The 138,558-nt window shown below is 45.7% G+C and overlaps 5 protein-coding genes across 16 annotated transcripts in view; 3 read left to right on the top strand and 2 right to left on the bottom strand.

Moving 5' to 3' along the window:
- Window positions 1–5,181, top strand: part of MAX (MYC associated factor X) — a 24,503-nt gene extending 19,322 nt beyond the window's left edge. For 3 of the 7 annotated variants that reach the window (XM_038544959.1, XM_038544960.1, XM_038544958.1), the window contains 2 exons: window positions 2,270–2,393; window positions 3,648–5,181. In XM_038544959.1, the coding sequence (XP_038400887.1) occupies window positions 2,270–2,393; window positions 3,648–3,835 (312 nt within the window). In that variant the 3' untranslated portion in view covers window positions 3,836–5,181. Of the gene's footprint in view, window positions 1–2,269; window positions 2,394–2,866; window positions 2,968–3,647 lie in introns of those variants that run through there. The other 4 variants (XR_005363406.1, XR_005363404.1, XR_005363405.1 and 1 more) reach the window with 4 other exon arrangements.
- Window positions 5,182–17,274: 12,093 nt separating this feature from the next.
- Window positions 17,275–81,895, bottom strand: FNTB (farnesyltransferase, CAAX box, beta). Of its 2 annotated transcripts, XM_038544949.1 has the most exons (12): window positions 81,654–81,891; window positions 66,667–66,731; window positions 56,483–56,555; window positions 54,207–54,298; window positions 45,349–45,495; window positions 45,165–45,248; window positions 39,981–40,067; window positions 33,632–33,761; window positions 30,721–30,853; window positions 24,670–24,781; window positions 23,701–23,815; window positions 17,275–18,760 (listed from the first exon to the last, which is right to left on the bottom strand). In XM_038544949.1, exons 1-12 carry the CDS (start codon window positions 81,795–81,797, stop codon window positions 18,629–18,631), a joined length of 1,314 nt encoding a protein of 437 aa, XP_038400877.1. In that variant the 5' UTR covers window positions 81,798–81,891; the 3' UTR covers window positions 17,275–18,628. The 2 variants fall into 2 exon arrangements, with proteins under 2 accessions (XP_038400877.1, XP_038400878.1); XM_038544950.1 differs by lacking the exons at window positions 45,165–45,248; window positions 45,349–45,495 and having other exon boundaries at window positions 81,654–81,895.
- Window positions 81,646–117,226, top strand: RAB15 (RAB15, member RAS oncogene family). 4 transcript variants are annotated; one of them, XM_038544956.1, is made up of 8 exons: window positions 93,068–93,205; window positions 105,113–105,248; window positions 110,644–110,704; window positions 111,768–111,828; window positions 112,330–112,407; window positions 113,090–113,179; window positions 114,374–114,439; window positions 114,570–117,226. In XM_038544956.1, the coding sequence occupies exons 3-8, from the start codon at window positions 110,658–110,660 to the stop codon at window positions 114,726–114,728; spliced, it is 501 nt and encodes a 166-aa protein (XP_038400884.1). In that variant the 5' UTR covers window positions 93,068–93,205; window positions 105,113–105,248; window positions 110,644–110,657; the 3' UTR covers window positions 114,729–117,226. The 4 variants fall into 4 exon arrangements, with proteins under 4 accessions (XP_038400883.1, XP_038400885.1, XP_038400882.1 ...); XM_038544955.1 differs by lacking the exons at window positions 93,068–93,205; window positions 105,113–105,248 and adding an exon at window positions 81,646–82,799; XM_038544957.1 differs by lacking the exons at window positions 93,068–93,205; window positions 105,113–105,248 and adding an exon at window positions 92,356–92,379.
- A 2,726-nt stretch (window positions 117,227–119,952) lies between these two features.
- On the top strand, window positions 119,953–123,699 carry GPX2 (glutathione peroxidase 2). The gene is made up of 2 exons (NM_001115135.1): window positions 119,953–120,190; window positions 123,025–123,699. The coding sequence occupies exons 1-2, from the start codon at window positions 119,969–119,971 to the stop codon at window positions 123,373–123,375; spliced, it is 573 nt and encodes a 190-aa protein (NP_001108607.1). The 5' UTR covers window positions 119,953–119,968; the 3' UTR covers window positions 123,376–123,699.
- Window positions 123,700–127,385: 3,686 nt separating this feature from the next.
- The window catches only part of CHURC1 (churchill domain containing 1), a 16,980-nt gene continuing 5,807 nt past the window's right edge, over window positions 127,386–138,558 (bottom strand). The window contains exons 2-4 of one of the 2 annotated variants that reach the window (XM_038544952.1): window positions 138,165–138,300; window positions 136,217–136,287; window positions 127,386–129,999 (exon numbers count right to left, since the gene is read on the bottom strand). In XM_038544952.1, coding sequence (XP_038400880.1) covers window positions 129,907–129,999; window positions 136,217–136,287; window positions 138,165–138,300 — 300 coding nt within the window. In that variant the 3' untranslated portion in view covers window positions 127,386–129,906. Of the gene's footprint in view, window positions 130,000–130,128; window positions 130,445–136,216; window positions 136,288–138,164; window positions 138,301–138,558 lie in introns of those variants that run through there. The other variant, XM_038544953.1, reaches the window with a different exon arrangement.

The raw sequence follows: 138,558 nt of genomic DNA, 5'->3' as shown, positions 1-138,558 counted from the left end.
TTCATGTATAACTATGTGAGGAAGAGACTGGTAGCACACAGGCTGCTACTTAGTGTGGTCATTCATTAGTAAGAGTCATCGCTGAACATTTGCAGTCTTGTTTTTTTCCTTTTTTTCCTTTTCCTTTTCCTGCAAATGAGTAGTTAATAAGAGCTAGTGTTGCTTTCTGGGAACTATTAGCTGAAAAAATAGGCAAACTCAAAGAGCCTGGGATATAATTATACATAGCAACCAGGTCATTGATGAGGTGCATAGAATTTGGAGGGCTAGGTGCAGTCTGAATTTCTAGAATTTCTAAGAAATAGCCACAGAGAGAAAAATTATGTCTGCAGTCATAGAGCCCAGAATGTACCTATCTCCTGGGTGCTTATAAACTTCCTCACTACTCTGCCAGCTATCCTGCAGTACTTCTTTAAAATTCCATCTCTAGTATCCAGAGAAGCAGAGTATTTTAATTAGTCCTTTCTAATTATGTGTGTGTGGGGTGGGGAGGTTCTTCCATTTTATCCCCTAATAATTACATTCTAGTAAGTTCCCTTCGGCAGAAACGGGAAAAGCATCTATGCAGCCAGAGTTGCAAGCCTGCTTTGCTGGGTACTCTAATTCTTCCAACATAAGCTGACTTACTCAGGAAACACACCTGGCTCAATCTCCACTCTTGTACCCTTGCTGTGCTATTCTCTCTGCCCAGAGTGACCCTTTCCCACAGATGTCACTTCAGTTGTGTGTTTGTGCGCTCGCGCCTGCACACGCACAGAGCCAAGGCCAATGCCTGGCACACAGTAGGTAATTGCCCCAGCCAGAAGCCATCTTTCCTGTGGCCTTTCTAATCTGTACTACTCAAGTTACACTTGTCGGTGCTGCCTTGTGATTTGCTTGTGTATAGATATATTTATCTCCTCAGCTAGATAGTAAGTAAGCTTCTGGGCCAAAGAAGCCACAACTAATACATTTTGTTTCCCCCACAGTGCTCAGTACCTTCACATAATTTGCAGCAGATAAAAATGGTTAAATATGAGCAATTTCCTTTTGAGGAAATTGCCTTAAGCATGCTATAAGAGGAAAGCCTGAAAGTTCTAGTACTTTTGAGGACTAGTAAATAAATCCAGGCCTTGCAGTCTTCTCTGATATGCTGCCCAGCCTGAGGTATAGAAATTGAGGTTGTCAGGGTTTAATACAAGTGGATTTAGCTTTGCTATCCTGAGGGTAGATGTTTTCCTTGCCCTTTCCCCCCTGTTGTGTTCTGGTGGTTTGGGACATGCTAGAAGTATGACACAGAACTGTCCAGTATTGCCCTACCCTGAGTAAGAAGTTTTGCTGCTACTGCTCAGAATCCTCAGTGGCATGAATGCCATACTCAGAACCTAGAATACCCTGCCTTGGGTATCAGTCCTCTTGGCTTTATACCATTCTACCAGTTTGGCTGGTTAGCTGCCTGGCCGTGAGTAACTCTGGCCATGTTTGCAGCCTGGAGGGACTCTTTGAGGCATGTTTGACCTCCAGGGGCACAGTAACCTGACATCCATTTTAATAGCTTATCAACCTCTTCCCCTAAAAGGGCAGTGCCTAGGCTGCCCATGGCCATGGTAAAGGTGCGGTTGCTTCCTGAAATGGCCCAATCTCCTGCCCTTCCTGTGTTGACATCAAGCTCTGACAGCTTTCACTCAAGTCTCTTCAGTCAGGAAGGTTGAAATAATGACACAGCAGCACGTAGTCAGGGTTAGTCTGAAGTCTAGGGACATTGGTGAAAAGCTCTGCACCTACTCCGATTCTGAGCTGGCTTCCCTAACAGCTTGTTCTTGTCTCTCTGGCCCAGCTGCCCATATCACTCCCTAGCAGAGAATGAGTAGTGCAAGCTCTCAGCTAAGTAGGATTTTAATGTTTTCAGACATAGCCAGGCTGAAGACTTGGAAAGCAGCCTAAATAACCAAAGGGGGATGGAGGAGTACAAGTTCAGGAATTGGATGGACCTGAGCTTGAATCCAGATTCTGCCAGTATCTAGCTGGTGACTGAATACACCAGTAAACTCTGAGCCTCGGGCTCCTGGTGGAGCTGCCTCCCAGTGCTGCCGTGAGGTAAGCTGTGTAAAGCACTTACACACAAGCACAGCTTGACCGGCACAGAGACGGCTTCAACAGCAGTTCCTCTCCTCTGTCAGCCCCGGCCCAACTCACCCTCCTGTCCTGCTCTTGCAGAAAGGCATGGTTTCCTCACTGCTTGGACGAGGTCCTTACTTTGTTCCCTTTGCTTTTTCTCCTGTTGCAACAGGCATCCCGGGCCCAAATCCTAGACAAAGCCACAGAGTATATCCAGTATATGCGAAGGAAAAACCACACACACCAGCAAGATATTGATGACCTCAAGCGGCAGAATGCCCTTCTGGAGCAGCAAGGTGAGCACCTGAGCTGGTGGGGCAGCTGGCCCTGCTGTGCTCTGGCCAGGTCAGGGCTTCGCACCTGGGCCTGCAGAGTCAGAACCAGTTACGGAGTGTGTGCTCATAAGTGGCTGCGGCCCTGCTTCTTGGGCCTGAATAGTTGAGTGTTAGAACCATCCTGAGGAAGGACCTGAGCCGCCAGTGAGGGAACAGTGGAGTCTAGGGGTTGGACATTTGGAGACTTTTTTCTGACCTGATCTCTCCCCTTCTTGGGGCTCAGGTGGTCTGCCTGCAGTAGGGGTCACACCTGGCATCAGGTGTCTCAAAAGAGAGGTCCTTGGATTGGAGTGTGCTGTGTAAGTACCAGAAACTCCAGGTGTTCAGGGACAGTGAGCCCTCCCCATTGTCAATGGTAGTCCAATCAGGGCAGCCTATGGGCCAGGCCCATGCTGTTCTCCAATGCTCACACCCGCCTTTTCCTACAACCACAGGGGAAAGCGAGAGCTGATCAAGTTCTTTGTTCCTGGGGAATTCACTTCTCTTCCTCCCTCATGGAAGATGCAAGTAAAAGGAAATGCAAGTAACCACCTGGGTTAGAACATCTCAAATAAAATAAAATAAAATAAGATAAAATAAACGGGTTGACCTTCCAGGCTCAAGATGAGCTGATCCCCAAGGGACGGGCAGTGGGAGGTGGCAGTGGGTTGGTTACTGGGCTGAGCAGCCTGCATGTAGGGGCTATGTGTCAAAAGGCCCAGGTATTCTGTGTGTATTGGTGACTTGCTTCCAAGTGTCCAGCTTGTCTTTCCAAGTGGATCTTGTACAAGAGAGCTAAGCCAAAACTTTTCTTTGGCTGACACATCTTATGTCATCCTTTCCTGCTGCTGTGTGGCCTTCACACCCTTGTGGAGCCTGGCATGGCCAGGCCAGCTTCTCCTCTGTCATTGCACTGCTGGTTCCCACAGGGAGCTTATGCTCCTGTCTCTACACTCGGCTTCCATGGCAGGACGGTGACATCACAAGCCTTCTCTTTAGGGTTGGGTGGCATCGCAGAGTGGCTGGCCATGTCCACTGGGCCCCCAGGTCTGGCTGGGAAAGGAGGGAAATGAAGTGTGTGGGTGGAACAGCCACCAGAAGGGACTGACTTCTAAGCCACCCTGAGCCTCGGGGGCCAGCAAGCCCTTCGGAAGAACAGGCTGGACCCTGAGCTGAGACTTAGTTACTCCCCCAGTCTCCAGAAGACTGTAACCTGCTTGTTTGGTTGCCTTTCAGTCCGTGCACTGGAGAAGGCGAGGTCGAGTGCCCAACTGCAGACCAACTACCCCTCCTCAGACAACAGCCTCTACACCAACGCCAAGGGCAGCACCATCTCTGCCTTCGATGGAGGCTCGGACTCCAGCTCGGAGTCAGAGCCCGAAGAGCCCCAAAGCAGGAAGAAGCTCCGGATGGAGGCCAGCTAAGCTCCGCGGGGCAGGCCAGCAATACAAACTGTCCGTCTCCTCCATCGTCCCGTCCTCCTTTCAGTTCATCCCCAGAACCCTCACAACCATTTAAGAGACTCTTTTTTTTCCTCTCTCTCTCTCTCTTTTTTTTTTTTTTTTAATTTTATTTTTACGTAGAAGCTCTTGGACAACAGCTCTCGTTCTCCTTCCCCATTTCCACAATTTTTTTTTTTTTTTTTAATGTTTCCCTTCAGGGATTCCCTGTCCCCACCAGGAATTTTTAAACCAAAACACCCCAACTTGGCAGCTTTTTCTGTGGAGGATAGACGGCCGGCCGGACCTCTGAGCACATGGTGTCCTGACCAGCCACCAGCTCCTCCAGCCCTGCCGGGCACTTGCCCGGAGGACTCCTGCCCCTCCCAGGCCTTTCCTCCCAGGCCACCCTCACCTCCGTTTGATAGACTTTGTGAATCTGTGGACTGCTCTACTTTAAGAAGATGACCGGTTTGGAGTAATCAGAACTAATCCCCTTTGTTTTTTAAGGATTTTTTTTTTTTTCCTAAAAAGCTATTTATCGCTCCTATTGAAAGACCAGATCTTTGAAGAAGTCTGTGATATAAAAACAAGTGGGGACAGATTTGCAGCACAGTCTTTGGCCTGTTTCACTCCTGCTTCTCTCAGCCAGCCATGGGGAGGGCCGCATGACACTCGTGTGGTATGTGTAGGGGACAGCCGGCAGCAGTGAAGTGGTAGCCGCCAAGGGGTGGTTAGGGGGTGGGACGAGGAGGGAGAATCGAGTCGGGTAGAGGTTTTGTTTTGAGGGCCAGTGATGATGTTTTGATATTTATTTCCTGCTACTGAAATTTGGATCTGAGTGAATTGTCCCTATTTCTGATGATGTCGGTATTGCAAAGCGACAGATTCATAAAGTAATGATCAAATCTTCCTTTCTTTCCGTGTGTATTTCTAAGAAATAGAGCCAACTGATTTTGTATGTAAATACCAAGAGCAATTTACCTGGTACTAAACCCGCACCCCAGTGCGGACCCTTCCCCACCCTCACCCTACTCTTGTTCCAACTGTCCTGGAACCCGTTCCCATTGTGTGATCCAGCCCTGGTCCTGGCTGCGGTCAGCAGATCCCAGTGAAGGGTTTTGTGTGTTTAGGCCTCATTTCTTTGTCTTTTTCCTACTCTGTTCCTGGCATTCGCTGATTTCTAGTGTGTACTCTGTAGTCTCAGTCCGTGTTTGATTCCATTCCATGGAAATAAAAAGTATGTTGTACATACTGCCCAAGAATTGTCTTGCAAGTTAAGGCTTTCCCCTTTACTATAAGACTATAAATAAAAACTTATTTTATCCTTCTTGGTGGTGGTGTCTTCTTGCCCTAGCAGAGGCCACGATGGTTAAGGGAAGGAACCCTCTCTGGAAGCCACAGGGCCTATGGGGAGACCTAACAGAAGGGTCACTTACCTGGGCTTACAGAATTGGGAGCTCCTGGAAGCCACAGCAACCCTCTTGTTCTAAGGGCTCAGATCAGCTGGGCAGGCCAGGGGATGGGTGAGCCAGTGGTGGTGACTTTGCTCATTGAATAGAAGTTTTTAAAGTTCAGCAGGGATGTGGTTATCCAGGGCAACATTTCTAGATACAGTTCCTGCTAAATAAATGACCCTTGGGGAATTGGTAGCCCAGAGCTGTGGATTTGGGTTTCTCTTGGTAATGAATGCCCAGTTCAGAGGTGACTGGTAGTCTCTAGGTCCTTTGAGTTTCTAGAGAGTTCCACCACAGTAATAGGAGGCAGTAGAGCTGCCAAGGGCTGGAGGTAAAGGAGGTTCGTTCAGCAGCATCGTGTTAGCTCCATGCGGCCTTAGGGACCAACATTGGCCTGAACTTGTTTAACCTTGAAGAGAATTTATGGCCAGAACACAGCTCAGCTTTGGTTTTCCTGTCTGGCTGACAGGAAATACTGCTATTCCTAGACCAAGGGAGGGAATGAAGTTAAATCAGTTCTTTGATTTGCCCCTCTCTTTAGAATGGTAGTGCTGGGGGTCCTGTCAACCAGATGTCAAGTTCAGAGGCTCTCTTTTTGGCTAATGGGAGTTAATAGGTAGGCCATGTTTCTACAACAGGCAGTTTGGAACCTGATCAAACCAAACCCCCCCAAAACGGTGATTGCAATCAGGAAAACAAGGATGCTGGGAGAACAGCATCCCATTTATTAAAGGCACTCCTTTCCAAGACAGGAAAGAGACAATAAGAAAATAAAATGTGTGGGACGCATGGGTGGCTCAGTCAGTTAGCATTTACCTTCTGCTCGGGTCATGATCTCAGAGGCCTGGGATTGAGCCTCGTGCTGGGCTCTCTGCTCAGTGGGGAGTCCTTTTCTCCCTCTTCCTCTACCACTGTGCTCTCCCTCTCTAAATAAATAAGTAAAAATCTTTTCAAAAGGAAAGAAAAAAAATGGGAGTGAAGTCCGGTGATCTTTAATAAGCCCTCAAAGGCAGCATGCTTTCTTCTTTTTTGTTGCTCTTCACTGTATCTCTTTGTATATCTGGCCTTAATTATAAGTCTACACAGCTGGCTTGGGAAGGGTGGGCCTCAGAAGCAAGCTGCAGGTGAAGCCATGTGTTTGAGGTGGAAGGAGTGTGCAGCTGGGCCACAGGAGGGGGAGAGAAGGGCAGTCGAGCCAGCACAAGGACAGATGATGTCCGCAAGAGCCAGCTGTGGCTCCAGGACATTGGCTGCACAAAGGGCTTGAGTTTTCCACTTCTCAAAATTTCAAGAAACCAGTTGGAAGAAAAGGGCCACTGTGGATAACTGGTTCCTGGGAAGATCTGAACCACCTGACCAACATGCTGTGATGGAGCAAAAGCTGGTGCCACGGGGAGCAGCTGCCTGGAAAGGAAAACAAGGTAGGAGACCCACGCTGGAGATGGTGTTCACTAAAGGGGACAAATGAAAGTCACAGCTAAGTTCTTTCTGGTCTGTCTAGGAAGCCAATGTATGTATCCCCCGGGACACCACAGGCCTGCAGGAAGCCAGAGAACCTGGTGATTTGCCTGGTCACTGCAGCAGGTGGCTTCACTGAGGGTCCTGTAGAAAGCCACCTTGTTGTCTTTTGCAATGATAAGCTTGATACTTTCCTCCTTTGTGATTGCCCCAAGTGCAAGGGTGTTTTAAATGGTCTGGTTTTTTTAATTTCTTTTTTTTAAGATTTTATTTATTCATGAGAGACAGAGAGAGAGAGAGAGAGAGAGAAAGGCAGAGCCACAGGCAGAGGGAGAAGCAGGCTCCATGCAGGGAGCCTGATGCGGGACTTTATCCAGAACTCCAGGATCACGCCCTGGGCCAAAGGCAGGCGCTAAACCACTGAGCCACCCAGGGATCCCCGTGGTTTTTAAAATTCTTGATACATAGATCCAGTATATAGAGTTCCTACAAGTTCAGCAAAGAATTAGCTCAGCTCACAGAGCTCCCATCTTAGCTGGGGAAGGTTTGAAAAACAAGACTGAGTAGATAGATGATCGGAGACAGACATAAGAGAATTCTGTTTATAATAATAGAGCGTTTTATGCTTGGGTCCTGAAGTCAGACTGCCTGAGTGCAACATCCTGGCTCTGTCTCTGGCTGCTATTCTCAGGGGAGCTACTTCTCCCAGCCCCAATGTCCTCATCCATAAAACGAGGGTAGTAATGGTACCAGCCCTATAAGGTGGCCGTGAGAGTTAAATGAAATACTGCTTATAATGTGCTTGACCTCAGGCCCGAGTGAGCACCCAGGTGCCAGCTATCATTATCTGCACAGAGGACGTGACCAGGGCTGATGCTAAAATGGAAAAACCTAGCTTCTTCAGCCAGCCTTCCCTGAGTATGTGAGGGTGGACACCTCATTGTCCCACGATGCTTCCACCCCTGAGATGTGCCCTATCCTTACAAGGCACAGTGAATAAAGAGGCACACTCTTTAAAACCAAAAAGGCACCTGCAGGTACCTCAGATCGGGTGTCAGCCCATGTGAGGCTCCGCTATTCCCTCCTCCTGTTCTTCAGTGGCATCTCTGAACTTTGGACACTTGGTGTTCTGTCCATGGTGTTGTTACTCCAAGTCGAGTCTCCGAGGCATGCCCAGGGGGATTGTTTAAAGGATTTCTGGGCTCCTGCTCCTCTGACCTAAAGCATATGGTAGGCCCGGCAGCCAGAGTCCGTCTCTTCAACAGGCGCTCCCATGTGGTTCTCATGCACTCAGGTTTGACCCCCAAAAGTAAAATAATCCAGAGAACAAAAAGAAGCTGTAGGAGATGGGCAGTCTGGGTGGCTCAGCGGTTTAGCGCCGCCTTCAGCCCAGGACATGATCCTGGAGACCCTGGATCGAGTACCATGTCAGGCTCCCTGCATGGGGCCTGCTTCTCCCTCTGCCTGTGTCTCTGCCTCTCTCCCTGTGCCTCTCATGAATAAATAAAATAAAATCTTTAAAAAAAAAAAAAAAAGCTGTAGGAGAAAGGGAGGCACAGGTGAGCTGAATTAGCAAAGTGGGTGTGAGGTCAGCCTTTTAAGGCTGCGCTTGGGAGAAAGGGGAGAGGCTTGGTAAGCCATCCACTTGATAGGACTGCCTTGGTGTTTCCCTTTTCCCCGTGGAGCTCTAACCCTTGAGGCTTACCTCGCCGCCCACTCTCAGAGCCCCAAGCAAGGGTGGATGGCATGGAGCCACACCCGGTTTTATACCACACTGGCGTCCTTGGGTTTCCAGGCAGGTCTATAGGCCAGCCAGAGCAAGGCCGTCTCTGTTGGCCGGGGCTCTGTTCTGGACAGCCTCCAGGAACGTGAAATGAGAGTCTCTCTTTGTTCAAACCGTTTCTCTAGCCTGAGGAGGAGACCCAGGTAGGGAGAAGGAGTTTGCTAGCCTCTGCATTGGTCGTACAATGGAAAAACCATGGTAAGGACCAGGACCCTCTGAAGCACTGTTAGATCATGAATGGGCAAAGCCAGAATGTCCTCCAGTATTTGGGGTTACTAAGGCATGTACTAATTAAATTAATACAGCGCCAGGCTTTCCTTGGGAAGGGGATAAAAAAATATTTTCTAGTTCATTCCTGAGGTAGAAATCAAGTTGGCCAAATACCCCATTCCTGGACAAGCTGGGATAAGCAGGCTCAACTGTGTGCAGGACTGGGGTGATGGCATCAGGCAGGCCCCCACTTGAGTTTTGGAGGCTCTCGGCCAAGCATCATCCCCAGCTGGGGAGTGTCGTCACTGCTTCATCAGGGTCAGGGTGGGGCAAGGGGCCGGGACAGCGTCAGATCTAGCGCCTGATTGGTGAGGCCTGGAGCTCTGAGCTTGCCTGTCTGGATGGGCTCTGGGTGACACTGCTCTGGTTTCCTGAGGCAGAACACGAGGACGGCAACAGCACAAAGTGCCATTGTGAGCCGTAAAGGCCTAAGTGTGAAAGTCCTTCAACTGAGCCTGGCACTTGATCAGTACTCGGATGTTAGCAGTTCTTAGATCTGCCTGCCATCAGAGGTCCTGGGCTATGCAGCCATTTCTGTTTAAGTTTTGTTGAAATACAGAGCGAGTAAATCCCATCCTTCAGTGCATTTTAATCCTTAAAGGAAGTAAATACATGTTGAATACCAAAGGGTGGTAAGAGATCCGCTTTACTTGATTTCTGATGGAACTCAAGCAAGACCACAAGTCTTACTACCTTTTGCTAAAATCTGGACTTGGGAAATGAAATAGACCTTTGCTAGCTGGATCGGAACTACTAACCATTACCATACTGGTTACTTCGCCCTGTTCCCCATCATGGTTTTTGTTTTTTGTTTTTTGTTTTTTGTTTTGTTTTTTTTTTATTTACTTATGATAGTCACAGAGAGAGAGAGAGGCACAGAGACACAGGCAGAGGGAGAAGCAGGCTCCATGCATCAGGAGCCTGATACGGGATTCGATCCTGGGTCTCCAGGATCGCGCCCTGGGCCAAAGGCAGGCGCCAAACCGCTGCGCCACCCAGGGATCCCCCCATCATGGTTTTAATTCGGATTTCTGCATTGCCTCGTGGCCTGTCCTGTGCCATGCATAGAGAACTGCAAAAGAGCCAATCTGTGACAGCTGGGTGTTACCAGCCAGGGCCTGCTTCCAATAGCGCTCGAACCCTTGTGTTTCAGCCTTTCCTCTCTGGGCCCCTTGAGCTGAGCTGCCTTGAGAGGTGAGGTGGGGACAGACTAGCCTGTTGTCTCCATGTGGTCTGATGACTAAACCCAGCAGCCCACATACTCTAGCTCACTCTGGCTGATGTGTGTGTGTGCACCTTGTGCACGCACACACACCCAGCAGAATGGGCGTGTCTAGAACAGAGCTGAACAGGTGGCCCTGGACAATTCACAACCAGCTGGGCAGGCTCCCTCCTGTGCCCTGTGCTGGTTGCCAGCTGCACCAGCAGGCCTGTTCTGACTGCCAGGGCCCATTTAGGATTGTTTTCCTCTGATGTCCATGGTGGAGTGAGGCCTTTGTATACCTGTAGCCTTCTCTGGGAAAATTTGTCCAGCACAGTCTATTAATTTTTCTCACTAAATTAAAGGCCAGAGTTGAGAAGTCGGGGGAAGAAATCAAGGATCCAGTGTTTAAAAATCTGTGCCAGAACCAACCTTCCACTCCAGTGCTGAACATGGTGAGGGTTTGATCCTCCTGCAACAAAAAATAGATACCTGACAGCTACCATAGCAGGCTGGTAGAGAAAGGTACATATTCCATAAGCTGGCTCTTGCAAGGGCCCAATGAGCCATGCAAAGTCTGGTTCAAGAAATAACCAAATGGGCATGCAGAGCTGCCACCCACACCCTCACTCACTACCAGCTGGAAGAGTCCAGCTGGCAGTGGGGCTCCTACGCACAGGCTTCCTTGTTTCGTATCTCCTGGTGCCATCAACAACTCAGAGGTGGCAGGAGCAGATCTGGGGCTAAAGGGCAGCAGCTGATGGCTTTGGGCCAAAGGCCACGGCAAGGCCAGCCAACTGAGAGAAGGAATGTCACGTCCACAGCAAACACCTCCCACAAGGCAAGGGGCAGACTTCAGGTAGAGAACTTGACCAGGTTTCCCACCCAGGAAATGAGTGCAGGACTGCCCACTCTGCAGAGAGCTGCTGTGAACACTTTGGCAGGCATTTCTGACTGGAAGTTCCCCCGAGGCCAGGGATTGGTCTCAGTGCTTGCTGCTGCATCCCTGTCACAGTGCCTGCTTATCACCAGGTACCCCACAAGCATTTGTGCGTGCCAAGGGACTCTAGCTTCCACTGTACATGCATTTCTGTGCACGTTTAGGGCACTTCCAGGGTTGTCTCTACATGAGTTCAACCCACAGGTTTCTGAACACTTGGACCTTTAGCCCAGCACTGTGTGAGGCACTGGGGAGATTCAAGGCAGTTAATGAGGCCTGGGCCCTGCCTTTAGGAAGCTCAGAGGAGATAGAGACCAGACTCGAGCACATGGCAGAGATGTGCACGTCTGCACTCCAGATGCCAAATGAGTTCTGAAGCTACGCTGTCCACGAGAGACAGCTGGTGTTGGGAGAGTGGAGGGGTGAGGCACGAGGCCAGGCCATTGCTTCCCAAGGTCTGGTGTGCCCGCCTTCCTCCCTCCCTACGATCGCCCAGTGGAGGCTTTGGGTGAAGGGAAGGCGGGCCAGAGCCTCCACTCTGCATGGACAAGATCGCCCTTCCCATTCCAGCACATTCATTGGCAACCTTGCTATCCAGGCCATGACAGCTGCTGCTCCCAAGATGGAGGGCAGGGACTTAAGAGCCCAGCAAAGCATCCACCTTCCTGGGAGCTTGGCATAGCTCTCCTGGCTGCTCTCTCCATCATTGTGATTGTCATCCCCCTCACCCAGAGGGGCCACTTGCAGGACCCTTACCACTCTTCTGCCAGGTACTGGTCAGCGTGCCTGGAGGGCAGGGCCCCCTGCAGTTCCAGGATCCCCCAGCCTTCCCCTTGACAAGGCTGTGACATCCAGTCTACTCTGACTCGGAAGCTGAAATCCTAAGCTCCTGTCACCACCTTTGTCCCATCAGCACAAGCCATTACAGGTACAGCAGATGACAACTTGCATGTAGTCTCACATCCAAGATCACTGGCATGCAGTACTTTTTATTTTGGAAAGAAGTTAATGTTATCAAAAATTGAGAGAGTAGTGTACTGAATGCTAATGTACCCATCAACCAGTGTCCATGATCAACATGCCATACTTCTTGGAAGAAGAGGGATGACAAGCATTATTATTTTGTTATTTTATAAGTAAGGAAATATGGAGATGTCAAAGGGACACGGGAACCGATGGAAAGAGTTAATGGCCAAAGCTGGAACAATCTGAGCAATAAAATAAACAACACAGTGCAGAACACAACCCAAAGCATAAAATAAATACTCGTGAGTCCATACTGTTATAAACAAATGGTTAAATAAATAAATGGAGGAAAGAGAAACCTCCCACAGAAAAATTCCAAATAATCTTATGTAGATACTCCACCTTCAAGGATGTGGGGCATAACTGTCCAACCCTCTCATGTGGGCAGTGCACATGGACTTCCTACTGAAGGGTACAGTCTGGAAGGTGGAAGAAAGAGGAATCTCAGAGTAGGGTAACATGACACACACTGTCCAGTCAGGTGACCAAGGTTAACAGCCCCAGGGATAAGCTATGTGGACCACACAGGCCCTTGAAAGGACGTGAGGAGAGGGTGCCTGGCCTCTGTGCCCTTCCTTCCAAAACCCACAGCCCCAGCATAACTGGGAGAAAATTTCCACACAAATCCCAACTGAGGGCCATTCTACAAAATCCCTGACCAGTACTCCTCATTACTGTCAAGGTCATTCAAAACAAGGAAAGTCTGAGAAACTGCCACAGCCAAGAGCAGCCTAAGGAAAGACTTGACTAAACGTAATGAGGTATCCTGTGTGGGATCCTGGGACAAACAGGCATTAGGTAAGAACGAAGCTCTTCAACCCCACTATGGACTTTAGTTAGTAGTAGTGAATCAGAATCGGTTCGTTGTTGTGACAAATGTTCCCTTCCAATGTGAGATGAGATGTTACAGTAGGGAAAACCGGCTTAAGGAGTATGTGGGAACTCTGTCTACTATCCTCCCGATTTTTCTGTCAATCTAAAACTACCCTAAAATAAAAAGATGGTTTTTAAAAATGTGTTCTTGTTGTTATTTTGCAGGATTCGTGTTTATGCAGGAGGGGCAGAGGACAGGAAAAGTTTTCCATTTAGCTGGGCTGGCGATGAGCACTCTGTCCCCGCCTGCCTGGTTGTTCTTGGATGTACCCAAGAAGTGGGAGGGGACCATTAGCCACCTGGCCTCGTTCTCTGATCCTCCTGCAGCAGCTGGTGAAAAGCAGAGGGGAGGCTATTGCCGGGAAGTGAAAGAGGATGTCCAGGAACCAGTTAGGCAGGCCAGGCCAGGCTGCAGAGGCTGGGCTGTCTTCAATGTTGTGATCAGCTCCGAGAAAAATGATTCACCATGACCTCGCTTGGGAGTCACGCGGCGTCGCACTCTGCACTGGGGTGGCACCCATTTGGCACGGGGAGCCTCGCTCTATGCCGAGGCCTTGGCAGAGCAGGAAATGGCTTAAGAAGGTGAGGTGAGCCTGCCCCTGCTGGTGGCTGTCCTTGTCCTGGTAAAAGATGAGGATGGGCATTTGGGGTCCCAGTCATCCTGTCCTGGAGGTGACCCATGCACATTTAGCTACTGCCCCTATTGCTGAGACCATCCATCTCACCTTCCTTTAGACACCTGCGGGGATGAAAGCCATGGACTTGGAGGCAGCAGATCTGGTTTCAGGTTCAGACTCCACTACTCAATAACTAGGAAACTTGGGTGATTGACTTAAGCTCTCTGCCCTGTTTCTACAGTTGTAAAATGCAGATAATACACCTGCCTCACCCACTTCATGAGGCTGAGTCAAGGATCAAATGAGGCGAGGCAGTAGAACTCTCCTAGGGGTTATTCTTTGGGTAAATGTGGCAAAGGTAGTCAGTGTCCTTCAGGCAGTGGGTAAGGACTTTGATGACCCACAGGCCAATATGGGATGAACTTTTGCTAATAATGCAAAAGGATTATTAGGATGCTGTAAGTCAGGGAGTCTGTGTGTACTGGCTTCTAAGAGTGGCTTCCTTCCAGGTTGGAAAATGGTTGGAGTTCCAGGCCACACATTGTGCCATCCCCAACAGGAGAGAGGTGCTTTTCCTCTATCATATAATATCCAGGGCTTCTCTCTCTTTGGTCCATTTTTGGCCACATGCTTGGCTCTGCATCCATCAGTGAAGCAAGGACAAGCCATTTGACTGGCTTCACTTGGGTCATTGCCAAACGTGAACAAATTCCTGAAGCAAAGACGGATGGATTAAAATAATTGGCTTAGGCCAGTCAGGGCCTAGACCTGGAGGGAGGAAGGGGATCAAATCCACACAAGCCTATTGGCTGCCACAGTTGGGTGAGGGAGGGGAACGGATGCCAACTATGTCCACTACGGGTTTCTATCCTAGTAATAATCCACTGTTACAGAGAGCAATGGTGATTTGTCTCACTAGTATCCGTGTCCCATACTTTGGTTACAACCCTAGTTTGCATCTGGGGCTTCATTCCTTCCCCATTCTTAGACTATGTGCTTCTGATAGAACCCCATTTCCCACTCATGGGAGAAGCACATGATCAAGACTTAGGTCAAACAGTGCACTCTAATCTCCTGGCCATTGGATTGCTTCTCGGAAAGGCACTTTGCTTGATCAAAGCCAGTGAAACACAGTGACACTTGCCAGGAAGGAAGACTGGGACAGCGCCAGCCGCTCGTCTGCTGAACTTCACCCCAAGCGGATGTAAGGTCTGGAACTATGGCTGCTGCCATTTTACACTCACATGGAGAGAGCCTGAGGTTGGAGCTGATACAGAAAGATGGAGAAAGGGGGAGAGAGCCCTGTTGGGGCCGTACAGCCAAGTTAATTCCCGGACATCTCAGTTTGTGAGTCAACAATTTCCTCTTTGCTTTAAGAATGTCTTAAATCATACAGTCCTCCTTCCTGTTCAAAGGCAGTGAATGCCCTGAACAGTGTGTGTGGGTGGCTGGGATATTTGGTACAAGCTTTACCAAGCACATTAATAATTTGAGACTAATATACATGGAAAGCATCTCAGCCATGACAGATGTGGAAGAAAGCTGAATGAATACGGGTAGGATTTAGTTTAGATCAAGGGTAGGCAAACTACAGCCCACTGGGCCAAATCTTGCCCACCACCTGTTTTCATAAAGTTTTATTGGAACACAGCTACACTTCATCTATGGCTGTTTTGTATTACAATGGCAGATTGAAGTTGAGTAGTTGTTTGCAAAGCTTAAAATATTTAGTAGTTGGCCCTTTACAGAGAAAATATGTTGCCCCCTGGTGTAGTTGGTAGACTAATAAAATATTAGCAAATACCCCCCACCCTCCCAGTGAATACCTGTGTCCCCAAACGGTAGCAACAGTGAGTAGCCCTCCATGATAGACCTCCGTATCATTAACCTCAGGTCTGATTATCAGCATTAGGAAAGCAAACTTTCATGGAACTGAACTTAGCCCAGGCGGTGAATGAGAGACATCCTACATCTTTGGTTAATATTTGGCCTATGCAACATGTGTATTTTAGTAGTCCTGGCCCCAGAGGGCCTAGGAAAGCCCGCCGACATAAATAATGGCCTGTCCCGGACCATTATCCTTCCCTCCGGATTGAGACACTGAAGCTACTAGAGAGTTCCTGCTGGTAGCCCAGCAGCCTAATTCCACAAAGAGGTAGGATCAATGCAAACCTGGTGGGAAGATGAGACAAGCTCCTCAGTTTTCATGATGGAATGGCAACATTGTTCTCTGTACATCTGACAGGTGAAGCCAATGGATTCCACTTCTAGCAACAATATAGGGCACTCGGGGCACTTGAAGCTCCACTCTTAATCCTATCAAGCTCCTGCCCCAACTAAGTTCAGCATAGATGGTTAACACTAATGAAATAGCCAAGGTCAGATAAGCAACCACCTTGCCAGGGGTTCCTAACCTCCATCTCTGCTAAGTTCAATCACCAGGAAGCAACATACCAAGATCTAAGCCCAGTTCTCAAGGGAAGGCCATTGTGGAGCTATTATTTAATATTATGGCATATGGTTTTGTGTGAGGTCTTCATGAGCAGTGGCTCCATCAAGGTTGGTACTGCATGGCCCCCAACACGGTGGCCAGCATCTGACTGGTGGTTTCAAACTCAAAAATGGTGCCATGAAGACAAGGCAGTTCAGGATATTGTTGGCTGGTATTGTTCTCCTGGGGAGTCTGCTTATCCAGGAGCCCCCCTTCTGTGCACAGGAGGATCTAGCAGGTTGCCCAACTTACATGGGACACAAGGTGGGTCTGAAATGGATCCAAGGAGTAAGCTGGGAGCCCATCTGGATATAGAGATCTGTGGTCATTTTGTATTTCTTTACCGATGGGGAAATATCTGGGGTAACCCACCTTAAATGCTATGCAAGTGCCTTCTACTTGAGGAACCACATGATAATCTGAGAATTTATCTCCAGCCCCCACTTTGCTGTGAAAGGAAATCCTCCAGACTTAATTGGGAGCAGACAGGGAGTCTTATGGTTATGCCAGTATAAAAGCCCTGAGGTAAGAATACCAGGAAGTGACCCTTTCTTCTCCACTGAGGCAAACTTCACCTTCCCCTGAAGCCAGCTCTAACCCTCCCTCCTTGATATAATAAAGCCAGCTCCTACGAAAGCAATCCCTTCTGGAAGCAATCCCTTCTGTCTCAACCACACCAATTACTGCAACTAATCCCCTACCACCTAGAGGCTGCTCAGCTGGTGCTGAGGGTTGGCCTTTTGTTATGCGGCAAGGGGGCATCTCAGTACACTGCTCTGTAGCCCAAGCTCTGCTATCAGGGCAATGCTGTGCTAACAGGGACAGGAAATACATTCCAAAGTGAGGATACCCTCTTGTCATCCATGAAGGGAAGCCAGGGGACCAGAGGATTCTGGCCAATTCCTGGGACAGCCCCCCTACCCCTGGGCAGGACGACCACCTCCACCTGTTGCCGAAACGCTTGCCCTAGGACTCAGGAGCACAGTCCCTGGCTAGAGCCAGACTGAGGAGACATGCAGACCATGAGACAGGGAGTACAGAGTGCTGGGACAGAAGCAAACCGAATTGCTCTGTGGAGCTTGGGGAAAATGTAGCTTTCCCCACTGCTTGTTGGTTCACTGTGGCCTCGATGGGAGGAGGTGTCTGAAGGTGGAACTCGAGCCAGATACCTGTAGTCACTAACACCCAGGGGCTGGAACCTTGCACGCAGGACACTGGCAGGCCACGAGCAGTCTTCAATAACTCCTAACACTGGACGACATCCTGAGGGAATTTTCTTGGTACCAATCACAAATGAGAGACGTCATGGAAAATGTTATTCTTTTATTATTTCAAGGAGGTAATACATAGCCCAATCCGCCAAAGCAATAGGGAATTAGAGGCAGCAACGGGCAGAGTTTTTGAGAAGAGCCTCATGCTGCATCTCTGAGCTGCTGTCGGCCCGCAGCCTATGGCTGCTTACCTGAAGGCCAGGTCAGCCACGCGGAGTTTGCTGTGACTGTAGCAGTGGACAGACGGCCCACCTCGACACCCCACTGCCCAAGAACGGGTTCCCCGTGAGCAGCAGAGGTCCTGACAGGCTGAGCAAACCGGGTGGCCCTCAGCCCTGCCTCAGCCAGGGTTCCATGGCTACTGCCTTAGCAGCAGCCAGCCTGTCTAGCACTTGATTTTATTTCTGTGAGCCTACAGTGGGCAGGATGTGAATAAATCCTGAGTCAAATTAAGGTGAAAGACTTAGTAGCGTTAATACTTGGGATGAGAGAAGACAACACTATCTTGGAGGGGGCGAGGCTGGGCATCTGACGGAAGAAAGATGGAAACACGCACAATGGCCACAGGCTGCAGGTGCTGCCTTGCGGACACGAGAGGGGTTTTTCACGGTACATGATGGGGTAGGGGAGGGCTGGGCACTGGGGCTGCTTCCTCGGGCACAGAATTGATAGAGGTTCATTTTCCACTCGTAATTGGCTTCCTGGGTTGAAGTCACCACTGTGGCTGAAGCAAATCCCACCCTTGCAGCCGAGAGGGCCCTGGGGAGAGGTGTGGCTCGGTCCTCCAGCGCGGAGCGGGAGAAGCTCATAACCCAGGGAGACCTTTCTCTCCCAGCTCCTTTCCCCTGCAAGTGACCAAGGTGGGAGGTGACAGCCTTGGGCATGTAGTGAAGTCCCAGCATGATTTTTTTCTGAGAATTCATTTTGATGGGACCAAAGTTCCCCCTCCCCCTTGGCACAGAGCAGACATGGGAGGGCACCTTCCTGGTGACTTAACGGTGGCGTGCAAGGGGGGATCCAGCAGTGACTCCTAGACACCATTCATTTCAATACGGCTGTCCCGGCTGGAGAGCTGGTGGCGAGGGGCCGCTTCTGCCCAGCATGCACTGTTCCCCAACAGCCCTGGTCAGGCCAGAGCCGGGTTCAGGTGCCGCACAGGCTGACAAGAGTTTTGGTTTTTCAGAAGTGGAAAGAATTTTTAAAAAACCACACCAATATGTTCTCCAAACCCAGAGCCATCAGTTTTGTTTTGTTTGACAAGAAAGGACAAGGGACCACAGCTCCATAGTGGCCAAGGCTTGTGCAGCACAGAATGCAGCATGTATCGAAATGTATACACCTTGGTCTGACTGGGGAGGTGGGCGAGCATGGAGCCACGGGGCCCTTGTCTTCTAGGCGGTGGCAGTCTCTGCTGGTGTCTCATCCTCATGCTCCTCAAAGCCCGGGACTGGCTTCTGCAGAAAGTGCATGGTGGCCTGGATCACCTTATCTGGTCCAATATTGTACACAGGGTGAGTGGGCTGCTGTAACGAGAAGGACACATGCTAGTTAGTCACCCCGGTGGTCCTTGGGAACATGCAAGCCTAGGAGCCACTGCAGGTGCTTGTAAGAATTTATCAGAAGAAGGACTCATCAGAGATACCTGGGAGATCTGTCACACAAGGCCCTGATGTTCAACGACAAGGTATTAGTAGAAACACTTAATGGTACACAGGACACAAAGGAATATTATGTCCCGTTTAAAAACATGCTTTCAGGGGTAGCCCGGGTGGCTCAGCAGTTTAGTGCCGCCTTCAGTCCGGGGCATGATCCTGGAGACCCGGGATTGAGTTCCACGTCAGGCTCCCTGCATGGAGCCTGCTTCTCCCTCTACCTATTCTCTGCCTCTCTCTCATGAATGAATAAAAATCTTTAAAAATAAATAAATAAAATAAATTAAAAAAATAAAAACAAATATTTAATGATAAGGGCAAATACTTATATGAGGTAGAAAACAGTATGTACAATGTTATCCTAAATTTTTTTTTTAAGATTTTTAATTTATTTATTCATGAGAGACATACAGAGAGAGGCAGAGACACAGGCAGAGGGAGAAGCAGGCTCCATGCAGGGAACCCAATGCGGGACTCGATCCCGGGACTCCAGGATCACGCCCTGGCTGAAGGCAAACGCCCAACCGCTGAGGCACCTGGGCATCCTTTATCCTAGAATTTTTGAAAATTTTTTGATAGATGTGATTCACAGGTAGAAGTTGGACATCCACCCAAATAGGAACAGTGATACAATTGTTTTAAATTTTCTTAATTATACTTTTGTATATATTCCAATTATTAAAGCAATCACACCAGGTGTTTACATCTGTAATCGGGAAAAAGGACCACAACCTTATGACACAGTAAAAGTGTCAGGCCATGCTTGAGTTGTTCCACCCTATCTACAGTATTCACAGAATAATTACATCACAGAAACCCCCAAAAAAACTTTAGGTCTAAGGCACAGTACAACTGGAAGCTAATATTGAGGACTGTTCCATTTTGGGCAAATGAAGAAGGGGACAGAATTGCTGGAGAAGTTTTTAAAACTTCTGTAAAAAAAAAAAAAACATTTTACATATTTATTTTATAGAGAGTGGGGGAGTGTGGAGGGGTGGGGGAGAAGACTCGGAGTTGAACACGGAGCCCATCATGGGCCTTGATCTCATGACCCTGAGATCGTGACCTGAGCCAAAAGCAAGAGTCCGACACTCAACTGACTGAACCACCAGGTGCCCCAAGGTTTTAAAACTTTTAAGAGAGAATACTATGAGCAACTTTATGCCAAAACATATAAAAGTACAGATAAACTGAATAACTCTAAAGAACAATACAAATTTTCAAAATTTACTCAAGAAGTTCTTTAAAATGTATATGAATAAATTAGATCAATAATACAGTTGCTTATTCTACTACCACCCTTCCTGCCTTAGGACACCAGGCCTACACGGCTTCTCGAGCAAGCGCTATCAAACCTACAAGAAACACATCATCTAACCTGTACAAATGTTCTCAAAGACTAAAAAAACAAAAAAGGCGGGTGGCAGGGAAGGAAGAGAAACTACTCATCTAATTTCACGAGGCTGTGATATTATCCTGAAATATGAACTGGAAAGAGCAATACAATAAAACAGAAATTTTAGATCAGTTTTTTTTATATCATATAAAAACTCCTAAATAAAAATGCTAGCCAAAAATATACTAGCAAGCCGAATCCAGCAATGTACTACACACATACTCACACTGTCCTATGACCAAGGGCTGATCCTGGGAATGTAAGGTTAATGTCAGAACATTTATTAACAAAAATACAGCAGGTTAAAGGAGAAAAATCAGGTGCAGAAAAAGCATTCAATAAAATTTAATATAGATTATGATGAAACAACACAACAACCTAGCAAACCAGGAAGGGAGGGTAAGTAACATCTTAACCTGATTGGAGGTATTTACCAAAACCCCCCAGTAAGGATCCTACCTCATAGTCAAATTGTAGACACCTTTTCATTACAACCAAAAGCAAATTAGGAATGTCCTCTATAACTACCTCTAGTCAACACTCTATGAGAGTCGTAGCCAACAAGGCAGGAACAAGAAATACAACCCTTAAGAATCAGAAAGAGGGAATCCCTGGGTGGCTCAGCGGTTTAGGCCTGCCTTTGGCCATGGTGTAATGCTGGAGTCCCAGGATCGAGTCCTGCGTCGGTCTCCCTGCACGGGGCCTGCTTCTCCCTCTGCCTGTGTCTCTGCCTCTCCCTCTGTCTCTCATGAATAAGTAAATAAAATCTTAAAAAAAAAAAAAAAAAGAATCAGCAAGAGAGGGGCACCTGAATGGCTCAGTCAGTTCAGTGTTCAACTCTTGGTTTTGGCTCAGGTCATCACCTCAGGTCATGAGACTGTGCTCCATGTTGAGGTCTGCTTGAGGATTCTCTCTCACTCTCCTTCTGCCTCTCCCCCAACATGCACTCTCTCTAAATAAATATATATTTTTTAAAAGAATCAGAAAGAAAAAGGCAAACCTCCTCATCTAAAAATAATATCACATTCTAAAGAGAAAATCCAAGAGATTCTACAAACCATTACAACTACTAAGCAAGTTCAACAAGGTGGCTGGATACAAAAATTAAAATACAAAAAAAAAATTAAAATACAAGTATCATTTCTGTACATTAGTAACAACCAGTTATAAAATATAATGGAAAAAATATTCCAATCACAACAGACATGAAAACTATAAATTTCCTAGACCTAACTCTAACAAAAGATGTGCTAGTTTCTTATAGAGAAAATGATAAGAGACCATTCATTGAAGGACGTGTAAGATAATCTGAAAAATTGTGTTCACAAATGGAAAGCTTTAATACTGAAAAAGAAGTCAGTTCTCTCCCATGAATCTTAAATCCAATGCAAATTCCCATAAAAATTCCATTATATATAGTTTGTGCAACTTGATAAGCTGATTCTAAAATTCACAGGAAAAAGCAAAAAGCAAAGAACAGCGAGGCAATTTTGAAGAAAAAGAACAAACTGGATGGGACTTGCCTACCTGAATTTAAGATTTGCTTCAGATAGTGCAGACAGGACAACAGACCAAAGGAACAGAACAGAATCACGTCATATATAGAAACTTGGATACGTGACACACATGTGACACACATCAGTACGAAAGTTATAAACTTCCATAAGTGGTGGTGCTGGTCAACTGGTCATCCACAGGGAAAAAGGATAAAATTACATCCAACCCTCACCACAGACAAAAATCAATTCCAAGAGAATTAGAAATCCAGATGGGAAAAGCAAAACTTTACACTGTTTGGAAGAAAATATATGTATGACCTCAGGGTAGGGAAAGATTTCTTAAGTACCCCTCCCATACCCTCTAAAACTAAAAAGGCAATAAAACTGTTCACTAAAAAATTAAAATCTCCTATTCAACGACAACAACAACAACAAAAACACTAAAAGAGAAAAGACAAGTCACGAACTTGAAGAGATTCACTACACCCACACCACAGACACAGGATGAGTATCAAGAACACACGGAGAACTCCTACAAACCTATAAGAAAAGGGCAAACGATTAAAATCGCAGATCAGCAAGAAAGACAATTCACAGAAGACAACACAAATGGTCAATGAACATTTGAAAAGATGCTTAACCTTACTAGGAATGGGGGAAATGCAAAAATAAAACTGAGGTACCATTTCCACGTATCAAATGGCAGAAGGGAAAAGTCGGACTATGGAGCAACTCCTCTGAGTGCTGCTGAGCAGAAAGTGACACACGCACGTGGGGCCACATCGGCTGGTCCAGTGAAGACGCAGGCGTGTGTTCTCTGCAACCCAGCAAGCCTCTGCTCCCGGGGAAACTAACAGAAGAAAGTACACCGCGACTCTGCAACAGCACGGGCTGAAAGCATCCCAACGTGAACCAACAGAAGGAAAATACACCGGGGTCCATCTGTGCACCGGGATGCCGCAGAGCTGTGGAAACGGACAAACCAGACACCTGCACGCACACAAACCTCCAAAGCCTAAGGGCCGGCGAGAGGAGCAGGCGCGGTAAGCGCTGCGGGAGATGCTCCCGGACAAGGCGTGAACGCCTACCTGCGCCTACCTGCCCTCTGTGCCGTTTAGGGACAGACACAGACACAGCCCGGGACGCACACAGACGTGGGCAGGTGCGCCACACGGCCGGGGACAAGGTTATGCCGGGGAGGGAGGGAGGCAGGGGGGCAAGCAGGGGAAAACGTCAGGACTTGAGAAGGCTGGGCGGTGGCCACTGCAATCCCCTCCGGCTGCGGGCGCGGCTGGGCACCTCCGCATGCGCCCGCGGCGCGGCTCTTCCTTCCCTGCGCACTGCTGGGTGGCGGCCTGCTCGCCCGCCGGGCGCGGACAGTCTCAGCGGGATTCGCGCCGCGGCCCGGGAGGGCTGTCTCCGGCGGCCGCCGGGCCCAGGCTGCGGGCGGCACCCACCGGCCTGCCCCCCCCCCCCCCCGGGCCTGACAGCTCTGGGGGGCAGCAGGAGACAGGTCGGACACACGTTCCGAACCGTGCGGCGCGCAGGCCGGGCACAGAGCGGCGCCGGGGCACGCACTGCGGGGCGCCCGCGTCCGCCGGGAAGCCCGAAGCCTGGGCAGCTTCTCCGGAGAGATGCGCGCGGGAGGCGCGTGGAAGCCCCGCTCGGACGGCCTAGCCGCAGGGCTGGGTCCCGAGGCAGGGAGGAGGGCGGACCGGCGCCCCCACCTGGAGCCCCACGTTTGCCCAGAGGCGTTCGCCCCCGCGGGAGCTCCTGGGGAAGGCTGCAGATCCTGGACGGGTGGGCGCGGTGCGCGGGCAGTTCCCCGGGGCGCAGTGGCTGCTCTGCTCTCCCGGTAAGCGCCCCCGTGCCAGGACACCCGGGAGAGGGGTGTCAAGGCCCCCATCCCGCCTTACCAGAGCATTTTCCGGCACACCCAGGACCACATCGTGCAACATGGCTCCGCTGCCGAAGTGCTGGGCTATGGACAGGCCACTCAGGCAGTAGCACGTGTGGTAGAAGTCCCGAGACCTGCAAGGACAGGGCGGCTCTGAGAGGTGCTCCTCCGCTCCCCACAAACCCCACAGAGATCCAGGCCCAGGGTGCGCTCCCGCCTCCCACGGCCCGGCAGCATTCCTCAGGGCCCATCCTTCAGGCCTGCCGCACAGCCCCAGGGCCCCTTCAGCTGTCTTCCGGAAAGGGCTCTCCACCGTAGGGAAGAACTACTAAATAACTACAATTTAGTAATTAGAGTGCTAAATATATATTATATATATTACTATATATATATTGCTAAATTACTATAGTTCTCCAAAAGACCACCAAAATGCATAGAAATGGGCCAAATTCTTCCCGATAAACTGCTCGGACTGACCTTGAGCTGGGCCAGGCCCTGGAAGTTGACAGTGGCAGGGTGTGTGCACACCCAGTAGCAAGAGAGGGGCACGGGGCCTAATCTGATTTCCCTTTTCTTTGTCCGTGGGGCCTAAAGATTTAATCTACGCTGCAGTGGTTGCGGTGATTATAATTTCTGTTGACAACACTCAAGGGCTTTAAAATCCTGTAACCTGTTCTATTTAAATTAGTTTAAAAGAAAAAAGGAGGAAAGAAAGGCTACCCACCTGGCAGTCTGTATACCTACCTGGAAAGAGGGGTGAATGGAAGCTGGGGGAAAAGACGGTCACAGGGGATGCCAGGATGGCACTAGGAGATGCCCCCACTGGGGTGCTTTACACTAGTACTAAGCAGCTGGATGGAAAGGGACTCCCCCCACTGCCCACACACTCTCCCGGCTTTTAAAGCTCATCCACTATTGCCCTTGGCTCTGAACACGCCTGACTGGCATCCCTCTCCCCCTTCCTGATCCCCCGAGAGAAGCCACTCACTTGCCAGGTTTATCCAGAAGCCCCCCAGCGGGACACTGGCAGCACATAAGGATGTACTCCTGCAGGGCCTGCTGATGAAACATCCAGTGGCTCATGCTGAGGGCAGGGTCGCCTGCAGAAAGGCAAAGGATCAGGGCGGGCCAAGGCCTAGGCAACATCCAGCACAGTGTCAATGACATCTTTGTATTTTATTACCCATTGGGGACAGTTAAGGTTTCCCTCTATTCTTCTGGATTAATTTTGAAAATTACATTCTTGGGACACTTAATACCTTCATCAAGTCCTATGATATGTCTCTCCTGACCTCTGACTTGAGTCAAAGAGCAGCAGTGCAGAGTGGCACCTTAGCTGGAGCCCTTACCATGGATGTCCATCCTAAACTACATCCCTGTCAGGTGTGAGCCGGATGGCTAGCTCCGCCTTCCAGACCCACCCTGCTACTGCTCCTGACTCCTTACTCTGGACTGTGGCTTTTTTTTTTTTTTTTTTTTTTTAAGATTTTATTTATTTATTTGGGGCTGGGGGAGAAAAAGAGAGAGAGAAAGAGAGTGAGCGTGGGGGGGGGGAGGCAGACTCTGTGCTGAGCACAGAACACAATGCAGGGCTCAATCCCATGACCCTGAGATCATGAACCAAAATCTGAGCCGAAACCAAGTGTGGGATGCTCAACCACTCGGGCACCCTATGCCACCCTGGGCTTCTCAAGACACTTCCTCTAGCACATCTCTGACTCTAATTGACTAAGAGAACTCTCCACAGGGGCGATGTCTGTTCCTTCTACTTTTCTCAGCCTCAACTTAATTCATCTCTTAAGGCCATCCTCCAATTTTTATCTTGACTCAAAAACTTTTCCTAAGAAGCATTACTAGTCACTGCCAGGATTCCTGCATCATATAATATGGTAGCAGGAGCAGAACCTGGTAATTCTGGTAATAATACTAACATAGGAAGCAAGTAGGCCTCCTCATCTGAAGCTGCATCAGTATGGGCAGAGAATTCTGTGGGCCGCACAGTTCTCGAGTGCAGAGGAGGGCATCTGCAAAAGCATTTACATGGGAGTTGTTTTTTAAAAAATACACGTGTGTTAGTCCTGGGTCAATTTTATACTTTGATACCTGGCCTACTACAAACATAGCAAATGTTCTGTAAATACCTTATTAAAAGCTAATTTTTCCTTTTCCAGTCTTTTTTATTTCTACATATTTTTCTTTACAGTTATTATAATTTTATATTTTCCATTTAATACTATAGACACACGTTTTTCTATGCTATAATCATCCTGTTGATTTTTCCTTTGTGATTTCTTCTATAAAGAGGCACATTCAATAGGTATAGGGACTTTGGGGAAGTGATGAAAATTCTAAAATTGACTAGGGTCATGGTTGCACAACTCTGTGACTACACTAAAAACCGCCGAATTGTATGTTTTAAATAAGTGAATTGTATGGTATGTGAATTATACCTCAAGAAAGCTATTCTTTTTAGAGTAAATATATTAAACTTTAGGATAATTGCATTAAACATCTGTTCAAAATACACTTTTATTCTGTATCCTATAAGAAATAAAAGACTATTATTGTAAGGTAAGTGCCAGCCTATCACTAAAATCGGAATCTGAGAAGAAACTGCTGTGTTTGTTATTAGACAGATTACAGAGTAGGTCAGTTACTTGCTGTATTGCTGAAGTCTACAAGCTCAAAGTTCACAAACTCAACAAGGAGCTTCCCAGGATTTTGGAATTTGCACAGCAGCATACATAATCACAGCTGAATGCAGACATGATTACTGAGTGCTGACTGCACTGGAATCAGCCTTCTAAATCCTTCGTACCCCTCCCTTAAATTACAAATCCCCATCATCATGTCATTTTGCATTTCAAAGATTCCTTTTCTCTAAGAAATCAAAAGTTTTCCTAAACAGCAACTGATGGGTATAGCACATGTAGCTCAATTTCACAAACGGAAAAATACAGGCCTGCAGCATGTCTCAGAGAACATATAGGCAACCAGTAACTGTCAATCCAAACACAAGCTCACAGGCCTACTGCTCCACAGAAACCAAATAACTCACTAATTTGGTCTGCATTTTATATTTTGAAAATCTTAATCATTTGTCCTTCTATTCCACTACTGTCCTCTACACATGTATGGCAGTGACCTGCGTGGAATTACTGACAGCCACTTGCCGAGTGAGGTAGGACGGGGTTTGTGTGCTGCTGTGTATCGGGCTCTTGTTATCTCTCTAGCTCACAATATGATCATTGCCTTTAAATAAATGTATTTGGTCACTTACTGAGATAAAAGTTGTAATGCACATGGTGAAGAAAAAAGCAGAATATAGTACAGAAGGAAAAAAAATCCAATACATAAGTCTCCCTCCCTTCATCACTCATCTTTCTCCCAAAGCTGCCCATTGTTAAAGGGGTCTTGCTCGCTTCCAGGAAAAGCTGTGGGGATGTCAGCCCATGTGCACACAGACCACACTTTTTAAAGATTTTATTTATTCATGAGAGACACAGAGAGAGAGAGGCAGAGACATAGGCAGAGGGAGAAGCAGGCTCCATGCAGGGAGCCCGATGTGGGACTTGATCCCGGGTCTCCAGGATCACGCCCTGGGCTAAAGGCAGAAGCTCAACCACTGAGCCACCCAGGCATCCCCAGACCACACTTTTTACACTTTAGGTTGGGTTCTGGAGAGTTTTCCAGATTAGCCCATTGTATGCAACCATGGTGTAGAGAAATCATAATTTATTTAACTATTAACATTAAAAAAAATGCTTTTGTTTACTAGAGAGAAAGAGAGCATGTGAGCGAACATGGTGGGGACGGCTGAGGGAGAGGAAGAAGCAGACTCCCTGCTGAGCAGGGAGCCCCAATGAGGGGGATCCTGATCCCAGGACCCCCGGATCATGACCTGAGCCAAAACAGATGCTTAACTGCCTTTTAATAAGCAGCTGGGTGTTTGCCATTAACACTTCACCTCAATACACAACCTTTGCTACTCTCTCTGCAGGTAAATTCCTGACAGTGCACTTGCCTGGTTTAAGTAATTTAAACAAGTCTCCAAACTACCCTCTGAAAACTGAAATAGCTATTTACACCCACACTGACAGTACAAACGTGCCTATTTTTCCCATACTCTTCCCAACACTGGGCATCAAGTTTTCTCATCTCTGCCAATGTGACAGTAAAAATGACTAGTGTCCCCCGATTGTATTTGCATGTCTTTCACCATGATTTTGTTTCATTCAGGCCCTCTGTGGCGGTTGCATGCAAGGCTCTGATACCGGTGTAGGTGGTGATTGGTTATCATAAAGCCAGTCATTTACTCTTGCTGTTCTTTGTTTCCTCACCTGTAAAATGGGGGTCACAACAGTACCTATTTCATGACATTGTTCTGAAGATCAAATGAGAAAATACATATGAAGGGCTCCGAACAGTCCCAGGCTGATGAGACTGGGCGGCTGGCAAGTCTCGGCACCTAGAGGAGGGCAGTGGTAGCAGGGGTAACAACACCCAGAGTTCTTGTCCTGCCTGTTCTGAATCTGCCTGCGTTTCAGTGGGGTTGTTCATCTGTTTCTTAGTGATTTGTATGAGTCTCTCAGATTAATGAAATCAGCCCTTTGTCACAAATGATTTTTCCCACCTTTTTTTTTTTTTAAAGATTTATTTATTTATTTATGATAGACAGAGAGAGAGAGAGAGAGAAGCAGAGACACAGGCAGAGGGAGAAGCAGGCTCCATCCCGGGAGCCTGACGTGGGATTCGATCCTGGGTCTCCAGGACTGCGCCCTGGGCCAAAGGCAGGCGCCAAACCGCTGCGCCACCCAGGGATCCCTTTTCCCACCTTTCTACTTGTTTTGTTTATAGAATTTCTCCTCTTTTGTAAAATAATTTTTCTTTATGCAAGAAATTTAAATTCATTGTAGAAAACCAGAAAATACAAATAAAAAAGAAAACAAGTCTCACCTCCATTTCACAACCCAGATACCTTCTAGTAATTTTCTGAAGTCAACTCTTCAATAAAAATGGAATTACATGGGTGCCTGGGTGGCTCAGTCAACTAAGCATCCAATTATTGATTTGGCTCACAACATGATCTCAGGGCCATGAGATGGAGCACCACGTTGGGCTCGTCACTGGGTGTGGAATCTGCTTAAGATTTTCTCTCCCCATTCCCCCACCCCCTCTTGCACTCTTTCTCTCTCTCTCTCTCTCAAAAAAAAAATGGAATTATATATATATATATATATATATATATATACACACACTGCTTTGAAACCTTTGATCATAATATATTATGAATATCTTTCTACACATTGTCCCCTTCTGACTTCTAATGTCAGTATTATACCCACAGCTCAAGACACTTCCCTTCTTCCTTTCTCACTATTGCTGAGAAGCAGGTGAGCCTCAAGCCCAATACAGGCTTTCTCCCAGGCAGTGAAGAAAGCTGCAAGACCCAAGATCCACAGGCAATCTTTTCCACAAAGTTCTGATGCGATTAGTCCTTCAGAACTTGTGGTACAATAAACAAAAGGTCAACCAGGGCCCCTCCTTGAAGACACGGGCAGGTAGGGGTCCTGTTACAACTCTCCTGGATTTTCCTGGCAATTGCATAAGGACTGCATCTCATCCCTACCCGGGGCAGGTTTGTGAAAGGCTGATCATTTTATCAGGGGCTTGACCTCACCAGTTCCAGATAAAGAAATCATTAAGACCCCAATTTTTTTTTTTTTTTTTTTTTTGCTTTGAAAATATTAGACCCTTCAGAGATTTCTTGACTTCTCTATGACAGTGATCAAGCCAGAGGCCACGCAGGCTCCAGAGTCAGGGGAATGATCTATTTTAATGCCCAGAGACTGAAGGCCCAGCGGCCCCAGGCAAGGGAGTCCAGGCAGACTAAGACTGGGAGAATGGGAACACAGGGCAGAGGTTCTGCTGACTTCAAGTCACTATCCAAAGTGGCCACAACTCAAGTGAAATGAAGAAAGTAAGGAAAAGGGGCTCAGAAAGAACAGCCAAAGAAGAAAAAAAAAAAAAGCAGGGGGTGGTGGTACTGGCAGGGCAGTAGGGAAGAATCTGATCTTCCACATTTGAGCAACTAATTACCCAGTTACTAAGTCCAAAGCAAACCTTCCCTCTGGGCCAAGGGATCTTACTCCAAGAAGAGATCAGGACCCAGCGGGACAGCTGTGACTTGCCCTCTCCCACTGGTTTTCTCAGAGACACCCTGCTCTCACGTAAAATAAACAACAAAGATGATTCAGGAGTCAGCAGGCAACCGGAGAGCTCGAGAGATCATAAGGGAAGGCTCGCAGAAGTTTTGCTTGCTCTCTAAATGCTCTGGTTTTGCATTCCCACTTGAGGCTCCGCAGAAATGAACACGGGTCTGCCCACTTCAGGCGTACGGGGGAACAAACTGGCATTTAGGACTCTTTACTGGATTTAAGATACAACATCTCTAATGGCAGCAGCTATAAAATCAGTCAGAGTGGTGGACCTTCTCCCCATGGGTTCTGTTTCTTGCCCGCTTCTGCAACTGTCTTTTCGGTCACTATTGTGACCGTAACATGCACAATGTGGGTTTTCAGTTCCGAAATGACTGATACAGAACTCTGCACTGGAAACTGTGGCTTCACACCCAGCTGAGGTGGCAGTCACCATGGGGCCCAGGACACGTGCCCACTTCCTCCTGGCCTCAGCCAGTTTGGAGCAGCAACTGTAACTCGACTGAACCACTGGAATTAAATCTTGGTCTGCACATGCCCACCTGAGGCAGGAGGTTCCATACCAGGCACTCAAAATCCAGGACAGACAGGGCTCATCCCCACCCCTCCACAGAGCACTCTGGCTTCCTGACTTGGTTAGCAGCCACGGGAAATCGCCCGGTCCCTGCCAACAGCCCCAGGTTCACCTTGAGCACGCAGTGCGTGGTGCAGCAGGGGCAGGAGCCTCATCCTGCCAACAGGCCCCCCTCATCTTGAGCACTGCAGTGCATGGTGCAGCCCCATCCTGCCAACAGACCAGCCCCCCCGCCCCCTTGCCTCACCTTGAGCATGCAGTGCACGGTGCAGCAGGGGCAGGAGCCCCGCCTGCCAGAAGGAGTAGCAGCCGTCCACCAGCTTGTTGCAGCGGCCCTGAAATCCACCTTCGAAGCGCATCTGCCGGCTGGTCACCCATTGCTGAGAATGACAGAGACAAGGGAAAGGCAGCTAAGTTCCCATCTCTTGGCTTCTCGGCACATGGAGTCCCAGTGCATTGGCTGTTCCTTCCTTCCCCTCGCTTCCACAGACGCAGAGCAGAGCACTTGAGCTGGACCCTTTCGGGGAACCAGTGTTGATCTCTGCTCTGTGCCTAACAGACACCTAACCTCCTCTTCCCGGGTTTCAGGTAGGTTCTGGTGTTGACAGAATAAAGGGGCCAAGTTGGCCTGTCTCCCAATAAACAGGGCTTAACTAGGAAATATAAGGCCAGCCCACCAGTGTCCCCACTCAGGGAAGTTTATTAAAGGCAGATAAATGGAATTTTGTCTTACATCTCATCAGATGATCTCAAACTATTCCTGACTTTGACCTGACACCTGGAGAAATCCATCCAAGGTTTCTTAGCAAGTCACTTGCACGACTGGAAGCAGAAGCCATTATCCCAGCCACCAATGATGGCTCTGTCCAGCGGACGCTCTAGCCGCTCCCCTTCTCCAGGGGAACCTGGCTGGCTAACAGAAGAAAATCTTTCACTCTGACCCTGTAAAATGGCTCTTGATGTCCCTCAGCAGTCACCCACAATGCTGCCCTTCCCTGCTTATCTCCGAGTCTCCTAAACACACACTGCTACCAAGATCAAGATAGCTGTGGGTTTGGCCTCCAGGAATGAGCAGAACCAACTGGCTGAGAAGATAACACCATCTCCGTTTCCCTCCCGGGCAGTTCCAGCCACCAGCCATGGACTTTCAGAACTGAAAGGTACGGGGTAGGGCATCCCCCTGCCCCAGGTTCTTACTACACTGAGTTTCTGAAAAGAACCACCAAGGATCCTTTAAGGAATTGGGAGTCGGGGGGCAGCCTGCCTTTCAGTTAGCAGTTGTAGAGTTTAGATTATATCCCTGTTCAAGGCAACACTTACCTATAAGAGTAAAGTCCCAAACTCTGAGAAGAAACACATAAACACTAGACTGCAGGTGCAGGCACTAATATATCCCCAGTGAGTCTTCAATGAGCCAGTGCTTTAGGGATGACACCATTTAATGAAAGTAGGTGAAGCATCACTCAAGAAAAGAGAAAACAGGTACTACAGTGGGGAGTCCATTCTTCATATTTATTTACCTTACAGACTAAGGTTTGGGTCCCCTCCCTCCCAGACTAATAGTTTTTAAGTCAGACTAAATAATTTTCTCCAATGCCTAAGCCCATGGGTTTATTCAGTTTCCCTCGGCTACATGAATTCATAAAATCCTTCAGACATGGTCCTAGTTCTCCCAAAGCAAATGGAGGGGAGAGAGTGTTTTGGGTAAGAAGGATACTGGCATTTATTGAGCACCTACTATATGCCAGGCTGATTTATAGATGTTCTTTCCTTTTACCTTTGGAGTCCAGAGTGCTAACCTCTCCTTTAACCGTCAGAAAGCTATCGTCTATACTTTATAGAGAAGAAAAAAAATTGCAGCTAAAACAGACAAATTTCCTAAGTCATATAGCTAGGAAGTAGTAGAGACAGGGCTCAAGTCTAGAATACTGCCACCATAACTGAGGCTTCTGCTAATATATTCCTTATTTCTACCTGGGAAATGGGACTATTTCATGCCTTACTGGTGATCTTATTTTTATTTTTTTTAAGATTTTATTTATTTATTCATGAGAGACACACAGAGAGAGAGAGGCAGAGACACAGGCAGTGGGAGAAGCAGGCTCCATGCAGGGAGCCCAATGTGGAACTCCATCCTGGGACTTCAGGATCACGCCCTGGGCCAAAGGCAGGTGCTAAACTACTGAGCCACCCAGGGATCCCAGGTGACCTTATTTTGTAAGGTCTAACAAACTCCAAGTCTAGTGCACAAAGTTGGCCATTTCAACATGACCCTTCAAGGAAAGTATACTATAGGAGGCTTCCTAAGGATGAGGACAAAATACTGCTGGTTGTGTATCTACAGAGTATAAAACAGAAACTTTCTTGGAAGCTCATGATGGGTCTCATGACAGTTCCTATGATGAGAGATGACATCTGCACTTGGGGAGAGGAGATGAATTTCAATTGCAGCTGGTTTTCTTCCCAGAAGACGGTGGCACTGGGTGTGTGTATGTTCATACACTAGGCCTCTGATGATAACTTAAGTTGTAAATCAGTAATCGAGTGACTCCCTGGAGCTAACAGCTTTCTGAATTCACTTTCAATATTCATCAGGAACTTAGAGTCCAGAGAGAAATGCCTGCGCTACCTTCTCAATGCAACCACCCTACTCTGCCCAGCTCACTTAAATATAGTCACTAAATGTTCACATACTGTGGTTGGTAATAAAAGCTTGGCTTCAACAGGCCTGAGAGCCCTTGTCGTGATGTTTTCTCTTAGGAGATTCTTTCTAAGACACATGAGGGCTTCTAAAGAGACTGAAGCTGTAGTCTTGGAAGTAGGAAGAAGGTACTCTGGCTCATGCCAAATGTGTGAGGGACTAAAGAAGACTGTGGAGTTGGCCTAACATGTTACAGAGAGTTCAGAGCGGAAAGATGGAAAGGCAGGAAGAGCCAAGATCGAGAATAGGTTTACTACTCCCACTTTCTCAGAACAGTGCTGAGCACCCCAATTTATGTGCTGTGAAAAGCTTTACTAAAGGGCATTTAATTTGTGAGCTCAGGACAGGGACTCATGGGCCCTTCCCACAGCCAAATGGTCTCAAACCCTGTGAATCTGAGCAGTCACATCACCAAGGGCCCGGGGCCTGAGAGGCTAAGGGGGCAACAGACACTTACCAATAAGCTCTTCAAGTTCAAGTAACGCTCCTTCTTGAGGATGACCAGTGCAGCCAGACCACAGAAAGTGTAGCCACCATGGGCTTCCATCCCTGGCACCCCACCAATTCCACCTTCCCAATTCTGACACCTAGGAGGAGATTGAGAAGAGAAGATTGAGTGGTCTGTGTCAACCAATGAGCAGCCGGCTGGAGAGGTGGGCACAAGTGCAGAACCACCCTGGATGGCAGAAAATGAGTTTGCTCAGGTCACAACATGAACCATCACAACTAGGAATGAAAAGATGTCAGCTAATTAACTTTTGGAAATGTCTTTCCCTCCAAAAAAAAAAAAAAAAGGAGAGGGGCACTCATAAATAGTAGACTTATGTAACAAACATAGTACTTCAAATCTTCACTTTTAGGGAAAAAGTTACAAAATCATACGCACAGTAGGACAACCACAGGTTAGGTTAGAATAGCATTGAAAAATAATTGCTAATTGTAGTTATCTTTTAGGCAGGTCTATTGCTGATAGTTTTTACTTTTCTCTATTTTTTTAAAAAGATTTTATTTATTTATTCATGAGAGAGAGAGAGAGAGAGAGGCAGAAACACAGGCAGAGGGAGAAGCAGGATCCACGCAGGGAGCCTGATGTGGAACTCGATTCTGGGTCTCCAGGATCATGCCCTGGGCTGAAGGTGGTGCCAAACCGCTGGGCCACCAGGGCTGCCCACTTTTCTCTATTTTTTTTTTAACTTTTTTATTTATTTATGATAGGCACACAGTGAGAGAGAGAGAGAGAGAGAGAGAGGCAGAGACACAGGCAGAGGGAGAAGCAGGCTCCATGCACCAGGAGCCTGACGTGGGATTCGATCCCGGATATCCAGGACCGCGCCCTGGGCCAAAGGCAGGCGCCAAACCGCTGTGCCACCCAGGGATCCCGACTTTTCTCTATTTTTAAAAAGGTTCTATAATGAACATAAATACCCTTATTCCTATAAAAAATAAACTTATCTTTAAAATTATCACTTCCTATGTATTCAAATTACTAATTTATTATTTGAATAATAACTATTATGATTATTTGGGGTTATACTCTATATTAATCGTATATTCTCTAGTCATAAAAACACACCTAATCTTTGGACCAGCAATATAGGATCACTTCTAGGAATTATCCTACAAAAAAAGTAAAAATGTATTCAAATATCAGATTACAAGAACGTTTACTGCATTCTCACTTATAACAGTGAAATATTAGAAACAACTCAGGAGCTCAAGAGTCAGGGACTGGTTATATGTTATGGCATATTGTACAACAGAAAACTACTCATTTAAAATGATGCTATGAAATATATTTAAAGATGTTCCAAATATATTACTTTAAAAAGTTAGAAAGTGATAATGTACTATATAATTTTTCTGGAATTCTAGAAAGATATACACCAGAAGAGTGGTTGGTGGTAGATGATAAGTGGTTTGGATGTTCTTCTTTTTGCTTGCCTATAACAAATGGTTTATCTGTGAAATAAAGAAATTTCCTTTTTAGTATATTTTCATACAACAATGTAGGACTTTACTTCCAGTGATCTCCAAGTATGTATACGGAGTCGTACTCTGCAGGCGTGTCTGCCTCACGGTCTAGAGTACAGGTGCACAGGTGGATGAGCACTTGCTCCCAGAGTGGGGAGAACTTCCAGATGGAAGAGAAAAGCAGCAGTAAGACTGTCCGTCTTCCAGGCACCTTTCCCTAGAGGCCTGGCACCTTGGTAACTCACAGGCCTTTTTCAGGTCAGTCCCCGGGCCCAGGGACATCACAGTGCAGAGGGCCAAGTCACAAATTGGCAACCATTCCCTGCACAGACGCTTCAGCGCCTCTGTCTCAAGACCTTGCTGCCACCCAAGTGGGGAGTTTTCCTTCCTTCACATTCAGCAGCGTGGAACATAGGAATAGCTCAAGTGTGAAAAGCTTGATGAGTGAAGAACATGCCAGGGACCTCTTCACATTTTTCTTAGTCTTAACTTTTCTTAACTCATCTTTCAAGAAATTTTTTGAGTTAAAAAGAAACCCAGATAGTGTTAGAGAATAAATAATGAGAAGTTAATCTTCTGCCCACCCTAGTCCCCTCTCACCAGCAGTGACCACTGTCAGTTTCTATGCATCCGCCTTTCTCTACACACACACATACACACACACACACAAATGTGAATGCACGCAATTTACATTCCACCTTTCCTCCCTTTTATATGCATGGGAGCAATTTTAATAATTGTAAATTTAGTAAAATTATTTGGGAGGGACTTCCAGTTAAACCTAACAGATTGAGCACAAGAGCCCAGTAAAATGAAAAGAAAGGAATTTAAAAAGGGATAAATCTACAAGGGTAAAGAACATAGGAGAAGATATGAACACAGATAGGAGATAACGAAATTTCGAAAGCCAGTAAAGAGATAAGAAGTAACGGACTTAAGAGATTAGAGAAACCTACACCAGCCCCAGTTTCTCACCAGAAACTGAGCAGCAGGAGGCAACAGACAGCAAGATGATGTGCTCTGGTGGAAGGCCCAGGGTGAGAGCAGGAGGGAGGCACCACACTGAGCAGGGGACTATGTGAGAATCTATAATCTGAACACAAACACCACCACCACCCACCACCCACCACCCCTTTTCCTCCTAGTATTTCACAAAGCTGGCTACCAACTTCATACACCAACCAGGAATCTGGAAGATTCTCTCAAGGGAAGCTGATAAGCCCAAGGGAAAAACCCCATTGGGGTAAAAGGCTGAATCCTAGCCCACTCTGGCACACAAAACTCTCCATTAGCTTTTTAGCACTTGGCTCCTAAATACAAACACCAGACATTTTAGCAGTCTCTAATACAAAAGAGAGAGACCGGAACAGACACACAAAAAGAAGCTGGAGAAGCAGACTTTTTAGATAAAGTATTATATGAAATAAAAATATAAAATATGCCTGAAACAAGAAATAAAAAAGTATTTCTTTTATAAATGAGGATAAAATAAGCTCTGGAAAATTTAAAATAGGTTGCTGAAATAAAAACTCAACAGAAGGATTAGAAAATAAAAGGTAGGGGAATCTCCCAGAAGTACAAATAAGGACTATAAGAGTTAAAAAAAAAAAAAAAAAAAAAGGCAAAATAATTTGAAAAATCAGAAGACCACTCCTACTTATACAAGGTGATAAAAAGAGCAAACACAGAAAATAGAGGGAGAGAAGTTATCAAAGCAATAATAAAGATTCTTGGAACTAAAGTATACGCAATTCCAGATTGAAGACACCGCTGAGTACAAAAAAGAAAGAGAGAGAGAAAGAAAAGAAAAAAAAGAAAGAAAAAAAAATATATATATCCCTACCACGGTTCATCAGCATGAAGTTTCCAAACAGCAAGAATAAAGATTCCAAAAACTTCTAGGGAGGGGGATAAGGTGGGGCAGAGAAAAAGAGAAATAAAAACATACAATGGATTGGGAATACAATGGCATTGGGAGGCAGTGGTTACGATAATAGGTTTTGGCCATTTAAATTCCTTGCATTTCAGCTTAATATCAAATTCAGTATCCCACCATTTGACATGCAAGGAAACTATGGCATGGAGAAGTGAAATAACTGGTCCAAAGCTATTAAATGACAAAACTAAGATTCAAACCCAAGGAGTCAGAGTTCCATGTCTAGTAAGTGCCTAACAAACCAATCCTCCTCGGGATACTAGCCATACACTCTGGACAAAACACATGGAAACAACTTCCTAAGGGTTCAGTAGACTGAAAAAAAGGCAGGCAGATTTTAGCGAGTATTTAAAAGTTGGAGCAGACAACAGCAGGAGACGGTCTCTTCCCTCCCCCACCCTATATTTGTCTTCCCATTTTGCCCTGAGGATGGATGCCACCCAGTGGTGGCATAGGGGTCAGTGGAGGGCAGTTGAAACTAATAGAAAGCCCATCATTTTTCTGGTAAGACAGAAACTGAGGAGGAATACCAGAAAAAAGAGTCAGGGAAGGAAAACCCCAAATTCCGTGTTTAAACTTCACTGTGATGTCTCTGACTACTGATCACACATGCACTGGGCAAACCAAAAGCAGCTTCTGACCAATCAAAGAGCTGAACCACTGCTCAGTGCAGGTGCCTCAATCAGCAGTTTGGGTCTAATCAAGTTGATCGCTGCTAGACAAAGCTATCAACATTCTTTTTTTTTTTTAAGATTGATTGATTGATTGATTGATTTATTCATTCATTCATGAGACGCACACAGGGAGAGACAGAGACACAAGCAGAGGGAGAGGCAGGCTCCCTGTGGGGAGCCCGATGCAGGATCATGACCTGAGCCAAAGGCAGACGCTCAACTACTGAGCCACCCAGGCATCCCAAAGCTATCAATAACATTCTTTAGAGCAATCTAACAGAATCCAGTCTCTACACCATGACTCCACAATGTCTAAAATACAATCCAATAATTACTTGACATATGTAGGATCAGGAAAATGTGACATGCCAGACATGCCAACTCCAAGATACCCAGATGTGGAAATAACCATACAAGAATTTTAAAGCAGATATTATAACTATATATTTACCTCAGGGAAATGGAAAAAAATACACTTGTAATGATGGAAATCTTAACTGAGAAAACAGAAAGTATAAAAAAGAACTAAACCCAGGCAGGTTAGCTCAAAAGCCTATACTCTCAATCTCTGAACTATAGCTACCTTACTAGTGAGTATTACATACCAGGTCTTCAGTAAATGTTGGTTTTTATGATTATTACCAGCCTTTTTCACAATGACACTCAGAGCCAAAAGATAATGGAGGTATGCTAAAAAATTCTGAAGGAATACAGTTTATACAGTTTTCAATTTAGAAATCTCTAACCAAGTAAAATCTCAATCAAGTGTGAGACTAGAATATGTAATATGCACATTCTTAGAAATGTATCTCCTAAGTGCTCTCTTTTGGGATCTACTGGAGTATGTGTTTCATTAGAATGAGTAAATAAGCCAAGAAAAAGGAGGGCAGGGCCTTCAACAAAGGAGAGAAGTGAAGTGAATTTCAGGCTGAAAGGAAGCTTCTGGATGCCTGCTGGGCAGCAAGCTGAGAGCAATCTGTCCATACTGAAGCAGGAGGGCAGAGTGCTCCAGGAAGGAGAACTCAAAATACACACACACACACACACACACACACACACAAGAACTGATACATTACCTAAAGTGTTTCACTGTATTGAGAGTGATTTTACAGCTCTGGTAGAAAATTTGGGAATAAATTCATGATTTATATATTTTTAAAAAGAGGTAATGATTAACTCCAGGAAAATAAATATTATATAGGAAAGTAAATATGATCATAGTTTACCATCTGATTTATCTGTAAATTACATTTTCATAGTAATAAGTACTACTTGGTAAGAATAAAAATGTAACAAAAAAATACAGTTTGGATATCATTCCATAATAGGACATACAAATCTACTATACTTTTTTTTTAAATCCTGAGATACTTGAAGCATCTAGGGAAGTACAGCAAATAATTTATAGAGTGTACATGTATGTACCACCTAGCTTTAATTCAGTCATATACACTTCAGGTCTTTCTTTGATCTCAAAGAAAGGAACCATTACAGATACAGTTGAAGTCTCCTGTGGAGAAGGGTAGACGTCTCCTGATTTCATTTCCTCTGCTCTCCCCCAGGAAGTAACTACCATCCTGAATTTGGTGTTTATCCTTCCCATGCATGTTTTTATATTTCCACATGTGATTTTTCCCCCATAAATAATACAGAATTAGTGTACATGTTTTCAAATTTTAAGTGTGCTAATCTGCATGTTTTCACATCCTTTATTTTACCTCAGTGTTGTTTTTGAGATTTATCCATACTGATACATGTAGCTCTGGTTCACCCATTTTAACTGCTATTTTATTATACCTTAGCTTGCTTCTCCATCTTGTGCTTATGAACATTTAACGTGTTTCTGTGCTTACAAACAAGGCGTATGTTTGTCTCTTTCATGCATGTGGGTGAGCTTCTGTAGGAGTGGGATTATTGGGTCATTAGCAAGGGCATCTTTAAGGTATTACCAAATTGCTCTCCAAAGTGGTTAAATCCACTTTGATGCCCACAAGTACTGCTTGCCCAAGGTTTTGATCCTTGCCGATCTATACAATAATACAACACTGCACAAAGTTTGGAAAAAAGAAAACTTTTAACATATTTTTGAAACACACAATGCTACAACCCCAATCCATCTCTTGTAATTTTATATTCTCTTCCATTCCTTTTTCATTTTCTTTATTTTTTCGGAATCTTGACCACCTGCTTTCTAAGAGGCTGGGACATATCCCAGCACCTCTCACCTTGCTATCCATTCGGCAGTGCCCTCAAAGAGGTCTGGAGTGATGATGTTGGTCAGAGAAGCTACGGAGGCAGCACAGTATGCACTTCTGGAAGGGGTGGAAACAGAGGGAGACAGAGTTAAACTTTAAGGAAGACCTGATATAAGGTTCACTGAACTTCTCAGGCAGATTGCTCTCTGCCTGGTAAGCTGTAATCACCTCCTGTCCTCACTCCTGGCACATGGTCAGTCCTCCTGGGTCTCCAACTGAGAGGTTTGACATTCTATTTGGATAGAGTTGCTCACAGCGTGGCTTCAGTGAAAGAACATGACATTCTAGTCTCCCTACCTCCACATGGTCAAATCTACATCAGAGGAGATAACAACCATATCAATTCATATCCAAGGTGAATTTAGCTCTTCTTTCAAAGGCCAATAATGATTCCCAAACTTCCATGGTGTCATTCGGGTATTTCTGATATGTTCATTCACTCAGATGTCAGTAATATTTCAAACCCAGGATTTCTGTTTATGGCATGGACACATTATAGGTTAACTATATATTTTTTTTTTCTGCAACAGTCACTCCAACGCAGGGCTCTAGACCCTCATGTCTGCTTAATCCAGATGAGAGGGACAGGAATAGATAAGTCTACTCAGATACTTTCCTTAGGCCTTTAGAAGAAGAAAGGGCTTTGATTTCAAGCATCCCACCAGTACATGTATACACACACACACACACACATACACACACACTTAAATGAAAAAGAAAGAGAACATCTTTTTTTTTATTTTTTTAATGTTAGCCTACTTGATTTGGAATAATTCTTGCCATTCCATCCTGCCAGCCGTAATTCTTCTCAGGACACGTTTTATTTCAGCTTCTCCCTCTTTTATGTAATATATCTACAAACTGTGTTTTCTTTCCTTCTATGCCCCTTTCAAATATCCAGCATCTCAGCTCCATTTTACAATGAAGACAAAAACTGTCTGTTCTGATTCTGTTTACAAATCCTTTTTCTAAGGGCTCCTAAGGAATATAAAAGGGAGGAAAGAGAAGAGTCCAGTTTCCATATCTTTCAACATGGACATCATACTAAGCCAAACTTACAAGGTATTCCACAGAAATCTCTGCGGAAGCTGCAAGTGTTATTATCCTACCAGCCTTTTTTTTTTTTTTTTTAAGATTTTTTTTATTTATTTATGATAGTCACAGAGAGAGAGAGAGGGGCAGAGACACAGGCAGAGGGAGAAGCAGGCTCCATGCACCGGGAGCCTGACGTGGGATTCGATCCCGGGACTCCAGGATCGCGCCCTGGGCCAAAGGCAGGCGCCAAACCGCTGCGCCACCCAGGGATCCCCCTACCAGCCTTTTCATCAGCCTGCTCACACTGGCCAAGGCACAGCAGAGGCTGAGTTAGTCCAGCAGGCATCAGAAGCATGCAAGAGGCCTACATGCCAAACATTATCATCAACCACAAGCTAACTTCAGAGGTCTGATCTAATTTCTTTCAGGTTTTGAGCCTCTCATAGGGGTTCCACAGTATTTGCTCTTGAACCTTAATGTAACCTCTGAGGTAGGGAGGCAGCCAACAATGTAGCCTGCCTCTCCCTAATGGGAGAACTGAGACATCATGCCAGAAGCCTCAAGTCCTAGATCTCACACGGAAATGGGGAGGGAACAAAACACACCTTTTTCATGCAGTTTCTTCCTCTCTCTATCCATCTACTCATCACATCTCTCAAATCTGTTCACTACTCTCCATTGTCTCTGCTGTCCCCCAAATCCAAGTCACTATTACCAGGATCAACTTCCTGACTGGTCTTCCTCCCTTCAGCCCTGAAACCAGAGGACTTTTACTATAACATGCCAATCTATTACTACCACTGGAGAAGTTCTAATAAAAATACAAATCAGACCACATCACTATCTACTTAAAACTGGTCCGTGGCCTCCCACTGCTCTTAAACTCCCTACTTCTTAAGGAGATTTCAGGACCCCTCAAGTCTGGTCCCAGACTGTCCTTCCAGCTTCACTTCTACTGCCTATGAGGCCCTCTATACTTCAGCAACACGAAACTGCTTTCTTGGACATACTCTACACCCTGTCACCTCAACTTTAGCAAATGCTGGCTCTCTGTCTAGCCCCCTACCCTCACAGAACGCTCCAGGTTATACAATCTAGATTAGGAGGTCAGTAATAAATAATTACTGCTTTCCTGAGAACTGAGAAAGAATGGCACTTGCCAGGAATTCACTGCAATCTGATCACTGGCAGCACGCCGGTGCCATAAACCCTTGAACAAACTTATCCCGGAAACAATTAGGAATTGTGACAGACAGGAAAGATCGAGAGACCACTCTGTCTAACTCAGAATGAGACATACTAGCCTCCAGCTGCCCGAATGTAACCCCCCCCATTCCTCGCCCCCCCCCCCGCCCCCCATCACTGCTGCTTCTCTCCTGGTCAAACCCACTCAACAAGCACTCTGGAGTCCTGGCTGACACTTTCAGGCAAAGGACAATGAAATACCAAGCAAGAAATGATGGAATTGGGATACTTGAAATCAGGCAAAGCAAGTAAGTGTTAGTGTCTCTGATCCTATGCAAATAAAAAGCATGGCTAGAATGGAGCACATTACCAGAGGAGCTTAGGTACAGGTAACATGGCTGCAGGACTCTTTGGTGGAACAGATACATTTTACTAGAGAAGTTTTCTAGCATTTGTCTAGCAGATATAAATAAGACCACAGGGGGAAAAAAAAACTCGCGCTGGAACTAATAAGTTAGAGAATAATCACATCTGAAAAAGGTATGTGATACAATGCTAAAACAATCTGGCTTTTGCCTACTAATGTCAAAAGTTTTTAAAAGCTAATTTTTGAGATTGTGCATATTCAGTTGGACTATCTTAGAACAGAAATGAAAATATAGTGCCTGTGGGGGGTGGGGGACACTTTTAACTTTTTCCTTAAGAAAGGTCAACACAATACTGCTTTTCTTCATTAGTTATATTGGTTTTGCTGGCATTTACAGGGTTAAAAATGAGACAACAGGCCCCAAATGGAGTCACTTATGCTAAGCCCCACCTCACCAAACTGATACTTAATCACAGTTTCAGCTCCCTAGAAATGAAATCTTAAACCAGTTAATCAGGAATCACCTGATCAGCACTGGTTAGGTCATGTGCCTGCTAGAATCCGGCTGCACCCTAAAGGAAAGTAACCTTGCAATAACTGACCCACTTGGTTTGCTGAGTATAACTTCCTTGCTCCGGCTCCTTTCTGCCTACAAAAGTCTCTTCATTTTGTGTAGCTCCTGGGAGTACCTTTCTATCTCCTGGGTTAGATGCTGCTGATTTGAACAGATTTTTGCTCAAACTCTTACATTTGTAAAATTTGCCTCAGTTTACATTTTAACAATGTAGCAGATTGTTAAAATTTTAAGAGATATTGGGATATTATGATATAATAAAAATACATATGTGGTTTTCTCCCAGATTCCTGGTACAGGGCTCCTAAAATCCTTGGAATGGGATGAGCACTGGGTGTTATACTATATGTTGGCAAATTGAATTTAAATTAAAAAAAATGAATATTCAGGCACAATGCATGCAATATAATCAAATAAAATATGAACTACCAAAAAAAAAAAAAAAAAAAAACCACCCTTGGAATTTCCTGAGTGACTGGGTGATAGGAGAGTCTTTAGTTATTCAGAACAAGCCCAGGTCAAGCACACCTGCATTATGCTAATGAGCTGACTCCTGGAGGATGGGCTGCTTGCTGAAGGGATGGACCACATGATTAGAGGGTTGGAACTTCTAGACCCACTCTCCTGAGGGGAGAGGCTGCAGAATGACTGAATTACCAATGGCCAGTGATTTCATCAATCATGACTCTACAACACAACTTCCAGAAAAACCCTAAGTGAATGGATCTGGGGAGCTTCCGGGTTGGTGAATGTATCCATGTGTCAGCCAGGAGGGTGGCATACTCCAACTTCTAGGGATAGAAATTCCTGTGCTCTGGCCCCTTCCAACCTCGCCCTACATACCTCTTCATCTGGCTGTTTATTTGTGTCCTTTATAATATCCTTTGCAATAAACCAAAAAGTAAAGTGTTTCCCTGAGTCCTGTAAGCCATCCTACCAGGTTGCTGAACCTGAAGAGGGGTCATGGGAACCTCTGATTTGCAGCCGAGTCAGACAGAAGTGTGAGTAACATGGGGACACACATCTTGTGACTAGCATCTGAAATGGGGGTGATCCTGTGGGACTGAGCCCCTAACCTGTGGAATCTGAGCTAAACCTGGTTAGCTGGCATCAAAATTATTTAACAGGAGAAAAAAAAACACATACATTTGGTACTGGAAGTGTTATAAGAAACCATTTTTCCAATGGGTAACAGGTTTTTGGTTTGAATAGACACATTATGTTTTCTTCTCCCCCCTTACTTTCAAACCAATGGTTAGGCCAGAAAATTAATCAACTTATATAGAAGCTAAACACATTTACAAATAAGGCAGTAAGATGGCTTTGCTAAAGAAAGCTCAAAAAACCATACTTTTGTAATTAAATACTAAGAAGTTAGTATAAAATCTCAATGATGGGCCACCTTTGAGAAATGACTTAGTGACTCCCCATATGCTTTAGTAATCTCCTGCCAGATGAGCGAGCTACTTACTAGGTACATCAGATAATTTTAGAGTAAAATAGTAATTTTGAGCCAACTGGTCTTATTGAAACTCTATTTCCCTGCACTCTACTGGCCCCCATGGGTTTTTGCACCTCCCAAAAAATTCTCATAGAGGTGATAGACATTCTCACAGTTTCATCAAATTCATTCAGAAAATATTTAGGAGGTCTCTACTGGGCTTCCTTCTCCTTGCCTATCCCAGAGAGATAAAAAGCTCTATCCCACTATATAGTTATAATATGTTATGTCATTTTATACCAACCAAATAAATTTTTGATTTTTAAAATAAAAGCATGTGATTTTGTTCTTGTCTTATATTTTGACATTTACATAGAAGTGACAGTGCCACCTAAAGACATCTGTATCATGTTTACCATGATTATGGACTGTATCACTGAAAGTCATTCTATGTCAGCAGATTCTCTATGTTGTTTCTTGGGTTTGGCATCTCCGATGGCAGATAAGCTCTAGAATCTACTGATGCAGCAGCCTGAGAAAAACCCCACTCACCTCACATCCACCTCACCTCCAACGTGCATGAGAAAAGAGCCATCAGGTTGCTTCAAAGAGTACAAATACTGAAGAAGCTTCTCTCTGAGAAACAAATAGGCGAGAGGCAGGAGACAGCAATGGTCAGTTCAGTGTCAGCAGGCAGGGCCCTCCGGGTGTCTGGCACTGCTGGCTTTGGCTGTACCTGTTGATGACGCCATAGGCCTCCTCGGTGCCAATGATGCACAAGGCATTGACTGCTGCATATGTGGGTGCAAGGTGCGGGTACTGGCCAGGGCCCCCTCCAAAGCCACCTTCTGGACTTTGACACAGCTCCAGGAACTGACACACACTAGGTACACAGCCAAAGGGAAAACCCAAGTCAGAGAGTATTCACTTAAAAACAACAACTCTCACCAGAGTCCATGACTTTACCCCAAAGGGGGAAAAAACCCTCTCCCACCTACTGAACATATATTGAATATAATTAACCTCTGGAAAGGGCCTCTCTACCTTGCTATTCTGAATGCCTTTCTTTCTGGGTTTTGCATTTAAGGACTCACCTAGCTGTGAAGCAAGGAGCAGACCACCAGGCTGATACAAAGAGCCTTTCATAGAACTGGAAATAATAAGTCTCATGCTTCTTAGTCAAATCTTTCCCATACTCTTCACTTGGCTTGCCATCCTGGGTCTGTGGAACCAGTCCCTTCGCCCTGCCTCTGAGGTCCCTAAATTGAATTCTGCCTAAACTGTGGTGGTGCCCAAATATTGTCCACGCCAACTACCCTGGTCGACAGCCACCACCTCGGCCTACCCAGAACACTTAAAAAGATGTCTTCTTGCTCCCAGGGGCTTCTGACTTTTATTCTTACCACCAGCAAGAAACAAGCTGTAATGGAGTCTGCCTCCATGGTTAGGAGAACAAAAGAAATGGAATTCTATCATGCTCACCTCAATTGTGGCCAACTTAAGCAATGCTGACTCATATCACAAAAATGAATCCCAGCCTACAGGCTTTTGGAGAATTTTTTCACACCAATCCATAGAGGCTCCAGTTCCCTCACTGATGGAAAACGTTCATTGAGGGTTTGCCTCCAAGCATGGCATCTGGTTGCCTAGAGGCAACATCCTTGCCTGAGGTCAAACCCAGGGAGCCCCTAGTTATCCAAGGTCCTCTAAAGTTCACCGGGAAGGGGTACCCCAGGAAAGTCCTGGTAATCGAGCTCTTTCCCCACAACTCAGTCAGGATCACAGGCTTCCTATTCGGACAAGCTTCCATTTAAGAGAACAAGCTGCAAATCTCTGCCCTAGTGCTCGGGCAGCCTTCTTTCCCTGGACTCTTTGATCTCATTCTTTCTTATCTACTGCTGCCACATAGAGACCACATAGAGTCTAGTTCATCCCCATGGGGGCACAAGTTTATTACTGCTTTTCTGTATCATATCTGATGACTTTTGATTTCAGACCTTCCATTATCTGTCAGGGACAGCAAGAGAAAATGCTGCTGATTCACTACTAGAGCTCTGAAGTCTTCACAGGTTAAAAAAAAAAAAATACACACTCCCTTAAATCTGCACCTCAGATTTTACTGTAGGAAACAGGAGGAAGTTGATCCTCTGAAGTTGGATCATCAGAGGAGGAAGACAGTTCTCTGGCTTTTTTGTAGTAGCAATTTTCACAGAGAAAATAAGTTTGTTCCTAACGTATTTTCCAAACCTTCATCAATTCATATCCTATTTCCTGGAAACAAATAGCTAATAAATTCACATCCTGACAAAGCTGGCTGTACTAGCATACAAAACAAAAGGTTTTAGTTGATATAAAACTTAACAGTACATTAAAAAAAAAAAAAAAACGAAAAGAAAAAGAGTCACCTAGTCATCCATTCATTCTCTTTCCCAACTCCCAAGATAGAATCCTGCCAAATCCAACACCCTGATCCTGTAGCCTAATGTCCAATGATCTGGGATCTGAATGTACCAGACACCTTTAAATCATCCCTCCATGCCAACCTCCCTCAGCTGACATGCAGCATCTGACTGGCCACGGGGCTACATTAGGGGGCAGGGTTGGGCTTTTCTGGACTCTCAGATGTTCCCATATAACAGAACATTCTGCTCCAGAGGCTTTCCAACTCACACCTTAAGGACCTGGCAAATTGACCGTGAAGCTACCAACTGTCATTAGCAGAGTTCTTAGCAACTATGAAAACCAAAATGTGATTGAGACTTCTATCTATAGAAGGGGGGAGGAAAAATTTATCTTAGAGACCAGAAATTCACCAACCTAGTTAAAAAAAAAATCACAAGCAGGAAACATGATGCAAACACCAAGAGCAACAGACTCTATGAAGAACAGGTATTCATGCATCATTCATTTAGTCCTATGACAGAAAAAGCTAGTAACCTGTTTTCTTTCAAGTCAGCAAGGCATTTCATTCTAGCTAATGTGACAATTACCAACAAAGTGGGAAACTATCTTTAAGATCAGGGATTGTTTTTTTAAGATTTTATTTATTTTTTCATGAAAGACACACAGAGGGAGGCAGAGACACAGGCAGAGGGAGAAGCAGGCTCCATGCAGGGAGCCCGAGGTGGGACTCAGTCCCACGTCTCCAGGACCACGACTTGGACTGAGGGCGGCGCCAAACCGCCACCCATGCTGCCCCCAAGATCAGGGATTTTCTTCCTTCCTTCCTTCCTTTCCTTCCTTTCCTTCCTTCCTTCCTCCCTCCCTCCCTCCCTCTGTCCCTCCCTCCCTCCTTCTCTTTCTCTTTCTCTTTTTCTTTTCTCTTTTCTTTTTTCTTTCTTTCTTTCTTTCTTTCTTTCTTTCTTTCTTTCTTTCTTTCTTTCTCTTTTCTTCCTTCCTTCCTTCCTTGCTTCCTTCTTTTCTTTTTCTTTTTTTTTTTTTTTTAAGATCAGGGATTTTCAAACCCAACATGTGTATACCACAATCACTGGAGAGTGAGTAAACAGAGACAAGCCTGGGCCTCCATATTTTTACCAAATTCCCAAATGAAGTGACTATACACAAAATCTAAGAATCACAGGCCTTAGCTGAGCAATTAGAATCATTTGGGGTATGTTTTTTAAAAAATTCAAAGCCCAGGCCATACTTAATACCAATGAAATCAGAATCACTGAGGGTGGGACCCAAGTGGCCATGTTTTTTTTTTTAATTCCCATGTGGCTCCAATCAATGTACTGCCAAATATCAGTGCCTCTCAAACTTGAGTGCACATGGAAATCACCCGAGAACCTTGTTAAACTGCAGCTCTGACTCAGAAGAGCTAGGTGGGCTTGAGAGTCTGCTCTTTCAGCAAACTCCAGCGGGCAGTAATGCCACTAGTCTGGGGAACCACATTTTGGGTAGCAATGCGAAAGATCTGTACTGTCCAATAGGCAGTGACTAGCCACATGAGGCCATTTAAATTTTAAATTGAATTAATTAAATTAAGTTAAATTAATTTAAAATTTAGCTCTTTGGTCACACAAGCCATGCTGCAACTGTTCAATAGCTACACACCCCCAGTGGCTACCACAAAATAGAGAACATTTCCATCATTGTGGAAAATTCTATCAAACATCAACACTGTGATTCAAATTAAAAAGTCTATGAGAAGGGGGCACCAGGGTGGCTCAGTGGTTGAGTGTCTGCCTTTGGCTCAGGGCATGATCTCAGGGTCCTGGGATCGAGTGCCACATCAGGCTCCCAAGAGGGAGCCTGCTTCTCCCTTTGCCTATGTTTCTGCCTTTCTCTCTGTCTCTCATGAATAAATAAGTAAAGTCTTAAAAAAAAAAAAGTATGTGAGACCTGTGAGAAGATCAAGTTCAAAGCAAGAGTATCAAGGATTTACTGTCAGCCTCATAAGGGGTTTATTCAGACTTTGAGGTGATGGTTGAAGAATGACCTAAAGTGCTTGATTCTAGGTATCGCTGTCACCAACTTGGACGAAGTATGCTAAAGCATGTACAGTGAACAAATAATTCCAAAGGAGCAGAGAAACACCTCCAAGATGAGAATTAAAGTCCAGAAGAACAAAACAAATCAGAAGCACATAAGAATAAAACAAATGGAACAGGGACAAGTAACAAATAATATACTTAGCCATGGTAGGAGTGGGGATGAATAAAGCATATAAATTTACCAAGGGAAAGGGCTAGGAATTTAAGAGAAAAAGGACCAGCGGTAGGGCCCATGAGTTATGAATTAAAATGACAACACTTGCTAAGAGCACCACAAACATAGTGCTGGGGGCGCCTGCATGGCTCTGTTGGTAAAGCATCTGCCTTCGGCTCAGGTCATGATCTCAGGGTCCTGGGATCGAGTTCTGCATCAGGCTCCCTGCTCAGCAAGAAATCTACTCTCTCTCTCTCTCTCTCTCTATACCCCTGTACCTCACTCATGCTCTTTTTCACTCACTCTCTTTCTCGAATAAATAAATAAAATCTAAGTAAATGAATGAATGAATGAATGAATGAAACACAATGGTGATCATAACCATATCTGGCTCAAGCCTCCATTTTCCAACTCAAAGGAGGTTTAGGTGAGAGTCATAAAAATGACTAAATATTAAAAATATTAAATGGCTTAATATTACAGGCAAACACTGTGAGGAAACTACGCAGCAAAATACACCAAGTGTACAAAAGGTAATTGCACAAACCTTCTAGTAGAGAAATGAACAGCGAAGCTGAAGCAGCAGCAGAATTCAGGTGAGAGCTAAGGAAACCTTCAGTACCAGAACAGCTTACCAGGGACAGACTGCTGGCCTAGAGTAAGTTACAAATATGACAGCTTTGGAAATCGGAACAGTCATCCTTGAGCAGGATGGCTTGGAAGGTGAGGCCGATACAAGATGGATGCATGGGCATCAGGCTTCCTCTAGGACTACGTCTTTTGAATTTCACACCAGAAAACAACTTGGGCTTAGTCTGAGGGAGAGTCAAACTTTCCTAGCAGAGTACAGCAGGGTTTGGGTGAATGACAGGCAGGCCTTGCCCCCATTCCAGGAGGCCCTGGCAACCTGGAGAATCTGATACATCGTGTGGCTTCATCAAGTGCGGTCAGCCTCTGGATGCTGCTGTTCTGGAACTATGGTCAAGTCTGAAGTTGGTCATTTTAGAGCAGGGCTTCTCCACCTTGGCACTACTGACATTTTGGGCTGCACAGCTGTTCATTGGTGGAACCGTCGTCCTATGGAGGATATCCGGCAGCACCCCTGACCTCTATACCCCACTAGCCACCAGCAGTGCCTCGCCAAAAAACACAAAGCACCACCTAAGGTATCTTCACAGAAAGGTAAGGAACCAGCCATAGTATGTTTAAAAATTAAAACGAAAAATATTTAAAGGGCTATTCAGGAGATCAGCTGTTAATAACCTTTTGAAAGGGAAATAGTAAAACACTGACACTTTGATGAAAATTTAAATTTAGTATTTGGAAAAAGTGTATAAGCAGAAAAGTCCTACAATAATTAAAGACAATGTTTAGATCTTACAGAATCTGAAAAACCTAACTTTAACAGTGCAGTGGTCTCCCTGTGATTTCACTTCACTCTGTGTGTTATATACATTCAAGTAATTTTCAATAACAAAAGTATGGGATTCTCATTAAAGGATGCTTCCTTCCATGCTAAAATCATCAACAAATGAACTCAGTCCGGTCCCAAAATATTAATTTATTTCAGGTAAACAATTTGTGGATGCAGGCTCTCAAGAGTGGCAAACTAAAGTCCTACCTATAAATATATTGTTCTTGAAAGGCCTGAGACCAGCAGTTAAAATCTGGCTTTGCTGGCTGCAGTAGGCAGTCACAGTAGCTGAAAAAGTGATTCTGTCCACTAGAGGGAACTCAGCTTGCCATACTGTTCCCTAAACAAATAGAAGCACAACACTGAACAAAATAACAAAGAGAAACGTGTGTCGTGTGTGTGTGTGTGTGTGTGTGTGTGTGTGTGTGTGTGTCCTGCACTAGGTGGTAGGTGGGGAAAGAAAAGGACAGGAAAACAATAATACTGGAGGGGCACCTGGTTAAGCATCTGCCTTCGGCTCAAGCCATGATCCTGGGGTTCTGGGATGGAGCCTTGCATTGGGCTCCCTGCTCAGCGGGGATCCCGCTCCCTGCTCCCCTTCTCCCTCTACCTTCCTACTTGTGCTGGGTGTGTGTCTCTCATAAATAAATAAATAAATAAATAAATAAATAAATAAATAAATAAATAAATAAATAAATAAATCTCTAAAAATAATAATAATACTTGAGAGCTAAACTCTGCCTTTTAATAGCTGTATGAAGAAGGGAACACAAACCTGATGACATTTTCAAAGCATTTTTTCTCTGTGCAAAATAAAAAGGCAATATCCTATATCAGATTGTCTTTAAAAAGCCCCCTGTAAAGTTTTTCTTACAGAAGTCATTAAGATTTCTCTGTATCTTACTAAAAATAGTTTATTTCCTCATATGTCAGAGTTACTAAGCTCATTGATAACAGACATTATCTGTACCTAGAATAAACTGTCAGCTAGGCACAAAACAAAATTCATTATTGGAAAGTCTAAGTAATTCTTTAAAAGTTTCCTTAATCAGAAGAACCACAAGGAAAGATTTTAAGGCAGCTGGGAAGCAGAAATTCTCATTCACTATCACGTGGTTCTTGAAATTAGAACAAACTAGCTTTTTAGGTTTAAAATATTCTTTTAATTACAAAACAATTAAATAAATAAAATTTTAGAACATGCAAATAGGCTTAGGGGGGAAAAAAAATCACCTTTAACCCTGCCATCCAGAAGTATGAAGCATGTATGTATCTTTCTGGTTTTCGCTATGCACGTAACCAGCTATATTTTAATCTATAGAAGTTGAATCTTTTTTTTTTTTTAAGATTTTATTTATTCATGAGAGACACAGAGGCAGAGACACAGGCAGAGGGAGAAGCAGGCTCCTCGTAGGGAGCCCGATGCGGAACTCAATCCCAGGACCCCAGGATCACAACCTGAGCTAAAGGCAGACACCCAACCACTGAGCCACCCAGGTGTCCCTAGAAGTTGAATCCTTTTAACTACCTTTTCTCACTTAAATCATGAACATCTTTCTAGATAAATGTATTCATTTTTAAAAAGACATTATTTATTTATTTATTTGAGAGAAAGAGAGAGCATGAGCAGAGAAGAGGGACAGGAAGAGGGAGACCCCAGACCCCAGATCATGACCTGAACCAAAGGCAGATGCTTAACTAATGGAGCCACTCAGGTGCCTCGTGTGCATTTTTATCAACAAATACATAGTTCATAGGTGTACATTTTTATTAAAGTATAATTGATATATACCATTGTATACTTTCAGGTGTACAACACAGTGATTTGCTATTTGTATATACTACAAAATGTTCACTGCAAGGAAGTTAATATCTGTTAACTTAAATTTTTAAATGGCTGCAGAGTATTTCACTATATGTACTGCACCATATTTTAATTAAGCTTCAAACACACTTTAACACATTCTTACTGTGGATATTTAGGGTGTGTCCAGGTATTCACTGTGAAAGCCCTTTAATGGGGTCCTCCTCCTATCTGATGTTGCCACGAGAGCTACTCTGACATTCCCTCAGCAAACCCTTACCTATGCAACAACCTAGAAAACACTCAAAATTTATGCTGACCCAAGTGTGACTGAGGTCTTCCTCTTCAGGAACTACAACCCCCTCCGGGGCACACCTATACTTCCCTGTCTGAATCCTCCATTTCTCTTTTTCTTCTCTCATCTCCGACTTTCCCATTCTCCCCAGTGTACATCCTAATCGTGTATGTGTGGGGGAGAAACTTCCCAAACAATCCACAACCCCCAACTGGTATTTCAAAAACACATGGGCCTTTGACAATTAAATTCCTGTTATTGCAGAAACTGTGTCCAATTCTACTTCCAGAGCTAGAAGCAACTAGGCTTGCAGCAGCAGCATCATGAGGACAATGCATATTTTTCCTCTCCCTCAGAGAGCTTCACGCACATCACAAGGGTTAACTGCCTAATTCTTTATTATCTTCCCTATCCACAGTCATCACAAGACACCCTGCTCCGGAAGGCAAGAATGAGACGTTATTGTTAAGACAGAATGAATGAGACAATGTGTGGTTCTGTTCTTCTGACCTGACAATATGACCCGGGCAGGGGCACTGGGACCAGGGCAGGGCACAGGCTGGCCTCCACGGGTCCTTTACATGGTTATTGTTGTATGCTGCGGGAAAACAAACCTGGCTCATGGGCTTTCCCTTTCTGACTCCTGTCCCTCAGAGCACCAGAAGAGCAGATGAACTCAAGATGCTGCCAAGGGAGTGTGTGCTCTTTCTCTCAGTGAGAACTGGGGCGTTGGATCCAATTCCTGGCTGCCCTTTTCCATCCCAGGTACCCCTAAGATTAGAGTGATGATTAGTTTCTTTTTTAAAATATCATTGTGATGAGCTTCTAAGGATGAGGTGCCATAGCCATTCCCAGAACACCATCTGCACTAGCAGTTTGAGAAGAACCTTAGTTGCTTAGATCTCATAAATCAGAAGTTTAAGAAAATGGTGAGTCAAGGCATTTGCACACCAAGAGTCTAACACATCTAGTACCATCAAGAGCCAAACTGTCCCCAAGGCATTGATGAGGAGGGAGGTCTATAGAGGTGTTTATGGAAGGTGGGGGCATTTTTGTTCATTGGTTTGGCACATGCTTCCCCACAGAAGCTATTCAAATTCATACCGTACTTTCTGGCAAAATCATGTCTCTCAGAATTGATGATGAAGAATTTTCTCAAAGACCAGAGCAAGAGCCAAAAGAAAAGGCCACAGAAGAAACCAGAATCCTTCGTTTGGGAGTTCAAAGTCTTGTTCTACCCACGAGCTCACAATAGGCTTCTGAAGTGGAGGAGTTTCAGGAAGTCACTGGGGTCAAGGGGAGGGCAAGGGTATCTTTGTAGCCTGATGTGTTTTTCACTCAAAATCAGTAAAACAGAAACAAAATAAAAAGAACCCCTGACTCAAAATAGGATTTCAAAGAACAGTCCAGATTCCCTGGAGCCGGACTCACTCTGTGGCCACCATCTGGGGGATGGGTTCATCTAGTAGTTCCAAGCTGTGCAGGATCCAGTAGCAGAGCCATGGGCGGCTGGCATCCAGACACTGAGAAAGGCACAGGGGAAAAAACACACCCCTTATTCAGAATCATTCCAAGATGCTGCTGACAAGGCAACATGTGTCGCACCCTGGCAGCCCGGAAAGGGGGAGGAGAGCACCTTATGAACAATAAGTGAATGAAGGACGCTCTGCTTTATGGCCCCAGCTAGCAGCTGAAATGACCATATGTGCAGAAAGGACAATGGGACAAAGTTTACCTTGAACCCTCTGGGTCCTTCCCTGACAAGCACCAAAAGAAGGCCAAGGGGAGGAGCACCCACATGCTAGGAAGTTAACCCATGCTATTTTCCCAGTGTAGAACCCAGGAGACCTAGACTCTCAGACAGCGATTTCCTGGATTAACTCATTCATTGATTCAACAGATATTTAGTACCTCCTTGTGTGTGCCAAGCATTGTATTAGATACAGGGGGTACAGTAATGAATAAACATCAGTTCCTACACTTGAGATGCTTGGGATAGAGAATGTATGTGTTCATCTGTAGAGGAAGAGGGCTCTAGATGAATGCATTTAATCATGAGTTACCTTATGGCTTTCTGGGTCAAGATGGCACACAACACACACATATGTGTACCTGAATTATGGTATGTGCTGCAATGGGTAGTAGCAGAGTCCTGAGGGAGCACATGAATAGCTTCATTCTGCCTAGGGGGCTGGAAAAGCTTCCCAAGGTGACACATGGGCCGCTTTGGATCCTAATTTAACCCATAAACATGTACAGAGCATCCAAGGCAGGCAGGCAGATAGTATTATTGCTCTAGTTTTCCAGATTAAAAGCATATAAATGAGATCCAGAGAGATTAACTTTTTCCAAGTGACAAAAGACCTCAAATGTTAGAGCGGATATAAGAAGCCAGGTTTCTGGACTCTCACTCCAGTGCTCTTTCCATTGGTCCAAGCTACCCTCTTCATTAATGCACTGACTGTCCCCAGCTGTGGCTAGGCTGCCACCTAGAAGCAGTTGGTGTGGATCCTGCCTGCCTGGGTTGGAGTCCCAGCTCCTCTTAGAGCTATGTACTTCTGAGCAAATGACTTAATCCAGCTATATCTGCTTCCTCATCTGTAAAAAATACTGACAGAGTATTTGAGATAAGGCATGGTAAGCTTTTAGTACTCCATTCAACTGTTAGCTGGTATGGTATTAACTGTATCAGGCTCACTATACCCTAACAACTGAGGACTTGTGTCAAGGATTGAAAATTTTGACCCCAAGGCCAATTCTAGCCCATAGACATGTTCTGCTTGTTCCTGGTAGTGCTTTGTTTTTTAAGTAGAATTAGTTGCAACATTTAGGCACTGGGAGATTCACACAGAAATCTGGATTTCTGGCTTAATTTGAAAAAAGAGAGAGACAGAAATCTGGCAAACCTGGTTCTGCATTCCTGGATAGCAATACCTGGCAGGAACAGAGGAAAAGCATGGGGCCTCTAATGTGCTTCAGTCTCCCTCTCAACTGCTCACTTCTCTTATTTTTGCTACCTGCTTGGGTCTAGAGGCATTTCAGTTGGCCAATTCCTACTGTAAATAATCAAATGTAGACATCAAAATAAAAAGCAAATTAAAAGCAGGGCTTAGGCAGGATGACTGGAGCCCTCTGGTTCATATTCATCCTCTGCCTACTATATTCCCAACACCCTTTCCCCTCCTCCACCACCACTGTCGTCTCCTGAGGCCCTTCTGTGGAACCCCAGGGCTCCAAGGAATGTGATTTAAAATGTACTCTAAGTGTGGGCATTTTCATAGTATTAAATTGTGGAAGTCCTCACTGGGATTTATATACTGATCCTTTGGCCAGCATAGAAATTAGATCGGCTTATAGGGCAAAGGATTAGGGATGGACTGCCTTTATCTAGCTGATCAGGAGTGTCCGGGAGAAAGCACGTGAACCCCTCATCATGATCTAATGGTGCAAGAAAGCACCATCCCTTCTAGGGTGCTCTGTCCTTCCAACAGGAGAACAAGACTAGGAGAGACCTGGTTCTGCCCTTGCAGAAGTGGGAGTCCCAGCTCTGCAGGACTGGGCTCCTGCGTACCTGGCTCCTGCCACAGCCATATGGTACAAAGAGTAACTTCGTAGCAGGTCAGGCCCATACATGTTTTACATTCCAAAAGAAAAAAGGAGGGCCGTCTGGATGATCATCTGGTTGAGTTCCTGGGCAGCGTACTTACCTCATAGGCATCTGTCAGCTGTCGAAGACCTCTTTTCAGATAATGGAAGTGCTTCTCCCTTTGCAAAATCAGCCTGGAAAGACAAAGAGCTTGAAAACCTAGTCTTATACTTCTGCTTCCACCCCACTACAGAACGTGTGTGTGTACAAGCACATGCTCTCTGCTTCAGGACATCTTCCCCATGGTCACCAAGTAGATAACCAGCATCTGCGGTAGCTCAAGGGCAACAAAGCCAGACAGAAGAGGTCAGCACCTGAATGTCCCTAACATGTCTGAAAACCTGCTGGCCAATGTTTTGGGTGAGTTCCTCTCCTTCATGGTAGGTGACTTTGGGCTAAGTGAAAAGTCACAAGGAACACACATTGCCAGGCAATGAACAAACCATACAGAAAGCTCTTCCAGGGTCTAACTGTGAACAGATATTCTGTGGCTCCCCATCCTGGGACCAATTCCAATGTGAGCCTCACCACTTTGGTTAGCCTCAGTCATTTCAGTCATTTCTTCTGGGGTCACTTCTCCGAGGTGGGTAGTTTGCACCCTACCTGCTCCTCAGTTGTGCACCTATCACTCCCTCCGTGAAATTCCACTTCCTATGTGCTGACCCACTGCCCTGGCCAGAGGATCCTACTTGTATACTGTAGCCAGCTCGTCTCCTTGGCACTGATGTCAGTAATTCTGGCTGTGAGATGGGGTGTGGCGCCCACAGCCCCCCGTGTAGGCAGGGCAGAAGGACAGCGGCCGCCCTTTTTTGCCTGACCTCACAGCAGAGGCCTATGTGGTTATGGGAGGAAGGGAGAAAGAACAGAATGCCAACACAGTCTTTGTGCTCACTAATCACACAAGTTAAAAAAGAACCACTCTCTATTCTGGGTCATCAATTCAAAAACCGTTTCTTGAACCCCTACTGTATTTTGCCCAGAGTAAGATTATGAATGTAGCCTTTACCTCAAAAAGTCTCCCAGTATGAGTAGCAACAATATGAGAAACAAATGGGTAGGTTTCATAGAGGAAACTACATAAAATACTACCAAGGCTCTAAGTGGAAAGGCTGGGGACATCTCATTAAGAAAGGAATGATCAGGGCAGCTCAGGTGGCTCAGCTGTTTGGCGCTGCCTTCAGCCCAGGGCCTGATCCTGGAGACCTGGGATCGAGTCTCGTGTTGGGCTCCCTGCATGGAGCCTGCTTCTGCCTCTGCCTGTGTCTCTGACTCTCTCTCTCTCTGTGTCTCTCATGAATGAATAAATAAATAAAATCTTTAAAAAAAAAAGAAAGAAAGAAAAAGAAAGAAAGAAAGAAAGAAAGAAAGAAAGAAAGAAAGAAAGAACGAACGAACTGATCAGGAAAGGCTGTGTGGAAGCAGGAGAATACCAGGTGGGTGGCTCCAGTAGAGGGAGAAAATGTTTACAGGTAGAGATGGTGAGGAGGTGGGGAGATTGTAGCCAGAAGGAACAGAAACGAAAAGGTTCAGACCAGTGCCGTCCAAAAGAACCTTCAGAGATGATCAAAATGGATCTGTGCTGCCCAAAAGACAGCCACTGGGCATGTGTGGTTACTGAGCATTTGAAATGTGTTAGTGTGACTGAGCAACTGAATTTCAAATTTTACTTTTTTAAAATTAAGTTTAAATAGCTGCAGGAGGCAATGGTGACTGTATACACAGTGCAGGTATAAAGTGTGCAAGAGGTGTGGAGTATCTGGCCTGAATATTAGGAATGAAAGAAGAGTGGTCAAAAAGGCAACTTAAGCCCTTTTATAGGGATCTGGGATGCCAGCTGAGGAATTTCAACTCCATTTAGTAGGCAAAAGTAGTCTCTAAAGGTTGTTGTTGTTGGTTTTTTTCAAATAACCTGTTTTTTTAAATCTTTTCATTGAAGTATAGTTGACACACAATGTTAACATTAGTTTCAACCTAGTAATTCAACAAATTTATGCATTAAGCTCTGCTTACTCCAAGTGTAGCTACCATCTGTCATCATACAACAGGATTACAGTACCATTGATAATATTCCCTATGCTGTGCTTTATTCATTCCAAAACTAGAAGCCTGCATCTCCCACTTCCCTTCATCCATTTTGCCTTTTCCTCTACCCTTCCCCTCTGCAACTACCAGTTTGTTCTGTGTATTTATGGGTCTGTTTCTGCTTTTTGTTTGTTCATTTGTTTTTTAGATTCTATACAAGAGAAATCATATGGTATTTGTCTTTCTCTGACTTATTTTACTTCACATAATGTCCTCTAGGTCTACCCATGTTGTTGCAAATGGCAAGATCTCATTCTTTCTTATGCTTGAGTAATATTTCATTGTCTATATATACCACATCTTTGTCCATTCATCTATTGATGTACACTTAGTTTGCTTCCATATATTGGCTATTGTAAATAATGTGGCAATAAACACAGGGGTGCATGTATCTTTTCGAATTAGTGTTTTTATTGTCTTTGGGTAAATACTCGGCAGTGGAACTACTGAATCATACAGAACTTCTATTTTTAATTTTTTAAAGAACCTCCATACTGTATTGCACAATGGCTGCAACAGTATGCATTCCTACCAACAGTGCATGAGGGTTCCTTCCCCCTCCATCCTCACCAACACTTTTATTACTTGTCTTTTTGATTCTAGACATTCTAATGGGTGTAAGGTGAAATTCTGAAGGTTTTGAGCTGAGAAAAAAATGACCAAAACTATGCTTTAGAAAAAGTATCTGGCAGCAGCATATTCAATACGTATTTACAAACTGGACCAAGCGAAAGCTCTAAGTGTGGAGAGAGGTGAGGTGGGAAGACTGGGTAAGGCGGTGCTCAGAGTCACCAGGGCAGAAGTACTGAGAGTACGTAGGGCTCAAATCAGGGTGGTGACCCATGGGCAGGTGGGCTGTATGGCAGGGAAGTGTATTTGGTGAGGATGTCAGCTGTACTGTTGAAAACACATGTCAGACTCAGGAGAGGGCTCCAAGTAACACAGAAAGACCACAAGTCATTTATCAGCACACAGGTGACAGATGAAGCTGCGGGAATAGAGGACAAAGCAGAGAGAAAAGTCTGAATGCTGAACTGGGGGAAGACCCATCCTTAAGGGCTTAGAGGAGAGAATTAAAGAAAGTCGTAGAAGTAGGAGGATGACAAAGGCAATGTTGTGTGACAAGCACAATAGAAGAGAACTCCATGGAGGTATTTACAGTCTTAAACGCTATAGCAAGACAAAAAGAGAACAAATGACAAAGTGGCTGGTGACCTTCAAGAGAGTTCAGGGAGCAATAAGGGCTCATTCCAGATGATAAAGGAGAAGAGAAAGCCAGACACAATTTCTCTTTCAAAGAGATCCAAGGGTCAGTACTCTGAGTGCCTACTCTATGCAGGCTGAGTGCCCCCAGTGGAGTGGATGCTGACTCTGCTCCCTAGAGCTACAGCCCAGACGTGGACACAGACAAGTTAATGGCAGGTATGGCCTCAGCAGAGAGAGAAGTGTAGTGGGCTCCGGCAGCACACGCAAAGGCATGGAGGACCAGAACAAACTACCCAAAGGGCACAGCATTGCATCAAGGGATGGAGGAGACCCAAAGGACATGAGTTAGCCAACCAGAAAGAAGGGGATGGGGCAGGTGTTTTGGGCAGGAAGCAACGCTGCATGTTTGTGTAGGTTGAGTTCAGCCAGAACAGAAGCACAAGGTAGAGAGCCGTGAGAAATCAGACTGCAGAGGTATAGAGGCATCAGATCATACAGCACTTGTAAATGCATCAGGAGCACTGTGCTACCAACATCAGATGACCCTTGGAAAGTCTATGCTCAGTAAAAGAGGCTGTCACAGAAAGACCACATATTGTATGATTCCACTTATATGAAATGTTTGGAAGAGGCAAACAAACCCACAGAGACAGAGTAGCTGAAGCTGGTGCCAGGGGCTGGGCAGGAATGGAGGAATGGGAGGGGATGGCTAAAGGGGACAGGGTTTCCCTGTGCAGTGACGAAAAAGCTCTAAAATTAACTGTGGTGATGGCTGCATAACTCTGTCCATGTACTAAAAACCACTGTATTGTACACTTAAATGGGTGAATTGTATGATATCCGAATTGTATCTCAAAGCTCTTACCAAAAAAAAAAGGGGGGGGAAGTAAAAAAAATTTTTACGGGAGTCACTGAAGTATTTTAGGCATAGGAAAGACATGGACAGATCTGCATTTTCTAGATCCCAGGAGCTGCAGCATGCTGAATAGATTGGGGTGTGGATAAGACTAATAGCAGGAAACCAAACCCACAATCTAAGAATGTCTGTGAGGTATGTGAGGGAAGAAAGACAACAGACTGGCAGCCCGAGGAGGGACTGGGGATGGGAGTAGGGGAAGGCAGGTAGTTCAGCCAGAGGAGAGGTTAAAAAAGTGTTTGAGAGCAAAGATGCTGAAAATGCAAGATCCCAGAGGAAATCCACCAAAGATGGTCCTCAAAGAAGAGGCAGGAGGGTTGGGGTAGAGAGTTCAGTAGGGGGGATGAGTCTGGCAATAAGGATGGATGCTCCATTCTCAAAGATTGAAATAATGACAGGAAGTATGAAGTTAGACAAACACAGGACTTGGAGGTGGGGAAGAAGAAAACTCATGTGAGACTGCTTGGAGTTTCTCAGGAGTTAGGGGAGAAGACTGGTCACTGGGGTGAGTGTGTTCAGGAGTCTACAAGAGATGAGTAAGGGGAGACAGCAGTAGTGAAGGCCCAGATAAAGCTTGTAATATAACTTCTGCTGAAGCCACTCAGCAGGCAATGTCACATGACTTCTTCTTGGAAATCTTACTGGACCCTGGGCAGAAGCAGGGTTAGGGATGCCATGGTAAGGACTGGGAGGATGGGAAGAGCAGAAAAGCGAATGAGACCAGGGAACTGGTGACAAATAGCCCATAAACCATGCTGGCACAGGCTGAGAAGCAGAGAGTGGCCAGGACATGAGTGCAGATGAGGAGAACCAGGAGGGTCCATGAGACCATCAAAGAGAGCAGGCTGAGAAACCCAAGCCAGGTGAGGGCAAGTACAGAATCTGGAGGCAGATGTCCTGACTTCTAACTCGGACAGGACCCATTCACAGTGTGCGTTTTCATAGGTCAATTCTTTTCCATCAAAGAAACAGTCATCGAAGGAATTTGAATACACCAAATACTTTGAGATGCTAAGCCATAGAGCAAAGAAGGGAAAACAAAAGAGAACACCAAGTCACCTTATTTGGAAATGTGAGGAAAAAAAAAAAAGGAAAGGCAGGTAAGGGTGTAAATAAGATTTTGTGATCCTAAGTACAATGCGAGCAAAAGAGACCAGGTAAGACAAGGGGTGCACTTATTGCAACGAGCTGGTCAGTCGGCCTCTCTACTCTGCTGCCCTGTCCCTCTGAGGAGAGCTCATGCCTGTAGCCTTGACATCTGTGCCCCACACAGAGCAGGCTCTCAACATCTATTAGTCACATGAACAGAAGAAAGAATAAAAGAACAAACACAAGGCTAGTTTCTGAAGGCCTGACAAGACTGTTCTCCCTGGATACATGTCCCTTCAATTTAAATGAATGGCAAACCTCCAGGGGAGCTCAGGTTCACTCCAGGAGGGCAAGGAGAGGGGTGACTAGACTGGCTCAGGGGTCTGCTCCACCAGCCCTCAGGCGTGCTCATGCCCTCCACACTGAGGAGAGCCGCCTGCCGCAGGCTGACCCTTCCTATGGGACTGAGAATTCTGAGGGCCCAATTACGCACCTAAGCAAACCCTTCCTCTAGCTGGGAAAATAGAAGCAAGAAACCCAGAGAAGAAACCTTTTCCTAATCTTCTCAGGACTCCTCTCTCTGAACAAGCAAGGGGCTTTTTAGTCAGTACAAAGTAAAAGAGCTCAGAAGCAAATGCTTTTCTGCCTTGGGGGGTTAAAAGATCCCTGCTGCCTCTGCCCAGAAACACCTAACCTGAGGCGGCCCCCGCCACCTCTGATGCAGCTCCGGGTTGGTCCATATGGTAGGCTCCCCCACAGCGCCCTCCCAGCTGAGCCTCACTCACAGCCAGGCCCTAGCAGCCCTGCCGGCAGGAAACTGATGAATTCCTCTAACTAGTGTTGCCTGAAGATAGTCACAAGCAGGAGAAGAGAAATTCTCTGCAGAGACCATCTCCACAAAGGAAACTATTCTTTCATTTTTGCCCACTTAATCATAAACACACACACACGCGCTAATGCTGCTGTGCATGGGTTATTCTAAAATCTTGTAAAAGGTTTCTTTGTTTATGTAGAGCTTCAAGGGCTTTTATGCTGACTGAACTTTAACTTCTCCTCTGAGGCTTATGATTCTTTTAAATTGAAGGGACATATATCCAGAGTCTTTTGGTCAGCCAGAAAGGGTACTGAAATCTTATTGATATGGACTGAATGTGTCCCCCAAAATTCATACCTTCAATCCCTAACCCCCAGTGTGACTGTATTTGGAGACAAGAGTCTTTTTTTTTTTTTTCATTTTTTAATATTTTTTTATTTTTGGAGACAGTCTTTAAAGAGGTATTTAAGGTTAAATAAGATCTGGTGACCTTATAAGAAAAGGAAGAGACACCAGGGAGGAGTACATACAGGAAAGGCCATGTGAGGACACAATGAAGAGGCAGCTATTTGCAAGCCAAGGAGAGAGTCCTCAGGAGAAACTGACCCTGCTGCCATCTTGATCTTGAACTTCCAGCCTCCAATACTGTGAGAAAGTAAATTTCTTTTGCTTAAGCCGCCTAGTCTGTGATATTTTGTTGTAGTAGCCCTAACAAACTAATACCCTTACTATTCTCTTATTCTCAATTCACTTCTGTCCAAAAATCTTTTCTGTGTAAGGAGTTAAAATAGAAAAGCTAGAGCTCTTTCCCTTTTCTTCCTGAACAATTCAGCCCTAAAAGCCATGCCATTAGGTAAAGCAGAACAAACAGGCTCTGTGGGGCAGTGGAGCGGGGAATGCAAGGTGTCAGTGCTCAAGTGGATGGTAATTTGTTGTAGCAGCCAGAATAGACTAAGACACATTCCCTGATTTCCCAACCTAAATTACATCCTCCCTGTTATTCTCTCAGAGCATCCCATTCACTTCCTTGACATTTATCCCAGTGGTAACCATGTCTTTGCCTTTGTTTAATAACTACCTCCCCCTTGAAACTAAGAACCCAGTAGGCTGAACCCTGGGTCAGCCTTGATCACCCTGCTTCCCAAGAGGAAAATGATATGTGAGTATGTATGTGTGTGTGAGAGAGAAAGAGAGAGAGAGAAAGGGAGAGAGAGAGAATGTTTAGTTTATGCATCTCGGATTTCTTACTAAAGCTAATGTAATAAATGGAATGGGTAAATTCCTAAGTGTGTGGAACAGTGAGAATAACCACAGGGAAGGAAAAATTAACTCTCATGGGAAAGCAAGCTACTGACAAAACTGTTAAAAGCATGGCCAAAAAGCTCCTTAGGAGGGACTATCCCACTCCAGGATAGGATGCAGGTTTCATGGTCGTAGAGAGGGAAACCATTTCTGGAATGGGGAATAATTGTAGAAGGTACAGACATTCAGCTTCAGCCTTGAATTTCAGCTAAATCTGATAATTGGCCCTGCACTGGCAGGTTCAACAGGCAAATGCCTCCCTCAGCATCATTCCTGGCATCCCCAGACCTGTGTGTGGTCAATGGTCCTATCACACTGTATCATAACCTCAAAATCAAATATACCATGTCATTTAGATTTATTGCTAACATCTGGATATCCACTTTAGCTAAAAATGAAGGTTTGTTGCTCCATTATGTCAGACTTTTAAAATTTGACTTCTAAAATGTTAAATACTTAAATTGTGATAATAATTTAAAATATTCCTAAATTTTCAGGTTTATTCTTCTATCATCGGAGTCTGTTCTATGATGGTGATGTTTGGCTTGGGCCTTATATTCATATGTTGATCTATAATAGCCATTCATTTAGCCATTCTGCTAAAATGTGTAATATCTCTAATACTAATTAGCATGCTGTGATACGATGAGATGCTTATTAGCATTCTTCAAAACACTCATTTTCATAGGCAACAATGATAAAATGGGAAATGTCAGGTTCCTGAAACAAACCCAGAGCCCTGATAGATGCCACTTCCAGAAGGATCCAAACCCAAGTGGAACATTTTTGTTTTCTACCCACACCTGACCTTAGACCAATGAATTCAGGGGATTTAATTATTTTATTGTCCTCTACCACCACTCCCAAAATTCCACTTCTCCCTCCCAAACTATATAACCTCCCATTCTCCCTCACATTTCAGTAAGAATAAAAGAAAAGTCCAAGGGTCTATTCTGATGATGGGTGAGAAGGAATGTCAAATGATCAAAGATCCCTTTGGAAACATAGGGAACATGTGTCCACAGAGCCTCAGACAGCAGACGGTGACTCAGAGCCCAATCAGATGAGTCACTGGGGATGCATCTGCTAGACACAAAGCCCCTCCTAAAGCAATCACACCCCTCACCACTACCAAGTCCTGCCACCTCTGGAGAAGCCTCACCTTTACCGAGCACGGTTGGTGTCCACCTGCCCCCCCTCAGTTGTTGCTTCACTTATTTGCAAAAACACTCTGCTTTAACTTTAGCATAAATATCAGATGACTACACATATTTACACATATCTTTTTATTTTTTCCCACTTAATATATCTTGGAGATTATTCTAAGATAAGAACTATGTTCAAATAAAAACTTGGAAGGAAATAAATAAATATTTTTAAAAACCTATTTCTCAAAAAAAAAAAAAAACCTATTTCTCGTAAAAATGTTATTTAAGTAGTGGTGACATACAGTGCTATGTTAGTTTCAGCCTCGAGCTGTTGAAACAAATAGCTTCATTTCCTAATCTCCAGCTGTGGCTCCTGATGAGCAATAGTTCATTTATTGAGGACTAAGCTTTAAATTAATACAGAGATTCAGTTCAGCAGTCTGGGGCAAGAATCCTCTAGTTAGTTGATATTTTCCTCTTTCCTTCCCCAGGAAAGAAAAATGAAGATGACCTTCCTGCCTGCCTTTCCCTTTTTCCAATTGTTTTCTGCCTTGGCTAATCAGAATTTTCAGAAGAAAATTTCTTTGTTAAGGAAATAGTGGCAAAATATGATGGTGGTAAAAGAGACACAAAGTAAACTCAGGCTAGAACCATGCATCATGTTCCAGTAAGTCAAAGTACCCAGAGCCTGACCAGCCTGGAGTTATTCCATTTGGTCTCTGAAGCAGGGCGCCCATGGCTCAGGCCCCCTGCTTCCCAGCCAGAGTGAGTCAGCCAGCAGCCCTACTGCCCTTTGTTCAGAAGTGGTCAAGGCAAAGTGCTATATCACTGAGAGAAAACCATGATCACACACAGTTTCAGATTCCTAATCCGTTCTGATGGAATATGACACAGGATGATTCTGGAGAAACAACTTGGCACTGGGAGAGACATACTAACAGGGATGAAAGAACCTCATGAAATCCTAGCGTGATATAAACTAGCAACAAGAAAAAACAAAGGTTCAACCTAAGTAATAAGTTTCTGCTTATAATCCCCTTTTTGGAATTCCTGACACTGAATTGCTTAGAAAACTTCAACTTGCTAAGTGCCAAGAAAAACAAAAGGCACTGTATTTTCTCCCTGGAAACTTCATCTTTGGGAGTGGCTCCATAATTACCAATAAGAGCCGGGCTGGGAGAAGCTCAAACTCGTCCCATCTTCCCAGTCAAATCACAATATACGTCAAAAGAATCCATCCTTTGCCACCCCCTGGACTCTACAACTGTTTCAAAGTGTACTATGACAAGAAAACCTTGAGAATTCTAATCTGAACACCAGAGCAGCAGGTTACAACTGAGCAACAGAAACATAAATGTCCTCTCCCCATCCTCAGACCTCAGAGTTCAGGCCTTGAAGAGTATCCCCGTGTAACACTCGATGGTTCAGTTCGAGAAGAGCACCTCCTCCAAACAGCTTTCCAATAGAGGAAAGAGTTGGGTTCGTGAGCTTACCAGGCAGCCACCAGGTCAAGAAACCCATCTCACAGCCAGACTTATCCCCTGAGGCTGAAGAGGCTCAAGGAGGAACAAAGAAAAGGCTGGCACGGGAGGTGGTGTCTCCTAGGCTGGCACGGGAGGTGGTGTCTCCTAGGCTGGCACAGGAGGTGGTGTCTCCTAGACTCCCTCCAACGCCTAACCACAGCTTACCTTGGAACAAGGTGGTTGAACTTGTAAGAACTGAAGACGTCTTGGATCTTTTCTTCTACTTTTGCCTGGTAAGAATGTAGGAGATGGGAGAGAGAAAACAAATACAGATGAGTCCCCTGTCAACTTATTCTTCCTGTCACCACAAATGCCCATCGGCTACAGTTGCTTGGTGTGGTTTTGTACTTCATGGGACTGTGAGACCGGATTCAGGGGCTCTGCGGGATGACAGGCTCAAGACAAATGAAACAGAGAGAACCATGATGACATTATAAATGACTTCTCCAGTAAACGATCCACATATCTAAACTAATGGCGGTTCCAGGGTGTGGTACACTGGGGAGTTATTTGGGGAGCAGGCAAGGCATTCTGCTTGAGAGAGTCATTCTTGCCTGCTCTATGAAATTGTTTAGGTGTTCACTTAACTGGCCATTCATAAATACAAAATTAATTCCTGCTAAGGATCGTACTTCTTATTGTCAGACTGAAGCATTTAAATACGGACTGAATGGTATTAAAAGTCCCTAAGGGATTTACAAGAACATCAGTTATTGAAACACCAAAGAAATAGCACATCTATCTGGTCATTGATCCTTTGTCACACACAAGACTCCACAGTCCCATAACATGAAGGATCTCAGAGAGTCAGATCACAAAAAAATCCAGATCACCTGTTTTCTCTGAAGACCTACCACAACGTGGTCATACAGTTCAGCTTCTAAAAAGAAAGGATACAGCAATGTAGAAGTGGGTTAGTTAACAGGATACAGGATTTCTCCTTCACTGGCATCCCTGTTCTTTGTAGTGAGGCACATCCTTGTTGAGATTTCAAGATACCTAATGATGTCCTCTCTGGGAATTTCAAAATGTATTCTCTATTTCTGAATCACCTACTGAACTAGAACATCTAGGCCCTTGACACGTGTGCAAGAATTATTTGTGATGATGAGAGAAGCCATGATGTGAATCATCTAAAATGGCAGCCAATCTAAAATTCAATTACACTCAGTTTCAGGATATACTTTGGTATTTGCCTCTGAACATGAATTTGAGGGATAATCTGGCTAAGAATTCATAATACTTCAAAAAACAGACTGAAGTCACTGTAAGGATCTGACTCAGGAGGAATACGGAAGTTGTCCCAATTCTTCATAATTCTTTTCCTTTCCAGACTCTCAAGACTAACATAAACCACCAGCCTAAATGGAACACAGACTGCATTTCTCAGTGACGCCTTTCTTAGCTGCATGCTGAAAGGGACAGAAAAATCTATAAGAAACATACGTCAATGAGATCACGCAATAAAGATTTGCCTATAATATACTAAAGAGTTAAGGGAATTGACGAATTCTAAATGGAACAAAACCAAGTGGGAGGAAAATTCACTGCCTTTCCCCAAATACAAATCGATTCAAATCCACATGACTTAATAATATTCCAAGGCTAATAGATGAGCCCATCACCTCCTTAGCATTCTGACACCGAGCATTCTCTTCCTTAGAGAGAAAAGGGTCCAGAAAATAACTCCTTCATGAGGACACCCACCTTCAAGCTCCCCGTCAGACAACATAAGCAGCCAAGTACTAGGTAAAGAAAATGGAGTTTTGCCACTAAAGTAGGATACCTAACAGACATAAAGCAGAAAGTGCTTAAAATATTCCCAACACAGTATCATTTCTCTTCATATTTCCTAATCACTTTTCTGCAGAATGAACAAACAATATTCTAATGCAGTTAGTAATAGACTCATTGAAAATCTAAGTTATGAATTCTAAAAAACACCTAAGTGTTATGGGTCAGCTGTTCATAAAAATGGACAAATAACAATTCTCTTTATCTAAAGAACTGGTATATTTTTCTAAGAACTTCATTGAGATATCATGCACACACCATTCAATACATCCATTTTTTTTTTTTAAGATTCTATTTATTTATCCATGAGAGACACAGAGGGAGAGGCAGAGACATAGGCAGAGAGAGAAACAGGCTCCATGCAGGGAGCCCGATGTGGGACTTGATCCTGTGACCCCAGGATCACACCCTAGGCCGAAGACAGACACTCAACCACTGAGCTACCCAGGCATCCCCAATACATCCATTTAAAGTGTATGATTTAATGGCTTTTAGTACAGAGTTACGCATCCATCACCACAATCAATATTTAGAACATTTTTACTGCCCCCAAAAGAAATCCTGCACCCCTTAGCAGTCATGCCCAACCCTCCATCCTCTTAGCCCCTGTCAACTACTCATTGACTTTCTATCCTTATAGATTTGCCTAAACCTGGATATTTTATATAAATGTAATCACATGACAGTCCTTTGTGACTATATTCTTTCACTTGGCATAATGTTTTCAAGTTTTTTCCATGTTGCGTATATACTATCACTTCTTTTTTTTTTTTTAAGATTTTATTTATTTATTTGAGAGGGGAGATAGAACACAAGCAGAGGGAATGGGAGAGGGAGAAGCAGACACCTCGCTGATCAGGAAGCCTGATGTAGGACTTTTTTTTAAGATTTTCTTTATTTATTCATGAGAGAGAGAGAGAGGCACAGACACAGGCAGAGGGAGAAGCAGGCTCCACGCAGGGAGCCTGATGTGGGACTCGATCCTGGGTCTCCAGGATCACACCCTGGGCCGAAGGCAGTCGCCAAACCGCTGAGCCACCCAGGCTGCCCCTGATGTAGGACTTGATCCTAGGGCGCTGAGATCATGACCTGAGCAAAGGTAGATGCTTACCTGACTGAGCCACCCAGGCACCTCACTTCATTTCTTTTTATTGCCAAGTAATATTTCATTTTATGGACACATCACATTTTTTAATCTATTATTCATCAGTTGATGGGCATTTGGGTTGTTCCCATTTTGGGGCTATTATGAATAAAGTTGCTATGAACATTCTTTTTTTTTTTCATTTGTTTTTACTTAAGTTCGATTTGCCAACATATAGTATAATACCCAGTGCTCATCCATCAAGTGTGCTATGAACATTCTTGTATAAGTTTTTAGATGGATATGTTTTCCTTTCTACTTAGGTATAGGTATATATGTAGGGGTGGAACTGCTGGATCATATGGTAACCCTATGTTTAACTCTTTGAGGGACTATCCGACTATTTCCCAAAGCAATCATAGCATTTTACATTCTCACCAGCAATGCATGAGCATTCTAATTTCTTTACATCCTCACCAACACATGCTACTCTCTGTGGTTGTAATTACATCCAACCTCATGGGTGTGAAGCAATATTTCACTGTGGTTTTGACTGCAATTCCCTGATGGTTAATGATGTTAAGTATTTTCTATGGGCTTACTGGCCATTTGTATATTTTCTTTAGAGAAATGTCTATTCAGATACTTTGTTCCTTTTTTTTAAATTGGATGGTCTTTTTATTGCTAAATTTTAATAATTTCATATATATTCTAGATACAAGTCCATTATCAGATATATTATTTACAAAAATTTACTTCCATTCTATGGGATGCCTGGGTGGTTCAGTTGGTTGAGCAACTGACTCTTGGTTTCAGCTCAGGTCATGATCTTGGGGTCATGGGATCTAGCCCATGTCGGGCTCCCCACTCAGCAAGGTATCTGCTTGAGACTTTTTCCCTCTGCCCCTCCCCCGGTTCATACTCTCTTTCAAAATGGATGAATGAATCTTTAAAAAAAAAAATTACTCTCATTATGTATGTTGTCTTTAGGAACTGGTATATTTAAAAAAAAAAAAAAGGAACTGGTATATTTTAGAAAAAGATCACCTTAGAGCACACAGTATGGCTTCTAGAGTACAACTTTAAAACTAATACTTGCCAATAAACCTGCAATTTTTTGACAAATAATAATGGATTAAGATAAAAATTAAAAAGAACTCGTCTGGGGAAAAAAGGAATCAAAGTAATCTCCAAAACATGCAACTTCCTTTTTCGCCTTCCCTTCTCCCCATATAGCCTGCCAAGTGTTATATAAAATCTGAGTAAATTTGTTACTGAGAAGACGCAAGCATTCTTTGCTCCAATTTGTGTAGCAGAAGGAATGGAAAAAACTTAGTTGTATACAAAGGAGTTACCAAAGCAGGTGTGAGACTGCTATCCTTAGAAAGGCTAGCTTGAATGGCTGACCCCTGGCTGGTGTCTAGAAATCAGAATTTGGGGAGGGTCCCCACCATTCCAAGAACTGATGAGTGGCTCACTGTGCCACAACTATAAACAACCTTGTTTATGCTGAACAGCTACTTTTTTCTCAGAGTCTGGAATTTTGAGAAGTGCTAGGCGGAAAGTGCATATGTAACTAACCTCCAGTAAAAACCATGATGACCAAGTCTCTAATGAGCTTCTCTGGTAGACAACATTTTGCATGTTCTCCACTGGGAGAACACTTCTCCCCTGAGAGAAGACTCTTGGAATCTTGTGTCTGGTTTCCTCCAGACCACGCTGTGAGCCTTCCACTTGCTGATTTTGCTTTGTAGCCTCTTGCGGTAATAAATCATAACCATGAGTACAACTATATGCTGAGTTCTCTGAATCCCTGTAGTAAATCAACTAGGGGTGGTCTTGGGGACTTCTAACACATTAGCAGATTTAGAAATTTAACCTTTGGGATAGAATTAAGGGAAGTAGTCATAACAACTGCTTGATATCTATAGGTAAGATCTATAACAATTTCTTTTTAAAAATTTATCAAAATTCTCACTTTAAATATAGGCAAACTGACATTAAGTATTAAAAAAACAAAGTTACCTCAGTCATAAAAACTCTGAACACTATATAGCTTTCAAATCAGAATTTTTTTAAAAAATCAGCTTCAATACTACAAAGAGATGCTAAACCATGCCCACTTTCCCTGAGCTCTCATTTTATCTTGGATTTCCAGGCTTCCTTTCCATCCCAAAGGAACAGATTATTATATTTTAGTCAATCTTTCCTTTCAGCATGAGAACCTCAATAGGCAAAGCAGTCACCAATGGGGTACAATACAAAGGCTGATTAACAGCCCCATAACAACAGATAACTTTCTTTTACATAAATAGTGAAGGGCCCATAGGTTCATTTACCTTGGATACAGGGCACATGGTTCATGACCATGTTAATGAAAGTGATAGGACCCTTCTGGGAGGAGGATGACAGCCTAAAGTATCTTATCTGTTTCAGAAACATTGCTATATGACATGTTATACAAAAGGCCACCAGGACTAATCACCAGAAGATTTAGTCCCAAGGGATTAGCTCTTCAAAATTCTTTTTTTTTTTAAGATTTTATTTATTTATTAGGGAGAGAGAGAAAAAATGGGCAGTGGGGAGGGGCAGAGGAAGAGGGAGAAGCAGATTCCCTGCTAGGCAGGGAGCCAACATGATGCATAATGCCAGAACGCTGGGATCATGACCCAAGCCAAAGGCAGACACTTAACTGAGCCACCCAGGCACCCTGTTCTTCAAAATTCTTAAATAGCCTGGAAAAAAAGTAACTTGGACTAGTTCAAAGTACACACACACACACACACACACACACACAGAAAGAGAGAAACAATCTTGGGACAATTGGGGAAATTTAAAAATTTTAAATGGGATATTAGATAATGTTATAGAATTACTTTTTTTATTTTCTTAGGTGTGATATTATTGTCTTTATGTGGGAGAATGTTACCCTTTAGAGATGCATGCTTTATTATTATTAAAGGTTCAGAAAAAATATTTGTCATATGTATATACATGTGTGTACACATGTATACACACACACACACACACACACACAGAAAAAAAATAATGTCCTGGCTAGATGATCCATTGCCTTATCTCCTCCTTTGTCCTTGACTAGGCTGTTTCACACTCTGCAGATGTAGAAGTTAATCTGTAGAAAATTATAGTAATGCAAATAATTACTGCCCATAGATATGAATATGGTACCTGGTAAAATGCAATCAATGATCACCATATGTATAGTGACCAGTTTTGCGTGCATTTGTAAATTCACCTCAGCATTCCTTACCTGACTGTGGATGTGTATGCCACTTTGAGTTCTCTTCTGAACTAGTTATCATATCTTATTGGTTCCATGAGTTAAATAAAATCTTTGATGTGTTCATTTTATATTTGTATGAGTCTTGATTTTATCCTCTTTTAAAATTTATCCTTTAACATGGGGCAGCCTGGGTGGCTCAACGGTTTAGCGCCGCCTTCACCCCAGGGCATGATCCTGGAGACCCAGGATCATGTCGGGCTCCCTGCATGGGGCCTGCTTCTCCCTCTGCCTGTGTCTCTGCCTCTCTCTCTCTCTGTGTCTCTCATGAATAAATACATAAATTTAAAAAAAAATTTATCCTTTAACAGTTTATATGAAGGACAAAGATTAGGTGGGAGGTAAACAGATGCTGTCAATTGTTCTGTATATTTGATATTTTTTTATGATAAAACGTTAGAGGGAATTATTAAGAATCAAATCAAAACAAAACACTTAATACCCAAATTTCACCATGACTACTGTATGTAGACATAAGAAAGATTTCTGAAAAATCAAAATACATGCAGACACACAGATAATGCATTCATATCCCAACTAGGCCTTGACTTTTGTACTTCTGTGGCCATGTTTGCATTACCCAGTTTTAGCAAGAATCCTACCAAATTGGGTCAGAATTCCCCATCCTTAATATCTGATCATCCTCAGTATCTGACTGAGCATCCTCCACCATCCCCTAGTGATATCTGATCACCCTGGCCTCCTTTAGAAGGAAGCCTGCTAATTGGTTTAGCCAGAATTCCTCCTTTCCTCTGACCATTCCTCTTAGTAAGTTTCTATCCACCAATCCCTCTACCTTGCTCCTTGGCTATAAATTCTCCCTTCCCTTTGTCATATTCAGAGTTGAGCCCAATCTTTCTCCCCTACTGCAAACGTCATTGTAGTAATAAAGTCCTGAATAGAGACTTCCTTTAAAACAAGTGTCACAAATAACTTTTTCCTTAACAATACCACCCACAACTACCGGCAGAGTGACTAAAGTTGAAAAAACCAACAACACCAAATGTTGGTGAGGATGTAGAGCAACCAGAACTCTTATTATACAATGCAAGTAAGGGTATAAAATATACCACCACTCTGGAAAAGGAAAGCAGTTTCTTATAAAACTCAGCATACACCCACCCTATGATCCAACAATTCCACTTTTAGGTCCTTCCTCAACAGAAATGAAAACATATGCTCATAAAAAGACTTCTACAGGAATGTAACATTTACAGCAGTTAATATCCAAAATCTAGAAATAGCTCAGTTGTCCATCAAGAGGAGAAGGGATTAAAAAAATCAATAACAGTGTTAAAAAGAAAACCACAGGCCCAAAATAAAGTAACTTATGCTAGGTCACCAAGCTGGGGCTTAATACCTAACCTAACTGCACTTTCAATCTCCCCCAGAAACGTAATCCTAACCAGTCAAGAATTTTCTGGTCAGTGCCAATAAGGTAACCCTGTCACATGGGCCCTCTCGATGGATGTGACCATGGGAAAAGTGACCTCACCCACAATAAACCTTTTTTTCTGAGTGCCTTTGAAAACTTTTGCCTTTCTGTAGCCCTTTGGTGCTCCTTTCTACTTGCCAGATGGAATGCTGCCCAATTAATGAATTGTTTAATAAAACCAATTAGATCTTCAAATTTATTCAGTTGAATTTTGGGTTTTATTTATTTATTTTTTAATATTTTATTTATTTATTCATGAGAGACACAGACTGAGAGAGGGAGGCAGAGACACAGGCAGAGGGAGAAGCAGGCTCCATGCAGGGAGCCCGATGTGGGACTTGATCCTGGGACTCCAGGATCACACCCTGGACCAAAGGCAGGCACTAAACCGCTGAGCCACCCAGGGATCCCCTGAATTTTGGTTTTTAACAGATTAGGTGGAGCATCAGGATCCAAAGCAAACTTGTGGTGGCATCTGGAGATAACAGAAACAGGTGTGGTACCTTGCAAACCCTTTTGAGTTCACGGTCTGTCTTGCCATTTCTGAGGGCTGCTGGTGAGGTCCTGTGGGTGGAGCTCCCCTTCTGACTAGCTTTCCAGTCTGGGGTTATTAGTCGGTCTAGCCCCAGTCTTTAGTCCTAAATTCAATCTGCAATTCCACATTCCCAGTCCACAGTCCCCAGTAACGGAGTCTGCTGATTTAATCCAGATTGGAAATTGCTGGCGGCACATACAGGGCCTTCTATTAGCCAACCTGTAGTAACTCCTAAACCCCAGCCCTCAGTTCTGTCTTCATATTCCACGCTGGGAACTACATGTGGCAGCTGCAATTCTCCATTTGTTTGGAATCAGTCAACAGTTCCCCTTCTTTGAGGTCTGCTGGTTCAATCTTTTTCCTGGGCCCCTAGTTCTTTGGTTCCTGCTGGTGTCCATGTTTCCATTTCCTCAATACTATTTCTGTTGATGTGCAAATGAGGTAAAGTCTTAACTAAAAGAAAAATAATAAATTTATAATCATAGAATGGATCCTTAAAACCCAAAGAATTAAGTGCTTACCTTCTAGCACATCTGCTTCTTTTATACTTAAGAACTATGGTCCCAGAAGCTATAAATGTCTACACGCCTGTTTTGTTTCCTAAATAACTTAGTTTGTAAGAACTTAGTTGTCAGAAACCCCAAAATAATGCCAAACAGAGTAAGGCCAGACAGAAGCACAGAATAATTTCCATCCATGGATGACTGATAAAAACCAACTAATGTATTTGGTACTTTCTCTTCCACAGCTTCTATCTAAAGCTAGTCTAGGGACACCTGGGTGGCTCAGCGGTTAAGCGTCTGCCTTTGGCTCAGGGCATGATCCGGGGGTCGAGGATCCGGTCCCACATCGGGCTCTCTGTGAGGACCCTGCTTCTCCCTTTGCCTGTGTCTCTGACTCTCTCTATGTGACTCCCAAGAATAAATAAATAAATCTTTAAAGGAAAAAAAAAAAAAAGCCAGTCTATTGATGTAGCAACTTTCATATTATAAACTATCATGTCCCTTCTTCCTGTATCTCTCCAACTCTCCCAGAGGAGGACCCTTCCAGAAAGCGGATTTGCTGCCTGAGACTCATGCTAATGCTGAAAATCCAGTAAAAGAATCATTAGTAGATCAAATGTAAGGCAAGGATTTCCACCACCACAAAAAAAAAAAAAAAAAAAAAAAAAAAAAAACCCTCAGGAAAAACAAATCACTTCATAAGCAATCCTTACTATGTACCTCTTTTACAGGGAATTCTTTCAATCCTTTATTTTAAATACAAAATACCAATTGGGGTTGACAGAATCAGCCAAAAACAACCTGAGTCAATGTCTTATTTTGGCTACTTATAGAGGTAAGCTGATGGTATCAAGGAAAGATGACAAATTAAGCAGAGATTTAGCAATTACTCCTGAGGATATGAGCTCACACTTCTACATTTAAGTTGCCACTGTTGCAAACTCTTTTAAAGATCATTTTAAAAAGTAAATAGAAAAAAAAAAAAAGTAAATTGATGGGATACCTGGGTGGCTTAGTGGTTGAACATCTGCCTTTGACTCAGGGTGTGATCCTGGAGACCTAGGATCAAGTCCCACATCAGGCTCCTGCATGGAGCCTGCTTCTCCCTTTGCCTGTGTCTCCACCTCTCTCTCTGTGTCTCTCATGACTAAATGAATAAAATCTTAAAAAAAAAAAAAAAAAGTAAATAGCAGTTAAGTTGTGGTGATCACAGATATACACCAACTGGACACATTGTAGAAGAATACTAGTGTTACACAAGTGGGCACCTGTAACTTGGGATAAAACATTCTTACCCATATTCAAAAGGGATTTATCCCCAAAAAAACTGAAAATGTGGTCTGGAAAAATATATTAGTTGACCCAAAATGTGGCTCCAGTATGATAAAAATACTAAGGTCAATGATGTATGTGATAATTTTGGAGAAAATTTTTTTATAAAGAAGAAAATGATATTTCTAAATTAGTGTGATTTTACAAAGTACATGATTCTAAACAGGTACATGTACCTAAATTTAAAATGTAAATTTTGTAAATAGACATTTGATTTGTTTACCTATGTACTTAAAAATACATGTTTTTTATTTTATTTTATTTATTTATTTGAGAGAGAGTGAGTGAGCACAGAGAGAGAGGGAGAAGCTGACTCCCCACTGAGCAGGGAGCCTGATGAGTGGTTCGATTCCAGGACCCCGAGATCACAACCTGAGCTGAAGGCAGACACCTAACAGACAGCCACCAAGGTGCCCTCCAAAAAAAATACATGTATTTTCAAGTTAGAAAAAACTGGGGGGACTTTTTAAATAGGGACATTGGGGGAAATTTGATATTTGGAATTATCTTAAGAGTTGAGCAACATGATATACGCTGAATTTCAATAAAGCAAAACTGATTCACCATAGCTAGCCTGTTGATCATGTAGCCACACAGAGCTCTGGTCCCTTCTATCAGAAGCACAAAAAACTAGTAAGCTTGATCATATTTAGTGACTTGTTTCACCTGCATTTAATAATCTTTCAGAGATTATAACTTGAAACAGGCCCACAGTAGGCATCCAGGATTCATTCCTGGACCCCTGATGTTCCCTCTGTCAGGATCTACAGTGGCACAATGCTTAACACTTAGAGTCAGCTCTTCAGTCTGTCTCCATCCCTCCCCACCATCCACTCCCAACCCCACTAGCTTCACCCATCCAGCTGAACTAATTTCCTCCCACAGCCAACCTGCCCCCTCCTCCACCCGAATAAGGTGGAGTCTTCCTTCCAAACATCTCCTCTGACTGGAATGGCTGCCCCCCAACTCCATCCTTTAGAACCCAACATTCTCCATGAAGTTGTCCTAACCACCTCAGCTCACAACATATTGCTTCTACTCTCCCAAACCCTTGTGCAATGCAGTCATAATTTAGCACTTACTTACATGCTTTTGTAAATTATTGTGGTTGCTTCAGGCACATTCTTTTTTTCTAAGAGGAACGAATTTTGAGGGCAGGAACTGAGACTGATAATCCTTCTAGTCAACTCTTCACAGTTGACTGTCACTTGACTGAATGCTGTCTAACAACCTCATGCCATTTCAAGTGAAGTATGCTTCTGTAAACCACTGCTTTTGGCAAACTGGCTACCTCTGAAACTGTGCCAGTTTTAACCTACTGGCCTGAAACATCTTGCTTTCTAGCACTGTAAAAAATTCTCCATGCACCAACCCATCAGCAAAACAGCTTGTCAAGGTAGAAATCTTTTAAAATACCCAGAACCTGACCACCGCCCATTACCTCTACTACCACAGCCCTGAACTAAGCTGCCATTGTCCATCACCTAGAGTATTGTAACAGCCTCCTAACTGGTCCCCCTGCACCCATCCTCCCCTCCTCACAATCCCAATAGTGAGCAACATGGGTCTGTTAAAATGCTACTCAGATTGGGTCAAAACTCTAAGATCATGCATTAGTCTGACTCGTGGCAGGAAACAGATGGCACAAAGTGGGTGATGTGAGCGGAGTTGATAAAGGAACTAGTTACAGAAGTGTGGGCAGGTGTAGGGAAACCACACAAGAGAGTGCAGTACTCTAAGGCAGGCAACACAGGGTACTCGATCCCCTCCTAGGCCTGAAAAGTGTGAAGAGAAGGGGTGGGCAGGGTGCCAGAGAGCAACAATGGAAGGCACCTGCTAAGAGTTGTGACCTAGTCTAGAGACCCTCCAGACCACCCAGTCTGTCAGGAAAGGAGTAAACATGCTGAGTAAACATCTCATTCTCTCTTTCTCTCATCTCCCCTATCAATATCCCCCATGGCCAAATACACCCAGAAGCCATAAGGCAAGGGAGCCTATCCATGAAGGTCCACCTCTTGGGGAACACCTGCAGAGCAGATGGAAAAGGGTACAGTGGATCTGGGGAGGTAAAAAGACGCTATCTAACCAAATGGCTTCCCATCTCAATCAGCATATCTTAAAGTATACTTACAATGGTCTGGAAGGCCCTACATGATCTGACCTCATCTCCTATTCTCCTGTTTACTAACCTCTCTCCTCACACTGACTCTCTACTCACCAGGCACTAGGGAGGCCTCAAGTCCTTCATACTTGTTGCTTTCTCTGCCCAGAATGCTTTTCCCCCAGACACACACAGCCTGATCCCTCACTTATTTCAGGTGTCAGCTCAAGTGGCAGGCACATCGTCAGAGGGTTTCCCTTACCACTTTATATAAAAACCTTTCCTGCTCTTACCCCATGAATTCCTGGCATACTTCATTTCTCTTATCCTATTTCTTTTTCTCTACAGCACTTCTTATTAAAATTAGATAGATATATAAATGTATGGATAGTTTTTTTTCCTTTTTTTGTTGACTGCCTCCCTGGCCTAGAAGAAAAGTTTCATAAAGGCAGCAGCTTGGCCTCTTTTGTTCATTGCCTTACATCCAGTACCTTTAACAGTGCCTGGCACATAGAAGACACTCATTTGCTGAATGAATAAAAATGTGAGTGAACAGAACAGAAGAATCCATAGCTAAGCGCTCTTTACACTATTTATAGGTTTAAATAATAATTTAATTTAAATAATTTAACTAATATAATAATTAAATTTAAATTAAAAATAATTTTACTTTAATTTAAATTGATAATCAGACAGGAAACAGAGACAAGCATTTGTTCTTATTGGTAATGGCACAAAATTGAACCCTGTCATTAAATCCCTATGAAAAAATGGACAGAACCAAAAGAATAACTAGTTTCTTCTGTAGACAATGCCTCCTAACAAGGTTGGTATTTCTTATGATATACCTCATCATTAACCTACCCACCTAGTACCTCTCTAAGCTTCAGTTTTCTCATCTGTGAAATGGAAAAAGATTGACTGATACAATGTATGGAGAGCATTTAGCACAGAACTGGGACTCCGTAAATGGATGCTGCTATGATTATTAGTAATGCTGAAACTGAGGTAACCATCTATATGAGACACTACATCATCTTTCTACTCTCTAGAACTGTTTATCCCAGACTTTAAAAATGTGAACTGGAAGAATGACATGTTAAAGACATACAGGATGCTTTATTATCTATCACATAGTTGGGCCTACATTTGAAAGACACCCTATAATAACAATGTTCCATATCAGAGCCTAGCCTTGTCCTTGGCTGACCCTTTGACAGCCCAGAATCTTGTTGCATCCATTTTTGCATCACTTATTACACCTAGACACTTAGAGTATAAGTGCTAGTATTTCCTGGCAGGAACTAAGCAGGGGTGCTCTACTGGCAGGGGAGGGGGGGGGGGCGGTTAGCAGTATAGGAAAAAGAGAGCATAGCAGTAAAACTTCTAATAATATTCCTGTTTTCTGACTTGCCCCTTGAACCATGGAAATCTCTGTCCTGTACGCTAAATTAATAGATGAGCTTCTGATTTCCTTTTCTTTTCTTTTCTTTTTTTTTAAGATTTATTTATTTATTTGAAAGAGAGAGCAAGAAAGCATAAGCATGGGGGAACAGTAGAGGAAGAGGGAAACGCAGGCTCCCCATCAAGCAGGAAGGCTGATGCGGGGCTCAATCCCAGGACCCCGGGATCATGACCTGAGCCTAAGGCAGACACCCAACCAGCTAAGCCACCCAGGAGGCCCTGATTCCTTTTTCTCCACTAGAATTCCGTCCATATGCCTATCTTCTGGGTCAATTAACTACATAAAAAGTGACCCAATAGTTTCACGTCACATGAAAAGGAAAAGGCTTGACCTGAATAAACTCTACAGTCTGCCACTTAGGAATACTGCAAAGATCCTGTAGGTTTTTCATTGATGGGAGATTTCCTTGCAATCTTTTGCAAAAGGCTTCTGTAGAAAGACACACTGGTGGGTTAACTAAGCTGGGGAGCTACATTCAAAAGGTAAGGGTTAAAACCCATGTGGCATAAATCTCCAGTTACAATATTCTTTCTGCTGTTATGTGTATGACCGTGTATTCAAGTCTTTTGTTATGAATGCATAATTATATTCATAGTCATAAATATAAAATATGATAACTATCACTACTAATTTTGCCCAATTACAGGCTTCCAAGTTCGGGTGTGAAAGTCAAAGCAAGTCTCCTAGGTTAAGCCTGGGTACTATCTTACTAAGAGATCTAACTTTATTTGTTAATACTACAGCCCGATACTACTTGTTAGTACTAAAAAGGATCATCTCAACCACTTCTAGTGACGGGTGGGCATACATTTCCACAATAACCTGGGAACAATTCCAAATGGAGAATGAAAAGAAAACCAAAAGAGTTCACTACCGACTCCTCGAACACTTGTCGAAGGGACAGGTTCGAGGCCTCAGTGAATGAAGGGTGAGTTGTCTAAAATGCATTCTTTTATTATGGCGCTTTCCGAACAGTACTGTTTTCCTCAACAGGGCTGTGCCACGCTCATGATCAGAAGCTGTTTTATTTCTTTGTATTTCCAGCGTTTAACATTGTGCCCGTCCCTTTGCTGGGGCTCGAACGATTGAATCCCAAAGCGCCCACTCACGAGGCAGGCCCTACACCTGGCACTGTGGCTCAGCAATCAAGCAGATCCGGAACGGCAGGAGCGCGGTCTGGCCGCTCCTCCTCACCTCCACGTCCCAGCACTGCGAGCAGGGTTAGGGAAGCGCACCATCCATCCGACCACCTCCCACTGTCCCGGCGGAGTGAAACCGGCGGTCCGACCGGCCCGGGCTGCTGCGGACCTCCAGGCACAGCACACGATCCTCTCCGCTTCCTTCGGCAGAGAGGACCCAGGTACTGTCCTCGCCTCCAAACCCAACCCTGACGCCGACCCTCTCCCCAACCTGGCCCCACAAACGCTCCATTCCCCAACCCGACCCAGCCTGGGCGCCCAGAGCTTCCCAGAGGGGAGGCGCCGCGGTGCACTGTGGGAGTCGTAGTTCATCGGTGAGTTCCGCACGCCTACGGCCCTGCGGACGGGACTCCCGCTCCCAGAAGCCCCCGCGTGGGCGCCTCGCTCAGTCCGGCCGCCTCACCTGTTCTACGGACGTGACTGTTTCCACCGAGTCGTCCTGCAACCGCTCCCGCGCGTGCTCGGGCCTCAGACTGTACAGCGGCTCTGACCAGACAGGGGAGGAAGATGGAGGGCAATAGTAGGTGAAGGAACTCGGAGAAGCCATGGTCAGGAGAGCAGCGGGCGGTGTATAGGACTCCCTTCGTCAAACAACAACGCGCATTGAAACTCAAGCGGGCTAAAGCGCTACGGAGAGCGGGTCGAGTCAAAAAGACTTTGAACGCGAATCGCTCTCCACCCACCCACACAGCTTCGGGGAGAGGGTTACTGGGATGCTGCTGCCCCCCATTGGGCAAGAGGAGCTGCTGCAGGAGGCTCAGCTGCCTGGAGCGCACGGAAGGACGGATGGGTCTCTCCAATCTGGATTTCATTTCCGAGAGATGGTGTAGGACTCCTCGGGTCGTTGTGCAAATTAACACACGCAGGCACGCACACTTCGACATTGTGCTAATTGTCGCCTAATTGCAATGGCAGTCGTTCGCAGTTTCGGATGCCCAAGAACTGTGAAACTCAAAAAACATTTTTTGACACATCTCCTGACTCAGACACACTATCGCTAATAGAATTACTGTGCACCTTTGGGTGCGTGGGAGCCGCCCAGGAGAAACCGTCGGCTTCTCAACGAGGGAATTGCCTTCTCGGTACTCAGGGATGGAGGGAAGAGGCATTGTAGTTGTCTCCTATTGTCCCCCAGGGAGCCACAATACAGTAGTAGGGTCTAAAGCGCAGTAAAAGGAACAAGTATAAGTGAAACGACAAAGGAAATACTCGTTTATCAGGCAGTTTTTTAGGGAGCACCTACTATATGTCAAACAGTGTGCTAGGCCCTAGGTATACAAAAGTGAACAAAACAAACAAGCTCCCTGCCCCTAGGAACCTTATAGTCTAGTGGAATTGACAGAATTAATGAATGAACGCAATAATATATGAAGACTTGCCATAAATGGTATGAAAGAAAATAACAGTCTACAAGAGACTGAAAGGAGGACTGGACTAATTAGATTGGGTGGTCAGGCCAAGCCCCTCTGAGGCCTCTCTTAGACCCAAAGGATGACAAGGAGCCATCCACATGAACAATATGGGGAAGAGCTCCCTAGAGGAAGCAACAGTAAGTCTGAGAGAACACTGCCACAAATATACTTATGTATGTGTTTTAATTATAATGATTTAATCTAAAGGTATTCAGAATAAACAATTCTTATTGAGTAGGATTAATCATCATATATGCCTCCATAAAAATGTTAAAGTTGTGATTTTAGGGAAATCCTGTCTTTGGACAAGGAATAGAAGAGACTCTCTTTCAGGGTCCTGAAAGGACTACGTCAAAATTATAATGCCAAGAATTGGGGGAGGGGGCAGAAGATACTGTAATAACAGGCCTTCCAGATAGACTTGGCCCTGTCCAGACTTGGACAACTTCCTGCTCAGGGTATTTTACTCTGTTGCCCCTCAATTCCAAGTCACACGTCTGGAACCCAAGGAACTGTGGTGTGGCATTTCACAACCAACCATTCCCCTTTTATCCGTCTCTGGTGTTAAATAGAAGCTCTCAGAAAGATCCTAAAGATGAGGCTGGGATGGCCTAAAGTCCTCAGACAAGTAAACACTATCACCATGTTCATTGCAGTGGTACTGTTGCTAAGTTAAGTCCTGTAGGTGGCAAAATGTTTCTAAATCTGAGAATAAATGACCCTGTGTGGGTTAGGGTCATGGATATGGCTGCACTGTACTTCCCTCTCTGTTGGCATCTTATTGTCTTTCTCTTGGTTCTGTTTTGAAAAGAAAAGACAGTCTGATAAAGTCTGAGTCACATCTGAAGATTCAGCCTTCTTTGTAAAGAGTTCCTTTGCTGGCTAGAAATTTAAATTGAGCTACTGAAAGAGTTGCTGGAACAGTTTTGTAACAAATTGTTATATCTGTTACAGGTGCACCTAAAGCAATTGCAAATTGTATTTGAGAAATAGAAACCCATTTTTGAAATGTAGTGTCTTCTGCAATGGGATCTGAAAGGGGTATGGCAAGAGTGTCCTGCAGAATACCGTCTATTATCAATAGGTATTTGTTGAGTCCCCATTATGTGCTGGGCACTTATGAGCTAAGTACTGAGGAGACAGTGGTAAAAAAACAAAAAACACAGTCTCAGCCCTTACAGGGCTCATGATTTACCAGAAGAAACAGACATTAAACAATCATTACAAAGTTGACTATTTCATTACAGTTGGGGGAAATGGCAGGCACATAGGCCATGGTGAGATTATATAATGGAAATTTCCTAGAAGATCAGGAAATACTCACATGAGAAAATGAGTTAATTAATGCAGCGTGAAGGGACATCCCAGGCAGAGGAAACCCAGCAACATCAAAGAGCAAGTGAAACAAGGAATGAAAAATATGAGGAGTTTGTACTCCACATAGCATTGAGAGGATTGTTCAGTCTTGGATCATCAATTGCCCACCAGTTGTCCTTCCTCTAGGTTTGATAAAAACCACTGGTTCAAGAAGAAGAATGAATATAAATACTGGCAGTATGGCAAAGAATTATATGCTTACGGGAGAAAATAATGATAATAGCAACTGTAGCTTGGACTGCAGATGGTTTGGGGTTATTTTACTCAAACCCCTTGTATTTTTCTAAATTAAGCTGTGAATTGTAATTGTCTCCTCAAAAATAATATAAAATGTGGATAGTAAGTACTATTTTGTTCTTTCAGGAGCAAGAAAACAAGAAAAAAAAATTAATGACCCAAATGAACCACTAGAGGTGGCTCCTCACCCTGGAGTAAGCTTGCAGAGTCCGCTTTAAACCTGTTCTCAAGGCATTGCTCACAGAAGCCCATATGTCTGCGTGAATTGTTTTCTTTTAATATCTTCTGAAAGAATATAATAATACACATTTTATAAAGATTATAAAATGGAAAGAACCCATCTGTTACCTGCTAGATAATTAATTTCCACCTCTACCAACATCTGTGGCCTCCTGTTCTGTCCTCCATGTCTGTCCTGTTTCCTGGGACAGAAGACAGCAGCCCCGCTCTTACAGAGGGGACCACTTCCACCTCCTCCCCCCATGCCCTACCCATGGATGTTAGTTATCCCTTGCCTCTCTTAAAACATCAAGTACGTTATCCTTGTACTTGATTATGCCCATCACCCTCAAACAGGCTACTTCTTCATTCTTGGGGGGAGGGGGACATTTTTAAACCTATTAATTCCACTCTCCTTTGACCACCTTCCCATTACCCATTTCCTCCCTACCAGTGTCTCCAATTCCTCTCCTCCAAGTACCTCCTGAACCCATTCCCATCTGGCTTCTCCATCAATTCTTGTCAAGTCCCAGTTAAACCCCATGTTGCTAAGTCCAAGGGCCACTTCTCAGTCCCCATCTGTCCTCCTGCTTGACTTCCTAGCAATATTTGTTATTAGCAGTTCCCTTCCTATGGTGTCTAGCACTAGCCTTTGCCTCTTCTTTGTCTTCCTGACACCGTAACTTGGGAGCATCCCCAGGACTCTGTCTCCACTCATCACCTGCGAACTCAGTTAGTCTAAGTATTTTAAATACCACACTGTTGGATTGGAAATTCCCTCATATCTCTAGCCTGGGTCTCTCTCTCTCCTGAACTCCTACTTCGCATCTAATATCCTGTTTGCACTTCCACTTACATGTTGAACAGGCGTCTCAAACAGTATGTCCACCACAGAGCTGCTGGCCTTCCCTTCCAGACCCGTACACACAGCCTACCCCATCTGTTGTGCTAACTCCATCCCTCCACTTGGAGTCTGTCCTTGATGTCTTTGTCTCACTACCCATAAGTCTTGTTGAAGACATATCCAGAATCTGACCACCGCGAATCGATTCCACCGCTAGTGTCTGGTCCAAGCCACCATCATGTTACTTGGATGACCTGAGCCGAAGGCAGATGCTTAACCGACTGAACCACCCAGGCACCCCAAAATCAAGGTCCTTGACCATGGCCTAGAAAGCCCCAAAGACATGGTGTTTACTCCTAGTACTTTCCCGCTTACTCACTCTGTCCCTCACACTGGTGTCTCACTGGTCTTTGCACAGTCCAGGCACATGCTGTCCTCGGAAGGCTTATGTTCACTCTCCCTTCTCTGCCATGTTCTCTGCCCACAGGTATAGACAAGGCTTGTCCACCTACTCCTTGCAGTCTTTCCTCAATTCTTTAGCTTAACTCAAATTCCTTTCCTATCAAGCCTTTCCTGAGCTCCCCATACAAAGCTGAAATGCCACCGTCTTGCACTAATACTGTGTTTACTTTTCTCATGCATAGCACTTACACTAGGTTGACAGACCTTATATTTAATGTATCATTTTAATTACCAGAAGATAAGCTCTCAGGGCAGAGATTTTTGTACATTCATTGCTTATTCTCTGGCACATAACAGGCATTGGGTAAGTTAAATGATTTGAGTGATTTCTAGTCACTGTAATAAACATTTTGAGTACTCATTTCTATAACCTACTATAGAAGATAAAGACAGTGAACATAATACTGGCCTTACCTGTCAGGAGCTCACTAGCTAAAAAAAACAGGCACTATATAAATACAGAATAAATATATTTAAGTAAATATAGAACAAAATACTTAAATACATATAAGCAAGACACAATACATACACAAAATGCAGTGGAGGAAGAAGAAAGCAGTAGTTAATTTTAATCTATTTAATGAGGATAGCACCTTAATATGTAATATTTGTGTTTAGCGATACTTTCTTTTTTAGAAAATAGTTATTTCAGAGGGGAAGTGGATGAGGGGCAAAGGGAGAGGGAGAGAGAGAATCTCGAGCAGACACAGGACTCAATCTCACAACCCTGAGATCATGACCTGAGTGGAAACCAAGACTCAGACACTCAACCGACTGCACCACCCAGGCACCCCTATTTAGTAATACTTTCAATAGAATAAATATTCTTTGGTAATAATTTTTTATTTTATTTTTTATTTTTTTTATTTTTATTTATTTATGATATTCATACAGAGAGAGAGAGAGAGAGAGGCAGAGACACAGGCAGAGGGAGAAGCAGACTCCATGCACTGGGATCGCACCCTGGGCCAAAGGCAGGCGCCAAACCGCTGCGCCACCCAGGGATCCCGGTAATAATTTTTTAAAGACTACATTAGAGTTTAGAAATCGTGAAATTTTATTTTCTATTACTTTCTGTAGCATACAAAAGGAAGTATAAAAAGCTTCAAATTATTCAAAAAAGAATAGTTTTCTGAATATAGTGATTTTATGGCACAGTGAATAACTGGGCTTCTCAGAAATCAATAAATCATCAGTTACACTTGTATTATTTTATTGTCATATATTGATATAAAATTAATCAAATTATATATTATTAATCATTACATATACTCTATTACTGAATACTTGTACAAAAGTGTTGACTCTTAGTCCCCTTTGATCACAGCAAACACTATTTTACCAGCGGATACAAAATTGAAGCCAATTAAGGAGCATTGTTCACAATGAGAAGGCTGAGAAATGATTTTTTTTTTTAAGGTTTTATTATTTGAGAGAAAGAGAGAGAGAGCCTGAGCAGGGGGAGGGAGAGGGAGGAGCAAGCTCCCCACTGAGCAGGGAGCTAGATTTGGAGCTTGATCCCAGGACCCAGGGATCATGACCTGAGCCAAAGACAGACTCCCAACCAACTGAGCCACCCAGGTGCCCCTGAGAAAAGATTTTAAAAGCTGTTGAGAGACAATGTCAGGGGTACACACTCCAGAGCATACCCGTGACTCTCAACCTAGGCCATGACTTTGAAAATATAGAATCTCCCAGGTACCAGCCCAGGCCCACAAAGTCAAAATCCCTTGGTCCAGAGACCCAGTACATGCATCTTTTTTTTTTTTTTTTAAAGATTTTATTTATTTATTCATGAGAGACATAGAGAGGCAGACACAGGCAGAGGGAGAAGCAGGCTCCATGCAGGGAGCCCAATGCAGGACTCGATCCCAAGTCTCCAGGATCATGCCCTGGGCTGAAGGCGACGGCGACGCTAAACTGCTAAACCTCTGAGCCACTGGGGCTGCCCCCAGTGCATGCATTTTTTAAAGCACCACATGTGATGCTGATACACAGGTAGAGTTGGGAGCTGCCAGGAACCTTCCTACACAGCAGAAATGCTGGCTGTCCACCAGAGTTCTGCTCCCTTTCCATAGCAGGTAGTCACAGCTGGGCACTGGTTGTCCAACAGTCCCTCTGCATTTAGGCAGGGCCTGCTGACTGAGTTCTGAACAGGGGAACACGGGCAAGAGTGATATCCACCACACCCAGGCCTGACCCCTTAAACCCTACTGGATCCTCTATTTCCTTTCTTCCCCTTTCCCCCAGCAGGATGTCAGTGCCCCGGGCAGGCCTCCATATTCAAACGAACTTCCGGCTCCGTGTTCTAAAAGTTCAAAATCTCAGGTAACAAAGAGATCTTAAGTGTTTTCTTCCACTGGACAGATATCCATAATCCCTTTAGAGATTTGAAATTATTTTCTGGACAAATATTGTGACCTCTTTCAAATTGTATATTATTGTTACTCCTTTCAAATAGTCTTTTCATATTGCTGACTTATGACTACAGGGTCAACCCTCCCCTCCCCTGTTGAGGTTCCCAAAGTTTCATCTTCCTTACAGACTATCACGGGTCCCCTCCTCCCCTGCAGTGTACAAGGCAGTCTTAGAGGGGGTCTCAGGGGTATAGTTAGAAAAAGAAAGCCTATAATCTTGAAATGTGGGGGACTGGAGGGTGGTATTCCCCAATCCTTGCTAGGCGGGCACTTTCCTCCATCCTTCCTACGAGGCTTTGCTTATAAAAGAGCATGTCTTGCTTTTAAATTGAGTCCCACAGTGGGAGTCCTTACTGAAGATAGCAGAGCATCTGCCACCCTGGGTGCCTAAATGACTTCGTAGCACAGAGCCACTCCCATTCCCACCTCCTTGCTGCCCAACACACTTTACATGAGAGGGATGTCTTTATGTGTGAGTGCCTGAGATTTTAGGATTCATCTGTTACAGTATCTAACATTGCCTTAACATACATAAAATGAATGACTTCATTCCTACATTGATTCCTATCTGCAGGTTATATCTTGTCCCCACTCCAACCCCCAAACATAACTTTGACAGTAAAAGACTGATATGACATACATCGATTGGTTGGTGGTTACTAGTTATGTCTTCTCAACTCTAGTCTCATAAAGGGAAGAATCTTCTGAGGTTTTCCCATCATGAAATCCTCCCATCGACAATCCAATCTAGACCACCTATTAGGAAGCCACAGGAGCAACTTAACTTTCATTTCTTGTTCCAAGATAATGAAATCATTCTGAAAAACTATCTGCACAGGGAGTAACTGATGAGGCTCCTGGATTGGTTCTTTATCATGGGTTAAATTTGTATCCCCCACCCCCTAATTCATATGCTGAAGTCCTAAACTGTAACCCCTCAGAATGTGACTTATTTTGAGAGGTAGATACTTTAAAGAGGTAATTAAGGTAAAATGAGGTCATCTGTTTGGGCCCTAAGGCAATGTGACTGATTTCTTTGTGAGAGGAGAAGAGAAGGGCACAGAAAGGCTCAGAGCAGGAACAGGAAGATGGCCAGGTGGAAGGAGGGAGGACTCAGATAAATCCAACCCTGCTAACACCTTGACCTTGGACTTCAGCCTCGAGAACTGTGAGAAAATAAACTGCTGTTTAAGCCACCCAGTATGTGGTACTTTGTGATGGCAGCCCGAGCTAATACAGTCCTGAAGCCAGTGGCCTGGACTCCAAGGACAACCTGAAGTGGTACTCTGGGTCATTCTGTGTTGGCTTGAATTACCATCAGAATTGTTTTCTTTGGTCTCCAACCCCAATATGCATCCCTGACAACTTGTCTTCTTCCCTCTTCCCTTGTCATTTCAGACTCTTTCCCCCTTTCTCTATCTATTAGAGATAGAAAGAGAAAAGGATGGGGCACCTAGCTGGCTCAGTAGGTAGAGCATGCAATTCTTGATCTCGGGGTTGTTAAGTTTGAGTTTCATGTTGGGTATAGAGATTACTTAAAAATAAAATCTTAGGGCAGCCCAGGTGGCTCAGCGGTTTAGCGCTGCCTTCAGCCCAGGGCCTGATCCTGGAGATCCGGGATCGAGTCCCACATCGGGCTCTCTGCATGGAGCCTACTTCTCCCTCTGTCTGTGTCTCTCTCTCTCTGTCTCTCTCTCTCTGTCTCTCATGAATAAATAAATAAAATCTTTAAAAAAAAAACATTAGGGATCCCTGGGTGGCGCAGCGGTTTGGCGCCTGCCTTTGGCCCAGGGCGCGATCCTGGAGACCCAGGATCGAATCCCACATCAGGCCTCCCGGTGCATGGAGCCTGCTTCTCCCTCTGCCTATGTCTCTGCCTCTCTCTCTCTGTGACTATCATAAATTAAAGAAAAGAAAAAAAAAAAAACGTTAAAAAATAAAACATTAAAAAATAAAAATAAAATCTTAAAAAAGAGGATATGAATGGAGGACCTACTGAAGTGATGAGGAAGGGAGGTTCTATGCTATTTCTCCTAACCTTGAGATAAGGTGAAAATCCTATAAAGTGAGCACATCAGCTTTGTCACCCAAAGTTGGAAACACAGGTGTGAGTCTGGAAGATGTGTAAGGGTTTTGCTCGTGAGGAGCCCCATAGTCCAGCTGTGTTGGTCTCAGCGGTGGGCTGCCTATGGGCCAACACTCTGGCTATTCCGCTGTGGCCATGGTAGATCCCACAGTGGTGCCCCTGCTGACTGTTTAAACAGGGAGCATGCTCAGTGTCCGGGCTGGGGGTGGCAGGAAACAGGGGCAGGCACTTGTCTCTCCCTGGTAAAAGAATGAGTGTAACATAACTGAGAAACTGATTCTTGGGGGCTTCTTGTGAGAGGGAAATCCGGCAACCATTCTCGGACGTCTCCCAGCCCTGCTGAAACCTGTCCTAGTGCAAGCTGACCTCAACTAGGGAGGATGCCAGAATGTCCCACTGGATGCTGACATAAGGAGGTGAAATTGGGTGTGTATAAAGCCCCTGGTTAAAGCAAACTTTGTTGTCCTCACGAGTTTACATGATTCTTTTGCTAACACTGTTCCAAAAATCTCAGCTCTTCCATTTCACAGTGTGAAACACACACACACACACACACACACACAGAAATGTATTTCTGAAAGTAGCAGAGCCAGGATGTGAATGGACAACTTAGGTGTCTAGCAGCTTGGACTGCCATATGATTCCTTTTTTCTTTTTTTAAAGCAACATAAGCTAATGAATTTGACGTCTGCCCAGCATGATGAATTATCTTTAATTTTTTTATGAGTGTATTTACTTCCTGGATTCATTCAGGAAACCTCACTCCCTTTCCTGTCTTGCCTGGGGAAGTTATTTCTTTCAAAGTTTCTTCTTGGACTAGGAACTTGCCTCAGGGCGCATCTTTCCTGTTTCCTGGACGGAAACAAGTAGAGAGCCCCTAATAGTCCCACTAAGTAGACCTGCAGAGTATTTATCATGACGATGCCCATCAATGGGAAGGCAGCTGCAGTGCCCAAAGGGGGTCAGGCTGAGTTGAACCTGCACTCCACACTTTGTGTGGTAGTGTGGATGAGTATCACAGCATGATGGCCTGAGTTCCTGGAAAACATCCCTGAGCCTCTGTGGGATACACTTACCAGCCATGTATGCATATGGGAAACATTACAGGGTGGTCTCTGTCCCTCAGCATTTATTGAGTACTGTCATGTGCTGTGCTAAGTCCTTTCCACACATTGTTTCATCTTTCCAACAATCCTGAGAGGATATCCCTATTTTTACAGATGAGGAAACTGAGGCATAGAGGGGTACAATAACATGGTCAAGGCTGTACAGCATGTGAGTGAAGGAGCTGTGGCTGGAACCCAAGGGTGCCCAACTCCAGAGACCCTCATATGCACCTGAAACCCAGTGTAAATCCAGTAAAGAGAAATACACCTGGAAATCTTAAAAATCTTAATGGAATTCACAGGGTCCATTTTCTTAATTCTTCACGTCATCAAAGTAGCTACCAGCTTCAGGAGTTTTTCCTCTTTATTATAAATTTAGACATACAGCCTGAAATACAACTCTTCAAACCAAGAAGATGGGGAGTTACTGCTTTCCTTAACCTACTACTGAAAAATATATTCTCTATCGAATACTCAGAAGGACGCCTTTCATCACTTTTTAAAGATCTCCTGGGCTGGGCTTGTTCACCCGTAATACAGTTTCTTAGGAATACAGAATCTTCTAGGTTCCAGAAAACACGCATTTGCCTCTCTCTGGTGCTAACACATTCATTTGTGGTCAGTTAAGTCTTGAAAGAGGCCCATCCGTTCTTCGGTGTCACTGGTGCACACCAGCAGCAATACTCAGTGGTCTGACATAATGCATTGGCACCCTGAGCACCTATCCCAAGCAGCTTAGACCCAGAACAGGTGCTTTTGCTTGCCCGAAGGATTGTGCATTTGGAAGTGTTTCTGTGGCCATCTCTCTTCTCATCCTAGCAGAGGAGGTCAGCAGAAATTTTACCCGTTTAGATTAAAACTGGGATGAGGGCGGACACAGTCACACGGGGTTACGGGGAAGCCAGGTGGCAGGGAGAGAATTCTAGCAACGCTCTCGAGTGTTCCCGGAGACAGCGACTCCAGGGATAGGTGGGTGTTGGCCGCAGACCCCGCCGGGATGGGGGGGGCGAGCCCCGGTGAGGACCCACTCCCGGACCCGGCCGCGCTCCCGCAGGGGCGGGGTTGGCGGGGCGGGGACCGGGACGGGATCCGGGGAGAGGCGCGGAGCCCCGAAAGCCGAGTCTGGCGGAGGCGGAGGCGGAGGCGGAGGCGGGCCGGCGGGGGGCGCTCCCCGCAGCTCCGGCCGCGGCACGTCCGCAGGGTCTCCGCGGGGTCGCGGCCCGGCGCCCGGGGGCCGGGGGGAGGCCGGGCTGCAGCCCCGCCGCGCACCCGCCTCCGCCCGGGGTCGCCGCGCTCCGGCGCGCTCCCCGCCCCCTCCCCCGGGACGCGGGCGGCGGCGGCGGCGGCGGCGGCGGCGGCGGCGGCGGCGGGGGCGGCGCAGGGGAAGGGGCGGGCGGGGGCCGCCGCGCTCTCTCCTCCCACCCGCGCGCCCGCCGCGCCGCGCCGCGCTCCCCGGCCCCGAGCCGAGCCGAGCCGAGCCGAGCCGAGCCGAGCCGAGCCGAGCCGAGCCGAGCCCGAGCGAGCGGGCGGGCGGGCGAGGCCGGCGCGGGGCCCGGCGCCGCTTCCTCCTCGCAGCCCGCGGCGTCCCCGGGCGGGCGCGCGCCGCGATGGCAGCGGCCGAGCGGGGCTGAGCCCGCCGCCCCCGCAGCCCCCGGCCCGCGCGGCCCCGCCATGGCGAAGCAGTACGATGTGCTGTTCCGGCTGCTGCTGATCGGGGACTCCGGGGTGGGCAAGACCTGCCTGCTGTGCCGCTTCACCGACAACGAGTTCCACTCCTCGCACATCTCCACCATCGGTAAGGGGCGGCGGCCGGAGGGGCGCCCCCTCCCCCCGCCCCCGCCCCGGCCCCGGCCCCGACCCCCGGCCCCCGCCCCGGCCCCCTCCCCCCGCCCGCGGGGACCGTCCGCCTCCCCGGCCGGGGGCGCTGGCGCGGCAGAGGCCGGGACCGCCCGGGGACCTGAGCCTCGGGTCCCGGAGGTGGGGGCGTCCCTGCTGTCGTCCGCGATTAGGGCTGGGCTCTCGGGCCGCGCTGGGGACCCGCCGTCCGACCAGTGCAGGCCTGGGTACCCCGAGCTGGGGCAGCGAGGACCCTGGCCCCTGAAATGACTTCCCCACACCCCCCAGGTGGACGGGGGGAGGGGAAGCAGCCTGCGCTCCGGAGGAGGGGTTCGGGGTGGGGAGCCGCGTCACCGAGTCACTGGAACCCTCAGGTCAGGGGTGACCCAGTGTGGAGCCCCGAGGGGGGAAGACGGGAGGAAGACGGGAGGAAGGGAGGGGCCCAGGGATTGAGTTTCCAGAGCACAGATGTGAAGGGAAGGCAGCCACAAGGTGGGACACCTGGAGGAGGACAGATTCGGTGAGCGTGTTTGCGGGTGAAAGGGGCACTTATTAGCCAGCTCCAGAAAGAAGAACATTGGCCAAAGATTTGTATTGAAGGAGGCTGAGGACCCACCCTCCAGTACCTCTCTTTGATCTGGCGATGCTGGCAGCCTGCGCTTAGACGGACGAGATCTGGTGGCTTCCCAGACCGGACTGTGATGGCATCCCTTGTTCTAGGAGGGTTGGGTGACCTCCCCTCTGAGGGGGTTTCATGCCCTTGGACCGTAAGGGGCCTCCTCCTCGGGAAGGTGCGAGCTGAGGAAGTCCACCCCATCTAACAGCTTCCCCCACTGTGGCCCTGGAGGAGCCTCAGCACTGCCCAGGCCCCCTCTCCAGTGGGCAGAGCCCCAGCACTCAGCTCCCACTTGAGGCTTCCACCCTTCCCCCTCCCCCCCTCCCCCCAAACACCCGGTCCTTGCCAAGGGAGAAGAGGGAGTGGATGGAGCCAGGAGGGACAGAGACCCGCGGCTGTGTTGTCACGTAGACCTGGAGACCTCACTTTGGGGCAGTGTGACCTTGAATAGTTAAGCTTCTGAGCTTGCATATCTCATCTGTAGAATGGGAATGATAGTGCTTACCTCCCCAGGTGTTGTAAGGATTAAATGAGATCATGTTTGTTCAAAGCGCTTAACACAAAATTGGACACATGTGAAGTTGGATAAATGCTAGTTGTTACTGTTGTCATTGTCCTTGAGCTCCCGGGATCTCCTTCTCTTTTTCTTCACTATCTTCATGGGACCCAGGGTGAGGGAACAGATTCATCCTTCTCAGGAGAGCTGTGAGGCAGGCTCCTAGGAGTTCTGGAGCGTGGGCTGGGCCACTGCTTGGATGAGAGGTATCTATCTCGGAGGGATGGGCGGGGTACTGAAAGCCTAGGGAAGACTGCCTGCCTCTGGGGAAGGCTCAGGGAAGACGGTACATTGGAGGGAGGCCTGGGAGTGAGCACGGGAGGGGCTGAGGAACCAGATGGGATGTGGGGACAGGTTGCAGGATGGGGACAAAGGGCAGCAAGTTAGCACGTAAGGAAACTTTCAGTGGCTATTTTATGGATGGGTTTGGTGCCAGGAACTGCTGAGCTATCACAGGGGGCTGTGGGCTGCTGGGGCCTGAGGCAAGGGAGTGGTCTCTAAACTTTGCCTCAGGAGCTACAGTAGTTCGCACCCTGGTGTTCTGGCCACATTTCAAGTCCTAGGAGTGATCTAGGTTTTTCCCTGGAGCACCTTATTCATCTACCTCATTTCAGAAGCTCTTGGGCTCCCGCTCAGTGTTGTTACGGGAGCTAGTCTCCCCTAGAAGATGTGTCCTACATCTTTCCTACAGACAAGGGGGGGAACCTGTGTTTCTGAAATCTCAAGGTGGCCCTTCTGAGACTTCTGTTTTCCCTAAGTCCCTTGCTAATCACCAGCCCTTCTTATGTCTGTCCCACCTCATCTTCTTGTTGGACACCTTGTTCCTGCTGGAGAGGCAAAAGTGCACTTTCCCCTCACAGGTCCCTGGGACTTACTCAGGGTCCCCCCTGGAGCTGACCACTTTAGAGGTAGAAGAGAATTAGCAAAGGAAGTGGAAGTGTCTCTATAGCACAGTCCCCATGCCATCCGCTCAGGGCTCTCGGTATATTGACCTGAAGCCCGAGCAGGTTCTTTCCCTGCATTTCTGATGGTTGGGTCCTTTTCCCAGGACACAGAGGACTGTTTTGGAGTTTGGATTCCATGGAAAAGAAAGAAAGCTGCCTTTCTTCACAGTAGCCTTTTGAAATCTGCCCACTGGGCTCCTTACATATGTTTGGTTTGAAGCAACCTAAGGCACATGTGAGTCTATCTCATCTTGGGCATGTTTTTCAGCAATAACTACAACTTAGGGACGGACGGTCAAGAAAAGCTTTCCTTTCAGTGATACAGAAAGTTTCCCTTGGAGTTGGAAAGGGCGACTAGGACTCAAATCAAGGAGCCCAGAAAATGGGGTCTACCAAACCATATTCATTAATTTATCCATTCAGAAAAAATGCACGTGTCCTGTAGCTGGGCTCAGTGCCGAGACCTGGAGATTCCACGATGAATAACACACGTCCTCACCTCTCTCGATTTGCTCCTTGTCTGAGATACATTTCTTTACCACGCTGGACATTTTTCTAGGCACTTTTCCTGGAGTAACTTCGGTGAAATGGGGAAAACAAGGCATTTCACTAGTTATTGCCAAAACAGAGTTCAGATTCTTGGATCATGTCATGATGGCATCTAGGCTGGCACTTTTGTGATTTACTGTTTATGCTTGGAGAGCCTGTGACATTCCAGAGAAGGGCCTGCCAGGGAGCAGTGAGGAGACCTTGAAGGTAGGCTGAGTCACTCACTGCCCCTCTTTTCGTCAGCAGGTGGGCGGCTGGCCATGAGCTAGATCTGTGCCACGAGCAAGCCTTTCCCATGAGGCTGTGCTCACCCGGACGGTGGTGGTGGTGGTGGTGGTGGTGGTGGTCGTCGTCGTGTGCAGGTGGGCAGCCAGCCAGGGCCTTAAATGGCCTCTGCTGGTTCCTCACCTGTTTAATTAATTAAGGATCCACTACAAAGCCCTGTGCCAGGCACTGTTCGAGACCTATTCAGTCCACCTTTTCCTTTTTTTTTTTTTTTTAATTTTTATTTATTTATGATAGTCACACACAGAGAGAGAGAGGCAGAGACACAGGCAGAGGGAGAAGCAGGCTCCATGCACCGGAGCCCGACGTGGGATTCGATCCTGGGTCTCCAGGATCGCGCCCTGGGCCAAAGGCAAGCGCTAAACCGCTGCACCACCCAGGGATCCCCAGTCCACCTTTTCCTAGTTAGGGAGGTGGCACACAGGCGAGAAGAGCCAAGGCCGCAGCAACGAGATGGAGATCGGGAAGCACTTAGTGAAGCACTCTTCACATGTGGGAGATCAATTATGATCACTGTTACTGTGAGCGAAGCTCTCGCAGGAGTCATCAGCAGCTAAGCAAGGATACGAGGGTGCAGGGGCAGCCGGGGACTGGGCAGGAGCCCGTGAGAGCTAGAGCTGGGACAAAGTGCTAGAGGAGGCCAGACGAGAAGCCGCCCCCCCCCTCCCCGCCCTTACTAGAAGCAGCAGGGAAGGCTCTAGAAGGAGGGGAGGCTGGTGTGGGGAGGCTGGTGTGGGCTGCTTTTCAGTTCCTGGAGGGGAAGGAGCAGATGGAATAACAGAGCAGAGACGACCGAGGTGGGAATTCAGTGGGTGTTTATGGGATTCTGGGCACTCTGGCTACAGAACAGAAGGGAGTTTTTAGGGGAAGAGTGAGAACATTCCTCTGTTCATATCTCTGTCTCCCAGATTCTACGTGCATGAGGATGAAACCAAATCTTATCCCTTTATGTTTTCATAGTCCTAGTGTTGGGCCAGGTTCAAGTCTCAGAAATGTTGTTGAGTTAATGGATGAAGGAGGGCAGAGGGCATCCAGGGCCTGGCTAAGGAGGTGGGACTTGGGCCTTCGCAGCGGGATAGTTTTCTGAGCTGGGGAATAGATATGGTGACAATGACACTTAGGGTACGGGTTGGGAGCGGCAGTTAAGACCCGCAGCAGGGAGACCAGTCAAGAGTTGTCAACACAAGGGACTTCCAGATCTGTTCTCTCTGCCATACACTCCTCCTGGGGCCCCCACACCAAACTACACACCCGCTCCTATCTTCCTCTCCGAAGTGGAGAGTGGTCTGAAGCAGTCAAGCTGGCAACTTCTCCAAGGGCCTCACGTGACCTGTGCTGCTGGCCAAGGCAGGGAGACCATGTCCTATCCTACTATCCTTGCAGTCCCTTCGTAGACATTGTCACATGGTCTCTGATCTTTTTGTTTTAAAGGCCACCTGGGTTCCAAGGAGGCTGCCCTGTGATTTTTCCGGTTTGACTGGTTGAACCACTGCCTGGGGCTTCAGGGAGGCTTCCTCCACCTGGCTTTGCTCCTGCAGGCTCCCCTTTCTCTGGAAATTCTGTTTGAACTGGCTTGGGTGGCCTGGGGCTAGGGCTGTGGGTGACTGAAGGGGAGGGAGATGCCTAGGGAAGGATCAGGGGGCTTGAATCTGAGCAGGAACCTAGAGACCTAACAAAGGAGGCAAATGCTTGGGCACCAGGTGCTCCCCACAGCAGGGGGAGCTGCGGGAGGAGGGAGGGACGCCCACTGAACAGAAAGAGCACTGACTGTGTGAGATTCCCTGTGGCCTTACCCGGCTCTGCTACCTTCAGATGCTTATTTAACATCCCTTTCCTTAGTCTCCACATCTGTAAATCGAAGAGTAACAGAATCTTTCTTAAAGGTCCTCGTGACAATTACAGAGGCTAACGGATGCAGGCACTTGGCTGAGCCCTCCATGAAATGGTAGCCACTGTGATTATATTACCATCCTTATTATTTGTTATTCCTAGCTCGTAAGAAGGTTGTAGACATGAATATACTGTCAGTGATGCGCTTTGAGGCCATCCTATTTGTCACTCACGCACCCAGTTGCTAAGGTGCCCGCCAGGAGCTGGGGATGCAGCAGTGACCAAACAGGACTCAGGCACCAGCTCCCTTACAGGGGTCACGGGAGCAGGCTCTGGGTTTCATCTCAGATTCTGTGCCAGCTACCCCCCCACCTTGCCCCAGCAGAAGCTCTGGGAAGGAAGAGTGAGTTGGGAAGGAGTGGGGAGATGGGGGCTCTGCTTGGGGTCACCCGGCCTCAGGCCCCCATTCCACACACCCCATTCCCCAAGGATATGATCTCTGAGAACAGCTCTAAAACCCTCCGAGGCTTTCATTTCAGCTGTTCTGCACACCTGTGCCACCTTCCCAGCTTGGCAGACCACCCCCACCTTTGAGGGCCCTGCCTCTTCTCCCTCCTCCCATCCTCCCTCGCTCCCCAGACATCCTGGTGATGAGCTTTATAGCATGAAAGTCGATATTTGGCCATTACCCTTCTACCCTGATTGCCAGTTCTTCTCAGAGTGCCTTCTTCTGTAATCTAATATTTGTGCCTGTTTCCCTGTAAAACTGCCAATTTTCTGCACAGGCGTGTGACCTCTCCTTGGCTCTCCTTCCTGGGCAGTGTGCTTCGTCAGGGGGGCCACAGCTTCCTGGACGATTTATTCCTTGCACTGAGGAGAGGATTAATCATCAGCTTGGTTTTATAACAGGGGAAACTAAGGCCCCAAGAAAGGTGATGGCTCATACCTTGTGTGCAGGTGGCCCGAAGTTGAACCACACCCCCTCTGCAGTTTCTCCAGACTGGCCTGGGGCATGCCCTTGCTCCTCCCAGAAGACCCTCCCACAGGCTGCCAAGTGGAACCTCTCTCCAGTGAACCAGGCTGTGCCTCCCCCACCCACGGAGAGCTCTGGGATGGAGGGACATTTGTACTTCTGTTGCTGGCCCCATCTGCCTACTTGACATAACCCGCTGGGGAAGTGTCAGGTGCTAGGATTGTGGAGTCTGGCTGGGGAACCTTTGAGGGCGAGATCTGAGTGTTGCCCTCGTATTACTATCTTGATAATATATTTACTGAGAACTCTGACTGGGGACCCATAATCTGTAGAGAAGGCTGACCATGGCTTCAAAATGTGGGTCATCCCCTGACAGCTCTCAAAATTTTTCTTTTTCTTTTCTTTCTTTCTTTTTTTTTTTTTTTTGATTTTATTTACTCATTCAGGAGAGACACAGAAAGAGAGAAAGGCAGAGGGAGAAGCAGGCTCCATGCAGGGAGCCCGATGTGGGACTCGATCCCGGGTCCCAGGATCACATCCTGGGCTGAACGTCGCACTAAACCTCTGAGCCACCCAGGCTGCCCTCTCAAAATTTTTTCTCACTGATCTTTTCTCCTGGGATGTACTGACTTCATTCATTCACTCATTTATTCTTACACTCACCCACACATTCATTTTTTTCTTTCCTTTATTCAATTTTGTTGAATAATATATATTATTATATGTGCCTCTGCCAGGCAATGGGAATGTGAAATGAATAAGATGCTGTTTTGCCCTCTGGGAGCTCACAGTGCAGACAGTTAGAAAGTCAGGCATCCAAACCGACAAGCAGAAGAGCATGCAAAAACAATGTCAAAATGCTTGGGAATCACAGAGGTGATAAATTCCTCCGGGTTGGTTGGTGAAGGCTTCACAGAAGCAACATTGGAGTGGTTCCTGGAAGACCAAGTAGGGCTCCTCAGGGGCCAAAGGGTGGAGGAGGAGGTGCTGTGAAAAATACCTCATGATTTGGGGCTTCTACTCTTCTGCCTGGCGGGGCCGGCTGATAGTGGCTGGGCCATGGTCGTACCAGCTTCAGTTCAACGAGATCTTTGCTAGGAGTTTGCTCTGTTGGCTCTGTGTAAAGGCCCTGGAGGCCCTGCCCCTGACAAGATGTTTGCTCCTGAGGCTCCCAGCCCCAGTCTTTTTCTCTAGGAACTTTCTGCTACCTGGGTCAACATGGCCCTGCTCAGGAAGAGGCTCAGGAGGAAGGTGGAAGGGTGAGTGGTCCGTAGCTTGGCAGGTCTTGGCTGCGTCAGCAGTGAGCAACAACCATTCAGGAGCAGGCTCTGGGAGGCAAGGCCCAGGTCAGGGATCTGCCAGAGGGGAGCAGGACAGGATTAGCTGGAGCACACAGCACATGTCACAGAGGCCCTCTGTAGATCTGTGCCCATTGCAGTGGGAAGGGCAACAGGAAGGGAACTGGAGTGTCCTGTGTACCTACTATGTTCACAGGAACAGTTGTGCTTTACACATATGAGCCGTTCAGTGTAGAGATGTCATCATACAGTAAGGGGCAGGGAGTCCCCGAGCTGGCCTTGCTAGCATTCAAGAAGTTCCTCAGTACATTCTTCAGGTTAGATCCTCCGAACAAGTTTATGTGTATGTGCGCACACATGTGCACAGGTGAGGCTGGGAACCCCCTGAGATCCCAGAGAAGGGAAGAGTCTTGCTCTGCTTCCCCACCTCCTACCTCCACCTTTACAACAAAGGAAAGAGTAACATGGGTCCCTCTTCCTCTTCTCTTCCAGAGAACTTCAATCTTGATTAAAGTGTGTTCTTGGGATCCCTGGGTGGCGCAGCGGTTTAGCGCCTGCCTTTGGCCCAGGGCGCGATCCTGGAGACCCAGGATCAAATCCCACGTCAGGCTCCCGGTGCATGGAGCCTGCTTCTCCCTCTGCCTGTGTCTCTGCCTCTCTCTCTCTCACTGTGTGCCTATCATAAATAAATAAAAAAATTAAAAAAATAAATAAATAAATAAATAAATAAAGTGTGTTCTTGCCTGAGGGATATGTGCTGTTTCTCCTGCCCAACATCCTGGTCCTCAGATCTTTGTGCTGGTACCACTTGTCACGCAGCCCAGAGGTCACCAGTTTAAAAGGTCTTTGCTGACCAGCCAATCTAAAGCAGCTTTCACAGGATCTCTTCACTCTCTACTCCACTATTCTGCTTTTGCCCCTTAATGTCACTCTGAAATTATTTGTTTGCTTATTATCTGTCCTCCCCCCTAGAATGGAAGCACTCTGGAGACAAGGATCTTCCTGTATTACTCACTGCTGTGTCTTCTAGTACCTAGCTTAGTTCCTGGCACAGAGTAGGCACTCAGTGACAGTTGGTTTGAATGAATACATACCCGGATGAATGAATGCACGCATGCATTTTCCAAGAGGACTTTTGGTCTTCCTGAGGGGGCGCTGCAGCCTGTATTGGTGTCTCGGGACTCCTAGACTGATGAGTAACTTACTATGCTACACCTGTGTTTGGGACTGAGAAGAGGTGGAGAATTCTGTAAGGGGCGAGCAGTTTCCAGTAGTTTCTAGCTCTTCTGCTCAGCTACATGTCCTAGGGGAAGTTCAGACCTAGCTGGGAGCAAGAAAGCATGAGCAGGGTCCTCTTTGGTGAATGCAGAGAGGAGGGATTGGGCTCTTATACTAAAGGTCACTATTGCCTGTGTCTCAGAGTCACTGCAGGTGTCCGATGATTCCCATCAGCTCAGCCAGCTGCTGGAGTGCCTTGCAGTAGTAAGCACCTGGGCCCAGGCACTGGGGACAAGCCTGCCTTCCAGCCTCCTGGGACTCCATGTTTGCCTGGGAAATCCTTCTACGTGATAACGGCCCCTGGGTTTCCAAAGATTGACCCTTTAAGGTTTTATGTGAAGATGGTAGCCTCTAGAGGTGTCCTGATCCCCATATCACCTCTGAGCACATCGAAGGAGTATGTGTGTGTTTGTGTGTGTGTGTGCGTGCGCATGTGTGTGCATGTGCATGCGTGTCTTAAAAAAGAAAGGAGGGGGACACCTGGGTGGCTCAGTGGTTGAGCGTCTACCTTTGGTTCAGGGTGTGATCCTGGGGTCTAGGGATCAAGGCCCGCATCGGGCTCCCTCTGAGGAGCCTGCTTCTGTCTGCCTGTGTCTTTGCCCTTCTCTCTGTGTCTTTCATGAATAATAAAATTAAAAACTATTGGAAAAAAAGGGGGCGGTTAGAGTATCATTCTGAAATCTGCAGTCTTTCTTGTGGGTAGCATCCGCATCAGAGCCCCTGACTCAGGGTCCCGGAGGTTAAAACAGGGCCTTGGATTTAGAAGATCAGGATTCTGCCAAAGAGCAGCGCCTCCTCTTTTATTTCTGCTTCCCATCCCTCCCAGGGAGAGCTGGTGTGAATGCTGACAAATGCATTTGCTGAGAGCACCCGGCGCACCTTCTCCCCAGAGCGAGGCCAGTTTGAGGGACAGTCCATTTGCAAGTGGGTAAGAGGAGGAAGTCAGGTGGCCACTTGCAGTCCAGCATATAAGGAGGCTGTGTCCCCAGACGGAAGAGGAGCAAGGCAAGTAGCAGGTCCCTACCTGGTATGAGGGACTTTGGTGTCCTGGGACCCTTTGTCTCGCATCTTCTCTTGGGATTTGTCTCTTAGCTTGCCTTCTGTATTGTTCTTGTGTCCCTTCTTCCCCTCATTTGTCCCTCAGTTAGGGGGAAGATGGCATCATCAGTCTCTTGGTGTTACGGATTTTTTCTCTTGCCGAGAGAAGAGGGTTTTGAAGTGGGGATTACTCTGATGCCTTCTTTGGGGTGGCAAAGTCAGGCAGCCACCTCCCTGAAGGGTCGGCCTTTCCCTGAAACTTGTTTTGCAGTTGTTCAGGATGACCTCCTTGGAGGTGACCTCCTGCCACAACAACCCCCCCCCCCCCCCCCCCCCCCCGCCTCCCCGTGAGCTCCGCATGTCCAGCACTGGCTGGTTTCCTGCCAAGGAGGAGCTGGGGGCCTTTCCTGAGTTTAGGGCTTGGTAACTGGAGCCAGCATGGCCCCAGGGATTGGGTGTCTGCCTTGGGTTTCAGGTGGATTAAGTTGTTCCTGTTATGGCGTCTCATTGCTAATGAAAAGGCTCAAGTCACGCTGCTGGTCCTTTGGGCTGTGGTTGATCATGGTGATAACATTTGGCACGCAGAAGAAACTTATTTCCACTTGAAACATGTGGCACTTGGCAAGCAGGCAAGCTGGCACCTGACATTAACCCATTAGGTGCTGGCCTGCCAATAGGTGCACCCTCACGTTGCCAGAATTTAGGTTGTAGGCAGACTTGGGGTAGGGGCATCTGGGCTCCATGGTGGGTGGCATTTTCTCTGTTTGCTGAGACACCGTGGCTTAGTGCTGGCCCCTTGTCTCACCTCCCTGCCCTGTCCTCTTTCCTCTCCCCAGTATGAGCCCCCAACTTCCCAGAGCTCTTGCTGTCCCCCATCCCCCCCTACAGTTCCCCCATCTCCTCATTTCCTGGGGAACTGGTAGCTTCTTCAGCTGACAGTTCATAAAACTCTGTGTGTCAGGCCCTGTGTTCCTGGCTTTCTACCTTCTCTCAGAACCCTCACATCAATTCCCTGACATCCGGGGTTGTCATTCCCATTTTACAGGTGAAGAAATAGCAAAGAGAGGGTGAGAAGACCATGTGGGCGATGCGTGGGGAAGGCAGGATCAGAAGCGAACTCTGACCACGCAGTTGTATTCTTACTGACCAAGCCACTGTTCCTTGAGCCACACTCACTCCGTGCTTCCCAGGGCTCTCTGGGGAGGCAGATGGTCATGGCAAGGGTGTGCTCTGTTCCCTTCTTTCCACGGTCTTCTCAGCCCCTCACTGCTGGACTGAAGGGGCAGTAAGTGCGCTGCTGTTTTACCACCCACAGTGAGCCATCTCCCCTGCCCTGTCCCTCTGTCCCATTCCAGCCCCCAGTACCCAGAGGCCAAACCTTGCCCCTCCTCCTCTTCTCTGACAGCCGCCCTGTCACTGTGCTCCAGGGCTCCACTTGTGGCCTGGCTATCTCTGAGGGTTCCTGCTAGAGAAGCAGAGGCTGTACGGACAGGGACACAGCAGGAAGAGCCAGAGGCCACGGATGTAGTGAGGGCAACACTATCCACAGTCCTAGGCAGGAGGCACTTAGCTGAGGAGCTTTTCTTGCCAATGTCTGCAAGGCATTCACATGGCAGGACACGCATCTCTGCTCTTGAGCCACAGGCACCCATCCTCATGCTCTCTGGGCCACTAATGGAATTACCACTTGATGCCTGGCACTTTGCTGAATTGGAGGCAGAGATTTTAAAGACAGAAGATATTGTCAAATACAAAATACACTCTCTGCCCCTGAGGCACCGTACATCTGGATGGGGCTAGAAGGCAAAAACTAGCAGGCAGCAATAAGCAGGGAATTGGGAGGGGGTTTCTTCCAGGCCCATAGTCGACACATCTTGCCTGCCTGCCCTGGTGGGGGGTGTGGGGTGTGTGTGTGTAGGGGTGGGGATTAGGCAGCAGTGGACAGACACAGGCTGGGACTCTTCAGGCAATCCCGAGGCCCTTTCAAGCTTCACTGGGGAGGGCAGATGTGCTATGAGGATACCCATGGGCTGGAAGGTGGGGTCTGTGCCGGCATCCAGCACCCCCAGCCCCCACACTGGCCAGCGTGTTCTGTCTTTAGGCATCACTGCTCCTCTGCACATCTGCCTCATGTTCCTCTTGTTACCAGATGACTAATCCTCTCGGCACCGTCTGGAGGGAGCTGATTTAATTGGCTTAGCTAGATTGCCTTGCCCACGTTGGCCAGGTCACTTTGGGGGTCACCAGCAAGCCCTTTGATGGAGCAAGGCTCCTGTGGTCAGAGAGCCACCCCTGATGCTTCTCCTCGGAGAACACACTGCACCCAGCCCTGCCTCCCTGAGCAGAAGCTCCAGGCTCGGCAGTTCCGGCCAGAGAAGGATGCTGGGTGTGGCGGACACCGTGGCGGGCACATCTGAGTTACTGAGAAAAATGAGCTGCTCGTCGTGCTTTAGATTCTGGCTTGGCGGAGGGCCCCATCTTCCTGACTTTCTCCTCCAGGGCTCCCAGTGTCTTCAGGAACGTCTGCCAGAGCTGTGTGGAGGCCGTGTACTTGGTTCTTCACAACACAGTGTGCCCCGTGCCTGGGAAAAGAAGCCGGCTCTCTTGTAGGGACAGTGACGTGGCACTGTGCAAGGTGATGCATCTGGGCTTAGTGCAATCCTGAACGGTCTCAAGGAGCAAAGGGTTCCCTGAAAATAGGTTATGGGGGGCTTGCTCCATGAGTGCCCAGGGCCTCACTTCTAGAAGCCTCATGATAGAACAGCTGTGGGGTGTGCCAGGGTGTGGCAGGAGAGGCAGTAAGATTCTGCAGCCACTGGTTGAGGGACCAGTACCCTGCTGGTGGGTGTTAGGAGGCTGGTTCTCCAGTTCTGGTTCAGCTCCAGGGTGTGGGAGCATGAGGAAGTGACCCGGCGTCTCTGTGCCTCCAGTAGTAATCACCACTCTTACCTGCTTCACAGGGCTGGCACAAGAACTGAGGGCTCTAGATTCCTTAGCTAAGGGGTGTGCCACAGTTATAACTATGAGGATAATATATTGGGTGTGGTGCTGCCTAGAGATGGGCTAGACAGTTGGTTCTCAAACTTGTATACCCCAAATTTAGCAGGTCTGGTGGACCTGGCTCCCCAATGATGTTGATGCTGCTGGTCCCTGAACTAGCCAGGCACTAGACCAGGTAACCATTACCATGTCAAAGGTTCTCTGGGCTTGTTTGCCTGGCTGCTCTCTGGAAAACTGTTATTCAGCAGAAGGAAGGTAGGAATGAGAGAAGGCCCTTCTACCATGTACAGGTGCTTCACACCTGTGGCCTAATTCATATCCCACAACAGCCTGTAGGAGGCCAGTGGGAGCCTCATTCTGCAGGTAAGAAAACTGAGGCTCAGAGAAGTTGAAAGTTGCACAGCAAGCGCTGGAATCCAGATTCAGACCCAGGTCTTTCTGATCCCAATGCTGATGGATAGCTGTATTAGGATGGTGGGCTCAAACAGTATTAGGGCTCAAACTTTCCTCTAAAAATCACCCATCACCCTGCTAAAATCAGAAGTCCCTTGCCCTTGCCCTCAGATTCTGAGTCAGTGGGTCTAGACCAGTCAAGATAGCACCTTTTTTTAAAAAAATAAATCACTCCAGGTGATCGAAAGCTGAACACCTGCAAAGCACACCTGGAGAATGGGCGCACAACTATGCCACCTCACCTGACACTGCTTCACCTGATGCTTCAGGTGCAAAGCCTCAGTCCAAACTTCAAACTGCAGTACATATTAGAATCATCTGGAAAGCTTATTAAACTAATTCCTGGGCCCTGCCCCCAGAGTTTCTGATTCCATAGGGGTCTGAGGTGGGACTCAAGAATTTGCATTTCTAACAAGTCCCTGCTGATGCTGATGCTGCAGACCAAGGGACCATACCTTGAGAACCACTGGCTGTTTTGGGACGCCTGGGTGGCTCAGTGGTTGAGCATCTGCCTTTGACCCAGGGCGTGATCCCGGAGTCCCAGGATCGAGTCCCACATTGGTCTCCCTACGTGAGCCTGCTTCTCCCTCTGCCTCTTTCTCTTGGTGTCTCTCGTGAAAAAAATAAATAAAATCTTTAAAAAAAAAAAAAAAAAGCTGGCTGTCTGGAAGTGTGGCCTTGCCTGGAAGTGTAACTCAGCATCTCGGGCCTCATCTCACAGCTATCAGATCAGACTGTGCATCTTCACACAATCCCCAAGTGGTCTGTGTGCACTTTAGTGTTTAAGGAGTGCTGCCCTAGAGGAGCTAGAGGGGGAACACACAGGGGATGGAGGTAGGTGGGAGGATCTCTCCTCCCCACAGAGTTTGGAGATCAGCAACGAAGGGCCAGACCATTAGCATGAGCACCCAGAGGGGGCTGATGAAGAGCTGAGAGCTGAGGCTTGGGAAGGATGGAAGACTCTTCCCTAAGGAAGGTGGAAGGAACAGAGGCCCATTCTGAGGAAATGAGGTGGGCCTTAGGAGCGGCTTCATCAGGCAGCAATCATCTCACCCTGGAGAGGAAAAGGAACACCGTGGAGTGTGTGGCATTAAGGGGGGGCCCAGCTGGGTGGGGTCATTGGCTGTAGGGAAGGGGATAGGTGGGCACACCTCCGTGTAAACGGTGTGTTCAGCAGCTACAAGGGCCCCACTGAGGTGGGAAAGCAAGATTCTATGGGTGACCAGCCGGGCCAAGGTTTTGACTGCTCTGCAGGGCTCAGCAGCAGAGAAAACTAACAGTCACACAAGGGGGATGGAGGGGCCACAGATGAGCACAGTCCTGGCAGGCCAGGGGTGGAGTGGTAGGTGGGCACAGTGGGAGGTCCAGGCTATGGACTGGAGGGAGTAGAAAGAATGAGTTCACTAGAAGATCACTGGGCTGTACATCTTTTTTTTAATTAAAAAAAGGGGGGTGCTTGGGTGGCTTAGTTAAGCATCTACTTGCAGCTCAGGCCATTATCTCAGGGTCCTGGGATCAAGCCCCTCATCAGGATTCCTGCTTCTCCCTCTTCCTCTGCCCCTCCCCCCTCTTGTGTGTGCTCTCTCTCTCACTTTCAAATAAATCTTTTTTTTTTTTTTTTTTAAAGAGTGGGTGGGAGAGGAAGATCTCTCAAAAGGCCTAGACTTACTGTGTTTCTTGCTTAGTGCTTATGAATAGCCAAAATGGAAACATTTTACTTCTCTGAGCTCCACAGATTTTACTGGGTGGTCAGGTGGATCTAAGTTGTAAGAGGAACAGATGTAGGGGTGCTGTGGGCCCCCAGAATCCCTCAGTGTCAGTCCCTGGCCACACAGCTAAGAAGTGAGGGAAGCAGAAGGAATCCAAGCCCAGCGCTCACTCCTAGGGTAGCTGCCTCTTCTAACACCTGCTTACATTCTCGGGCTGAGTACCCTAGTGTTGGGAGCTCCTCCCCGGCTGAGCTTTGCTCAAGGACCTACAGAGAAACCCACATAGGGACGCCTGGGTGGCTCAGCGGTTGAGCGTCTGCCTTTGGCTCAGGGCATGATCCCAGAGACCTGGGATCAAGTCCTGCATCAGGCTTCCTGCATAGAGCCTGCTTCTCCCTCTGCCTATGTCTCTGCCTCTTTCTCTGTGTCTGTCATGAACAAATAAATAAAATATTTTAAAAAAGAAAGAAACCCACATAGTTAAGTCCTCTGTATCTAGTTAGTTTATAACCCTCACCCTCCTGAAAAGCAGTGCTGGGGGTAGCATGGGCTCTGACATCAAACAGGCCTGTGTTCCGACCTCTGCCACCTGCTGTGCTGACCTTGGGCTAGTTATCTTACCTCTCTGGGCCTTTGTCTCCTTTCCATTAAGTTCTGTAATGTCAGGGATCGTATGTCCTTTTTAAGTCCCCATAGAAGTTTGTGGAATAAACAGAGAACTTTCTACCTGCCACCTTGTGACCACTTTGCACAAGGCACTGTCCTTGACCAGGCTTGCTGGACTAATATGAGGATGACCTAGGTTGATTATAAAATGGACAGAATTGCTGGTTCTCCTGGGAAGCCAGCACTGTACCATTAAAGAACAAGAATTTCCTGATTCCCTTCTGTGCCAGGAATGGTGAGAAGCAAATTCTTGATAACTATTTGAGAAGAGGGTGAGCATGCTACTGCCCCAACAAGGCCAGGGGCCCTCCACCCTCGTTTTCTCAGCACACTTGGAAGACTGGCTGCCAGACATTGCCCATTTGCAAGAGTACAGCTCAGTAGATATGAATCAGTTTGGGCAGGCGAAAAATGATTCACGTCTGACCAACTTGATTTATTTATTTATTTTTTTAATTTTTATTTATGATAGTCACAGAGAGAGAGAGAGGCAGAGACACAGGCAGAGGGAGAAGCAGGCTCCATGCACCGAGAGCCCGATGTGGGATTCGATCCCGGGTCTCCAGGATCAGGACCTGGGCCAAAGGCAGGCGCTAACCCGCTGCGCCACCCAGGGATCCCGACCAACTTGATTTAGTTTGGGTTGTCCGTTCTCAATCTTTTCCTCCCCTCTAGTTAAATGATGATTGGTTGTGATGGGAAGAGGCAAGAGCCTGAACTTAATCTGTCTGTGGTTGTGGAAGCTGAGGGACAGGCCAGAGAAGGGGAGAAGCGTTCCCATTGGTAAAGAACTAATGCTGAGAGGGAATATCAGTGGTGTTGGGGACTCTGGTACCTCTGGGGTCTTTGGGGCTATGCTGTGCAGCCTGGTGACTACCATCCATCTGGAACTCTGCCTTGACTATGTTCTCCACACAAAAACTGGTTAATGATGCCCATTCCTGACCTGTCTCCAGGGACTACATGAAGACTTAAGCTTAATTAATCTACTAGATGCAGCTCTTGAATCACTGGGCACAGTGCCCGGGCACAGTTGGGACTGGGAAGAGGCATGGTGATAAAAACGTCTCCCTTCATCTCTGTCGTCACTCAGATTCAAGCCTGTGTGCTGCTGGTGCTGCTGACTCTTCCTGCAAGTTTCCCCAAATATGGTTCTGCCTTGGGCTGGAAATGCCTTATGATTTTGGGTCTCAGGTCTCGCGGCAGCTTAGCTCCTCAAGCCCTTGGGCAGATGAGCCTGAGAACCCTGTCTATCTCCCCCTCTCTCTCCCAGCAGCATGCTGTGCCCTGCCCCTTCCTCTGGTCACTGGTGGTCATTTACAAGCACCCATGATGCACCAGGACTGTACTCGGTTATAGTAATAACTGCATCCACTGAGTGTCTCCCAGGTGCTGGGCACTGTATCTCGTCTGGTCTTCTTGTCCACCTTCTGAAATGATTGGTGACGTCTCCATTTTACTGATGAGGAAATGGAGACGCAGAGAAGCAAGATGCCCAAAGTCATAGCTATAAGTGAAGGGGCCAGAGTCAGGATTCAAGCTCAGGCCTGGCTTCAAAGCCCATACTTCTAAGTAAAGAAGTAAACAATAATGCTTCCTCTAGTAAATGGGGGCCAGTCAACAGTAGATCCACCAGGCCTTCTTGGTGGGCTTCTGCTAGCTGCTCAGGGCTATGTACACAGGCACACAGGTCCTTCCCCACATCCCTGACAGCATCACATCCCCTCCTGGTTAATAATAAGGCGGAGAAAGAAAGAAAGAAAGAAAAGAAAACCAGGCAAACTAGGTAGGTTGCTATTCCTAGGGGTTAGAGTTCCAGGGTGGACAAATAAATACCCGCAGTTCTTTCCAGAAATGTAAATAGGAAGACCTCATAAGAGTAGAGGGAGACACATTTGGGGGTTGAGTGGGGCAGTGATGGCATGGATTCCCTTGTACTCTCACTCTGCCCTCCTCCTTCCCCTCCCCCACCCAACCCTTTACTGCTGGCAACTCTCAGGTCAAGGAGGAAGAGAAGCCCCATTCAAAGCCCAAAGTCCCAGACCCTTCCTTAGGCTCAATCTTTGGCTCAAGGAGGCCCTTACCTCATGCCATCTTTCTGGCAATATTAGGCCATAGGCAATCCCTTTCAGTGCGAAGGGTCTTTACCATTTGGTCTCAGCACTACTCTTCCTAACTTCCTCACTCTCTTCCTTTCTCCAGGCGTGGATTTTAAGATGAAGACCATAGAGGTAGATGGCATCAAAGTGCGGATACAGATCTGGTGAGTTGGGGAGGAGGAGGAGGAGATGTAGGCGGAGAGACATGGGGCTGCTCCCTGGCTGCCACTGCCATGTGGTGAAAGTCTCAAGGCCCCATCTGGGATAACTGGCCACCTCTTCTACCTAGAGAAGCAGATGTCTCAAAGCCCATCTCCTGCTCCTATGAACCTTACTTTCTTTTTCTTAAGAAATTTTATGGTGGGATCCCTGGGTGGCTCAGCGGTTTGGCTCCTGCCTTTGGCCCAGAGCGCGATCCTGGAGTCCCTGGATCGAGTCCACGTTGGGCTCCCGGGATGGAGCCTGCTTTTCCCTCCTCCTGTGTCTCTGCCTCTCTCTCTCTCTCTCTCTCTCTCTCTCTCTCTCTCTCTCTCTCTGTCTATCATAAATAAATAAATAAATCTTAAAAAAAAAAAAAAGAAATTTTATGGGATTGGCCACTGTAAGTCACCAAAAGGCAGGAATTAGAAGGAATTGGCAAGCTAACCAGTGTGGGTTTGTCTTAGGATGAGGCTTTGCCCCTGGGCCATGCTGCAGTGCATAGGAGGGAGGGTTACACCCCATATTGAGAATGGGGGATCCTGCGGAGTGGTTTCCCCAGGACAGCATGGTGCAGTTCCCGTCAGCAGCCACAGGGCGCCACTGTGGCTCTCTGGCCTGATGTTCCTGCAAGTGCAGCCTTTGCCAGCCGTTGGAGCTGCCTCCAGTTTGAGAATGCTGCAAGTGTTGCCTTCAGAAGCCCCAACCCAACCGAAGGTAAAACAGCCCAACCTGTCTGAACGATGGCCCGATTCTAAAGAGAGTTGTCCAAGGCCCAGTTTTGCTTGGGGCTCCTGGCACAGAGCTGGCAAGGCTCCATAAGCCGGGTCAGCAGCAGATAATCAATCAGGCCTCTCTCCTGCAGAGTCAGGTATGTTCAGACCCCCTTGGGGATCAGAGCTCCTCATTTTTCACCCTGTAGCTCCCCAGTTTTTCCTGCAAGGGTACAGGGTCTCCCAGCTCCTGTTCATCCCTTCCCCTCTGGTTCTATGGTCCCTGCTCTTCTGATGGCCTGGCCTTCTATTGCAGGGACACAGCGGGGCAGGAGAGATATCAGACCATCACAAAGCAGTACTATCGACGGGCCCAGGTAAGCCACCATTTTCAGGGTTTAGAGGTGGGACACCGCCATCCACACTGTCAGCTCTGGACGTGTGAGATATTTATGCCACTGACTCCCAGAATAGGACCCTCAGATTGTCTGCTGGGGAGGGCAGCCGTGGGCTGTCTTGTGGTTGTTCCCTGGTCACTCATTCATTAGTTATTCTCTGAGCACACACTAAGGGCAAGTCCCCCAGCCTCGTCCGCACCCTCCACCCTTCACTCTGGGCCAAAGACCCCAGGCAGGATATTTGGTGCCTTCCTACCTCAGAGAGTTCTGTGATAGGTCTAGGGCACAATGGCTTTGGGGGTATGAAAGAGAAGGAGACATTTCTGGGTGCTGAGGGATCCTTATTATGCTAAGCAGGGAGAAGGGAAAGTGGGATCCAGCATTTATGGTACAACACCTGCTTCTGGATCCATCCATGACTGTGCCCTGACTCTGTATGCGTCTGCCTCCCCTATCTCTCTCCTTCTCTCTCTCATTCAGGGAATATTTTTAGTCTACGACATTAGCAGCGAGCGCTCTTACCAGCACATCATGAAGTGGGTCAGTGATGTGGATGAGGTAGGAGATGGTGCCTCACCTTTGGGGGTGGGGGAAGGGTGCCTCAGGGGGGAAGGCGAAGTGAGGGCCAGATGGGAAGGGCTGAAGCTCTCAGGGTTGGTGAGCAAACACTCCCAGGAAACCTTACCTTTCACAGGCCCAGATGAAGGCCTCTGGGTGAGTAAGACATAAGGAGGAAGCCCCTGCTGCCATGCCATCCACACTCTGTACCCCGCCAGGCAACCATGGCTGTTTCTTCCTTGGAAATGAGTTAGGTCAAAGCCTACCTACCCTGTGACCGTCTTCCTTCTTGAAATCTCAGGACCAGGAGGAATCATGAGACTGGGGTTCTGGGCCTGGCTCTGGAGCCTTGGGCAAGCCATTTGAACTCTCTGAGTCCTCACTGGTAGAGCGAAGGGGTGGACTTAAGTGTAATGTCCTTGCCAGTTTGGATACCGGTTCTCTAACCCCAGGAATTACCAGTAGTAGCCAGAGTCTCTTACCCTAAGCTGTCTCCATGACAGCTCCATGGGGCCCCCAGGTCAGCCCTGGTACTTGTGGCCTCACACGTGCACCCAGTCAGCCTGCTGTATCCCTAGGGCTCTTAAGTCTGGTGCTGGGGTGGAGGCCATTGGACTCAATGGTGGGAGGTGAGGGGAAAAGGCAGCACTCACTGGCAGCTCGGCCTGTCCTTTGTCCCTAGTATGCACCAGAAGGTGTCCAGAAGATCCTTATAGGGAATAAGGCTGATGAAGAGCAGAAGCGCCAGGTGGGAAGAGAGCAGGGGCAGCAGGTAAGTGGAGCAGACTGTCCCAATCCATCCCTGGGTCTTTTGTCACCAGGGCCAGTCCTGAGAGCAGGGACCTGGGATTCTGTCCTCGTCCTCGGGTACCCTGGCTCCTCCCACAGTTCCCTAAGGCTCTGGGCATGTGGCCATCCTTGGGAGTTTGCTTTCTGTCCTTTGGGACAGGGATTTGGGGTCCACCCCGAAATTAAGACCTCTTGGGCAGCCATTGCCCCAGCTCGAGGTGTCCCAGAGCAGGACTACCCACTGCTAAAGGGGCCATCCCAGTGTCCGTGGTGAGGAAGGGCTTTGAGTGGCTGGCTTCACCAGCAGCATCCAGGCACAGCTACTATCTACAGGTGTCCCACCCCACTCCTTATCCTAGAAAGGGGTAGGAAGGAAAATAAAGAAATGAAGGGCCCACGGTCAGAAAAGCCACGGGGCAGAGAGGGTAGGAAGGTGGTGCCGAGGGACACCACCCTCCCAGAGGACAGAAGGATGGATACTATGGAGACAAGAGTCATCCACCCACTCCAAGGGCCTCAAGAGCTTTTTTTTTTTCCCTCTTTCAGTCCCTAGCACTTAAAATAAAATGGATTTTCGGTATACAAAAATAATATAGGGTCATAGAAAAATCTGAAAGTAGAGGCAAATCCTACTTAGAATAAACCCTCCCAGAATAGTATTTACCAAGCACTATGTGTATGGCCAATGCTAAGCAATGACTTTGAGACGCGTGCTCTTTCCATCATAACCTGACTTTGGTTGATAGACACCCCCACCCCCCTTTCACAGATGGCAGTGCTGGCCTTAGAGACAGTAACTTGTCCAAGGTCGTATAGCTGCTGAGTAGAAAGCGACACTGAGTCTGTTTGACCCCAAAGCCCATTTTTCATGAATTCGACATCCTGCACAAGATTGTGAGGTGTTTGTCTCCTGATGTATGATGTGTGTGTGCTGGGGGCAGGGGCACGTCCATGTGCAGGTGGGCAGGGAGTGCGGGCGGGGGAGGGGGCTTTGCGGAGCACCTTTTCCCATCTGGTAAGCCTTGTTATCTTGGAAGGGGCTCCCGCCTGGTCTGAGGAGAGACCTGCTGTGAGAAAATGTCACAGCACAGCATGGGTGGTGAGGGCAATGGCAGAAGTGCTATGGGCGCCCCCCTTCCCTTACTGACTTCCTTTCAGGAATGTTCTTTTCTTGCAGCTGGCTAAGGAGTACGGCATGGACTTCTACGAAACAAGTGCCTGCACCAACCTCAACATTAAAGAGGTGAGAGCTCCCCTGCCTCAGTGGCCCTGTCCAGTAGAGTGGGGGGTGGGGGATGTGCTGGGACAGTCCCAGGGCTGCGGAGGGGAAGAGGGGGCGGCGCCCCACTAACCTGTGACCCTTGGTTTCCCAGTCTTTCACGCGGCTGACAGAGCTGGTGCTGCAGGCCCACAGGAAGGAGCTGGATGGTCTCCGGACACGTGCCAGCAATGAGTTGGCACTGGCCGAGCTGGAGGAGGATGAGGGCAAACCTGAGGGCCCAGCGAACTCTTCGAAAACCTGCTGGTGCTGAAGGTCCTGTGTGGTGCCCCTGCCGATCCCCGTCCCCTCAGGAGGCCTGCGGCAGACAGGGAGTCGGGCTTTGCCCTGCTTCTCCTCTCACTCGGGTGACCCTGTGGAATGCCAGTAGCTGCTACTCCCCTGCCTGGCCCTGAGAGCAGCCCTGCTGTCATCTCTGAGCAGCCTCTGCCCCCTGTCCTCCAGCCTGAAGGGCTCCCCTCAGCCCATTTCCCTGCCACGGGCCTGCCATGAGCCCCCAGGATGTTACGGGCACCGTCGCACTGCCCTGAGCTCCCCAGACAGTGGCCACGTCTGGAGTGAGGCCACTTTAAGGCTCCTTCTTTCTCAGTGCATCTTGTCCCCCCCTCTCTGCTTTTCCTCTCTTCCTTCCACTTCTCTTTCTTGTCCCCTTCCCCTCCAGTGCATCCTGAATCAAAGCCCCTCCCTCCTCTTTCCCTCTGTGTCCTACCGTGTGGCTGCCGATACTGCTTCTTTGTTTCCTTTCTTCCTAACCCTGTCCAAGGGAATGGACTCAGGCTCATGGGGTTGTTCCATACTCTTCTTCTGGGAGAACCCCCCCACCCTGCTTTGTGAAGGGGCCAAAGCCTCGGGGGTGCTTCTTCCTCTCTTTCCCTCCCCACCATCCCTTCTCGTGCTGTGGGCCTGCCTCGCCAGTGATCTGGGAAAGTGGAACATCAAGGTAGGAAGGAAGCACTGAACTGGCAGTCCTCAAGACCGGGACTGTCCCACCCTTCCCTGCCTGCCCCCCACCCACTCCCAGCTTTGGCCTTGCTTGGCTGCCTGCCCACCTGCACTTTGAGGGAAGTGAGCTCAGAAGCAGGTGCTTCAGAGAAGAAAAGAAAATGTTGAGGGGAGGCAGGGATCAAAAGTCACCTCCGTTCTCTACCTCCCATGCAGTGTGTACACAGTTTCTTCCCACCCGGGCTCCCGGATTTAAATAAAGGTGTGTACCAAAGCCTCAGGGCGCCACAGGGGCGAGCAAAGCCCGGGGGGGCCAGTGATATTGACAAGCCAACCACGCACCCCAGAAAGGGGAGTGTTTGGTAATGAAGGGCTAGCCCCTGTATATCAGGATGAAGCAAAGGAGAGGAGGCCAGAGACAGTATTGTGCAAACCAGAGGGGCATATGGCAGCGACTTCCCTTTCTCTGTAAGGAGGGCACTTCCCCACAGCCTCCTGGCAGGTGAAAGGTGACATGGCCACTGAACCCAGCCTTCAGCTCCTGAGCTTTTCTTGAGCCTCCGAGTCTGGGGAGGAAGGGCAGGGACTTCACGGGGAGAGAGAGAGAGAAGGCCCTGGATAGAAATGCTTGGTGCTGTTCTCTTCAGCCTTCCAGACAAAGTGCTCCTTTGCCCCTCTAGCTCCTTGACCAGGAGCCACCTGCACTGTGGCTACAAGAGGGAAGTGGACTCCCTCCTCCAGAGCTCTTTGTTCCGGAAGAAGTTTGTTTCTTTAACCCCACATGGCCCAATGGTGGCTTGAAGTTGGCGTTTTAAAGAAGGAACAAGTCAGTTCTGGGCCCTGGCAGGGTTCCTCCCCACCTTCCCAGGGTTGGAGGCTCATTCTTAAGCTGCAGATTAGCTAATCACATGGCTAGGGCTGGAGCAAAAGCAAAGAACCAGGCCCTGAACACTCACCAACGAAGACCCAAAGTCCAGGGCACACACATGTGAAGGATGAAGAGCCCCACTTCCTTATTCCTCAAAAAAAAAAAAAAAAAAAAAAAAAGTGGGGAAGAAATCACCAAACCTTTCCTCCTGACTTTGCCAGAGTAGGAGAAGGTAGCTCAGGATGTAGGAACAGGGATAGGCTAACATAGTGGAAGGAAAAGGAGGGCAAGAATAGTTATAAATTGTTATTAATGAGAAACTTAGCAGACTTTTTAGGATGAAGTCATGACTATGGCTGGGATGCTTCCTTGAGGACTGACTCCTCAGGTGTCAGGACACAGCATCACACTGAGGTTGGGGAGACAGTGACGCCAGCCCTTGGAGTGCCTGCAGCCAGGGGCTTCAAAAAGCAGACGTGCTGGCCCTTGGCTCCACCCTGTGGGTCAGTGTTGCTGTATTTTGGAAGGGAAAACACGGGGTGGAGATTTTATGAACTGAGCAGCCCCAATCCATCAGGGCCACAGCTGGGGAGAGGCACGGGAGCAGGAGGGTTGGAGCTTTAGGGGCAGCTACGCTCACCAGGTATCACAGTTGGCATCGCACCCCTAAACTTCTCCAGTCCAGGAGGTGGCCTGGGATCTGGCATTAGGCCCAGACTGTTGAGCAGGCGCTCCTGCCTGTTTGCTCCTCACCACCTCTGCACCTGCTCTCTTGAGACTCAGCCCGACCCCAGGCATCCCACCTGCTGCCAAGCCCCCACCATCTCCCTGTGACGGGTGAACTTCGTGTACTGTGTCTCGGGTTCAATGTATGAATTGTGAGCAGGGTTCATCTATTTTAAACACAGATGTTTACAAAATAAAGAATATTTCAAACCACAGGTGTGGCTGCCTGTACGAGTCCCTGGGAGCAGTTCTCACTTGGTCCTCAGCAGTTGAGAGGGAGAGGGGAGGGGCGGTGCTGGGAGAAAGGCTCCAGAACCTGGAGCAACAGCAGTAGAATGACAATGAAAGCAGCAAACTGATCATCTTTCTCATTGTACCCTTCCCAGCGGCACCTGTTGGGGAGCCCCAGCAAAGCCCCCATGGCTCTGCAAGGGGCTTACAAGTGCAGAAATAGGATGGAGTCACTGGGAGGATGCCGAATAGCTATGTCTGAAGAAGTCTTTAGAGCCAACAAGGCTCTCCTCTGTCTGGGATGGAACAAGTCTCCCTGAAGGCATGAGGAGGGATTCAATCTTTCAGAAGTTCGTCCTAGCCCTGGGATGGGGCAGCAAGGCAGACTGTAATCTCAGGGGCCTAGGGGTGCCAAATACTATACTTGGGGCGCAGAGTTCACCGGAGAGGCAGAAAATGAAAGGATAGAATGAAGAAGGGAGTCAAACAAGACAAGGCAATGGTAGCCTAAGATCTTCACTGGCCCTTGTTGGAGAACTTGCAATACTTCCTCTTTCCCATCCTAACAGTCATATCTGTGGGAGATAAGGAGGGTGATTATACGTGCCCAAGGGCCCCAAGTAACAGTGGCAGAGTCGTGGCTAGAGATAGCCGACCTGAAATCTCTGGAGGGAAAAGCTTTAGCGTCTCTATTTAGAAAAATCTCAATAAGCAATTCTCATTTGTAGCCAGAGTTGAGAACCCCCTACCTAGACTTCTTACCTACTAAGCCAATGCACCTTCCAGAACAACTGTCCCTGTGAAAAGCCGGGGGAACCACACACCTGTATGTGCATCTTCAAAGTAATAAGCTTCTGGAAAATGGACCAGTTTGAGAGAAAGCTGGAGACAAAAGGACAAAAGTATTTTAAGAGAGCCCATCAGTTATATTTAGCCAGGAAAGGTGAGTACTGCATGACAGAGGGTCCTAAGTTGCTCTTAGAGAAAAGGGATGGTATGTCCCTAAGGAAGAGTGTGCCCCCACCTCAGTTCAGGAACTTCTACGTCTTCCTGGACAGAGGCCCCAGAAGGGCAGCCAATAAGAGGTATCCCAATGCCCGGGGGTTCTGGGGAAGCACTTGGCATGCAGATGAGTCTGGCAAGTTCATGTTAAGTTCAGCCCACTGTCCTTGGTCCCCAGAAGGGCCAAGTCCTTCTGATGCAGTGGCCTGGTAGGGACGCTTATTGGCTGTTTCTAGGAACTCTACCCAGTCTCACTGGGGGACACACTTCACTCTGTATTTCCTGCCACCTCTTTTAAGAATCTTTTAAAGATCCATTCCCACTCAAGTAATGGAGGCTTGTTTTTAGGGAGCAGCCAGTGGGAACATGGGACAGGCTACAAAAGACAGAAAAGCTGGGCACCCCCTGGTGAGTAATTCCTCCATCTTCTCAGCAAATCAGATTCTCAATACCAGCTGCTCCCAAGCCTTGCTTATTCTTTCTTCTAGAAGTCAGTTCCCAATGGATATGTACCTGTGAAAACACTCTCTAGTAAACATTTGCATTGTTATTGAAATAATGCTCTAAAATCCCAAGGCCAGGTAAAGCCTAATTGCCAGTCTTACCGATGGAGAAATCCAGACATTGTTTTTAAAAATGGATTTATTAAGCTGGTGGGTGCGAATGATGAAGCGAAGCCCTAGGTCTTCCATTAGGTCCTCAGATGTCCTGCAGGCCGTTCGTGGCATGGCTGGTGCTGGAAACGGGCAGCTCGGCAGCTCGGCTGGGTTTAGAACCATAGCAGCTTTGACTCCCTGCACACTTCCTTCTGTGGGGGAAAGGAGCAGCACAAGCCTGCTGGGAGAGGTCCTTGGGACTGAGCATTTGTCTGAGAGGAGGCAGGTGCAGCTCATCCCCTCGGAGGTCCTCACCTGCTCTGTGACTCCTCACCATTACCCCGGCCACAACTGATGGCACCTAGGACACAGAATAGGAGGCGGTGCCATGCAGCAGACAAGGGCAGAGGTGCTCTCCGGCATAGGTAACATCACTCACAGAAGGACTTTCCAAGACGAACTTCACCTCTTCAGCCGGGCTCAAGCTGAGCCACTGAGCCATTATTCCTAGAAAAGCACATTGTCCTCCTGAGGATCCCTTTGATTCTGTGCTTGTGCAAAACAACAGCCAAAGAAAAACACGTGCACGATAATACGTATATTTCAGTTGTGATCTGAGTTAAGGGGACATGCACCCCAATTCTCTTCCTTATCTTTCAGATCTTGGCAGACTTTGACCTCAAAATTGCACAGTTCAGAGCTTGGCCCTCAGCAGACAATGAACGTCTGTGTGAAGCGAAAATAACTTGCTGGGGCAAGTCGGTGTCAATCCTGCATCCCTCCCTCCCTTTTTTCCTCCCCGTTTGACCTTTGGGGCTCTAGTTTCCTGCAAGGAGTGAATTATTCATGTTTGTACATAGATATCAAATTGGCCCTTCCCAGGTTGCCAGCAGGGTGGAGCAGGTCGGTGGCTTTGTTCAGAGTCTGTAAATAGGAGGAGCAACAACCTTCTTGTTGGAACAGCACTTACAGGTGGGTGACTGTTTTTGCTAAGTCATCCTGGGGATGCTGAAAGCCCCATTGTGAAATCCTTCCCATCCTTCCAGGCTCCTCCCTCCTCCCCATCCCTTTAACAGACCCTTAAGTCGGGCTCACACCACTCTGCAGGTCTCACTCTGCGCCTTCACCATGGCTTACATAGCCAAGTCCTTCTACGACCTCAGTGCTATCAGCCTGGATGGGGAGAAGGTAGATTTCAATACGTTCCGAGGCAGGGCCGTGCTGATTGAGAATGTGGCCTCGCTCTGAGGCACAACCACCCGGGACTTCACCCAGCTCAACGAGCTGCAATGCCGCTTTCCCAGGCGCCTGGTGGTTCTTGGCTTCCCTTGCAACCAATTTGGACATCAGGTGAGGGGTCCCTCGTATTGTACCCAAAGGAGTTGGGTTTGCTGAAGCTTTGGTAGGCTAAGGGGAGGGGGAGAATGACTGTGTGTGTCAGTGTGTCTGGAATTTTAGGGACATTTTGTTAACCTAGGTTTTCAGGTACACGTGAATACGTAGGGAAATATACACGGCTCTGTCTGTGCTTAAATACTGAGAGTGGGGTTTTGTTGTTTAGTGTCTTCCCATTATACTCCGTGAGGGCTGGTACCAGGTCTGTTTTTCTCTCTGCTGTAGAGAAGGCACTCATTAAATATCCACTGAATGGATGAGTGGAGGAAATAGAAGATCACCAATCAAACTAGGATTGAGGTGACCCAGGAGACCTTAGTTCCAGCTAGATGTGGTTTTGCTAGTCAGGGGCTCTGTGCCCTAGGAAGAGTCCCTTGATTTTTCTGTTTTGGTTTCCTCATCTGTAAATGGGAGATAATAATACCATTTATCTCATAGGAGAATTGTAAGGTTCAGAGGACAAGATGTACAAAAATAACTTGAAAAATAAGTAATATGCAAGCAAAAGCAAAAGCAACTGTATTATTTAGATTGAAGGACTTTGTTTGGCAAGTGGAGAGTGATTTTGGTGGAAAGCTAAGGGTTTGCAACCTACACGTGTCTCCTCTGGGCATCACATGCACCTCTCTGCCTCTAATTTCTTTCTTCTTTCTTTCTTTCTTTCTTTCTTTCTTTCTTTCTTTCTTTACTTTCTTCTTTCTTTTCTTTCTTTTTCTTTTCTTTTTCATGAGGTAGGTGTCGGGAGTATTTTCTTTCTTTCATTCTTGCTTTCCTTTCTTTATTTCTTTCTTTCTTTCTTTCTTTCTTTCTTTCTTTCTTTCTTTCTTTCTTTCTTTTTTTGGTGTGTGTGTATGTGTGTGGCCCATACAGGGATCAAATCTCTGTCTCTGATTACTGGGTCAAGTTCTAGATCTTCAGCCCACACACCTCAGGTTGTCTTTTAGGGACTCTTCTTCTATTTTCACTTATTATTTTAACAGCACTAGCAGGCAAAATGTCCTCAAATGAGCCCTCTAATTATAAGCCCCTTAGTTCAATTCACAGTGGCATGAAGGCAAGAAACTGATTAGCAGAGATACAGCAGGAAGGCAGAAGTGTCATTGGCTGTGACACACCTGAGCCCAAACCATCACTCTTTCTTTGTTTCTTCTTTGTCTCAGTCTGTTTCTAGAGCTGGAGAGAAGGGCAAAACCTCCATCCTTATGCCATCACTTCAGGCTAGCTAGTGGCTGGAGAGAATCCGCAACCTACCAGTAGCCATCCATCCATTTGCATTAAGAGATAGGCAGTCTAATAGAGATGACCTTTGGGCTCAAGATGTCATGATGGCCTGGAACTGACTGTACTGATTGGTTCTAGTAGGTCAGAGGCAAGAACTTTCTCCCACAGGGAGATATCTGACTCTTAGATCCAGGGGGAGGGGTGGAAAGTAAGGGTTTCCATGAGCCTTTGGGTGTTGTCAGGGGTGGAGAATGTCGAGTGGGGATAGGACAGGGATGGCTGGGGGGTTGGGAATGACAGGCAGGTAACAGGCTCTGAGCTAAAACCTTCACAGATGAGTACAGTGAGTGAGTGTGAGGGCAGAAATCTTGGGATAGCAGTCTGGAAATAAGAGGTATGATAAAACCACATTCACAACCTTTAGCCCTCAAGCACTTACTTCCCTAACGTTCCTTCCCTGGCCTATTCCAGAACCTAAACACTCTGTCCCGGTTAATTCTTCCTTGTTGGTCACTGAGCAGTTCCACTTAAGAGTACATCCACAAAAAAAAAAAAAAAGAGTACATCCACTGTTGTCTCTAACTTACTTTGCCTTTGTGGCACCTGGACTTTCTTGAATGGGGACTTCCTTCATCAAAGCTTCCTCCTACTTACACTTCAGATCTAGGACAAGGCAATATGAAAGCAAGAAGCCATAAATCCCATTCTTCTAAGTCCTCGATTTCACCCTTAGCTTGAGGAGATGAGGACAGAGGCAGAGCTATACTCAACACTCACATGTAATCAGAAGCAATGGAGGCAAAGTCAGGGCAGAGGGGAAGGGAAGGTTGTGGCAGGATATGTGCGTGCGTGTGTGTGTGTGTGAGAGAGAGAGAGAGAGAGAGAGAGAGAAGGAGAGAGGGAGAGACTGAGAGAGAGAGAGAGAGTGTGTGTGTGTAGGAGGCCAATGGAAGGGAGAATTCTAGGTGGCATCACCTGAGCCTCTGTTTCCTTTCTTTCTACTGCCCTGAATTCAAGATTCCTTGAAGTTGGGATCCCTGGGTGGCTCAGTGGTTTAGTGCCCGTCTTTGGCCCAGGGCGTGATCCTGGAGACCTGGGATCGAGTCCCACATCGGGCTCCCTGCATGGAGCCTGCTTCTCCCTCTGCCTGTGTCTCTGCCTCTCTCTCTCTCTGTCTGTCTCTCATGAATAAAATAAAAATCTTAAAAAAAAAAAAGATTCCTTGAAGTTTCAGACAGATACCCTAAGAACTGTTCAGGGTAGTTTAAGAAAGAAGCACCAGTTCGAAAGTGCTACATCATTTGCTGTAAGAGCAGTCAAGTGAGGAACTGCAAGCATTTTCAGGAATGGCCTAAGCAGACCATCAAACCATAGCTGTGAATGGGGAATTTCCAAGTCAAGAGTAGGGTAAAACCAGTGAAGGAAAAAGAAAGAACAGCGGCGGGGGAACCAAGCTCCAGAGAAAAGAATGATCCTGGGACAGGAGTATTGGAGGCTGAAAGGTTTTTTGTGGATCCTTCATTTTCCCCCTTCCCTCTTCCATGCTCTTTGTCTTTTTCTTCCCCCAGGAGAACTGTCAGAATGAGGAGATCCTGAACAGCCTCAAGTATGTCCGCCCTGGGGGTGGATTCCAGCCCACCTTTACCCTTGTCCAAAAGTGTGAGGTGAATGGTCAGAACGAGCATCCTGTCTTCGCCTACCTGAAGGACAAGCTCCCCTACCCCTATGATGACCCCTTATCCCTCATGACCGATCCCAAGTTCATCATTTGGAGCCCCGTGCGCCGTTCAGATGTGGCCTGGAACTTTGAGAAGTTCCTCATTGGGCCGGAGGGGGAGCCCTTCCGCCGCTACAGCCGCACCTTCCCCACCATCAACATTGAGCCTGACATCAAGCGCCTCCTCAAAGTTGCCATCTAGCTGTGCAGCATGCAGATCTACTGCATCCAGCCCCTGAGTCTCTCTCCTTAGGGTTCCGTGTGCCCTCAGGAGATGCTGCTGGACCAAAGCTTTCCCTTGGGATCAGTCCCTTTCATTGAAGAGCCTTGCCTTTCCAGTCCACCTGTCTCCCTTCCCTCCCACAACCTTCTGGTTGGTGATTCTATTTGGCACTCCAAGACTTGGGTGGCTCTGGGCCTTCACAGAATGATGGCACCTTCCTAAATAGTATGGGCGGTGTCTGAGAAGTGTGAAGGGCTCAGAGCCAGCCTGCTAGATGAGTCCAATAAAGGGCAGGTATGGAAATGGCCAGGCTCTCTGTGTCTTCTTGCTTGATGAGGGTAGAGGGATGGTACAGTCCTGCAGGTGGCACAGGGAACTAGCAACACAAAAAAGCTTGATAGAGGGAGGCTCCAATCAGAGGGATATCCTAACTACTGGCTGGAGAGCAGGCTCTGGCCAGGGTCTGTGGTGGCAGGTGGAGTTGCAGGAAGTGTGAACTGTGTTATTATTTAATGGCTCCAGAACTGGGGTAGGGGATAGGGAGGGGGACGGTAAGGAGAGGTAAAGGAAAGGAAAAGACAGCAGGCCTTTCAGCTGAGACTAGTGGGAGGTTCCTTAGAGGACTCCAATCAGGAAGATGTCACTCTCACTGTAGATACTGGGCCAACTCAACATCGCCTGCACTTTGCAATGTTGCTGGGGAATTAATGTGGTCAACTTCAATTGAATGGCAAGGGTCAGGAGGGTGCAGTACTGGGGATGCAGAAGGCCCTTTTTCTTTCCCCGATCCCCTTGCTGATTAACACTTGTCTCTGATGCTTTGCTAGACTGACTCCCTCTTTTTTATAGTTCACATGTTATCCGTCTTTCCCAAACTCACAGATTCAGGCACAAGACAAACCAGTGTAGGCATGAATGATTGATTTCATTTTTTCTTCCATGAGGGTGGGAACGGGGAAGGGCCTCCCTTTAGACAGACTGTTCATAACCTGCCAACAGGATAGCTCTTCCCTGTGAGAACACGGTTCTGCCAAATGGCTTTGTAAGGATGGTGCCCCAGATTCCTCAACAAGTACAGGCATACTCAAAAGGTGCCAACACCACCAAGGCCAGGTCCTATCATATTCTAGAAAAGACACCTGCTGAAAGGCCACTGCCCTGTCACTTTGCCTCACAAATGGTTTCCTGGAAACTGTTCACTTTATCTTTCCTTCCTTGACCACTAGATGGAACATTTTACTTTCTTCACTGAAGCCCTGAAGGGACAGTTCTCCAAACTGGACACACTGCTTACAAACCCCAATGCTGGGTGGGGGTGGGATTCCTCTCCTGTGGTGTTCCCATAACGATTTCCCAAGCACCTGCATCATCTGAGAAGTCAATGTGGAATAAAGGTTAAGGATCCTCACTGTCTGACTTTCAACTAAAGCTATGCCATCCGTGGTGCTCTATTTCAAGACGGGTAACCTGAGCATTACGGTGGGAATCCCCTGGCACTCTTTTGCAGGGCCTTCTGCTAAATTAAGGCCACCCTTAATTTGATTCTCGAAAAATCAAGCCTCTCAAGATTCCTCCTCTTAAAGCCAACAGCTGGGGTGTGGGTTTTTTGAGGGCAGGACCACGCAGTAACTGATTTTAGAGCAGTAACTGCAGACAAACCACTTTTCAGGAGAAATGAAATACAGAATTCATACTGGATGCTAGTATGATTTGTTCATCATCTCCATAGTGCTAAAGGCTGTTGCTAGGTCTAATAACAGTGCAGCTATCCTGGATACTGGCATTATGCCACAGGCCATTTAGGGCCTGATATGCCAGTACAATGTGTTGGGTCTTTCCCATGAGGCTCAAGTTGAAGAAATTATTTAAAGATTCCCAAAGGATTAGGAATTAACAGTGGAAATGATCTTGCAGAGAGTCAGTAAGAGCCATAATGCTAAGAAAAAAGCTCCTCACTTGGGTATGGAAAATGCTATATGCTTCAGAAGGGACCTGACCAGATTGGCTCAGCAGGAAACAGGGAAGGCAGCAGGACTGGAGGAACTTCTTTCACAAGGACATTTCGTTTTCACTAAATCTTTGGTTGTGCTGTAGTTACAATGAAGAGAAGTGAGAAATTGTTTCCTTTATTCCTCACCTCGTTTGTCTCCCTTTTGTTCTCAGAAGTATCACTTTATGGTCATAAACAGACATGACAAAGCTTAATATAATCACCCACATTCAATCTTTTCATCAAATTCCCCTAAGGGCACTCAGAAGTAGGAAGGCATCTCATAAACAAGCTTTCCCAGAGAGCAAAGATGATGTCACTCAATTTAGAGGAGGGACAGGACAATCATTTCACAGAGAGCTCTAACAAAAAAACAAAGCTTGGGGTAAATGATTTTAGGGAGTCAAAGTACACACACTGAAATTTATTATTTCCATGACTATGTTCCCACAGTGATATCTCCTTAGTTTAAGAAATACTGAGCCAAACTCTATAATCACCATCACAACTGTCATCCAAACTATCATTTATTGACTATTTAGTGCACTCACACACTTTATATATATATTAGATCACTTAATTCTCATACTGACCCTAGGAAGAATTTTTCTGTTTAAAGAATTCAAGACACCTGCCAATGACAAAGGGCTCCAAATAGCAGTTAAAAGTTAAACTCAGGTCAGTCTGACTATAAAGACTGTACTTTTTTTTTTTTTCCAGATTTATTTATTTGAAAGTGTGGACATGTGCTTGAGGGGTAAGGCAGAGGAAGAGGGAGAGAATCTCCAGCAGATGCCCCACTGAACATGGAGCCCAACAGGGGCTTGATCCCACAACCCTGAGTTATGACCTGATCTGAAATCAAGAGTCAGACACTTAACCAACTGAGCTAGCCAGGTGCCCCAAAGCCTGTACAATGACGTTTCCGTCTATTTCAGAGTTCCTTCATAAAGATCACTGATAACTGCCTGTACATAGCATTGCACAACTTAAAAACATTTTCACTGATATATCATTTGATTTAAAAGCTCTGTGCAGACACACCTGTGCCGGGCTCCCCACTCAGTGGGGGAGTCTGCTTCTCCCTCTGCCCCTCCCCACTGCTTGTGCTCACTCTCTCACTCTCCAATAAAATCTTTTAAAAAATAAAAAATAGGGATCCCTGGGTGGCGCAGCGGTTTGGCGCCTGCCTTTGGCCCAGGGCGCGATCCTGGAGACCCGGGATCGAATCCCACATCGGGCTCCCGGTGCATGGAGCCTGCTTCTCCCTCTGCCTGTGTCTCTGCCTCTCTCTCTCTCTCTCTCTGTGACTACCATAAATAAATAAAAATTTAAAAAAAATTTAAAAAAATAAAAATAAAAAATAAAACTGTGGAGGAGGCATGATTATTTCTATTTTTCCTTTGAAGAACCGAGGTGAAGGTAAGTTACTTGCCCAATGTCCCAACATGAGCAGGTAGCAAATTTTAGACTTAGGTCTCTTGGTTTCCTTTCCATCCAACCAGACTGTATCTTACAATACAAACTGTACTACAGTCAAGAAACACACAGCCTAAAACTGAGAGCCTCAAATTCAGTGAAGTAACTTAACCTTGCTCACAAAAAAGAAACAGAAAGAATTCTCGATATTTTGATAAATAACAGTGGACATATACTTTTTAGTAATTACTTATAAGTAATGAACCGTATCTGGTTGTGTCTACAATATATAAATTAATTAGGACTGAGAGAAACCAAGACTATTTTAGAAAGACTACATCAGCTAAAACAACAAAACACACATGTTGAGCTTTGACTCCAAGAGCTTAAGTATGCAGACTCCAAATCTACACGTCATGGAGTAAGTAGACAAAGAAGAAGATGCCAGGGCAAGTTCACTTTCCCAATTATATCTCTAGATGATTCCTTTTCTTTCTTGTATCTCAGGAAGGGAAGTAAAGAAGACTGATGTTTTTGCCTGGCTCCTCTTTATCTGAACAGAAAAATATGGATTTAGAACTGGGTTCAAGAGGTCTTTATTTGATTAGATCCATCCAAGAATTCCAGAAAATAAAGTATCACACAACACAGCACAAATTTGGTTTAATAATGACATATGTGGAGAGGATCTTGTTTTAAATTTCACAATATATAGTCCAAAACAGATAGATAATTTATTCAGTCTATAAGAGATGAGTCTATCAGTCGGGGCTTATAAAATCGTACTCTTGAGCTCCAAATGACTAAGTTGGAAACATTAGCAAACTCCAAGAAGGGACAATTCAGAGGCTATAATGGGCTTACTGCTGCTATTTAAAGTAATGAAGCATTCTCTGCTTTCTGGATCCATTTCACCAAATGATTTCCTCAGCAGGTCAGATATAGATTTGCAGAAAAGTGGAAAACATTTTCCAGGAATAACACAACTGATCTCTAAGGAGATGACTTAACTTTTCTGAATAACAAATCTTGGTCTGACAGGCCTAGATTCCTCAGATGCTGTCACTGACATTCTCAGCTTCTTCCTAACCTCACCAGACCCTTAGACTTCATGTGCCCCAAACAGTAGTGTTGAGATGGAGTCATTATACTCATTGTGTGACCTTAGGTTCCTTAACTTCTTTGTGCTTTAGTTTCTTTGGCTCTAACACTGGATAACAACAGTACCTATTTCATGGAGTTGTGAGGATGAATAAGTGTTTAAAAAGGCTTTGGCACATAGTAAGTACTTAATAAACCTCAGCATTATTATTGTTGTTGTTGTTATATAACAAAACTTCCCTGGTATCAACAATGAACACTTTGCTCATTTTTTTCCGTTACAAGTAAAGCTTCAGTTCAGAATTTCCAAATTTCTTAGATATGAAGAGGTAACAATGTTGTCTCTAATGTCTGACACTTCAAGTTTTGGTCTCAGAAAGAACCAAAGCCATCTCATCGCATATTATACGTTATAGGCTTCCCAAAGCATTCATTTTACATTCATTATTCCACTTGGATCTTCTAACAATATATCAGAAGTAGTAAAATATCAATTTTTATTAGCCCAATCTAACAGAAATGGGACAATAAAGACCAGAGTTACGCTTTGCTTAATGGTTATACTGCTACCAAAAGGTAGAAAGACCTACATGCCAGGGTTCACAACACTCAAACCAGTATTCTTTCAACTATACAAGGTGAAATATTCTAAGATCTCTTTGCAGCAGATGAAATTATTGTTTATTTATATTAATTAAAGTCCACACTTTATTCAGATTTTGCTAGTTTCAACCAAATGTCCTTTTTCTGTCCCAGGACACTTCGTTGTATTTAGTTGTCACACCTCTTTATGATCTTGGGCTTGAGAGTTTCCCAGACTTCTCTTTATGGCCTTGACAATTTTGAGGAGTACTGGTCAGTTATTTTGTAGGCTGGCCCTCAATTGGGATTTCTCTGATGTTTTTCTCATGATTAGATAGGGTTATGGGTTTGGAAGAGGAAGACCACAAAGGTAAAGTGCCCTTCCATCATATCGTATCAACAGTACAAGCTATTATCGATAGGATTATCATCGAGGATGTTAATGCTGATCATTTGGTAGAGCTAGTGTATGTTAGGTTTTTCTATCATAAAGTTACTTTTCTCCCTCTGCATACTCTACAACATTCTTTGAAAGGAAGCTGATGTGAATAACCCACCCTTAAGGAGCGGGGAGTATCTACATATATTATTTAAAATTCGAAATTCTTCTGCATGGGAGATGTCTATTCTTCCAACTTATGTATTTATGTATTCAGTCATTTATTTATATCAGTAAGGACTTTTTTTTTTAATATTTTATTTATTTATTCATGAAAGACACAGAGAGGCAGAGACATAAGCAGAGGGAAAAGCAGGCTCCATGCAGGAAGCCCGATGTGGGACTCAATCCCAGGACCCTGGGATCTCGACCTGAGCCAAAGGCAGATGCTCAACCAACTGAGCCACCCAGGTGCCCCTATCAGTAAGGACTTAATGGATATTTAGTATTTGGGTTATAATTCAATACTACTTTATTTTGTTGCTCAAACTGTTCTAACTTCAGTCACTGGAAGCTCCTTCAGTTGGCTCTTTTGTCCCTTTGACACACTCCCAATAATTATGTTTTATAGGTTTTTGTGTGTTTGTTTTTGCACTTTCCTTGTGGCACATGTTTCAAGCTCATCTTGTATATTTACTGCCCCAGTCTTGAATTTATCATTTCTCCAAGGAGCCCCTGGTTCCTTTTATTGGAACCAAGACCTGAGATTTAGGTATGCTCCCATTCTGGTTTTATTTTCTAGCCACATCATTTCTAACAGATTCTTCATTCTAGCTTCATTCTGATGTGAACTGGAAACTTTAGCAGAAGAATATAATCCCCTTAATTAATTTTTACAAATTACAAACAATAGTTAAGTCTAAGCAGAAAAAATATGCAAATAATTTTCATTATGAACTAAGTAAGACAAACCATCAGGCTTGCTGTATTGTAAACCAACACAACATAGTTACTACAGAACTGAACTGCAGAAGGATCCTTAGAATAACAATGTCATTTGTCGAGGGTCATCAGGGAGGATACTGATAGTATCTTCAGCTTTGCCACATAACAGACATAGCATGGTGTACTCCTAGAACAAGATAAAGTGCATAATAAGATTGAGGAACAGGGAGAAAGACACTTCATTACTTATTCTAGTAAAGCTATTCCCTACAAATTGGAATGGATATTCCCTCTGCACATTAATTTCTTCAACACCTATCAGAGATGTCTTAGGTTTATTCTGTGTATTCTGGAGTCTTGTTTATGTAAATTGAACACATGCTGATACTTTATTTACTATGTACACAAGAATATCATCTTGGAAATGCATGGCTATTTCTTGGATTAAAGCACATATTGGACTAGGGGCACCTGGGGAGCTGGGTCAGTTAAGCATCCGCCTCTTGATTTCGGCTCAGGTCATGATCTTGGGAGTCATGAGAGGGAACCTTGCAGTCAGGCACCGCACTGCGCATGGAGCCTGCTTAGGACTCTTTCTCTCTCTCCCTCTGCCCCTTCTCAACTTCCCTCTCCTAAAAGAAAAAGAAAAAAAAAAAAAATATATATATATATATATATTTATATATATATATATCTCCAAATACACACTGAGCTTGATTAGTGCTATTTAATTAATTCATTCATTATTTGAGAGAGTGTGTGTGCATGTGCCCATGGGCGGAGGGTGGGAGGATGAGGGGGTGTGGGGATGGGGAGTTGGGTGGCAGAGGGGCAGGAGAGGGAGGAGAATTTTAAGCAGGCTCCATGCTGATAGGAGGGATAGGACGGTAGGACAGAAGGGGAGTGGGAGCTGGGGGTGTTCAATCCCATGACCCTGAGATTATGACCTGAGCTGAAACCAAGAGCCAGATGCTCCGCAGATTAAGCCACCCAGGCGCCCCTAGTGCTTCTATTTAAAGTAGTGAAGCAATTTAAGTGTGGGTCTCTAAGGACAAATTCCTATTCTTAGAGCTGCTCCTTTCTAGATTATTTAAGACTACTCAGCAACAGAAATGATTTTTAAAAAGAAAGAATGAAAGATCGATCCCAAACTAAAACAACTATTTTTATCTACTCCAAGAAAATATACAATTAAGTTAAATCTACTCGTATGGCATGCCTCATATTTAGATAGCTAGCTGTCTGGAATTTGATCTATTTTAGGAGTTTATGTTTCTTGGGCTTAACAAATATCCAGGCTGACAAAAAAGAATGAAACCTTGCCATTTGCAATGACATAGATGGACCTGGAGTATATCAGGCTAAGTGAAGTCAGAGAAAGACAAATACCACGTAACTTCACTTCTATGTGTAATTTAAGAAATGAAACAAATGAGCAAAGGAAAAGACAAAGATGCACACAAACCAAGAAACAGACTCTTAGCTACAGAGAACAAACTGATGAACAGACTGATCCCCCAGAGGGATGGGATGGTGGAAATAGGGGACTGGGATTAAGGAGGGCACCGGGTGATGTATGAAAGGGTTGAGTCACTATCCTGTACACCTGAAACTAGTATAACTCTGTGTGTTAACTATATTGGAAATACAATTTTGAAAAATGTGCAGGCTGGTGACTGAAGAGATTTGTTTTAGGGAAAACTCCTAGGGCAAAGTCCTATTTTTATAGTTATCCCCTTTTAGAATATTTAATATGGGTCATAAACTATACACACATATTTCCTTTCAAGCTTTGGCTTAAAAAGTTTTTTTTATATTCTTCAGGAAAATAAACTTAATGTTAAATCGATTAGTATTTCCACACTTAAAATGAGATTGTTAGCTGTCTAGGGATTGGTCAGTCAAGGTGGTTTATATTTCATGGGTATGGACAGTCACTTGAGAGAGGGTCACAGAGATAAACAACTATGGTTCAGAGACTCAGAACCAGGTAACTGCATTTCTGCTTCCTACCAGTGAGTTCAGTGGGGAGCTTAGCTGTGACAAGAGAAAGATTGTTTCTTTAAGGCCACACTTAATTTCAAGGTCTACTCTACTCATACAATATTGATAAGTAGAGGCTAGAGCTCAGAGAACAAACATAGGTCTCATAAATTAAAAAAAGAAACAGGGGCGCCTAGTGACTCAGTTGATAAGTGTCCAACTCTTGGTTTCGGCTCAGATTATGGCCTCAGGGTCATGAGAGGAGCCCCATGCTGGGCTCCACGCTCAGCAGAGAGTCTGCCTGAAGATTCTCTCCTTCTTCCCTCCCCCCACCCCAAAAATAAACCTTAAAAAATTTGAAATAAAAATCCCCCCTATACAAGGTCTTTTACTGCTCTAAAATACTTCTGCTTTAAAAAAAAAAAAAAAAAAAAAAAAAACTTCTGCTTTCACCTGTGAGACATTACTAGTAGGATGGGAACCTCTCACTGGAAATGAAGAAGAAAACAATAATAAATTCCAAATGGGAGTATGTGTGAAGCTTGATGAACATCTGAGTTTTCACCCAATCTATCCATTGACAAGTTTTTATTAAGTATCTCAATGCTCTGCAATGTGCTAGGTACACTGGCAGACATGAGAGAAGGCAAGGGCAGGTCTGACCTTGCAAAATGTATAATGTAACTGGAGAGCAAGAAAAAAACCTAACATGTGGTATAATCTGGAAAGACAGTAATTATTAAATTATTAAATAAGACTGATTGCACCTGTAATCTTTAATTTATAGCTGGTTTGGAATCCAAATTTCACTGTAGGTCAATTATTTGGAATTCAAAAGCAGTTTCCCACAAAAGTAATGTTGACCGCAGCAGTTAGATTGCCAGGAAATTCCAGGGAGTCTTTCAAATTCATTGTACAAGTACTATAGAATCTAGCCATACATAGTAGTACTTCTGTGGGAAAATGTGTCTAGAATTCTAACTTGGAATGCTAGAACACATCTCCCTGTTCCACCGTGATCAAGGCACCTTTTATCAAAACTGGCCAAGTTGGGAGAATGAGAATTCCCTCCAGTCATTCATGGAGACCCTCAAAGGTTCCACCTGGGGTAAATACAGCGACAGACATTTGGAAGAAGAGTGGAGTATGTGGAATCACACTTTTGAGAAGACCAGATCCTTTGCTTTATTCTGTGCATCCCATGGCCATTTTCTTCAAAAACTATTAATTCTGACCTCAAGTCCTTTCCTTTCCTAGCCCACAGTGGAATAGAAGGCAGTCTCACAGATTCCCTTTTGTTTCCTAAGGCAAACACATAGTCCTTTCAGTGACTTTTAGGGTGATACAAAAAAATAAAGGATACCTGTTATCATTTATAATGTATTTTCTGCTTAAACTCTCTACTCCTGTCTCTACTTTTCTCCCTACTTGTGCCATCAGAAAAATCTCACTTTAGCAATGATACTGTGGTTATTTTAAAAACAGAATTCTTGTCTTTTAGAGATATGTTCTGAAATATTGACAGAAGTGGTGATATAGTTGGGATTTGATTCAAAATAATCCTATAGGGAGATGTGAGGTATAAATACAGCAAACTGAAGCTGGGTGATGAAGGTTAAAACACTATTCTGCCTCCTTTTCCCCAGAAGACATTTAAAACAAAACAGGGTTATTAGCATTCAAGAATGACATCTGTGAGACAGCTGATGGGTTTCAAGTGAGCCTGAGTGGGCGTGTACTCACTATTTGAGAAAGTAAAGAGAAGGTTCTGACTGGAGACCAAAGCTCAGGGGAAAATCAGTTAGGGAACAATAGGAAGGGAAACCAGGGAAAAAGCAAAAGAAGACTCAAAATAATTTTAAAAAGAAAGAAAAAGTCTGGCACTATGGACCCCAAGGGAAGAAATCCTTCAAAAACCACAATGGTTGACAAAACCAGACCCAAGAGAGATGATAAAAGAGCTAAGAATGGAGGCAAGGTCACAGCATTCAGCTACATTATAGGAGACCTCTGAGAGAATAGTTTTAGTAGAGTGAAAATGAAAATCAGTTTGCAGATGGTTAAGAGGAGCACGGGGAAATAAAGAGAATAGGGTAAAGACCTATTCAAGTAAAGAAGGAAAAGGAAGGATGAAGATGCTAGAAGAGGAATCACAGAAGTAGCTGAGTGAAATGAAAGATTTTTGACTTATTTTTTAACCAATGATGAATCAAGTATATTTACTGTAAGAAATATTTTAAAACCCAGGGAGACAAAAGAAGATTCTGGATAGAGAGTAGATTGGTGAGGAAATGTAGAAAGGGTAGCCTTAGGGAGGAAAGAATACAAATCTTCCTCTCTATTGGGACAGAGGGAAGAGTCTGAGGTTGGACAATGCTATATGTGGTAAGCCAATGAGACTAGTGGGAAAGAAGAGAGAGGGAAGGTGGCCAGCCCCATGAGAACACTGAAATGAGGAGCTCAGATATTACACTGTAGCTAAAATGAGCTATGGAAGGGCCACAGTGGTGGTCTAAAGCATCACTTTCAGAAAATGAATCTGATGGTAGATCTAGAATACAGGTGGAAGGAAGCAGATGTTGAGAGAGAAGATGAAGTGGAAAGCCCAGTTTAAGAGTTGGGGTTTTTCGAAGAGAATTTCACTGTCTACAAGTTGTCAATACAAACCATCTTTCTTTATCTTCTTCTCCCTACTCTGAAGTCATTTCTGGGGCAGTTTTGAAAATGGCTGCATTCAGTCATAAAGGAAATCAGCTAGGCTTTGCTCTCATGGCAGTGATGGGCAATGGCTTAATTAGGGCAATCTTAACAGCCATTTAGGGCCCTAAAAAGTTTAAGGGGCTTCAGGAGCTTCTGAAAAATGACTAGAAGCCATCCTTTCCACTCATGAAAGGACAGAGCTGCTTCTTTAAGCCCAGGATATGCTCCATCCCCTATCTGGCCACTACTCATTCACTGAGATCTTGATTTTGCCCTAAGTTACATATAACATATAAATATCTTTTGAGACATAATTTTTGGATGCTGACAAGATGTTGTACAGATTAATCACAACATATCAGACCGGATTCTGACAGGTGTATAAGTGCTTTCTTCTACACTAAAATACAAATGAATGAGAATGGCTATACTGTAAGATTCTGTTATGAAGATTATTATTATTATAATATTTATTTATTTATTTATTTATTTATTTATTTATTTATTTATTTATTTATTTATTTATTTTTTATGATAGTCCACAGAGAGAAGAGAAAGAGGCAGAGACACAGGCAGAAGGAGAAGCAGGCTCCATGCACCGGGAGCCCGACGTGGGACTCGATCCTGGGTCTCCAGGATCACGCCCTGGGCCAAAGGCAGGCGCCAAACCGCTGCGCCACCCAGGGATCCCTATTATTTTTTTCTAATTAAAATGCTACCCAGGGGTACCTGGATGGCTCAGTGGTTGAGCTTCTGCCTTTGGCTCAGGTCATGATCCTGAGGTCCTGGGTTCCAGTCCTGCATCAGGCTCCCTGCAGGGAGCCTGCTTCTCCCTCTGCCTATCTCTCTGTGTCTCTCATGAATAAATAAATAAAGAAAATTTAAAAAAATAAAATAAAATGCTACCCAAATTGGAAGGACTTAAAAAAAAAAACTCCCCTGCCTGTTAAAAGCTCTAACCTGAATTTTATATCCTATAGATGAATACGTAGTTCACTCTAAATAAGTAAGTCAATCTGAAGGCTTGAAAATGGAGGTAGTAAGAGACAGATACAGGCTCTAGTGTGTCCTTATGGTTACCAGGTTACCCCTGGCTCTGCCCCACTGCCCAGCTTTTCTACCTGACCATCAGATGATCTGTGAATCTTCAACAACTCAGGCATACAGCAGCCTTCTGTACAATTCTTCATGTGCTCGGTGGTCCAGCTTCTTTCCTCCAACCTTGGTACAGCCATCCTATCATTTTACTTAACGAATTATATTACAATATCTTACCACAGCTGAGACTACAAAGTTGCTCGACTCTATGTGCCTACTGGGGAAGACATGGATAACCTCCTTATCAGAATTCCCATGCTCAGCAAGTATGAGGGCAGTGGGCAAGCCAACACTCATAAAAACCAACAACTGTGCAATTACATAACTGGATAGAGAAAAAAACAAGCACAATTGTAACCTCATAAGAGCCCACAATGTGCTATTCTTTAAAAACAAAAATGACAGGCTTGAGATATCATGCATTTTGATTTGTGACTCTTATGAAGACAGCTTGGAACAGATCAATGTACATCTAAAGTGTCTCTCCTAACATACACAATTAGAAGAGAAGGATGGTCTCCTTTAATATTTACTAGTACTCCACTTATTAAAACTATATTTATATTTACAAAAGTACATTTATTATCCCTCCCCACAATAATATACCATATATATACATTTACCTGAAATTCATCCATGATACTGAATGTGTACTCATGCCTGGCTATTATGTGATGACAATTCTTACACAGATCTGCCAAAACAGAGAGAGATTTAAATAATTAAGTGTCGGAAGGTCTCTTAAGGCAGTAAAATTTCTATTTTCAGTAAGGTATTGCTTTATAAGAAAAACTGATATATTTAACACAGCAGCAGGAAACCCATTCTAATATCTACCTTGATAAGAAACCCAAAATCCATCACATAGCAACACTACATAACGAATGGCCTCAACTCAGAGATTTAACAGGCATATACTAATTCCCATTCTCAGGACTTCTAGAAACTGTACTACAAAAAACAATCATAAAAAGCCAATGCTAGACATTAAAATGAATTTAATAATAAGACTCCTTAAAAATATGATCATAAATAGGATTTTTAAAAAAAATATGATTTATTGAGTGCCTAATGTGTGCCAGATATAGTTCTAAGTACTTTTTATCTGTTTACTTACTTAATCTTCTCAAAACCCAAAGAGGTAGATCCTATTGTTATCACCTTTTTAAGGATAAAGAAACAAAGGCACACCACAGTTAAGCAATTAGCAAGACTACTGAGCTAGAAGTGTGGGAAACAGAATTCAAACCCATGCATTCTGGCTCCAGAGCCCTTGCTCTTAACCACTGTGTCCTACTACCTCTTTAAAATAGAGTTGAAAGGGTTATTCCTGAAATAAAGAAAAAGACTGTTCTACTTTAGAACACTTAGAATATTTAGAACATTTTCAATGACTAAAGGCTTAGTGTCTCTCATATCTTTTTTACAAAATATCATTATTTGCACATTTATTCCTCATATATTCAGAACATACTGAAGAACCAGGTGACAAGCAAAAAGAGGATATAAACAGTTTAAATTATCATCACCATACCTACTTGCTAAAATGTACACACACTTAATTTACTCACAAAAATTCTTAGAGTGCCAACCTCAGATCTGATTCATTTTTATGATACAGAGCTTATTTATTTGGTTCCTCAGCATAGAGGATGAGGAACAGCATATGAAGGTAGCACAGAAAGATAATGAGAAAGAAGACAAAAAAAAGCTGAGAGCAGAAACAAGACTAAAAAACCGTAACATCCCAGGGTCATTCTGTATGGCAGCAAATAGCCCTAAACATTTTAGTAGCTGTTGGAGGACATCACTGTATTAGACTATAGTAAAAAAAAGAAAACTCACATGAATGACCATAGGGTTAAAAAAAAAGTCTCCGTCTTGTTTCAGAAGGCATAAAGACTTTAGAATAAACAAACAAACGGGATGCCTGGGTAGCTCAGTGGTTGTGTGTCTGCCTTCGGGCCAGGGTGTGATCCTGGAGTCCTGGGATCAAGTTCTGCATCAGGCTCCCTGAACCCAGCCTGCTTCTCTCTCAGCCTGTCTCTGCCTCTCTCTGTCCCTCATGAATAAAGAAATAAAATCTTTTTTTTTTAATTTTTATTTTATTTATGATAGGCACACAGTGAGAGAGAGAGAGAGAGGCAGAGACACAGGCAGAGGGAGAAGCAGGCTCCATGCACTGGGAGCCCGACGTGGGATTCGATCCTGGGTCTCCAGGATCGCGCCCTGGGCCAAAGGCAGGCACTAAACCGCTGCGCCACCCAGGGATCCCAAGAAATAAAATCTTAAAAAAAAAAATAATAATAATAAATAAACAAAAAATGGTACCTGAATCATAAGCTTCAGTCATCTGCAAAAGTCACTTAGGCAGAATCTGATGATGCTAGCTAGCATCATATTTACTAGCATCATATTTATCTTCCTCTTAAAAACTGAACTAGCAACTCTGTTGCAATACAATATAGAAACAGGCCTCATAAAATACAACGTATCAGTAGGCACAACATATCAGCTTTCTAGAGCAGGTCTCTGCCACCAGATTTGCATGAAAATAAAAACTCTACTTACGATCATAGGTAACTATTTCTTCACCATCTTCCTCTTTCAAAGATTTGTTTGTGATCAGCATAAAATCCCGCTTACTGCACACTGCACAGCCTGTAAAGTTCAGCAAGAAAGAGCCATTCTCCAGGCAGATGTTACCCTAAGATATTAAAAATAGGAATTTAATTTTCTTCTATTTCAAAATCCGTGGTGAAAATAATTAATAGACTAAAAATTTCTAAAGGCAAAAAACCACCCCCAAAAAACCATGGCCAGAATTTACTTGCTTGAAGTCTGTACTAAGTGATTTTTTAAATTACTAGCTTTCCTCTAGAAGTGCTATTTATGGCAACTAAAACTGAAGCAGTGTTAAGCAGTAAGTCTCTGAGGATTGCAACTGTGTTTGAGAGGACTAAAT

Source organism: Canis lupus, chromosome 8 (genome assembly GCF_011100685.1).
Source record: "Canis lupus familiaris isolate Mischka breed German Shepherd chromosome 8, alternate assembly UU_Cfam_GSD_1.0, whole genome shotgun sequence".
NCBI lineage: Eukaryota > Metazoa > Chordata > Mammalia > Carnivora > Canidae > Canis > Canis lupus.
This window is presented reverse-complemented; position numbering and strand designations above follow the sequence as displayed.

Excerpts from the sequence above, each read along its gene's own strand:
- FNTB (XM_038544949.1), bottom strand. The coding sequence starts at position 81,797 with ATGGCTTCTCCGAGTTCCTTCACCTACTATTGCCCTCCATCTTCCTCC. Across the intron at positions 54,299-56,482 it reads AGCTGACAGATGCCTATGAG|TGTCTGGATGCCAGCCGCCC; the intron begins GTAAGTACGCTG and ends TGCCTTTCTCAG. Across the intron at positions 45,249-45,348 it reads GCCTATGGCGTCATCAACAG|AGAGAAGCTTCTTCAGTATT; the intron begins GTACAGCCAAAG and ends TTTGTTTCTCAG.
- RAB15 (XM_038544954.1), top strand. The coding sequence starts at position 93,082 with ATGGCGAAGCAGTACGATGTGCTGTTCCGGCTGCTGCTGATCGGGGAC. Across the intron at positions 110,705-111,767 it reads AAAGTGCGGATACAGATCTG|GGACACAGCGGGGCAGGAGA; the intron begins GTGAGTTGGGGA and ends CTTCTATTGCAG. Across the intron at positions 111,829-112,329 it reads AGTACTATCGACGGGCCCAG|GGAATATTTTTAGTCTACGA; the intron begins GTAAGCCACCAT and ends TCTCTCATTCAG.